Source organism: Coptis chinensis, chromosome 7 (genome assembly GCF_015680905.1).
Source record: "Coptis chinensis isolate HL-2020 chromosome 7, ASM1568090v1, whole genome shotgun sequence".
Classification (NCBI taxonomy): domain Eukaryota; kingdom Viridiplantae; phylum Streptophyta; class Magnoliopsida; order Ranunculales; family Ranunculaceae; genus Coptis; species Coptis chinensis.
Window position 1 is genome coordinate 62,923,101 of NC_141462.1, and position 119,796 is coordinate 63,042,896.

General features: G+C 38.8%; 9 protein-coding genes and 2 pseudogenes across 16 annotated transcripts; 8 read left to right on the plus strand and 3 right to left on the minus strand.

Annotated features, from left to right (window-relative positions):
- Window positions 1-6,475: 6,475 nt before the first annotated feature.
- LOC147488328 (thiosulfate sulfurtransferase 16, chloroplastic-like) lies at window positions 6,476-9,889 on the minus strand (annotated as a pseudogene). The gene is made up of 7 exons (XR_015202257.1): window positions 8,613-9,889; window positions 8,432-8,527; window positions 8,245-8,358; window positions 8,087-8,160; window positions 7,336-7,406; window positions 7,191-7,243; window positions 6,476-6,703 (listed from the first exon to the last, which is right to left on the minus strand). The product of XR_015202257.1 is annotated as a thiosulfate sulfurtransferase 16, chloroplastic-like (transcript).
- A 2,671-nt stretch (window positions 9,890-12,560) lies between these two features.
- On the plus strand, window positions 12,561-13,666 carry LOC147488329 (uncharacterized). The gene is made up of 3 exons (XM_086574347.1): window positions 12,561-12,769; window positions 12,994-13,225; window positions 13,325-13,666. Exons 1-3 carry the CDS (start codon window positions 12,561-12,563, stop codon window positions 13,664-13,666), a joined length of 783 nt encoding a protein of 260 aa, XP_086430473.1.
- A 29,175-nt stretch (window positions 13,667-42,841) lies between these two features.
- On the plus strand, window positions 42,842-43,820 carry LOC147488330 (uncharacterized). The gene has a single exon (XM_086569802.1). It carries the CDS (start codon window positions 43,213-43,215, stop codon window positions 43,657-43,659), a length of 447 nt encoding a protein of 148 aa, XP_086425928.1. The 5' UTR covers window positions 42,842-43,212; the 3' UTR covers window positions 43,660-43,820.
- A 3,582-nt stretch (window positions 43,821-47,402) lies between these two features.
- Window positions 47,403-50,407, minus strand: LOC147488331 (receptor-like protein kinase HERK 1). Its single transcript, XM_086569803.1, has one exon. It carries the CDS (start codon window positions 50,101-50,103, stop codon window positions 47,638-47,640), a length of 2,466 nt encoding a protein of 821 aa, XP_086425929.1. The 5' UTR covers window positions 50,104-50,407; the 3' UTR covers window positions 47,403-47,637.
- Window positions 50,408-51,484: 1,077 nt separating this feature from the next.
- On the plus strand, window positions 51,485-54,413 carry LOC147488332 (uncharacterized). The gene has a single exon (XM_086570477.1). The coding sequence runs from the start codon at window positions 51,561-51,563 to the stop codon at window positions 54,255-54,257; it is 2,697 nt and encodes an 898-aa protein (XP_086426603.1). The 5' UTR covers window positions 51,485-51,560; the 3' UTR covers window positions 54,258-54,413.
- A 142-nt stretch (window positions 54,414-54,555) lies between these two features.
- On the plus strand, window positions 54,556-59,279 carry LOC147488333 (uncharacterized). The gene is made up of 5 exons (XM_086570478.1): window positions 54,556-55,034; window positions 55,259-55,359; window positions 55,478-55,682; window positions 55,767-55,948; window positions 56,175-59,279. The coding sequence occupies exons 4-5, from the start codon at window positions 55,772-55,774 to the stop codon at window positions 56,811-56,813; spliced, it is 816 nt and encodes a 271-aa protein (XP_086426604.1). The 5' UTR covers window positions 54,556-55,034; window positions 55,259-55,359; window positions 55,478-55,682; window positions 55,767-55,771; the 3' UTR covers window positions 56,814-59,279.
- Window positions 59,280-72,927: 13,648 nt separating this feature from the next.
- On the plus strand, window positions 72,928-73,383 carry LOC147488334 (uncharacterized). The gene has a single exon (XM_086574348.1). The coding sequence runs from the start codon at window positions 72,928-72,930 to the stop codon at window positions 73,381-73,383; it is 456 nt and encodes a 151-aa protein (XP_086430474.1).
- A 4,237-nt stretch (window positions 73,384-77,620) lies between these two features.
- LOC147488335 (pentatricopeptide repeat-containing protein At3g24000, mitochondrial-like) lies at window positions 77,621-88,943 on the plus strand (annotated as a pseudogene). The gene is made up of 5 exons (XR_015202818.1): window positions 77,621-78,728; window positions 87,003-87,045; window positions 88,161-88,254; window positions 88,335-88,391; window positions 88,867-88,943. The product of XR_015202818.1 is annotated as a pentatricopeptide repeat-containing protein At3g24000, mitochondrial-like (transcript).
- Window positions 86,452-117,107, plus strand: LOC147488336 (uncharacterized). 6 transcript variants are annotated; one of them, XM_086570451.1, is made up of 11 exons: window positions 86,452-87,045; window positions 88,867-88,976; window positions 112,733-113,008; window positions 113,151-113,177; window positions 114,246-114,315; window positions 114,590-114,605; window positions 114,713-114,814; window positions 114,946-115,015; window positions 115,167-115,287; window positions 115,498-115,595; window positions 116,291-117,107. In XM_086570451.1, the coding sequence occupies exons 3-10, from the start codon at window positions 113,001-113,003 to the stop codon at window positions 115,567-115,569; spliced, it is 486 nt and encodes a 161-aa protein (XP_086426577.1). In that variant the 5' UTR covers window positions 86,452-87,045; window positions 88,867-88,976; window positions 112,733-113,000; the 3' UTR covers window positions 115,570-115,595; window positions 116,291-117,107. The 6 variants fall into 6 exon arrangements, with proteins under 6 accessions (XP_086426577.1, XP_086426578.1, XP_086426579.1 ...); XM_086570452.1 differs by lacking the exon at window positions 116,291-117,107 and having other exon boundaries at window positions 112,733-112,785; window positions 112,933-113,008; window positions 115,498-115,879; XM_086570453.1 differs by lacking the exon at window positions 116,291-117,107 and having other exon boundaries at window positions 114,949-115,015; window positions 115,498-115,879.
- Window positions 93,905-95,974, plus strand: LOC147488337 (uncharacterized). Its single transcript, XM_086574349.1, has one exon. It carries the CDS (start codon window positions 93,905-93,907, stop codon window positions 95,972-95,974), a length of 2,070 nt encoding a protein of 689 aa, XP_086430475.1.
- Window positions 105,432-106,730, minus strand: LOC147488338 (non-specific lipid transfer protein GPI-anchored 5-like). Its single transcript, XM_086570450.1, has 3 exons — window positions 106,058-106,730; window positions 105,868-105,927; window positions 105,432-105,725 (listed from the first exon to the last, which is right to left on the minus strand). The coding sequence occupies exons 1-3, from the start codon at window positions 106,368-106,370 to the stop codon at window positions 105,610-105,612; spliced, it is 489 nt and encodes a 162-aa protein (XP_086426576.1). The 5' UTR covers window positions 106,371-106,730; the 3' UTR covers window positions 105,432-105,609.
- Window positions 117,108-119,796: the final 2,689 nt, after the last annotated feature.

Sequence of the window (119,796 nt, forward strand, 5' to 3'; positions counted from 1 at the left end):
ATTAAACTTTGTTAAATATCGGAAATTGTATTTGAACTGTCGAATCTTGGAGGCCGTTAATGGCGGCGTGAGCCCAGAGTCGTCATGTACATTGTTTGAACTTAAATACTGTTGTGGTTGTTGTTGCTTTGAACTTTTGATTGTCGGATGATTAGTCGTAGTGGATTAGTCGTAGTGGGTGTTGGAGTATTGGAGAGTTGGGTGGGCTGTTGAAGCTTGGAGAAAGCTTAAACAGTTATTAATGGCGGCGAGATCGCCCAGGCTAGGAGTAATATATATTTTATGTCTTGATATTGTGAATTTCGTTTTGATTTTTGATGGGATGATGTTTGGTGGTAGTGAGGATGATTGGGTGCTCGACAGTAGTGCCGTTTGAAGCTTTGGATCCGGTGTTAATGGAGGTCACGATTGAGATCTAGTTTTTGGATGTTAATGAGGTGAGATTTTGTGTTTGACAAAGTTGTAGGGGTTTTTGCAAGGAGTGAAACCAATGTGTTGATGAAGTGAGGGGTGGTGGCCGGAATTTGGGCTGGTGGTGGAGAAGAAGTCTGGAGAAGACGACCTGTTTGGTTGGGCTTGAGGCTTGGGCCTAAGCTTGTTTAGTTGTTGGGCCGAGTTCTATTTCGGTTTTGGGCCAAACTAATTAGTGTGTTGGGCCAGTTTCATTTTAGTGGTTTGTGGGCCGAACCAATTAAAGTTTTGGGCCAGTTTAAGTTTCATTTTTTTTGTTAGCTGAACCCAATTAGCTTTCTTTGGGCCAGTTTCAAGTTTGTTTTGGGGCCGGTCCATATAACTTGAAATAGATCCAATTGGGTCTTTAAATGTTTAGACTTTTGGGTTATAAGGTTTGGGTTTGGGCTTGGCTAGTGGGTCCGAACCATGACCTTAACCATGACCTTAGTCATGAGCCCATGAGCCATGCACCTTTGCCTTTAGCCATGAAACATGGCTATAACCCTGAACCTGTTGGACATGGAAACGACAGTTTGACTTTGACAATGATGTGTTGATTTTGACAATGACGTGTTGACTTTGACTTTGACCGTTGACCGTTGACTGTGGAATGTTGACTTTTTTTTCCAGTTTTCACATATTTAAGAATATGAACAAATGTAGTAATAAAATATTGTCGAAATTGTATAACCTTGTTTGTCATTATCTAAGAAAGATTTGACGTTGATATTGTGTATATTTTGACACGTGACGAGATAGAAACTTTAGGAGATATAATATTCCTAAAACGCTATAAAAATGTTATGCGATACGTTTGAAGCAATTGTGATATTATATAATATGTTGGGATATATATATTAAATGCAATAATTTTGGAGAAATAAATGTATAAACGCTCCATTATTTTATCTGTGAGATGCTACTAGGAGGTAGTAGAGTATTTGTGGATATTTCCCATGGGATTGTGGTGTAGTGCAATAATATATTGGCATGTGAAAGGATGAAAGTGGTTATGAGATATATTGAGATATTTCTAAATATTATGGCTTAGTGCAATATATAATTGGCACGTGAAATAATAAGTTTCGAGATTTGATATAAAGATATTCGGATAGCGTGCAATGAATAGTATTGCCACGTGATAATGTGGATTATATTATAACGAGAAACGTTGAGCTTCAGTACAATTAAGTATACTGGCATGAGATAGAATAAGAATTATTCTGAGATATAAATGTATGACACCTGAATAAATTACGTAACGAAAATCCTAGAACCTAGCTACCACAACTCATATGATTTGGCCTTTGTGATGGGCGTATGTGATATAATTGGCCCTTCGGGCGTTTCAGTGAATCTGAATGGCCCTTCTGGTGTAAGTAATGTGATTGGCCCTTCGGCGCTTCAAAGAAAGTTGAATGGCCCTTTCAAGCGAAATTTAATAGTGGCTTGATTATTCCGTTCGCAAAATTAGAACGAGATACGCGATATTTTATGCCGTATAATGGCAATACTCATATAATGGCTTTCGTGTGAGGGTTACCTGGTGTGCGGCATCCCGCTCAGGGTAGTTACGCACGGAGTGGTTCATTATGTGAAGGGAGGCATGTGGATGTACATGTTCGGCGTTGGGAAGCGATTGTGGTAGCCAGGGAAACTAGGTAAGACATAGATACGACGTGATTTTAGGGACACACAAAGAAAGCCTTAATTAATATAATTATGGTAATGTGTTGGTTAATGATATATCTTTAGATAGATGATGGTATATGGTTTTGCAGAAGGGTGGGTCAAACTAATTATTTGTGCAGAGACAACCCACTCTGTAATTGAGCATGAAATACGGTAAGTATAGAATATGCTTGGCTGGTTATTAGTTTAGTTAGAACCTAAGGCGCCTCGTGGAGGAACTAAATGCCTTTTTATTATGTTTATGGTTTGTTGTGTGGTTAGTGGGAAGTTAAGGCACCTCAGTGGAGGAACTACCTGCCTTATTTATTGTAGTTAAAAATGTTGTATTAGTTGTTGGAAGTTAAGGCGCCTCGGTGGAGGAACTAACTGCCTTCTGGATTGTGTATGTATATGTATAAATATATGTTGTATTTTAGAGCTACTCACACCAAAGATTTTTATAATGTCAACCCGATTTGCATGTTTGCTTATCGGGTGTGTTCATTAAATGAACATAGTTGATAAGTCTTGACAGGTTTCATGTTGAAGAAAGTTGGTTGCTGCTTGTGGTTTGCATTAGCGTCACATTCAGGATATGTTTTGTTTTCCCTTAAGGTGTAATAGATTTTTAGTTTAGACAAATGTTGTTTTATATTTTCAGTTGTATTTATAACTAAAGAGGGTTGAAAGGAGATTTATAACTTAATCAGTTTTGTAAATTTTTGTAATGAAGAAGACTTTTGTTAATTTGAAATTTTTATTGATTTTTAATTATCCGCGTATTTAAACTGATTATGGGTTTTTGGGAGTGGAGAGTGCATCACACCTCGAAAATCGAAGAGTCGGGAACAAATATTGTTTTTCCGAATTCTGTCGAAATTCGGGGTGTGACAGCTGACACGTAATTTGGGATTAGGGGGTAGTGCAACAATGGCCTTTAGTGGGATAAGCCATTTGTTGACGGACTTGGGCCGTGTGTTCTGGGCGAACATGGGAAGCCCAAGCCCGTTAGGAGGCCCAACCCTAATTTCTCCTCATGGTCCCTGTTGTAGCCTATAAATAGATCCTTTTTCTCTCTGGCCGAAATTAACATATTCACTATTCATCTAGATTAGAAAAAGAGGTAAGGAAAGATAGATCCAAAATTGGATCTAGCTTTGTGAGAAAGAAGGGGATTGGTACATCATTGCCCACACAACGTCCAATCTGTTCTAAAGGAATACAACAGAAGATCAAGAGGTTGATTGTTGATTCGGATTCATAAAGCTTGGATTCTTAGAGCTATCTAAAGCGGATCTAAAAGGTATGTTTCTATCCAAAACCGTGAACCCCATTGATTCCGCTGCACGTGGGTTCTCGCGGTTTGTAGAAATATTCATTCTGAAAATAACGGTTCCTACAGTCGGGACACAGGACGGCTACCAGAGCCTCCTCCAACCGTTCTCACTCCATAAGCATATTCTCTCCTTTGGCTCTCTCTCTCTCTCCATCTCAGTGTCCGAGCTAGAATCAGAGATATCAAACACTAGCTTCCGGGCCCTCTTCTTTTGCTCAACCTTCTTCCGGTTGATCTTCTCTCCTCCACGCTTTTTGAAGTAATGCGCAACCTCCCCCAAGACAGCTCGTTTCTCCTCCTAACTCAAACAAGCAAAGCCTTCGATAACCCCGGTCTTTGTACGCCCACGAATATCAACCTCTGCAAAAACAAAATAAACATTTATCAGAACGTTCAAATTATCAACTACCCTACATACACTACAACCTATAAAAAAAATGACCTACCATCCCACTTTATAGTACGATTATCCAACTCCCAATCAGAATGACTATAATTACCCGTAACTAATAACGGCCTATACCCCCAATCCTCCTTACTCACCCCCACAATCACAGTAGATTTCCCCTTCACCACCTGCAAACTAAAGTTCATTGCAAACAACCTCTTCATAGAGAAATGCTCTAGCACATTTGATAAACAGATGTTATAACTCTTCTCATTCAACAAATCCAACACATGGAAAACCCTCCAACTATTCCCTGAATTGACAAAGAGCTTTTCCACAAAAATTCAAAACCTCCACAGTAAGCCGAGAGAATGGCAACCTCAGCCCAGCCTTCAACTGACCATAACAAACCACAACACCCCCATCCCGAGGAACGTAATCTAAGCCAAACACATTCCTCTCCACCCAGGTCGTATACAGTCAGGTCGGAGTCCACCCAGCCAAACTCCTCCCTCAAAGCACTAGTACAATCTACCGACCTAGGCACCGCCTCCTCAACCATCGTCTCCAATGAGGAAGACGATGACGCCTCACCTCCACTACAAGCCCTACCACCATCATCTCCATCACTTACAGTTCTCTCTCTTCACTGATCCAACTTAACTTCCCCACTCAAACTATCACTGGTAATAGACATTATGAAAGCAAAAAGTAAACAAAAGATCAAAAATTTTAGATTGAAAGAATGCACCTGAAGACGAAAAAACGAGAATTTTTTGGTTTTCTTTTTCTCTACTTTTTTCACTTGTGTTGATAGAATGAGAAATGAGAAGACTTCACACACCAAAACTCTTCAGTTGCACAGATCTCCAAAATAGACAAGATGTTTCGCCTTCCCAAAAATACCAATCATAACCTCGCCCACAAACCGCCGCGATTTGGGCTCATGGACCAAATCCAACAGTTCCTGCATATTTTTCAAAACCATTCAAACGAACCAGCTGTAGGACACATGTTTGAAAGCTTCACTTTATCTTTTCTTTTCACACCCTAGCTGTCCAAAGAATAAATAAAATAAAGGGGGTTGTGTAAGTACCCTCTGTTCTACATTCATATCACTACAACACACGTGTCCACACACCAGGTCGTACTTTACCAGCTCGTACCAAGCCATCAAGACGTAACAACAACCCAGACTCAGGTCGTCCCAAATATCGGATACAACCATATAAATGGAAGCAAATGATCTATCGCGATCCTAAAGCTCAGTTAACGCACCAATCAAGGAGACATTTACTTTGTAACATCAGGAGTAATGACGAATCATCAAGATAGTACAAAATATGGATCTACACTTGACAACGGCCTGGAGCAAATAAAGAAGGTCAGCTCAAACATCTATAAGTAGAGAGAGATGAACTACGTAAGGCTTGATTCAAGTTTAGCCCAAGGAACTTGATACGTAGGCAACTCTTGTCCCAAGAAAAAGTGCAGTCATTCCTACCAACCACAACATTAGGTGGTAGACCCAAAATATTACACCTCTACATTGATTATGCTGTTGAGAGGAATTTTGTGATTGGTGGTGATCAAGTCGAGAATGGAGGTGTTGGGGTTAATCAGGTTGGTGGTATGGCCTCCTTTGTAATCTGTTCTTTAGAATATAAATTTGATAGACTCCAGTAAGGTTTTAGATTAATGGTTGTTTATCAGTTCTCTGTGAAGAAGAATGTTTTTATGGCATTGGATTGTTTATTAAGAAATTTTAAATTAATGAGAGTAAGAGTTTATCATTACAAGAGATAAACTGTTGTTTAGTCACTATCAACTTGGTGTAGAATATTGGCATTTGATTAACTTATGCATGGCAAAGTCTGAACTCTGAAGTGATTTATTTTGTAATAATTGGGTAAAATGTGATCAAGGTGGTACTAACTTCGAAAAACATAGAATGGTCAAGATGGATACGTTGGAGGTTCCTTATTTACGGAGTTGATCTTCCCACAAAACATCTGCTCATAGACATTTGATCTTCCAACTTGATAAAAAGATGTAAGAGAAAAAATACTTTGAGCTAATTGGAAATGTTTGAAGTTTTGAACATATGACTGTTTGAACCAATAATCATCAGTACATTTTTTAAACATCCTATTTTCTGTCCATATAAAAACATATCCAAAACTTCCTCGTTATCTCAATAATCTGTCAATACATCTCAGAAATTGCTAACATTATTAACTTGCAATGCATACCAGAAAGTCTTTCTTTCACAATTCTAGGTTTAGCAAAAGCTCGGAATGCACAAAAGTTATCAGTAAGACTTGTAAAGGGCAATCGGCAAGTTAGGGGGAAGTTCGGAAATACTTGGCTTGTGCGGTCTGATATTAGAGGGTCATTATAAGATGGCTGAAGTACAGATGATGATGCTGGTAATAGGAGAAATGAACACTCACAGTCTACCTAAATATGACGGGTAGAGTACTTCTATGCTTTGCAAGATTTTCAGTATGGTTGAACCCATCACACTATGGGACACTCTTGCAGGTTTGCTAGTGTCACAGGCCAAATTGTCAGAGGCTGGTACCTGTATTCAATGCGGAAAAAAAATGCCATAAATCTTAAACATCTAGAAGCAACGAACTATTGAGCTCATGATATTATTCTTTAATGTTTGTTTACTGTTTGATTACAGATGATCCCTTCATCTGAGGAACTTCATCCTGCTCATCATGAGTATTTTACTTGAAAAACTGTGTATGCACAAGCAAAAGCTTGCAGAACTGCTACTCTGTAGGAAGTCTGGTCTGTCTCCAAGCAGAATACCCACCAGCTATGTCAGTGACTCCACTGAAACCCTGATGAAGAAACAAAAAACACGTAATCCAATCAACCCTAGAGCCAAGTTCCCCAAGATTGGTTCAAACTAAATTACAGTAAACATATTTCAGAGTAATTAAAAGTTTAAAACACAAGAGAAAAATGCCACTGCCAGAAACCATTATATTTCTATAAAGCACTGTAAAGAGAAGTCCCGTAAATGCCAAAATGGAGACTGTCTTTTCATTTCAACTTTATTTTTAATTCTCCGAACCATTTTCTAATCTATTAATCCATTATTCCTTTGCTAGACTTTTTGTTGTAGCAATGACACGACATGTGCACATCATCTCATTGCATTCAACTTCACCATTGCATTTCATCTTCCCAAACTGTATTCTATGTACGATGAACATTTCTTCAATTAAAATAATGAGTAGTGGTGGAAATTTTTATTGTCTGTTCACAGCAAAGTAGTGAAATATCCAAAAAACAAAGAAGTAGTGAAGTATCAAGAGCACATACAGCTGATGGAAGATCAGTTGCAGCCAGAAGAGAGCTTTTCCACTTTGACAACCCTGTAACAAATTAAGAGCATCATAAGCTAAACCTATTGAAGGTGGTGACATTTCAAGCCAAACAAAATAAATTATTTAGGAAGTGGACACACAACAATTATCTCGGTATCCTTTCCAAAATGTTTAGATACTTCTTCCAAGAAATTAGGATTCTTCGTCATCCCTGAACAAACGGAATAGACCAATTGTGTCAGAAATGTTAGCACTGAGCACTTTAGAAAACATTAGAAAAAAATGTCATTGCAGCATTCAATTGAAGAGATTGAAGTAAAGAAAATATTTCTTTTAACATAAGAAAACTCCTAGTGATGATATATCTTGAATCCCCTCTTCAACACAAAACAGAACACGTCATATTTGCAGCACAACAAGGGATTATCTTGGTCCAAACTCATTGTTGAGTGGTGAATATGGAGATAAGGTTGATCATGCTGCAAATTCATCTTCTCTAACAAAAACACCTTCAGTGTGCAACTTTTGATTGAGATAAGACCCTAGGAGTAGTCCCTACTTCTTCCTTATGTGAATGAGAATTCACTGCAAAATCCGAAACCTACTTGAATAACATGGGTTCCTAATTATTCCCCATCCTCGAAATCACACACTGATTCAAAATTAAAACTAATTATTTGCGTATATAGCCACAAGTGCCCACCAAATTTAATCAGATTAAATCATCCAATGCAGCTTAACACCATGCAGGGACTGATAATGATGTGAACATCATAAATGTTTATTTTTCCCCAAAAGCCGTCTTCATCAAATATGTTACCATCAACACTAGAAAAGCAGAACTTCAGAGCGTAAACTTAAAAATATGATAGCTCGGACACTGATCCATACCTTCTCCAGCTTTGAACATATAAGGAATATTCACAGCTCCTAACAGATGTCCAGCACTAAATTCTTCTGCAGTTCTTCAAACACGTGTAAAAAAGAACAACAAAATAAATACAACAATCATGACTTTCGCCGCAACAAATTCAATAAAAATCCATTACCTGACATTTAAATAACGGTGGCCAGCTTGAAGAAGCTCATGAGCCACACGTACTGGAACAGACCTCGGAACTTCAATCTTGTCTGCATTTTCTCCTAAAGCCATAGCCATCAACCTACAACATATATGATATATTAATTAAAGAGTATGAAAACTTGAACTTTCCAAAAGCCTAATAGAGAGTTTACCTAAAATTTGAGAATGTATGTGGTTTGTTTCCAATTAAATGAACTTGATGGAGCTGCCATTGCTTTTGCGACTTTGAAAACGTTGGTACTACAAACCTGTAAATAGAAAGAAACAAAATAGAATTTTAAATAAAATAGATAATGTTGAATATGGGGAAAGTTGATGAGAATGAGAAGTGACCTGGAAAGGTTTTGAGTTAAATCAATTGTTAACCATACATATAGCTCGCGGCCTTCAGCCATGCTGTAGCTCAGCAAGCTGGTTCTACTATTGTCTTACACGACCGAGTAACTCATTGCAAGGGTATGGAAGAAAAATGATATAGAAAAATTCTGGCTTAAATTTGACAAATTATATCTAACAACAAGCTGTGGGACGTTTTATGCACAGTAAGTGACGTGGATGGCCAAGCAGAAGGCAGCTCATGCTATTAAGTTACAAATTTACAATTTCTACATAGAAGAAAAAGAACCTCCAAAACTAGTTATGTGAAATTTCCAAAATCCAAATTATACACGTTCTGTTTCTTCATCATGTTTACAATATAACCTGAATTGTTGTGAAATATTTCCGTACAAAAGCTTGAGTGCTTCTGATATTTTTGGAAGTAACACTAACCAGCATTCAATCTCGCAGCAGTTGGTAATGTACAGCTAACTAGTTCCTTGTGAACGTGGAAAAACCTGTGTTTTTTTCCTCCGGGAGTTCTTCCGATATACCCTTGACACGACATAAGGTACAAAATGCATCTGCACGAAATATACAGTCAAGTACCACAAGAGACAAGACCTTACAAAAGCCCGTTCTCTTTTTGCTCATTTTGCGGATGCAATCCATATGTTTTACTCTAGGCACTGTACCTAATGCCTTGGGTAGTTGGGTGACAATGTAATGAAAGAATTCATGGCCCTAAGTCCCTAACTGTGACCCATCTTGGACTGCTCCATTTCATTAGTTTTCTTCTTGACTGCTAATTTCAAATCCTTCAACACAAAACCCAAAAGAACGTTAAAAAAATTCTTGTGAAAATGTCGAAGAAGAATTACCAAAGGAGGTACCGTCCATTTTGTTAATGGAGATTCTCAATTCCAACGTGATCAAGGTCAGGGTTGGTTTTTTGTATTGGATCTTCAAGTTGTATCTTCATCGCTCTTTACATTTGCCGATTCCAGTTTTTCCTAATAAATCTTAGCACTTATATATATAGGAGAACAAAAGTGGTCTTGGGTTTATGGAATGAGTGGGTGCTTACTAATTAGTTTGAGAGGATGAATGGATTTGAGAGTGGTCTGATCAAGTTATCCCGTAGTAGGTGGTTAATGAGCCCATAGAACTAAGCTATGATGAACAACCTTGTGGGTCCGCGTTTGAAATACTTCTCCACTTCTCTCCTTCAATTTCTCTCAAGTCAACACAGTAACACTCCACCTTCAAAGATACAAATTAATACAACCTTCCAAATAATGATCCGATACCCATAAGTTTCTTCAAGTCCTTTTAAACAGTGTTATCAGGCCCGGCCCGGCGGTTTGAACCGGACTCCAAGCCGGGTTGGGTCACACTTTATATCGTTTATACAATAAACCGGCTTGACTCGGACGGTTTTGTCCGACCCAGTCCAGACTCCAGTTTAAATTTGGAAAAATTAACTTTGCCAGGGTGGAAAGTCGAACCCGGATTAAACTCGCACATTCAATGCTTACCATCATGCCATATGGAAATTCTTGTTAACAACTTGAATTTTATTCAACTTAGGATCTCAAAAACCACACGGAGACACAATTTCCACCACACCAGAACGATTTTACAGTTATAAAGCATAACTAGATATATATTATAACTATTATGTGGATTAACTACTGACCCACTGGTTAGACCAGTGACTCAGTACTTTCACCGGGTCAGTGCCCGGACTAGGTCTGATAACATTGTTTTTAAATCGGGTTTTGGGTACCAAATCCCTACTGAACCTTACCTTTTTTTGTGTCGGGTAGGTTTTGAGTTTGGTTTTTATAGGATGCGGGTTGGTTTTTTGTTGATTTTTATTATCAGGTTTCGGGTCAATTTCGAGTCCAAGTGAACACTCCTAGGGCTAGAGGTGCCAATGGGTACCCGATTACCCAGAACTGAAACCAAATGTTTCGGTTCTGGGTCTTAAAAAGTTAGACCTATTTAAAACGGGTCATTAAGAACCGAATCAATAAATAACTGAAACTGTAGAACCGAATCGTAAAAAAAACCCGTGGGTACTCGAACAAAAATCGAAACCGATTATTATGATTTCGATATATAAAATTTAGTATTATATTATATTTAAGATAATCAAACTCATACATTATAATATAAAATACATTTTTTACGTATAAAAGTCTATTAAATATAGGGTTATATTGACATAACCCCCATTATAATTGAAATTAGGATTTCCCCCTCAACTTGACAATAAGAAGGAGTCGACCAATAGTGGTCGTCAGTTGACTAGTCAAAGATCGTGAATTGTTCTAAATACCCTTTTTCTGTGAAAATTACAAAATTTGTCATGGACTATGAGTGTCACGTATTGGACACTATTCAAAGCCCCCAACTCAAAATTAGACACTGTTCAAAGCCCACAACTCGAAATTAGACATGCATTTTACGTCCGATCAAAGCTTGCTCTATTTGGTGGTTTTAAGTGGAAAGAATGGTGTTGTGCTGCCATTGTTATGCATTGAGATAGAAATGAGAGCTTTGTAAGTAATCTTCACTTTTGGCTGTGGTTTTGAGTGTCTAAGTGTAGATCTAGTGGTGTTGGAAGTTGTTGTGTGGATCCTTCATATCGTGGACATCATCACTATATCTAATCTTCGATTTAAAGGTAATCTCCTTCAATCTTTGTCAACCTCACTACTTTTTTACTTGTTATAAAATGATGAGAGGGATTTATACAGTATTTGTCTTGTTCTTTAAAAAAATAAATAGATTTTTAAGCTTTTATACAATATTTGTCTCATTCCTAATTCTCAAGTAATTTATCCATGTTTGTGCCGGATGGTGTTATTTGACAAAAAGGATTTGATTATTTATACTGGGGAAGCTTTAAACCACCGCCTGATGCAAAAGAAGTGTGTCATTCTCATTACGAATCTGAGTGGGATTCACTGATGATGCATGAGGTTGATGGTGATGAGTTGAACATGATGGATTTCACAAAAGACATACTTAAATTAGTACAAGTGGTTGTTGGCTTGCAATTGTCCTACATTACAAATGGTAAATTGGTGTATGTGAATAGTGATGGTGAATTGTTACAGATGTGGGGTTTGTTGGCTTCTAGCAAAGATGGCTTTTGTCATATATATGATGACTTAGATCTTGGTGGTGTTGATGACTTTTTAGTTATGACTCCTAGAATTTCTACACTGGCACCAAATGCACTTTCTCAACTATCCCAAGCTGAAGAGGGAGATGATATCACACTTTTTGGAGATAAAAAGAAGGGTTGCAAAGAAAGGTAAAAAAAAACCTACGTAGGTGGCGTCCAAACCAAAACAAGTTAAGAGAAAGCATCAGAAAGGTAAGAAGTTGACTTCGAAAGACAAGGGAAAAAGTGTTATCATTGATGAAGAGGAGGAAAACTTCTGGGCAGAATTGGCTAGACTTAAGGCAACTGGTTTTGATGAGGAGCTGGATGATGATCTTGAGAGAGAGAGAGAGAGTTCCATTGGTTGTACCAGCAAACCCTACAGTTCAAGTGGGAAAGGCAAAAGGCATCACTAAAGAGGCAACTATTGATGGTCTTCATCCTAAAGAAGGCTACCACAGCTCACACTCATCTGAAGATGAGAGGGAGTTTGAGATACCACCAGGTGACGAATATTACCACTTTGAAGCTGAAACATTTAATGTGTACTTTGAACCAGAGATGGAGATGCCAAGGACTGAAGTAGTTGAGTTGAAGCTTGGTATGGAGTGGCCAACCATTACTGCTCTACGACATGACATTAGGACAATTTGTATACGGAACAGATTTGAAGCATTTTTAATTAAAGATGAGTCTTACAGGATTAGAGCTTTATGTAAATGCATAGGATGTCCATGGTTAGCTTATTGGAGGCGCAAGGATGATGGTTAGATCATAAGAACAGTATGACAGATGCCAATTGGGTGTCAAGAGTAATGGAAGACCATATCAAGGTGCACTACAAGTCAACAACACCACAAAATATAATAGATGAAGTAAGACAGAAATACCATGTTGCCATCAGCTACTGGACTGCTTGGCATGCTAGGATCAAATGTTTAACACAAATTCATGGTGATTATGGTGAAAGTTACAACCTGGTTTCTCGTGCTATGTGATCAGGTATATGCTTCAACTTAGTTTTTGTTCATGTTTATGTTCAACTTAGTTTATGTGCTCATATTAATTCATATGATTTAATGATATGTGATCAGGTAATGCAAAGTAACCCAGGCTCTCTTGCCACTTACACTAGAAATGAATTGAAGATAGTTTGGAATTTGAGGACTTGTGTATTTGCTTCACTGCTTCATTATATGGTTTTGTGAATGCCTGTAGACCAATTATTGGATTAGATGTTTGTTTCTTAAAAGGGAAGTACGGAGGACAGTGTTTAAGCATGATTAGCTTGGATGGAAATAATGGTTTGTTTCCAATAGCTATTTTCATCACTAGATCGGAGACTAAGGATAGTTGGATAAGGTTTTTGGACAAAATGAAACATTATAGGATAAATGATCATCCACAAGCTGTAACTTTCATGTCTGATAGACAGAAAGGACTAGTTGAGGTTGTGCCAATTGTTTTTCCTAGAAATGAGCATAGATTTTGCTTTCAACATATGTACAAAAATTTCAAAAAGGAATTTAAAGCCCAACATTTGGAATAGCTTGTGTGGGGTGCAGCCAAGTGTTACACAAAAATTGGATTTGAGAAGGCTATGGAGAAATTGGGAACTGAATGTAGTCAAGCTAAAGATTGGTTTTTGAAGGAGAATGTTGAGACCTTGGCAAGGTCACACTTTAGTCATGTTACAAAGTGTGAACATATCTCGAACAATTTCTCTGAGTCGTTTAATTCATGGATACTAGAATTGAGGGATAAGCCAATAGTGTCTTTTGTTGATAGTTACCACATTTTGTTGATGTCATTTCTGTATAAGAGGAGAGAGAAAGCCAAGGAATGGGATAGCAATGGCTTAGTACCTTGGGTGGTTAAGAGAATTGCATAATTGATTGAATACATACCACATTATGATTTGGCTGAATCTACCAATGACTTACAATGTGTGAAAGATCTCTATGGAAATAGATGGACTGTGAACCTGGTAGATCATGAATGTAGTTGTGTTAGGTGGCAACTCTCTAGAGTAGTTTGTGTGCATGCTGTAAGAGTGACATATCCTATGAGACTGGATTGGACAGAGTACTGCAATTCCTATTATTGGGTTTCCACATACAAACAAGCATATATGGGTCACATCAAGCCAATGCCTGACCCCAAAGACTGGCCTAAACCAGTAAGTTTAATTTGTTATCGACTATGCATTTGTGTAAATTTCTTATGTATATTTTTCTAATTGGGTTTTGTTGTTATGTAGGATCCAAACAAATATGTGTTTCCACCTCCATATGTGAATAGGATAATGTGAAATACCATTCTCATACAGACTCACAATTCTCAGGAGACATTACATACAGCAGGAAACATTACATTAGCATACTATGGTATTACATTACATTACATTAGCAACTTCAAAACAGGAAACATTACATTAGGATACTATGTGGAAACATTACATTACATTAGTAACTTCAAAACAGGAAACATTACATTACATTAGCAATGTGTCTCTGACTCTAATAAGAAAACTGATAAATTAAACCACATACAGCAGGAAAAATTACATTAAGAACACCAAAGCTTATTTCTGACAAAGAACCAATCAAAATCTTAAGGGTCCCAAATCTTAAATTAGCATCTTCCTTTATCACCAGATATTCTTCTTAAACTCATTTCTTCTGCGCTTTTGCTTTAAGAACAATCTTAGCATCAAAAGCTTGCGAAATATCGTCTACTGTAAACTCAAAACTAAATTTAAAGTTAGAACTATCTTTCTCCTCTTCTTCAAATGACAACTTCTTTGCTTCAACTACTTTCCCAACTCCTGACAACTTCTTCTCTTTCAACCATTCAAAAGACAAGCATTTTTTGCATTTATAAAATTTCTTGCCCTTGCTGTGAGGTTTAGTAGAAGTCAATATCAATCTCGGTGTACGACGCCTATTGCAAGGAGATTCTTCATATAGCAACTTCGTTGTTTCAACAACCTTCTCAACTCGACAAACTTTAAGTGCCGCTTCCAACCATTGAAAAGACTCACAATTTTCACATTTCAAAAATTTCTTGCCTTTGCTCTGTGTTTTAGTAGAAGTCAAAAGCAATCTCGGCGTACGACACCTACTGCAAGGGGATCTCTTCCATGGACAAGTATAAGACCAATGATCTTTTTCACCACATATAAAGCACCCAATATCGGCTGCAACAGGTTCACCTTATTTAGCTTTTTCACTTGAATTGCCAATATCACCATCTACAAATTGACGACTTGAATGACCAATAGATTCATCTATAAAATGAATGTTTTCACATGTTTCACACTGAATGTACTTTCTACCATTGGAGTTTTGGAGTAAGTTGCACTCTGCATTGCATTTCTTGCAATTTACATGCATCCAAATGCATTGAACAGTTTTGTGAGTATTGGAGCCACACAAGACACAATCGTTGGAACTTGAGCCATCACTACCTCTCATCTTTAAATTTTTCATTGACAAAAAATGTTTTTGAAAATTTTAATTGGAGGAGGAAAACGAAGTTACTCGACGGCTAGGTCTGCTATTTGAGAAAAGGGTTTTTACTCCAATGTGTCTAATTTCGAGTTGTGGGCTTTGAACAGTGTCTAATTTCGAGTTGTGGGTTTTTAACAGTGTCCAATACGTGGCACATCATAGTCCATGGAAAATTTCATAATTTCCACAGAAAAAGCCCGGGTATTTATGACAATTCACGATCCTTGACTAGTCAACTGACGGCCACTATTGGTTGACTCCTTCTGACTGTCAAGTTGGGGGGGGGTATGTCAATATAACCCTTAAATATATATAGCATAATAATAAATATATGTGTATTGTTAAATGTATATTTTATAACAATACGTTAAACAAGTGTATCATATATGTTAATAATAATGTCAACGTGTATATTATGATTTAACTAACACATTTTATATTTATTAACTTATGCACGTGTATATTTAAATATGATACACATGCTTGATATATTGTGGTACACGCACTTATTATAAACCAATATGTAGTGTTCATATTAAAAATTACTGACGAGATGTAATTGTAAGACGCATGTACTCGCATGTTCGATTTAAAATGCGAGTTAATACACGTGTACACATATATGTGTATGCACGTAAAATATATCAAGATAACAAATATATGTGATTGCACGTGTACACGATCGAGTTAATACAAGGAAACAAATATATATATATATATGCACGTAAAAAAAAATCAAATTTTTGGGGTTAGAGATTTGATTATTTTAATTTATATATCAAAGCTTGAAATTATCACATGAATGGTAAATGTTTTAACATGTATGATTGATATATGTTCATAGATTGATGTAAATATGATTGTTGATGCATCACTAATTATACATTAAATATTATCATGTAAAAAAGAAAAATAAAATAAAAATAAGTTTTATTGTTTAAATGATTGAAATCGTTTAATAATCATAATAAATAATAAATACCCGAATTAGAACCAAAACCGATAAAAAACTGTAGGTTTTGATGGTTTTGGGTTGGATTTTATAATTCTCATACTAAAACTGTTGAGAACCGAAACCGATAGAACCGCAAATAGTAAAACCCAAACTGAAACCGCTAAAACCCGATCCAAAACCGACCCGTTGGCACCCCTACCTAGGGAAGGGCAGCTCTTGCCCAACCCCCTTCCACAAATTAATTAGAACGTAACCCTAGAGCATCTCTAGGATATCTTAGGTAAACACCCCTAGCACAATGGAGGTCCCTGAATTGCACAAATTCTTGTCGTTTAGAACCTGCAAATCAATAAATTTAATTTTCAAACCTGCAACAATTAAAAATAATAGTGGCAAGTTAAAGTTGAACCACATCTTGAATGGAGAAATTAGAGCGAAGAGAATTAATGAACCAATAACTAACTAAGTACGTGAGATTTAAAACAATTTTTGAATTTTTAATTTTATCAAACTAATTTAATCTAAGAATGAAAATTTGCTTCTATTTTATCAACTAATTAAACTAAATGTTTGCCGGTTTTCACGAATTCAATTAATGAGATTATTTCAATATTTTCAAATATTTATTTCCCTTTATTTTATATATTTCATCAAATAAACTCAAACGCTAGTTGTAAATTTAATGGATGATTTTTCAGTGTAAGCATTTTGTGGACGCTAGCCACATTTAAAAGAATATCTCAATAAATTAATCCTCCATTTCTTCAAGCATTTATGTTTATTTATCTAAGTATGGAAAATCATCACATATAATAGAGGAGCATAAACAATCAACAATAAATAATTAAACATCAAAACCAAACTTTAAAATAAACTTAGATAAGAACAAACAATGGAAAATACCCTGAATGGTGATAGAATCCATGATTATTTTTCTCTAAGTTATTTTGGAAGAATATCATTGGACATAATTAAAACAACAAGATATGAGGAATTAAAACTTGGAAATATAAAACTAAATCTATATCTTCATGATAAGGGATTCATTTTCCACCATTAGGGTGAAGATTTTACCCTATTATGCTAACAGAGTAATCAAAAGAGTAAGAGAATACCACCATTTTATTCAACCTTGAAATCAATTTATTACTCATCAGAAAAATAGTACGTACACACTCTAATATCTCTCCCTCACTAATTAAACGAACTAAAACTACAAATCAAAATTTCTACTAGAATGGAGATATAATGGGTGTAGAATGAGTGTAGAATGGGTGTCCCCTTAATGTTAATTCTCTTCTCTATTTATAGCTTCCACCAACAAAATCTTTGTGCATATAATATCTTCACACAAAATAGAAATAATCTTTGGGATATAGGAAGAAAATAGAAGATAAAATAATTTAAGAAATGGAATGCGAAAGAGATATTATCCAGGCATGAGGAAGGAAAGAAATATAAATTGGAAATCAAATAAAGGATAAAATGGAATGATATAGTTCTGAATTATGAATGGAGTGATTGGCAAGAATATGGTGAGGATATGGGAGAATATATGGTGGCTAGGATATAAGGTATTATGGAATGATTTGATATAATGAAATCTAGGGAATAAGTAATTAATGGAAATTGAGATATTTAATGTGGTGAAAATGGTAAGAATATATGGTGGTATTTGTAATTATCCTTTCTTGATTTTCTTCCATAATTATCAATTCTCTAACATTTCCTTCCATTCTTGATAACACAATTTATTCCATGAGCTCTCACTTATTGATTCTCTGGACGATCCTCTTTGGCTTATGGGCTCGGGCTTTGATTGGGCTTTGACCAACAACTTTATTTCCTACAAAAAATATTAAACCAAATTAATAAAACATATTTTGCATTAGACTTTTTCAAAGACATGCACATATATACAAATAATCTTTTATGACCAAAAAATGTGCATAATGTCATGGAATAAAGCAATTGTATGATTTTATATTAAAAATATGCAATTAAGCATAAATGATATTATAAAGTGCCTATAAAACTATATATAAAGTATACAATTTTAGGCACTTATTAATCCCTAGGCCATGGGCCTTCTTGATCACCCATTAACCCCGCCCACACTACACCAGAACAACCATTTTTTAACAGAGCCCATTTTACGTTAGTAATAGTTATTACTATTAAGTAATAGTTATTACTGTTACTAATGAAGTAACTAATATATTCGTTACATATCGCAAAAATTGTTAGCAAATATTTAAAATAATAATTAGATAAGGCTAAATCTAGGGTGTGTTGGGTTGTGAACCACTCATTTTAAAATTTGTGACCGAGTGAGTAAGGGCATTTTTGTTATGGAGGAAATGCTAGGGAAAGGAAAGGAAAATAGGTGTGGTCCACCTTTCCCGTAGTCTTTTAGTTGTTTGTTTGCCCATATGGAAAGGAAAGCTTGCTGTCTGTGCGGAAACAAAACTGGGGAAATGGAAATGGTTTTTAGTCCGTGCTCTATACCTAAAAAATTAAATTAAATAAAATAAAAGATAGAGAACCGAAAGAAAGAACTAGGGAGAAAGGAGCAACCCCCTTCTTCATCTTCATCACTTCTCCTCATCTCCAATTTTTATAAGGTAAGGACGTCTCTCTCTCTCTCTCTCTCTTCTCTCTTTATTTTTCGTTGTTTTTTTTTTGTTTTGTTTTATTATTATGATCGAAATTATATATGTTCATGATCGAAGTTTTTTCTTAAAAAAAAATTTGGTTTTTAGTGTGTTTGGTTGAAAGTAATTGATTGTATAGTATCACTAGCTAGTGGCTAGTTGATTTCATTTCAAGAAGATTAAGGAGTTTGTGATATTTTTTTTGATATTTCATTTCAATTGTTTCTTTTTAGATTAGATGTGAATGAGACAGGTAATATCTTACCTTATGAAGGCAAAAACAATTTCATCTCTTGCTTTGTTTGGTTTTAAAATAAGCTATTACCTTGATTCTTTATTTGGAAATGGAGTTGTGGGTAATTAGTAAAGTTATTAATTTTTTTGTTTTAGGATGGTGAGATTTTCTTAAGACAATTATGCAAATGGTTAGATTATAAGATGTTGATCAATAGTGTTTTTCTTATTTTGAATTGGGTGAACAACAGAAGTTGGTTTTCAAATTTTGTGTCTTAATAAAATTGAATTTTCATAAAGACACCACTTATTTTACCAAGGGTTGCCCACACCAAAAACAAAACCAAATAGGTCCTAAAACCAAATGGGCAGCACTTGAAAATTTAATAGACACCACTTAAGTTGTTGTTGTTGTTGTTGTTGTTGTTTTTTTTTTTTTTAAATAAAAAAATTTGTTTAATTATATTTTGATTAGTTTGGTTTTATCTTACGTTCCATTGCACCTTTTCAATGCTGACAAAATTCAAAATTTTAATCATCTTCCATAAAATTGAACGAATGGGTATATATATTCAAATGAATGATTGAATAATTTTGTTAAAAGTTAATTTTGTTTTGATTTCAATTGTAATAATGTGGAGAAAAGATTATAGATTTGATTCGTAAATTATTATGAGACTGCTTATTTGTTTTCATGTTGGGGTTCCTCTAAACTTTGATAAATTTTATAATTCAAGCGATTTTTTTAAAAATAAAATAAATAAATCAATGAGTATCTTCAATTATTGGTGATAAATTTTATAATTCTTTCTTGTTTGATTTTGAATATTAGAAAGAAAAATTGTGTTTTGATTATTAAACTATTTTAAAAGATTATTCTTTTCACTCATAATGCTAGGACTCGTTTGTTTTGTGGTTAGTGTGTATATATGAAAACCCATAAAGTCTTTTGAATATGGGTAGACTATGACATTGGTAGTGGGAATGAATAGGTGTGTTGCTAAGCATGTGATTAGTTGGTTATGAAGAAATAGACTATGTTTCTTTGTTGTTGATGTCCTCTTTTAGGCACTATCTTTGTTTTCATATCTAAAGATGTTATTTATTTATTATCTCCACATGAACATCATAAGCAAAATGCAATTTATCTTACTTATGATTTAATATGCCTCCCGGGAAATAATTCTTTCTCTTCTGATTCTAATTCATGAACCTTCTGATATAGATTGTATGAAATTGTATGTGTTTGATTATGTCGTAGGAACATGGATGACTGCAAAATAGTTGCATACCTTTGTGTAATTGCTGCATATTTTGTAGTGTTATACATTCTTAAGAATAGGCCTATTGATAGGGCGCCACATAGAAATCGGGACTACGAGAAACACCGAGCCCTTAAGAGGCTGTATTCAGAGAATGATAATAATTATCATAAAATGCTCCGATTGAATAAAATGTGCTTTAAGAGCCTATGTGAACGACTTCAAGAAAGAAGTTTGACTGCTAGTAGGTGGGTTCCTGTAAAAGAACAAGTGACAATGTTTCTTTATATTTTAGGCCACGATACTCGTGTGGCGCCTACTGCTTGGACTTTGATAAGGCCACAAGAAACAATCCACATACATTTTCATAGAGTTTTGCGAGCCGTAATGAGGCTTGGGAGGGAATCCATAAGACATGCATGTCAAACAAACTCCCCAGCAACAGGAGGTGATCCGAAGCCTTGGACCATGGATATGAGATATTTTAAGGGACATTGAGTTGTTAAATACTTGCTATTAAACCTAGCTAACATTTCTCTCAAAATACAAAATTATTAGTTTTAATTAGTCCCCCGGCCCTCGTTTTGTATAGGATTGTGTTGTGTTAGTGGAATTGATGGTACTTTTATCCCGGCAATAATACCTATAGAAGACTAACCACGCTATCGTAATCGGAAGGGGAATTTAGCGCATAACATTCTAATGGCTTGTACATTTTATATTAAAATATCATATGTATTGGCCGGATGGGAGGGTTCTGCTCATGATAGTCGGATATTGAGAGTTGCTCTAAACCATCCAAGGGAGAGGTTGTTTGTTCCACCTAGTAAATATTACTTAGGTGATGCAGGTTTCCCACTTGCCCCAAGTTTCTTAGTTACGTACCGAGCAACAAGGTATCATTTATCTGAAATTGGAGAAATGGCGGCATAGAACAATAAATAGTTATTTAACTTTAGACATTCTTCACTGCGTAATGTAGTAGAGTGCACTTTTGGACTTTTGAAGCAGCGGTTTGCTTATTCGAGGATAACCCCTTTTTACAATGTGGATATACAAGTTGATTTGATAATAGCTTGTTGTATACTACATAATTTCATACGAGAGGCTGATCCTGGTGATGTTGGTGGATGGAATGAACTTAATGTTGTGAATGAACCTAGAGATATGGACAACCAAGGTCATGATTATAATGCACTAAGGCCAACTGATGAGTGGAAGTTCTTCATGACCAACTTTACAGAGAAGATGTGGACCGAGCGTCATAAGTTTTGTAAGCAAAGAGAGTGATCGACATGTATTTGTCTATTATATTATTTTAGTTATTTATGTATCTGACATTTATGCAATTGTGAATTGCTATGGTTTGATTTATGAATCTTTTTAATTCAATTTCTATGTAGTATATATTTTCTTAATAACTTGTATTGTAGAAATGGATGTGTTATGATCATAAAATAAATGGTAATAGGGATGGCAACACAAGAAACACCTCAAGCACGGGTATGCGATCATAAAGGGAGAATTGTTTGGACTCAAGCTATGGATGATGTCATGTTAGATGTTTTCTTGGAAAATATATCTTGCTAAAGGTTTAAGAGGAACTAGTGGTTGGAAAGAAAGAAATCACATTCTTCACTATTACGAAGGCAATGAAAGATAAATTGGGTTTTGTTATCGATATTGATAACGTTGAAAACAGAATCAAGACAAAGAGGGCTGTAGTTAAATCATTCAAAGATTTGAGATCATTCTCTACTAGTGGGTTCGGTTGGAATCCGGATACAATGATGATAGAAAGTGATGCTTCGTAAGTATATTTATACGAACAAGTTTTGTTAGTTATTGTAGTTATCAAAATGTATTACAAAGTATCTTTGCTTTTGTGAATATGACTAATATACTATGTATATATTTTTTATGTCGGCTGGCAAACCCGAAAAGGAAGACCTATAAAGGTAAGCCAATACCTAGGTTGTTGGAGTGGGTCGAAGTGCTTGGAGACAATATTGCTTGTGGTAACATACAGAAAACTGGTCTTATAGTGGACGAGGACGCTACATACATCAACAAATGAAATGGATATGTCATCACAATTTATAATGATACTTTGCTCAATGAAGGCATGCATATCGATGTGGATAGCTTCCCGACAACTAATGCCGAGGGAGGAGGCTCTCACACTGCTACTTCCCAAAGATCAAATTAGCCTGCCCGTCCAACCAAATTACCTCAGAAGAAGAAGTGGAAGAACACAGAAGGTGGGGAGAATGATGCTATTAAAGGCATGAAGCTTGTTATGTAGAATGTGGCAGATTCTTTGCGTGAGAGAACTGCAATTGAGGCTAGCAAGAACAATGCTCTAGCCCTTATTTGGGACCCGATTTGTTCTGCCATTTATGAAATTGATGGGTTGGATGTTCCCCAAAAAATTACGGCTATGAAGTTGTTTTCAAAGGATGGTGCTGAAAACCTGAAGATGTTTTTTCTCAAGATGGATATCGACATGCGTGCTACTTGGTTATTGAAGAAGCTTGCTGAAAATTGACTTGATGGGTTATGAAGTCTTCTCTTGGGGTTTTAGATGTACTTTTTGATGTATATTTTAAGTGTTGTGGATGTTTTAAAGATTTAAACCTAATTTTTTGTTATTGTTTTGTAAATGTACTATGGGGTACATGTTTGTGGTAGTTTTATGGATAATATTATGCATGTGTGTTGTTTGCAGGTGTATACAATTATTTATACTCTACGAGTGTTGATAAAATAGGATAGCTTATGTTTTTTTTTTTTTTTTTTTTTTTTAATTATATATGCTATATGCTGAATTTCTTTTTACAGGTGCCATGCATGTATGTCATATATCCGCAAAATAAGATAGGTCATGACAAAAAACTTTTCCCAGGAACTATGAGTTTAAAGAAAATTGTTAGGTAATATGATGTCTATTTCCAATTTTATTTTTCTTTCTACAATTTTTTTATAACAAACAGGATTATTGCTTTCTCCGATTTTATTTTCTTTTTCACAATTTACCAAACAGACTTTCCTTTCCACAATTTTCAAACTGTTTCTATTCCGTTCGTTTCCACAGTGGACCACTCTATTTTTTCCTTTCGTTTCGATTAGTTAAAATTTTAACAAACAAGGCCCTAAGGGGCTATTTGTTTTTTTGGGTTAAGTTATAAGAGGGTATTATAAGACAATGTGTTATAAGAGGGTCTTATAAGATGGTCTTATAAAGTGGTTTGTTTTTTATTTTAAATTTCCTTTTATAAGCACTTGTAAAAATAGAAAAAACAAATACATGACATCTTATAGATGGTTATTTGACAAATATAACCCTACTTTACATCACATTTAACTTGAATATATTAATTTGAAACAAACGTATAGTTTGATTTTCGGTTTCAAATCAATTTTGATAATTAGAATATCAATTTTAGGAAACTACCTTAATTGGCGGTGGTGGTGGTAGTGGTCTTAATAGCACGGTGGTAGTGGTAGTGGAGGTGATGATATTGGTTTTAATAGCACGGTGATGGTGGTGGTAGTAGAAGTGGTGGATGTCTTAATAGCATGGTGGTGGTGGTGGTGATAGTCTTAATAGTACGGTGGTGGTGGTAGTGGAAGTGATGATATTGGTCTTAATAGTACGGTGGTAGTGATGGTGGTGGTGGTGGTAGTAGTAGTGGTGGTTTTAATAGCACAGCGATGGTGATAGTGGTGGTAGTGATAGTTTTAATAGTACAATGGTAGTGGTGGTGGTAGTGGCGGCAATGGTGGTGGTGGTAGCCGGTGGTGGCTAGGGTAATATAATAGAGTTATTTAGAAAATAAGATAATGAAAAAGAAAGAAAAGAGAAATGAGGCTAGGGGTATATGGACGGGGTGTTTGAGTTATTTTTCAAGTTATAAGACTTATAGAATTAAAGTAGATCCAATTTTGGTACTTATAGAATTGGACCCTAGACATTTATAGTAGAATGCCTCTTATAAAGGCAAAAAACAAACCAAAAAATATCCAAAATCACTTAGGCAAAAGGAACAGTAAGGATAAAAAAGTAAAATAACAATTTAAAAAACTTGTTTCGTCTCTCCAATCTCCACAAGTCGAGCCCGCGAAACAAGTTAAATACCTTTCCATTGTTTTCTGATGGTAACTTGTAAATATGTTGTGTCCAATTAGGGGTCCTTTAAGTAGGAGTGTTTGAACTTGGCCTTGTGAAGCAGTGAACAAAGAGAATTGCTAGAGTAAATTTCTCATACCTTGATATTCTTATCCTTTAATCTGCTTATGTTGTTTGTTTTTTTAATGAGAAATTTAGTTTCTCTTTCGAATATCAAGTGACACCAATAAATTCAGTGGGCAGAATTCCAACTATTCCGGGTAATCAACGAATTACAAGATCATGATAGAACAATTTGTCGATGTATGTTTCTTTTTAAATTATGCGTGTGTGGATTGCTACTTGCTGACCTGTTCTTGTTTTTATTGTAGGAGGTACACTGCACATTGGCCAAACAAAAAGCAAGTCAGTCGAACAACCGTCCTTCCCCTGTGATAGTACTTTCTTCTGCTGTAATATTAACTTGATTTTTCCCTTACTGGCTTACTTAATTTACAAGCTCCATCTCTATTTTCTGTTACCCCGCCACCCCTTTCCACACCATCACCACCCCATTCCCATCGGGCAAGCTTCGATTTTCAGGTTGCTTCTTTTATTCGACTTAATTGATTTTGTTTCTCTTTGGGTTAATTTTTGTAGTTGGTTCATTTAATTTGTTTGGTAGGGGATGAGCTTATAAAAAATCACGTCATCCCAACTCCTCCCCAGTTTGCTGTCTTTCGAACTATCAACTCCAAAGAAAGCAAAAATGGAAGCAAATATCCTCCTACATAACTCCATTCTTTCGAGGCTGCGCGCTCTTATTAGCTACATTACTAATCCTAGTCCCCATTCAAATTGGAATTCAACTGATAATAATGACAGTGTTATCCTAGGACCTTGAAACTAACGTTGTTTTGTGAAGTAGCATATTTTCAATGTTGTTGGTGGTATTCCGGTGAGCACATTGCTCCATTTCCCTTTCAGGTATTTCCTTCTTTTTACTCCCCTAATTGCCACCCATCCCTTCGTTTTACCAAGTTAAATCGGAAGTATCAGTATGTAACCTTCTTGACGCTAGTAGAAGATGGAAGTGACTATTATTGTTGAAGGGAATGGGACAGAGACTGGTCATATCATTGGTACAACTATTTGGCCAGCCAAAGCAGGAAATACCCGTGTCTAAATATTTGAATTACATCTATATTCCTCTAGGCATTGGCTAAGGTTGTAGATAGAAATTCTTGCTGCTTGAAGTTGGCTGAAACAATAGTGACATTTTCTTTGATTTCTTTCCAAGTAAGATGTCCCCCTTAATGCTAATGATTACTTCTCTCTAATAGCAAACCATTAACGACATGGCTGACCGTGTTGTTGGGCATGGATCAGTTGGAATTGTATTACAGACATATATATGCCTTGATAAAGACTAATTCCTATTAACCAAAAAAAAGGAACCATGTCTTTAGTACATTAAACAACAACTTCAAAGTCCAAGAGAAATATAATGTAAAACTCAAAACAACACGAGTTTTGCACCCATTCAAACATGCTTGTCGCGGCTTGACCTTTTTTATAATTATGACAAAACCACTAAATAATTTGCTACATCTTGACAAACCCACTTATTAAATACTTACATTTCAGAGATTATATATTATTTTTCTCCGGATAATTTCTCGAGTCTTGGTTAACAATCTTTCCACAGTTTCTACACATTCTTTCTGGATTGTTTAGGGCTATCTCCCTAGGGGATTTTCATCTCTCCGCTTTCTTCTTCCTACATTTTGTTTGAGAAATATTGAGATTCAAAATCAATATATGAAATAAAGATTTGGAAGTCAAAATCAAATAAATTTTTATAGCAAATTAAATATTAAAATCAATCAAATAACATTAAACACTAAACCTATATCAAATTAAACATTAATATCATAATCATAACCTATATGTGAGGTATCAACCAAAGGCTATTCAACTGGATCATCTTCATTATCTGCATCTCCTTCATTAGAAATTATATTCAACGTTGAAACATGCTTAGCCATTCCATCTATTTTTTTTTATAAAATATGAATAAGCCTGAACATTATTCTTGCATCGTAAGCCACTTGAGAAACAACCTTGATACAATGAGCCACTCTCAAAGGTTCATGGTTTTCATGCCCGATCACTAAACCAATATCAAACTCCATTCTATACATGTTTGCATTTTGCATCCACCGCTTCAAAAGAAAATGTCTTGGAATCTCTTCGATATCGTAATGCAGAAAAAGCTTTAACATGTGACCACATAGTAACCCCATAAACTGAAAATATTTACATTCACAGTCTCTCTCTAAGGTTCCTCTGTTGAAACTCACTATCCAAACATACTTCTTCTGCGGGTCTCTCTATTTCACCATGTAGCTTCCGGTTCCATTGTTCTCAATCTCTTTCCCATCAATTTTGTACTCCATCTTTGCCTTGTCTAATTGCTCTTTAAATATACTGAATGCATTAATCGTATGGACCTTCACAGCATGCATAAGGAGGAAAGCATCTTTAGCCACAATTCGTGAACTATGCTCTGTGCGGTAATTAGAATCTCTTTCATTTCTAGCAATCAAAGCCAAAGATCTCTCATTACTATATGCAAACTCCATCATCGTAGTGCTCGAATTTACAAATTGGTTGTAATGAGAATTCATCTATTCACTCCTCCTAGTGGTATGCATACCAGCAAAAAATGTGTCACTGAGATAACAAGGAACCCATTTCTCCCGCATATTATATATTCCTGTCAACCAATGATTTTCAAACAACTCATTCTTCTCTATTATTGTACACCATCTTCTTTCAAAATCAGCAATCATATACGAGTAAGAAATAATGTTCTTCAGGTCAGTTACTGATGTATAAATTTTAGTAAATGACAACTTTTCTTGAAATTTTTGCATAACATGCCAAAGACAGTAACGATGACGAGTATCAGGGAAGACTTTTGCAATGGCTGCAGTCATTGCTCTATCCTGGTCAGGGATGATTGCAGTTGGCACACGACCACCCATGGTTACAAGCCAGGCCTTAAACAACCATATGAATGTATCTTCTGTCTCATCAAGTAACAACGCGCAACCAAACTGAATCGACTGTATATGATGGTTGACTCCAATAAAAGGGCAAAAGGCATAGAGTATACATTTGTACGATATGTGATATCAAAAGAGACAACATCCCTGAAATACTCATACTGCACTCGAGACCTCCCATCCACCCAGAAAAAGTTTAATGCAGTCCCATTTTGATCTAAATCAATAGCGTAATAGAACTGGAGATTCTTGGCACTCTTCTGCATAAAATATCTAAGCACGACAATTGCATCACCTTTTTTAGGCATCTTTCTAGTCAAACCATAATGATGGTTCCATAAATCTTGCTTTGTAAACCCAAGTTCTTCCCCACTAAAAGCAGTTGCAACGTTTCCGACAGGTAAACCATTTTCACCAAAAATCTCAGTCAACCTCTTCGCCGCTTCAGACATATTTTTATTCGATCTCATGCAATTTCTCTTTGCTAGACTAACCAAACTATGGCTATGTTCATTTTCAGTGCAACTTACAGAGTATATCTCTTCATGTTTTTTTTTCGTAATACGTATTCTAGCGGGGCAACTACACCTGACAGTGCTAGTATTTCTAGAAACATCCACTTCTTCCACTTCTCTTTTGTTGTTATGGACCCCTTTACGTGCGCAAATCATTCAACAACCCGTAGCAAAATCCACATCTTTTTTCCTATCGGTCGACCGAACATGAGTCTCAAATCCCTCTTGTAGACCATACTGTTTGTAGCAAGTCTTTGTGTCGTCAACACTACTAAAAACCATACCTACAAATGGAGTAACTAGTTTATGCGTTTCTCTATCTGGGGATTTATTCGAAGAAGACCCAACAACTACGTCTTTGTCGATACTAATTGTTACATTTTATGCCATACGCGTTGACTCCATTTCTTCTAATTTTGGGGTTGAGTTCTCAATTTGGAGAAGGGAGAAGGCAAATCTAGTAAGATTTTGTGTTTGAATTTTGTGTTTGAATTTGGAGGTGATTTGGAACAAATTGTATCAAGGTTGTTAGAGTTTGGTTTGATTTTGTGTTTATCAAGGTTGACTTTGGAGGTGAAAATGGTTTGATTTTGGAGGAAATTTGGGTGAGAGGAATAGGAGCGCAAAACCCTTCGTAAGTTTTATGGATATATGTCGGTGTAAATATGGCTTAATTTTGAAATTTCGTGTTTGATCCTGATTTGGATTTAGGATGATCCAACGGTGGCATTTCAGCTGTAAGATGGCTGTCTCGATTTTAGCTATCAACCTAGCCGGACAATATATATATATATATATATATATATATATTATAAGATATATTAGGAAAAAAGACCGCCTATCGCCTAGCCCGTCTAGGCGCTTGCCTAGAAGGCCTAGGTGCTAGGCGAGCACCGCCCAACTACTGCCTAGCGTTTTTTAGAACATTGCGTCAAGGTAGTCTAAGCTACAGAGATCATCAATATGAAATTATGAACCGATGCTAAGCTAGGCCAACAATGGCGCACAATCGGAGTTCTCTTAGAAGCAATACTGTGTTGAGGAATAAAGCCTATAATACATAGCAGGGATGGTTTGGTCAAATTGTCATTGACTTTGCCGTCATGACTATTGTGTAGTGATTAGTGGAAAGCTTCAAACACAGAGTGTGTCAAATTTACATCCAAGCACGTTCAATACCGAGTTCTAAACAACATGGAAAGAAATACTAAACAAGTGTTTTCGGTGTGCGCAACTGTAGTGACCCCAACAACTGCTGTTACATGTTGTGCACAATTCCTGCCTTTAAGCCACATTCTCCTGTCGTTTGAGTGAAACTTAAAACAGGTTTCAGTATCTCCAACAGTCCAACAACATTGAAAGAGAAGGAAAAAAAGATGGCAATGGGTAGGGGTTATTAAAAGTAAATTTTCCAAATCACCACGTCATAGAACAATATGTTGGAGTTATCCCTCACATGAGGAGAGAAACCGAGCTCGACAAACGGGCAAACTTCGACATCGCCTAGAAGTCGAAAGGCGCCAGCGCTCCAGATAACCGCGACTTCAGGCCGAGTTCCAAGAACATAGGGCGACCATTTTGAGTCTTCAATTTCCAGAGAAAGAGCGCCACCGCTTTCGAGCATAATTTTTGTGGGCCTTGCTACAAGATTCCAAATTTGGTTTTGGAGATAAAACCAAAAATCAAGGTTTTGGAAAACCTAACCAAACAAGTCGGGATTGGAATCCGGACTAAAACAAAGAGAGTACCTTTTACGAGATACAACCCTCAGAAAGAGATAAGAGTGATCTAGTAAGGTGAGAGACCGTAAGGAGAGATTGTAATCTTCCTTCCCATTTTATTAAGAACCGGCTCTTGTGGAAGTAGGCATCATTGGCGAACCACGGTAAATCTTTGTGTTGTGGTTTGCTTTTCTTTGCTTTTACATTATTATCCGCTGTTAATAGTTGTTTAGCGAGTTGGGCAAGTTAGTATAGGTAGTTTGTGATATTTGAGATTTATCCGAGTTGAAGTGTGTTCATATAAAGTTATCCGTGTAGTGGGGAACCGATTGATATTGGTGTAATCCCCCACAAGTGGTATCGAGCCTTGGTTAGAATAGCCTGGGGTTTATCCGAATCTTGGTCGGGCGTGTGTTTGTGAAATTCCCGAGAGAAGATTTGAGGTTAAATAACTTGTAGAGATGGACCATTCCGTGAACACTCCGTGATGATGAGTCCGAATAGGAAGAACTACACCATCCGGAAAGCCAAGATGGAAGACTTGCTATAATTGCAAGGACTTGGCACTTCCCATTGAGAATGAGGGAGTAAAACCGAAAAAGACCGATGAGGTTTGAATGGAAAAAGCTTGACGAAAAGCTATTGGGTACATTCGACAATGGATAGACAGACGACGGTGTCTTTCACCATGTGGCCCCGAACACTACAAACCTTCACCGCGGGAAGAAACTTCGAAGACTGTATGAGAGGAAGTCGGTGGAAACAAAGTGCTAGTCGTTAAGAAGTTTGCGAAACCATTAGTACCAAGAAGGTTCTTCAATGTCCGAGCATCTTAATGAAGTACAGAATATCATCAATCGATGCATTTGATGAAGATCAATTTGGGAGACGGTTGGGGGCTTTGTTTCTATTAGGCTCTCTACCCGAAAGTTGGGAGACATTAGCGCTTCTCTACATGGAGCGACAAGGATGGAATTGTTACCATGGAGATGGCTACCACGCCTCTTTGTTGAATGAGGAGACTAGAAGGAGTGCAAAAGCATTCTCACTCGCAGGTCCTTTTCACCGCAGAAACGGGGAGAGGTCGGGCGAAAACCATCTCGTTCTAGAGGTGATGATGTAAAATCTAGGGGTGAAGCTAGAACTCCTAAGGCGCAGAGGCAATGTTACTATTGTGCCACCAAAGGCCACTTCAGATATGAGTGCGATTTAATGAGAAGAATAACCGTGTACATGAAGACATGGTGCGAGGAACGAAACACAAAACTACCGCACTAGTCGGCGACCAATGAGTGGGAATTGTGTCGATTGTGGTGTGTGTTCTTAGTACCTCATGTCGATACATGGGTGATAGATACTGAGCATCCTATCACGCCACACCGCCGACATTCTTCTTCTACTACCTACCGCTGTGGTGAATATGGTGAAGTGAGGATGGGTAAATGAAGGCGTCTCAAGATTATAGGCATTGGAGATGTTCATATAGAAACCAATGTCGGCTACACCTTGACACTCAAGGATGTAAGACATGTCCCCGACATACGGTTAAGCCTAATTTCAAATTAGATGACGATGGCTTTGTAAACTCGTTTGGTAACGGGGTATGGAAACCGAAACCATTGAGCAGCGGCCGGGAAAAGAAAACTTGCTCTCTTTACAAAACACGTGGCTAGTTTGTGTAAAGCGTGGTTGTGGCGAAGAAGAAGCTTCATCCGAACCGTCAGACCGTGGTCACATGGGCATAAAAGGGATGGAAGTTCTTGCGAAGCAAAAGGCCATGCCGGACATTAAAGGTACACATTTAAGTACATGTACTCATCGTTTGGTAGGAAAGCAACACAGGGTGTCTTTCCAAAGATTCCCGTCTCAAGCTAGTGCATACGGCACTTATGTGGTCCTATGAGAGTGAAGTCCCACCGGGGAGCCGTGACTTTTGACATTCATTGATGATCGTCAAGAAAGATATGGGCCTATAGTCCGAAGACCAAGGATGAAGTACTTGGCATGTTTGAAAATTCCACAAAGATGGTGGAAAGAGAGACCGGGAAGTTGTTGAAGTGTATTCGCCGGATAATGGGGGTGAGTACATTGGGCCATTTGAAGAGTATTGCTAGAGTCATGGGATTCGTCATGAGCGGACCGTTCCCCAAGACACCCGCAATGTTTGGAATAGCGAGAGAAATGAACCGTACCATTGTAGAGAGAGGATAAGATGCATGCTATCTCACTCTAAGCTACCTAGAAGTTACCGGGTAGAAGCAATGCGTCTACCGCAGCATGTGATCAACTGTCACCACAAAAAGACTCGAATAGTGATTATCCGCAGAGTATGGTCGGCCAGAGATGTTGATTATGGATACTTGTGGTATTTGGGTGCGGGGCATTTGTGCATATTCCGGCGATGAGAGATCCAAGCTTGATGACAAAGCCAAGCGGTGCATTTTTCCTCGGTTATGGAGATGAAAAGTTTGGTTACAAACTCTATGATCCGATTAACAAGAAGGTAATCCGAAGTCGAGATGTTGTGTTCCTAGAAGACCAAACCATAGCAGACTTTGAGGAGGGTGAGAAGCTACAGCTTTCACCAATGATCTTGTTGATTCGTAACCGTAAGTTCCCTCCGTGGAACGCGTCGTAAGGCATTGAGAATGCAAAGAACCATGAGTTTGAAGCTCATGATGAGAATCCTATTGCTCATGATGGGATAGAACCTATTGGTATAGAAGATGCAGATGAGATGCATGAACCACCACCGAGCAAGCGAAGTGCAACCTCCGAGGCACCCGGCCAGATGGGGCAAGGAGGTCCGACGAGGGAGAATAGCTTCAACCAGGTATCCACCACATACGCACGCATTACTACTATCGGATGGTGGAGAACCTATGTACTATCAAGAGGCACTTGAAGCGTACGCACAAAGAAAAGTGGTTGAAGGCCATGCATGACGAGATGGATTCTTTGCATAAGAATCACACTTATGAAGTTAGTTGAGAAACCCACGGGAGAAAAGTTCTCAAGAATAAGTGGATATACAAAGTCAAGCATGAGGAGAACAATCCTCACCCAAGGCACAAAGCTCGCGCCTTGTTGTGAAGGGATTCGGGTCAAAGGAAAGGAATCGACTTTGATGAGATTTTTTTCTCTCTGTAGTGAAGATGACTTCTATCCGGGTGGTATTGGGTATGGCCGCAAGTATGAACCTAGAGGTTGAAAGCAAAAGATGTTAAGACGACTTTTCTTCATGGAGACCTTGAAGAAGATATCTACATGGACCCGACCCGGAGGGTTTGAGGTCAAAGGCAAGGAGCACCTAGTATGCAAGCTGATAAAGAGCTTGTATGGGTTGAAGCAAGCACCGAGACGATGGTACATAAAGTTTGACTCCTTTATGGCGAAACAAGGATACAAGAAGTCCGCTTCCGATCATTGTCGCGTTTGTTCGGAGATTTCCGGATGGAGATTTCATAGTCTTTATTCTTTGTATGTGGATGATATGTTGATAGTTGGCCCAAACATCAACAAGATATCCAAGTGAAGAAAGACTTTTTGAGATGAAGGATTTGGGTCAAGCAAAGCAGATACTTGGGATCGCGGATCACTTTCGTGACGAAAGAGTGGAAAGTTGTGGCTTTCTCAAGAAAGCTACATTGAGAAGGTGTTGAAGAGATTCAACATGGATCAAAGCCGCCATCGGTTGTCCGCTTGGTGGCCAGCCCGCATGACCAAAGAGATGTGTCCTAAGGGTGAGCATGAGCAGAGTCGATGGAAAAGATTCCTTATGCATCCGCGATGGGCGGTTTGATGTATGCCATGGTGTGTACTAGACGGATATTGCTTTCGCCGTTGGGGTTGTAAGCAGATTTCTGTCAAATCCGGGTAAAGAACATTGGGAAGGTGTTAAGTGGATATTGAGATATCTCAAAGGCACTTCCAAATCATGTTTGTGTTTTGGTGGAAGTAAGCCCTTACTTGAAGGCTACACCGATGCACATACATGGCGGTGATGTTGACTTCGATGAAGTCCACCTCCGGTTATCCGGGTTACTTTTGCGGGGGAGCAGTTTCTTGGCAATCTAAGTTGCAAAAGTGTGTTGCCCTCTACTACTCTAAGCCGAGTATATTGCAGCCACCGAGTGTTGCAAAAGAGTTGCTATGGATGAAGAGGTTCTTCGAACTAACTAGGGCTAAAACAGAAACAGTTTGTAGTCCCATGTGATCGAGCGCCATCCACTTGAGCAAGAATCCGAAGTTTTCATTCTAGATCCAAGCACATACACGTTTGATTAGAGAAGTACCGAAGACAAGCATTTGTGTATCGAGAAGATCCATACCGACAAGAACGGGTCGGATATGATGACCAAAGTCTTACCGAAAGGTAAGTTTGATGTTTGTTGTCTTATTGCCGGAATGGCGCAAGACACTCCTCCCGCTTGATTTGGCAATTGCATGGAGGTATCCCCCTCACCGTTCGAGGGGGAGATTGTTGAGTTATCCCTCACATGAGGAGAGAAACCGAGCCAGACAAAACGGGCAAACTCGACATCGCGAAGTCGAGATTCCAAGGCCAGATAGATGCCGACTCGCTTCGAGTTCCAAACAATATTGGCGACCAGCGCTTCAAAGTGAGGCGCCAGCTCGCAACCAGTCTTCAGCGTCTTCAGCGCCAGAGTGAGCGGCCAGCCGCCAGCATAATTTTTGTGGGCCTTGCTACAAGATTCGCAAAATTTGGTTTTGGAGATAAAACCAAAAATCAAGGTTTTGGAAAACCTAACCAAACAAGTCGAAAGGATTGGAATCCGCACTAAAACAAAGAGAGAGTACCTTTTTACGAGAGATACAACCCTCAGAAAGAGATAAAGAGTGATCTAGTAAGGTGAGAGACCGTAAGGAGAGATTGTAATCTTCCTTCCCATTTTATTAAGAACTCTTTGTGGAAGTAGGCATCATTGGCAAACCACGGTAAATCTTTGTGTTGTGGGTTTGCTTTTACCGCTTTACATTATTATCCATTGTTAATAGTTGTTTAGCGAGTTGGGCATGTTAGTATAGGTAGTTTGTGATATTTGAGATTTATCTGGAGTTGAAGTGTGTTCATACAAGTTATCTGTGTAGTGGGGGAACCGATTGATATTGGTGTAATCCCCAACACAATAATCGTCATCCAAATCAACAACACCAAAAATGTTGCAAATGAAGAAGAGAAGGATCCCAGAGAAAATGGAGATCACCAATCGTTAAAGAAACAAGAATTTTCCCTAGAAGATATCGCCGCAACATAGTATTTAAATATAGGGGTGTCAAAATGGCACTAAAACCCTCAGCCCGCCCAGACACCGCCCATGAGCAGAAAAAGCCCTCAAAATGAGGCCCTCACACATCCGTGGGCTGGGCCTATCCGGCCCTCAAGCTTTTGAGGGGAGGGTAAGAGCCTACACTTTGAAACTTAAGCCCTCCTTGATGCCCGTCCCTCATTAGGCTCTCAATATTTATTACATATATTTTAATAAATTTTTTTATAATATATTTCATTTTAGCATTAATATGCTAAAAATCACTTAAAAGAACGTTTATTTATTAAGTTTGCCAACCTTACAATTTCATTATAATATTTTATGAAATGAATTTAACTAATCTTAATTGATTAATACAACTTTAACAAGTTTTTTTTAGTAGTTTGAAGGTTTAATTGTGAAGTACATTCGATTTTATCATTTTTAACTAATGTTTCTAAATTTATTTTGTAAATCAAATGTATAACATAGTATTCAGCCTTCACGTTTGGCCCTCAAGCCCAGCCCTTCAAGCCCTCTCAAGAGGGTTGAGGGGCGGGTAAAGGCTTCGAGATTTAAGCATTGGCCCGACCTGACCTGGCCCTCGAGGTAAATGAGAGTAGGGCTAGTCCGGCCCTCAAAGCATGAGGGCTTCATTGTTTGAGGGTCGGGCCAGCCCGCCCGACCCAGCCCATTTGACACCACTATTTAAATAGAGTCCTTACTGACGGACTCCATATTGTGTTGGGCAGACCCAAAAAAAAAAACAATTATTACAAGTGTGTCATTGGTCCCAAAAAGTCAAAAAAAAAAAAAAACAATTATTACAAGTGTGTTATTGGTCCCAAAAAATTGAATTCGAAAACTCCTAAGCTTAAAGGACCCGGCTAGGTCGTTCATTGTGCAAACCCAACGATATGGCCACATCATTTGGACTATGTCCCAAACGACTTGGCCACACCGTTTGGGACTTAGTCCAAACGATGTGCCTACACCGGTCAAGAGACCAAAAAACAGAACTTTATATTTTTTCAAAGTTCAAATTCCAAACGGTGTGGCTATATCGTTGGGAACTTAGTCCAAACGGTGTGGTCATATCATTGGGGACTTAGTCCAAACGGTGTGACCATATCGTTGGAAACTTAGTCTAAACGGTGTGGCCACACCGTTTGGGATTTGAATTTTGAAAATATATAAAGTTCTATTTCTTGGCCTCTTGACCGGTGTGGTCACATCGTTGGGGACTTAGTCCAAACAGTGTGCCCATATCGTTGGGTTTGCACAATGAACGATTTAGTCGGGTCGTTTAAACTTGGGGTTTTCAAATTCAACTTTTTTGGACCAATGACACACTTGTAATAATTGTTTTTTACACTTGTAATAATTGTTTTTTTTTTTTTGGTCTGCCCAACACAATATGGGTCGTCAATAACAAATACATTTAAATATAGGAGGATGGATAACAGTTTCGGTAAGGTGGGTTTTAACCCATGTATGCAGAATGAGAAGGTTTTCACCCATGTATTTTTCCCTTCCTTTGATCAACTGGGTAGAGAGAACTGGTGGTTACTGTTTTGCGGATTGATTCCAAGCCAATCAAGCTATCATCTCCATATGACCTATTTGATTGCCTGATAAAAGAAATCTCACTTGAGTTATGAAATCAAAACATAGTTCCCCACTTTGACCTTGAGACAGTCGTTTAGGCCAAAACTGGTTGCTCACAGACTTTCTGCAGGCCCACTTGATTAGAGTAATCTGTGCAGAAAGGACGTTTATAGGACTAGTCTACCTTGCTTAGATTCAAGGACTGCAAGAGAAATTTCTTTCTCAAGAAAACGTATAATTAACTCTGGAATCAACAAGCTGTTGGTGTGTCATATTTAATTTTATCACCTCCGTTACTGGTTTTGCATGATTTCTTCTCTCTTTGTTTCTTTAGAAACCCTGAGGTTCACTAAGGATCTTTCGCAAAGGTCCACCCAGGAGCGGCTCAAGGCTATTCGGGGCCCTAAGCGAAGTTCGAATAGGGGGCCTTCTACAATTAATACCAATAAAAATTGTTTACAACTTATTGCTTTATTTATGTTATTTCATCATATGAGTGCAAACCCTCATCCTTTATCCGGGCTTGGGACCGGCAATGTATTATCAAAATACTTTGGCCGATTTAAAAGTTGTTGTTTTTTTTTTTTTTTTTTTTTTTTTTATGCGAAGAAATTTTTACATGTCACAAACTTCAATTAAATTTCATTTTTCTTACTTTTTGAGCTGCAAAATCACTAATTAAATATTTGTATTTAAGTTCTTCTAGAAAATCTCTTTCTATAGATAATGTAGCTAATCCACTCAATCTTTCTTGTGACATGGTTGATCTTAAGTAAGATTTAATTAACTTTAGTTTTGAAAAACTCCTTTCTGCTGAAGCAACGGTTACAGGTAACAGGTACTGTCAACAATATTCTATAAGCTATATAAGCATTTGGAAAAGATTGTATTCTTTTTAGATAGTTCAATATTTTAATTGCGGATTCATTTTTGGTATCTAAAATTTCTCTTAGTAGTCTTAATTCTAAAAACAAATCTGTACCATCAATATCACAACTCTCTCCATGTTTCAAAAAACTTTCAAGATTAAGACAATATTCTTTTAACCTATCATCATCTATTGATTTCAATTTTTTCACGTCAAATAAAAATCCGAACGTTTCTTCAATACTTTTTAACTGTTCAAATCTATTATTAAAAGATGATATCGCTTGATCAATTATATATAAGAAAAAATTAGTTCTAAATGACTCTTCAGGTGTTTGAGTTACTTCATTGTCAACATTCTCATCAAATTGTCTCTTTCTCCGAATTACACGTTTTTCACGAAATACCGGTTCTATATCCATTTGACGTGCAATATCCATGGATGCTATTTTAGCTTTCTCAAATCCTTCTTCTCTCACTTTTTTAAAAAAATGATTAGAACTTTTATTTGATTTATAGCCATGTCAATGGGCATATCTTTAGATTGTAAATCCTTACTAACCAAATTCACAAGTAGCTAATATATCATACCAAATAACCATTCCAAACAAAAACTCATAATTTTCTAAATCATGCAATGCTAGACTTTCGGCTTCACTATTTGTTTTTGGATCCTCGCTAATTTTTGCTAGCTCAAGTAGAGCATCCCTAATTTCTAGTGCTTGAGTAATCAATGCTTTAACACTCTCAACTCGACTTTCCCAACGTGTTGGTGACAAAGTCTTCACCGTATATTTAGTTAAATACTTACATAAAACATCCCATCGTTTTGTAGAGGAAGAAAACAAACAATAAATATGTTGCAAAATTCCAAAAAATGATATTGCCTTTGAACAAGAATTCGCCATATCACATAATACTAAGTTAAGACTATGACATCCACATGGAGAGTAAAATGCTCTAGGATTTATATCTAACAATCTTTTTTGGACGCCTTGATTTTTACCTTTCATATTTGATCCATTATCATACCCTTGACCTCTTATGTCGTTAAAATCTAATTTATATTCTTCTAAAACACGTAATAGCTCATTAAAAAGTCCTTTACCCGACGTGTCTTCTACTATTATAAAGTCTAGAAAATACTCTTCGATTCTTATGAGACTTGAGGAAACATCTACACAATGTAATATGACAGTCATTTGTTCTTGGTGACTAATATCAGGAGTGCAATCAAGTATAACAGAATAATATTTTGCTTCCTTAATTTTCAGAATAATTTTATTTTTTATTTCAGATGCCAACAATTGTATCAATTCATTTTGTATATTGTGACTAAGATAATGAACCTTTAATTTATTATGTTTGATTTGTCGGAGATGTTCTTGCATAATTGGGTCAAACTCTGCAATCATTTCAATTAAGCTAAAAAACATACCATTATTAGCTTCATAAATTTTCTCATTCTTTCCACGAAATGCCATATTGTTTTTAGAAATTGTCTTAACAACAGCAATAATTCTTAATAGTACATTACTCCAATGTTCTTTTTCCCTATCAATTTGCTCTTGGATATGCTTATCAATTGTTGTTTTGTTGTTTAATCTTTCGCTTAACTCATCCCAAAGTGTCAAATTATCAATGTGACCAAAGAGAAAATTCATGTTTTTTAAGTTTGGTACCAATATTTTGCCAATCATCAGTCCCTTCACCGTTTAATTGAAATTGGGTGCAACTTGAGTTAAATAACTTGCAACAGAAACAAAAGACCTTATTGCAATATTTTGAATAAACTAACCAATTTCTATCAAACTTCTCTCCATTTGGTGCTACTTGGGTATAAAATTTAGCTGAAAATTTTCTTTTTGTCTTCATATCAATAGGAAATTCTACGTCACTAACTCTAATTGGACCCTTCTTAACTAACAAATCTCTTAGTTTTGTATCAATTTTACCCCATTGTCCAGGGTCATAAATATCTTGAACTAAAGAGTTGGATTGTTCATTAAGGTTCTCATCAATACTAGCAAGCAAATCTTCTGTTGAGTTATCATTTATTTCATTTGTTTGATTTTCTTCAATGTTATCTTGAACATAAACACTAGGAGCAAAATTTACATTAGGATCAGTATCAATGTGTTCTATATTTTCATTATTATCCACTTCTATTGGTTGGTCAGGTTGTTCATTTACTACATTATCACTTAAACTAACCGATTCACTTTGTTTATAGTTTTTTATAAATTTAAAAATAGCTCCTCTTTGAGATTCAATCGCCTCATCTACTTTTCTCTTTTCTTGACGTTTTTTATTACCGGATTTATACTTTCGGTTCATGTCAAAACAGTAAAATAATATGCAAGCAGCAAGCAATAAGCAATAAGTCCTCACATAGTCACATAACATACCAAAAAATAAAATAAAATGGAAACAATCACCGTGAGACGAAGCTTAATTGATAGGCGAAGTCGCGTTTGAAGTATAGGGTAAAAAAGTAGACAATCTACGAGACCACGACAATCACTTTGGCTAAGCAAGTAAGCAACTAGTCCAATTATACCTGTTAAAACCACTATCCACTATCCAAAAAAGAAAAGAATGAGTTTGAGTAGAATTAAATTAGAATTTAGAATATAACAATTAAAGTAAAAAAAGACACCAACCTTTTCTTTTCTTTTATCTTTCTTGAAAATGGAGAGAAGAAGAAGAATATATAGAGTCAGAAAGAATGAGGGATTATAAAACCAAAAAAAACAAAAAGAAGATGATAGAGGTAAGAGTGTATTGTTGGTTTTATAAATAGATGAAGAAGAACGTTGATTAGTTATGGAGGCGTGCATTATTTTGCTTGAGAATTGAAGGCGTGGGAAATGGTGGAGAAGAAGAGCGCGAGAAACGAAGGGTCTGTTTCTCTCAGATAATTTTTTTTTTTTTTTTCCAAAAAAAAAGTTTTTTTTTTCCTCTTGGACCGATAGTGGACTGGACTGGAATATATTGGGGGCCCCTTGAGCTGCGGGGCCCTAAGCCGTTGCTTATTTTGCTACATGGATGAGCCGGCCCTGATTCCTATGAATGGTGTATACATATTCAATGTATATCTTTATCCTCCTTTATTACAGGTTTGAACAGTAATTTCTAGCTAAACTACAGTTCTGATTATCAAAGGCAACTACTAATTTGGAAATTTCGTGAATATCGCCCGACAAATCTTTCTCCTATACTTGCAAATCATCCACAGGAAGGAGTTAACTTTTTCATAGTGGCAACCAATTTAGTGAATTTATGTCAGGGTTGCTAAATGAGACACTGACATTTCTACTGTGAAAGTTAGTCTGATATTCAGTGCAGCAATACCATGGGCTCTGCTACTGAAGGCAACATAGATCCTAGACTAATAACGTCTAATCCAGACCTTAATAATGCTTTAGATAGTCTGGTTCTGTTCTTCTTGTAAACAACTTTTACTTGCATCCTCATCAGGTCGAGTATATGAATCTCTTCCCCAGTTCAAGAATGGCTTCCACTTTTTGCTGCAAAATAATAAATTCCAAATCCATTCCTTTGCCCTGGTTCCATCAGTTCCATGGATCTCAGCAAACAGCATGTAAATATGAAATAAGAAACTCTTTACTATACAGGTATGCTTTTTAATACCGGTGTTGTCAAGGCATGCATCCCCCCTCCCCATACAGGCACAAACCACATAGAGGAGAGACAAAATATCTACCAATAACGATTGGTTTCAATTTTTATGCTTGTATAATTAATTAGAAATTCAGGTTCTTAAGATACCACTGAGGTTGCATCACAATCCAACAGTGCCCAACACCGTTCCAAGGCTTGGTTTGAGCCTTGAATGGTCGACACCAAGGCCAGTAATGAACAACTTCAACACTATATTAGACCCATTATGACCTCAGTAGAAGATGAATCCATGATTCATGTCCACTGTCATGAATATCAAACGGTGGATAGCTTTAACTTACTACCCTGTACATGAAGCCTCTTGATTTCCATGATATGGTCACTCTCTAATCCCTCAAAGAATCAAAACTGAATGTTTCATTTACAATATGAAATAAGGCCGCACATCTGTTAGCGACCAGTGATCATCATCTCAGAGACTGTTTTTGGGAGATGGAAGCACCCACTTGGTTACTAAAACTTTTGCAGGAAGAACTTATGACATGTAATATTCAGGTACCTGACGCACTTTAGTGCATATATATATATATATATATATATATATATATAAAGTGGAATTACCAAAAAAAAAATTTACAATATCACCCTATATATGCTTGTGCTAACTAGGTTCAAAATGCTTAGCTCCGTAATTTGATACTGGTATGTTCATATATATCTAGCAAATTACTGCCAAAGTAAACAATAATCCGTTTGCCGTCCTTCTCATTTGGTGACACATTACAAAATATATAACGAATGTGTGACGCGTGGAATTTTCAACTTAAAACAAGATTTACCAGGACATATATAATCGAGTCAAAACCAAACTTTTAAAAAGACGTATAGAACTACTTGCTTGCCTTACAAAACAAACATCGTGGAAAGGAATGCAAGTATTAATCAAGTAGGTTCATGGAGGGTCAGCATATATTTTAATCAATGCATGCTACATAACATGATTTCCCTAGGAAAGAAACACTAAAGACATCGTAATCAACCTAAATAAGATCGATTACTTCTATACCCGGATTAGTCGAGGTGCAAAGACTCCAACTCTTAGTTTTTTTTTTTTTTTTTTTCCGCTAATCGACTCCAACTCTTAGTCGACCAGACAGTGTAAACTAACTTTCAACTACCTATAAAATCCACTTTCAGGATTATTGACCATCTCAATCCATTGGTAATTCCGTTCATCTACCACTAACCTCTTTTGTCTCCAAGTCATTTTTCTTTAAAATAAAAACTTAAACCATGTACTTCAGTGTGTTGAATACTTGCATTACAATCATACTTCTAGCCTGCTTTTTGGGACATACAGCATATTTGGAGGCCAATAAATTATATGGGGACAGAAAACAGAAATAAATATAGGGACCTGTTTGCCCATAGGACTTCCCATAGCCAAAAGCAACATTGGTAGTTCATTACCTATTAACAATTTCCATCCATTGAATTTTAGTACTTCCACTTGTGACAATAGTCATATAAATGGATGATAATAGAAAGTGAATGCTAAGGTCTTTTGTTGTGCAAAATTCTGTTTGTATGGTCTCAAAGTCGCTTATTGCATTCGGTGAAAGTGTTGCATGCCAAACTCTTTAAGGAGTTGCTTCTTAGGCTCTTAGCATCCTTCAGAGTTCAGACATACTAGCAAAAAAAAGACATAAAAAAGGGTGAGAGAGTGCGACGTGTTTAGGAATAAAAGTGAAATAGGATAGCCAATTTACCACCTGGAGCATCTTATATACACACTCATTATACCTTCTCTAAGCCTACCACAAAAAGCAACAATTAACTCATTACTAATGAGGGAATGGCAAAATCATTCCAAATACTCATGCTCCTACCCAAATACACAAAGTTAAACGCACTAACAACTCTCCAAAATCCATTTTTCTTCCAATCTAAGCTTTCATTCTGATATAAAGTTATAAACCCACAAGTCCATTTCAGAAATCACTGACTTGAAGAATATGAGTTCCAAGTGCATATCTAGCTGTATACATGATGCTCGTGTGCCTGTCAGAGCAACTTATGTGAACCTGTACAAGTGGCCGGAATCTGATGCAGAGTTTGTGAAGTGGGTGAGTTCTAATGATGTTCACAAGGTTACTGGGCAAAAGTCCAATACTAACAGTAGTACGTCTCCAAGAGTGGTGGATAGCATATCATGTAGGCAGATGTACTTGAGAAGCTACACATTTTCAAGGAAGGAAACTGTGCCAGAGAAGACTAAAAAGTGTTTTGGCAGAGTTAGAGGGAAAGTGGCACACAGAAAGAAAAGAAAAGTTGGTGTTGGTGGTGGTGGAAGGAAGTGCATGGGACTGAAAAGAGTGAAGGAGATATCAGTGGCTGCATTTTACTCCATCTTGAACAGACTTTTGTCCTGCTCTGCCAGTGTGGATGTGGTAGACCATTAAATTCAGTGTAATGAGTCTTGCAAAATGCTGTGTTTGTGGTTTCTTCCATTGAAAAGTAGATAGCATATTGTCCTGTAAATGGAAGATGGTTTCTGTGTTCTTGCATTTTTATGATTTTGGAAACATTGTTCTAATTTGCAAACTTTGTTTAACTTGCTTGATCCACTTTGTTATGGGATGTCATGAGCTGATAAGCTCATGTTTATTATGGAATATATAATTTAGTTTTCTTATAGAAGTTCAGACAATAATGAGGATCAAGACTTTAGAAAGTATCCTTTTTGGTTATCAATATCAATATAGATTGATAGAAATTTATGTTAGAAAAATGGATTTGCACAAATCCATTGAGACATGAATGAGTAATTTGTCTCCCAAATTATCCCACATTAAGGTGAAATGGGTTTATCTTGAAACGATACGTAAAGAAAAACTTTTTCGAAATAATGCATTGGTTCGAAACAGTGCATTATGCCGAAAATGTGCGATCTTTCGACACTGGTTCGAAACAGTGCATCATGCCGAAAATGTGTGACTTTTTGAAATAGGCACTGGTTCGAAACAGTGTTTTATGCCGAAATAGTGTGACTTTTCAAAGAGTTGTTCACTTTTTCCAAAGAGGCACTGTGTTGTTTCGAAGAGACACCACTCACTTATAAATAGTGGATGAATTTGGAGAGAAATACACACCAGATTACACATAATTCTGATATTTCTCTTCTCCCCCTGTTCTTAGTCAAATACTATGTTGTGTTCACTGAGTCTATAGAATTGAAGTGCTAGCTTTCTATAGAAGAAAATTTGTTCTATCTTGGGAAACAGTTTCCAATCAACCTTCAAGCACCGTAAAGGGAAAAATCTGTCTTAAGGACATAGTGATCATCACTAGGCTCGGATTTAATCATTTGTAAATTATGTTCATTCGTTGAACTAAAAAATTTGTTTGTTTGTTGATATTAAAGGTTTATTCATATCAATTTGATTTATTGTTTACTTAATAATAAATATATTTTTTGAAATAAATTTCCTACAATTTGAAATCACACTATAGTAGACTAGTAGTCTGTTTGAAATCACACTATAGTGGTCTGCTTGAAACCTAATACACACAATACACTTTCAAGGTTGCCTCTCAATTTCAGTGCCATTCCAAGTCTGACTATAATGTAGGGGTCTTTATGTCAACTTGTTTTTAACATTGTCCCTCACATATTAAAAATTTAGACAAGAGCATTACATCCATGCAGTAATTTAACTTGAAACCTGACAAGAGAAGACAAGGGACTTAGTAGCAGTCTAGCAGATATGCATATAACTCTGACAATTCAATTATCATGACAGGTTAAGAAAGTAAGAATTGCTTATGAACATTATAATAAGTAAACTTGGAAAAGAAAAAGGTTACTATACAGACACTTGTATAAAGAGAAAACTTGTGTTCCACACCAATACATCATGATAATTAATGACACTATGTAATGCTTGTTGAAGACAACTCAATCCAGGTACTTATAAAAATATTACTCTTGTTCACTACTACAAATCATTGTCTTTCTTCTAAAATTAATCATGTTTAGTAAATTCATTATTATAAGTTATCATCTAATTCCACAGGCATGGTATAGAAGTCTTGTGTGTGCTTGTCGGGATGAGATGATTGATGTTTTAGGCATTGGATACATCCCCTCCGAAACAACCGTAACTTACGAAGAGAAAGCTCATGGAACTTCCAGTGAAAATTGCAGTTTCATATAATTAAGGAAATTAACAAAGACCAATTACTACATGTAAGTTATCTTTAGTCTGGTGAGGTGGGCAGTTATAAACTTGTAATGCAAGCCTGTGTATTAGGGCTTTCGGGGAGATTACAGAAGTTCTACTAAAGTATGTATAAATGTATGATTGAGATTAAAACTGAATTGCAGGTGCCGACTAACAAAGTCGGTAAAATCTTTGGGTGATGATGCCAGAGGTTTGGGGCTCGAACCCCACCAGCATCAAAGAGTTACTACTGATCTCATTTAAAAGAGATTTTCCAATTAAAAAAAAAAAAAAAAAACTGAACTACAGAAAATGTTAACCAAGTCTCAAAATAGTGTTAAAAGTTTCATTAAGTACATTGAACATGGATTAGTAAGCAGCGAGATAAAGAAACAATACTGAAGCTACGTTCAATCTCAATGTTGAACCAATCCACAACTAATCAGTGTTTGAAAAAGAATGAAGTTTTTCATTTGTTAATGGATATCCTAACCCGAGCATTATATCAAGTTAATTCACATCTTCACCTATATACATATACTATCAATAAGAAACAGAAAACTTGGTGCTGAGCAAGAGAAAACTCCAGATCAAATGTTCAACAAGGAAACGATATAAAATGGAAAGGAGCCCTAAAAAAATATATGTAAGATTCCAGCTAGTCTGGAATTCTCCGATAATGTTTCATGAAGAGATCCATAAAGAATTGTCCTGACTTCCTTGTCATTTAAAAAGTAATGACATATATGATAGAATAAAAATTGAAAAGATATATACTGGCAATAGATTTTAGGGTGAACTAGTATTAACCCCCCACTAGATGAGCCAATTAGATTTTCCCCCCACTAGATGGGAAATTAGGGTCTCCCCCCTAAATACACACAAAAAAAATTCGGTCAACCCACTTTGACTTTTTGTTTGTGTGTATTTAGGGGGGAGACCCTAATTTCTCATCTGGGGGGGGGGGAATCCTAATTAGCTCATCTAGTGGGGGGTAATACTAGTTAACCCTAGATTTTATAAGCAAGCACACTTGCAGTTTCAAGTCAATACAAAAGATTAGGTGAAAGTCTGCAAGGAAGTAAGCACTTAGGAATAACAAGAATAACAAAATCAAGAAGGAATTTCCTCTCTTGGCCACCTATGTTGGCAGATTGTCTGCAGACCGAGCACTCACCATTTTCTAGGTTAACCATTTATCTCACCATTTTTAGTACCTAAGCGAGAATCTGATGTTTTCAAGGCAGCTTCAGAATTAAAGGAACATTCATAATTAGACTTTATAAAAATAAATGTTCAGATACTATAAAACAATAGTTATATTGTAAGATACTTATATTGCTTAATTGATAATCTTATGAATGATTCCAGATACAGATATACAGTCCATACTTAATTTTCATCCTTGTTAGAAGCATGTCCAACGTGCAACCCCCTTTTCCATTTATTTTAGAAACTATAAACAAAACGCAGGAAGTATTATTTGGACTGTGAGACAATTCATCTGAAATTAATACAACCAGAATATCTCGTTCAACTTGAGTTGAACTGGGCCTCTGAGATCAGTCGGCAGAAACATAATAATGAAGATACACTAATCAATGAAACAACCTCTTCCTCAAGGTCAAATGCTAATGCGAAGCGATCAGCTAGATATCATGATTTACCTAAAAGAAAAGATATAAAAAGTGCTAAATTATTCTAACATTGCTTTCCTAAGGCGATTCACCTAAGTCCATCTAGAGCTTGCAAATGATCTCTTCAATTTTATAAAATATAGCATCACTTAAGTCCATGTCCTCACCCATAGCACCCCAAGTGCCTGGATCAGGCAAATTGTCACTAACAACAGTGATTAACCTAATTCATGAGGTTTTGAAAACTAAATGATTTAAAATCAGTGAGCCATGTCCTTTATTTCAGGGAGGATGCCCATAAAAAGACTGTATAAACAGGATAAAACCCACATCTACAAATAGAGAGAGGAACAAAACACAACCATAACTGATTAATCACAAAACCGTGGTCAATTATGAAAAACTGTACATGCAGCGATATATAAACTTAAGAAAAAAAATGCTCGAAACACTTGCAGTCACTCACCCTACCTGCACATGAAGGAATTAACCATGCACTTTGCAATTTGAATCAGGAAGATGACCACATATAGTTTGTGTGGAGTTGCAATTATGCGCCCGTAAGACCTCCAGTTTCAATCTACCTCCCTTCAGCTTTCACTAGTTGTGAGAAGACCTTACTCATTGAAGTCCCAGAGAGATCATCTATTGCACTGAACTCTTCGAAATTAGCACCGGTTTCCACAAAATTGGCATTGTTGACTAATGGGGAGATCTCACCTATCTGGTTTGTGCTGTTTTCATAAGGATCACCTTGGTTCGCTGCCTCTTGCAGTTGAAGAGCATACTCCAGATTCCATAAGACATCTGCCATTGATGGTCGATCGACTCCATATTCAGCTAGGCACTTTTCCGCTGTCTCGCCAAATTTCCTGAGAGAGTCAGGTCTTACTTTACCAACAATATTAGGGTCTATAATCTCCCCCAACTTCCCACTTCGTTGCCACTTCATTGCCCACTCACCTAAGTTCACCATCTCTCTAGGGAGGGATGGATCAATAACAGGCCTTGCACAAATGACTTCAAACAAAACTACCCCAAAAGAATACACATCTGATTTCTCAGTCAACTGCTGCCTTCTAAAATATTCTGGATCGAGATACCCAAAACTCCCTTTTACTGCAGTACTCACGTGTGTCTGATCAATTTCTGGCCCAGCTTTAGAAAGCCCGAAGTCAGCAACCTTGGCCATAAGATTCTCATCAAGTAAGATGTTAGCAGACTTAACATCACGGTGGATAACTGCCTTTGAGGAACCAGTGTGAAGGTAGTGAAGTCCTCTCGCCGATCCAATGCATATCTCAAGCCTTTGCTTCCAATCCAAACTGGGAAACTCGGAGCCATAGAGATGACTCTTCAAGGTCCCATTCTCCATGTATTCATAAATAAGAATCATCTCATTCCTTTCATCACAATACCCAATTAATGAGACAAGATGGCGGTGGCGGAACTGAGATAGCATCTCAATTTCAGTCCGAAACTCAGCAAGTCCTTGTGAGGATTGGGGATTACCCCTCTTGGCTGCAATTTTTGTGCCATCTGCGAGAACCCCCCTATAAACCTTCCCAAAACCTCCAACCCCTATAACCAGACTCTCATTGAAGTTGTTTGTGGCCTCCTGCAACGCTACAAAAGGTACACGATACCCAAGATTTGTGGCAGTAGAACCAATCGTCCCATTAGAGTACTTACTTCCCATACTTAAAGAATTTCCTCCTCCGTTCATCATAAAAGGGACCCATGTTTTTGAATGATGGGAACGTAGGCGTTGTCTTCTACGCATCATGACGACAATTAGGGCCACTGCAATCAAGACAACCAAACCAACAACGATCCCTACAACCAACCCAACTTTCTTCTGTGACTTTGACTTTGGCGGTGAGGGAACAAATGGTCCACCATCAAGGCTTCCTCTAGAATTGTTCATTTTCATAACCTCCAAGCCGTTTAAAATCGCATTTGGATCAGCACCAGCAGAAGGTCCAATACTTACAGTAAGCCTTCTCATGTCACTTACAGTCACAATATAGTCGACATAATACGGAGCAGCCAAATTGCTGGTTTTAGAACTAAGATCCAAATTCCCAACAACCAATTGGGTAAAAATATAGACATTGAACAAGAGTTGGTTAAGAGCGGTACTCACTATATCACAAAAGTGAAATCTAATCAGATAGTCAAATCCAGGAACCACATCAAATTCCCATGTCACATTGAAATTGCTGTTGGTGACATTTGCTGGGCGCATCTCTGCGGCAGTACCATAAACGTTATTAGGGGCAATAACACTAGTAGGCCCACCTGGCACATAGTTCACAGCTTGTACATTTGAGACTGCTTGGACAAGATTCGCGTTGCGCAAAAAGGGTTGATCAGGAACCCAAGTTCTCCCCAGTGTATCGTTTGAAGAAGTTATCAAAGGTCCACCCATATTCACCCTATGTACTGTCTCCAATGCCTGTCTAGACAAACCTTGAAAGTTCCCCACAGGATTAGGCGTGGCATCATTGGTAATGAGTTCATCGGGGACAGAAACTACTTCCAAGGCATTTAAAAAGGCAAATGAATTTCCTGATGGCACAAACCTAAGAACAAGGTCATTCGTAGTAATATTCACAGAGAATTCCTTAAGCAAGGTACCACTGTTTACATTGAAATTATCGAGTAGAACAAACTGTTGGGTAGTAACAGAAAAGCTTGCACTACTCATATTATAACTCTGGTAAACAAACGGAAAGAAATGTAGTCGAATCCAATGCCGACCTTGCCTTTGAATGCGAAATGTGTAAGAAGTATCTCCAACGAAAACTCGAGCAGTCTGATATATACGCGAAATGGAATTCATAGTCGTGGTCGCCAAGACGTTTTCCGGGGTTGACAGGATTGTAGAGCTAGTACTATCAGACACATAAACAAGATTACCCAGTGTAGTATTGGACGAAGACCCGCAATCTATCATATAATTATCAGCTTGACCAATGGAAGTACATACCAATGACAATATAAATAACACCCAGAGAATCAACTTACATTCTTGGTTACCCATCCCTTTTCAACTAGTTGTAACTTGTAACAAACAATCACAAATCAATTAAAGTAGAGAAACTGAGAGTTTACATACCCAAATAATATATCTGTGTGTGAAGAAATTGGATGAAGCCCAACACCAGATGAGAGGTGTGAACACTTGATGACAGATTCAACGGTTGTGGGACTAAAAGGAATCAAACTTGGTTCAAGAGCTGACCTTATTTTTTTCTTTCTTAATAATTCTATTTGGTGGAAGTAACGTTAAGTGGAAATTTTTTGTCTTCAAAATACTTCACACGTTTTAGTTCACGGTTCACACACGAATAGTAATTTTGATGTGGTAGTAAGGTCAACTTCTATTGGACAAAAATATCTACTAGAAAATGTCAGGACTATATTTCCGCAAATCTAAGAAATTATTAGCATGGTGATGATGTCAATACAATTATTCTCTCGATATTTTCAGTCGTTATGGCATGAGTTTGATGCATTTTGTGCGTAATTGGCTCATCATTATCAAACAAAAAAAAAACTTTGAGACTCATTTTTGTCAAACTAGAATAAGACACATCATGCATGCAAGGCCCAAAATATCGATATCGATGAATATATCGGTGTACCCAAAAACCGATATATATCGGATATATCGGATATATCCATTTTTTTGGTAACCAATCAAACATTTAAAATAAATATCGGAATATATTTAAAATATCGGAAATATCGGATATATCGAAATATAATATCGGAAATATCGGATATATATCGAAATATTTGGAAATATCGGATTTATATTTTAAAATGGTCAAAAAGTCAACCGATATATATCGATTATATCGAAATATCATTATATCATATAAAGTTTCATCATATATCGGAAAAAAGAATTCTATATTCGGATAGATATATGTCGGAAATATCATGAAAATACCGATATATATCCATAATATCGGCATTTTTGGTCCATGCATACATGATACCAAAACATCTTTATCACATAATAGAAAATATCCAGCACTAGTGGACAACAACAATGTCCTCAACATTTAAGGGCTTCCACTCCGGGGCATTTATTTATATTTCTAAAATCTATCATCTCAGATTCTCAGTGGACAAATCAGTGTTCTCCTCATTTTTATAAATTAAATTATAATAACCCGCGGGCCCAAGTAGCCAAATCAAACAAATTAGATTTATACGCAAGTACCCAAAAGAACAGCCCATAACCCCCCAACTACAAAAAACAGCTGGATCCTGGATTATATCTGCAGGCAAGCCTGACTTTGCCTTACAGCTGGCAATATCAAATGGGCTTCTTTCACTTTGGGCCGGCCCACAAAGTTACGAAATATTCCGGATTTCGACATCCTGAAATTATTTCGGTCGATATATAAGACAATTACAATATTACCCTTGTTCTTCTCCCTCTCTCGGCAAAAACCCTGGAGTAGAAAATTTGTCTCATCTTAAAAGATGAACTTCTCTGAGGAATGGAAGTCTTTATGGACAATAAACTCAGTATACTCACCACCTTTGCTAATAACAAAACCATCCTCAAAACAACTTGGTCCACTTCTCTTCACACCATCACCTAAACCCCAAACTAAAACCACCCTTTTATCATCACCTTTTCTTTCCTCTCCATTCACTATCCCTCCTTTCTCCTCCTCTTCAAAATCACATTCCCAACAACCCCAAGGTAAAAAAAGCAACAATTTACAGCTTCTTAAATGCTCAAAAACTGATTTTTTACTGTTTTTTCCAACTGGGGATGATTTGAATAGAGTGGGCTTTGTGAAACTGGTTTGGAATGGATCAAAATTTGATATTTCGGATAGTGATGATGATTTAATGACGACAGAGCATGAATTCGATGATGGGCTTTGTCAAATTTCTGTTTCTGCAGTTTCTGTTGATGATTTTGAGGCAATAGGTAATTCTGTTATTGGTTATTTATTGGCTTCTTGTTTGGATACTGTTCATTTGTATAGAGTTGAAATTAGGAATAGTTATACGGATTTTGAGAAACCAGTTTTGGCTTATTTGGGGTCTAAGGAGTTTGATTGTAGAGTTGTGCATGCTTGTTGGAGTCCACATTTGCCTGAGGAGTGTTTAGTTTTGTTAGAGACTGGGGATTTGTTTTTGTTTGATATGGAGGGTTGTGTTGTGGCTGAGGAATTTCCGGTTGATTTGGAAGGGACTAGAATTGGTGTTTTGTTGGAACGTTTTGAATTAGATGAAAATGAAGAAGGGAAGGAGAAGAAGGATAAATGGTTGAGTTGTGCATTCAGTTGGCATCCTCGGATTTTTATAGTTGCTTGTTCGACTACTGTTTGTCAGGTTGATTGGAGGTTTGAGGAGAATGATGTGAGTGTTTTGGTGAAAGATGACATGTTTCATTTGAATAGTACGGTTGAAGATAGTCAGTTTATTGCATTTGGTATGGCTGGTTCTGATGGTTTTCATTTTGCTGTGGCAACTGAAAATCATTTGTTCCTTATTGATATAAGAAGACCTATGATGCCTGTATTGCAATGGGCTCATGATCTTCACAAACCAGATTACATAAATGTGTTCAAGTTATCAGAGTTGCGGACAATGAGAAAGGAAGATAAATATGAGTGGGCTTCTGATTCTGGTTTTGCCATATTGTTGGGGTCTTTCTTGAATTTTAAATTCTGTATTTTCTGCTATGGACCCCCTTTGCCTGTTGCAGATGGATCTGTAGCATTACAAGTCTCAAAATTCTGCAACTCTCTTTATGCGTGGGAGCTTCCTTCAGAGCTTTCCGTGCTGGGTCGTCAATGCAGCTGTGGAGATTGCCTTTTAAGAGAGGATCTTTCTAATGAGGCGCTTCCTGAGTGGAAAAAAGAAAGGGTTTTGGGGTTCTCTATTCTTGGTGGAGACGTCTCAGATCGACATCCAGAATCAGATGGTTGTAGTGGGTTCACGTTGATCAGGTTGGTGTCATCTGGGAAGCTTGAATTACAGAAATACGTTGCCTCCTGGGATTCCATGTGTTGGAAGTTAGAGAGATCAAGTGAAAGATCCTCACACGTTGATGATTCTCTTCTCAGTTTGTTTGTTGATCAGCCATATAGATTCCCTAGAAGATTTAGGTACCTGCGTATTGACTCTCTTCTTGGGTATATGAACGGTGATCTTCCCAAAGTTCTGATGTCTAAAATGAAAAAGTCTTCTCTTTTTCACAGTGAAAGACCACCATTATGCACTCAGGACAGTTATGATCTTGTATCTGATATTTTGAAAGCTGCAGGTGTTGATCGCATTGGCTTTTGTCCTAGAATTGAAGATCTTCTCAATGGCATCAGCTGTCCAATGAATATGCATGAGATAGCTTCTAGTAGAATGTGGGGCGGCTTAAATGTGGATCTCTTACAGTTGGCATTCACCTTTTACTCAGAGCTTACTGGAGTTCTTGTAGAGCATAGGAAAATACCTTTCGAAGCTTTGGATATTCCAACACCGCCCCAGTTGCCGCCGTTTTTTTCGAAGAAGCCTACAAGCAGAAGCAGCAAGTGGAAGCCTCGGTTACGTAATATTCATGTGGGTCCTGTGCTTCCTCTTCCTTATCTACTCACTCTTCAAAAAGTCGAGAAGAAGAAGAATAGTTTGGTTTTGGAAGAGGAAGAAAGTGAGTCCTCAGCTGAGGACGAACTAGCCCAGCAATGCAAAAATGTCATGATGGTAGCTAGTAAGACGATTTCACCAAAATGTCATTCTGAGCCCAACAATTGTCCTCCTGTTTCCATTGCAAATGAAGTAGGGGAGAATTGTGTTAGGTCACAGGAGCTAAAGCCCTTGTTCTTTCACAAACCTTGTGCCTCTTCAGAGAAAATCAGACCCAGAGTGGACTCCACGCCACAAAAACCGCTTTATGAAGATGAGAAGTTTGATACCTTCATTTCCCGAACTTCTGAGAAAGTAAATTCTTCCGATACCTTGAAGGAACCAGTCGGTTTAGATTTCTTTGATGATATGTGTCCAGTCAAGCTGAACTTTGATTTCCCTGAAATGACATTTGGGGCCAAGGAGTTGAAAGGATACAAGTCTTTGAAAAGGCAATTTTCAAACTGGTTGGATGACAACACCCAATATAAAGAGTTTTGTAGGTCACTGAAAGACTCAAAAACGGGATCCCTGATCTGAGGATGTGTGCGGTATAGAACTCTGAGAGTTTCATGAAGGTCCTACTTTTCCTTTTTGCTTTTCAACCATGTAAGCCGCGTTATTAACACTAACCTAGATGTACCAATGTGGAAGATGTGACCTCATATTTGTTCATATAGAAAATTTTGCTGTAAATCACTTTTTCTTCTGGCAGATACATGTCACATGACTTGTCAAGCTTGTACTCTTCTATCCCCTAGATCTGAACTTGATAAATACTTCTGTTTAGTAATTTCCCTAGTTTGATAAAATTAAGTGATTAATTTTCGGTATGAACTCTCCCATTAGTAGCTCATTAAAGGTCTAAACTCTAAAGAGACTGGAATTGGAAAGTCTTATGACTCTCATTACTGGTTCAGCTACCCTATTAATTCTCTAAGGGTTAGCACTGTTGGTTTTCACTATCTAGTGGTAGCAGAGAGTAGTGTCCAAATAGTTCATAGCAATGCAAAGAGATGTCCGGTGTTACGAAAAATTTATGTGAGGCATGTTTTTATGCCTTGCAGAGTGTAATGTTCTTATAATGACAATATGACAGCCAAGGTGAGGAGTAGTGCTATTATGTCCTAATTTTTAGTTTTAATTTGTTTGGATTGATTATTTTTATAGAAGTTTCTTCAATTTTTGGCTCGGAAAGTAGGGCCCGATTGTTTCATTTGCATGGTGATGATCAGACTCAGTATTGGAGTGATGGGAAATTCTTCAGAGACACTCATTGTTTGTTCGATATCTTATTTGATTGGAATGATGGAAGATGTAAGTTAGTTCTTTTTGTTGTCTCTTTGGGCTTGAACTGATAATTTAATTTTCTATAATACTAGCATTGATCGCAGGCGTGATGCATGTGTTAATTACAATCTGTGAGGTTATTAGGTTATGCTAATTGTACTTCGTATGTTATGGTTTTGATAGAATTTTCCGATTGGTTGCAATACTCATTTCACTAAAAAATTTATCAAAACCGGTTTTGCTGTGTACAGTGCCGATTCCTTTAGGAGATGATTTGTCAATCACCTTTCAATTTTGTTTAGACACCATGGCTGTTGCAAATGCTCCCCTCACTAGGGAGGTGGTATTAATGGTGAGTTCAGTTTCATCTTCCCATCGGTTTCTCACTCTCATATTCTCTTTCCAAATTTAGCTAATTGTTTGACAAAGGTAGTTATTTTGGTTACATGTATATATTGTTTTACCTCCAGAACAAACAGAGAATCTCTAGCAGTTGGGCTCTGTGTGATTGTGTCCGTGGGTGCCTTGGTACATTTTCCTTATGGATAAGTCCCTTAGTGTACTTTCTTTATGCTGAAGACGGAGAAAAAACATTTTTCATAACCTTTTGACTGTATATTTATAGTCAAAAGGTTACAAGGAGTTGTGAGTAGAGTAGGAAGAAAGCTCTTGCTGGTAAGTAATTAAATAGCTTAAGTTCTCTATGTTGACTACTGTTATTCTTCATAAAACACTAAAGTCTAATTACATGGCTCCTAGAGGACATGGTCATGGCGGTGCAAATAGAGGTAGGGGTGGTCGGCCACCTCATAATCAGCATGTTCCCTCTTGGCAAGCTAGGCGAGATCAACTTCCTCCACCACCACTCAGGCGACATGCTAGTGATACTCTCTCTTTTTGTTCTGACAGTGATTCTTCAGATGACAGTGCGCCTACAATTGGTAATCGTGTACCTACTTATTTAAATACTGTTGATTGTTTAATTCGTTTGTTAGAAAAAATAATCATGGTGATATTAAGATTGATGTACCTGAGTTTGATGGGAAGATGGATGCTGATGTGTTTGTGGATTGGTTGACTCGAATTGAAAAGATTTTTGAATACAAGAGTATTTCGGGTGCTAAGTGTGTTTGACTGGTAGCTATAAAATTAGGGGGTTATGCGTAGGTATGGTGGGATGAATACCAAAGAGGTCACACTGTTAAGAGCAAGAAATTGGTGCAGCGTTGGTCTAAGATGAAACGAGCATTGCGCAAAGAATTTGTTCCTAATAATTATGAGCGTGATTTGTTTAATCGCCTACATAATTTGCGGCAAAACTTGTTTACTGTTCAAAAATACATTGAAGCCTTCAATCTGCTATGCACTCGCCTAAATATGACTGAGACCGAAGAATTCAAGGTCCATAGATATGTCAATGGCTTACCGAAGCGCATTCAAGCTGATTTGTCCTTTGTTGATATTCAAACCATGACAAATGCAGTTACTTATGCTAGAAAGTCAGAAGATCTCCACAAGTCGTCCAATTCATCATCATCTTCTGTTGCTCTATCACTTGTTAGTACTGCTTTTACTACAGTTCATCCTGTCAGTGCATTTTCTGCACCTAGGAAGTGTTTTGAGTGTGGTGTTATTGGCCACATTGCTGCTGAATGCCCAAAGAAAAAGAAGTGCCCTGTGTTATTCGCAGAAAGAGATGACGATATTGGAGAGGTTACTGAGGAACCACCTGACACTGCTCCAGATTTCCAGCATGAGGCGTTATCAGTCTTTTCGCTTCGGTGGTGTGGAAATCCACCATTGTAGTTTGTGGACAAACTCTTTCAACTTGGGGAGTGTGATGCGCACATTAATAGGCCCAAGCCCAGATGCATAAAGAGGCGTCCATCTTTTTAGCAGTCTTTTGTTTTTAGAATGCCATGTGGCATATTACTATTGGTTTATTGCTTTCTAGGATAGTTATAAATAAGGAGCTTGAGGTTAGGGTTAGACAGTTGATGTTTAGTAGTGATTTTCTTTCACATAGTCAATAAAAGAGACATTTATTTTAGGGTTCTTAATTGTTTTTCATATAAGTTGTAGATTTTTTCTTCTTAATCCGCTCATAAATCTGCATCACCTTGTCTCTACACAATCTGCACCACCATCAAACCTTGTCTTTACCTCTCAATGATTCAAATTATGCAATTTCCACATCATAATAGCCTACATATATTTATAAGAGGCCAGTGCAAAGAGTGACCCATCTCTTCATTCGCAGGCTGCAATGGAAACAAATGGACTATAAATATTCCATAAAGTAGTATGTAATGGAATGGTCCTGTTTTTTGCGAAGTGGCTGTTCATTTTTTTTTGTTTTTTTTTCTCAGGACAGTGCCATGTTAGTATTAAGGCATGGGTACTGATCAGGTCCTTCTTTGATTGGGCAATGGCAATTATTTATATGGGTGGTCGGCTTCCACAAATTTGCTCAAATGTGTGTGCTTCTGATGTTTTGACCTCCTCTTACAAAAATGTTGGAGTCCTTTTTTGTTCTTAAAACTATATTGCGTGATTAGTAACAGATTTCCTGTGTCCAGTTCTGACATTTTCCCTCTTTCCACAACATCCTTTTCACTAGTTACACTTTTCTTTTGATTTAATGGTTTTTCTCCAAATTTTTTTTTTTACCCTTTCTCCTAATATCTTCTGTTCTGTTTCAAGAAGATTTTTTTCTCCAACTTGTAATTTTTCGACTAGACCTCTACTTGATACCAGTGGTTAATCGAAGGAGGAAGAGTGAGGGTTCTAGTTGGTATTTTTATATGTTCTTTATTGTTCTTGAGTTTCTAGTTATCTAGTTTTTAAATCATCAGTAGTGAATTGTATTGGTTCTAAGTTGCTTTGGTTTTTAATATGTTTTGCAGATTAAGAGTGGCAATGTTCAGGTAAGGCTTTCTTTCTTGTGGCATGATTTCTTTTATTGTACCAAGGGACTCCATTCCTTGCTGTTGTATGGTGGCTGACATTTGTAGTCATTTTTAAAATTTGATATTACCCGGTTTAGATTATATACCTTTTTATGGGTAACCTTTATAGATCTTATTCACAATTATTCAGGCTGTCTGGTAAATAGAACTTTTGTGTGGGAAACAAAAATCTCTCGTTTGATTTGCTTTTGATTGCATGATTATTATTTTTTTTAAATTCTTTTTGGCTATAGAAATTCCTAATTGAGGCAATGAAATATTTATTTGCACTCTCACTGTAAAGAAAATATTACGTGATTTTTTTTTGCACAGAAACATCAGGAACATGAAAATTATTGTACGTATTGAACACATAATAAAATTTTCTTTTCCCATTCTTTTCATTTTCTAGTCGAGATTGCATTTAGAATAAGAACAAGGACATTGACAGGGTACCTGGATTGCCTAGAGTAGTTGGGAGGACGGTTATGTCCTTTTGATAGCTATATGTAGACCATCCAACAAAGTAACATCCTCTCGTTTGTTATACAGGACCTTAGTCAGTCAATGTTCATCTTTATGTTAGTTGGAAACATGACCTACGTTGCAAGGTGAGTGCTAGGATCACATGTTTTCACTACAGTTCACATTCTGCTCTATGTAGGTGGGTTCTGGTTTATGGATTATCAGTGTACCAACTAAACTTGAATGCTTCTTGTGGCATACTCGTGAGCAGCATAGAGTGGTCTAAAATCAGAGTCAATCTTCCTTGGCTGGTGGATGCAGGAGGGTGTGTTCTTCTAGACACTTGTGTATACTTGTTTAACATATATAATCATATTAGGAGATTGAACTTTTAGAGAAAATATACTTGATTTAATTAGGAAACATTTGATATCATAAATATTGTTTATGTAATACAAACCTAATTTTTAATATTAGGTCCTGGGGGAAAGTATGATTTTATTTTTGAAGTTAATGTAAGGATAAAATTTAAAAAAAAAATCGTGGAAGCTGTGAATATTGAACCTTGACAGCTTTTCCAGATACTTATTCAATTTGTCTATTTCCGTTATTGGAAATCCCTGGTCGTAAAGAATAGACAATCAGACTTAATTGCATCCTAGCTGATTGTTCCCTCAAATCATCAAGTGTGGGTTAAAACCAAACCAATTCTCATTGTCAAGCCTTTTGAAGGCTTCAGGAGCAGCATCCAGCGACAAAATTGGTTGGCAACCAGGTGCGGCTCAAGGCTATTCGGGGCCCTAAGCGAAGTTCGAATAGGGGGCCTTCTACAATTAATACCAATAAAAATTGTTTACAACTTATTGCTTTATTTATGTTATTTCATCATATGAGTGCAAACCCTCATCCTTTATCCGGGCTTGGGACCGGCAATGTATTATCAAAATACTTTGGCCGATTTAAAAGTTTTTTTTTTTTTTTTTTTTTTTTTTTTTTTTTTTCTTGAAGAAATTTTTACATGTCACAAACTTCAATTAAATTTCATTTTTCTTACTTTTTGAGCTACAAAATCACTAATTAAATCTTTGTATTTAAGTTCTTCTAGAAAATCTCTTTCTATAGATAATGTAGCTAATCCACTCAATCTTTCTTGTGACATGGTTGATCTTAAGTAAGATTTAATTAACTTTAGTTTTGAAAAACTCCTTTCTGCTGAAGCAACGGTTACAGGTACTGTCAACAATATTCTATAAGCTATATAAGCATTTGGAAAAGATTGTATTCTTTTTAGATAGTTCAATATTTTAATTGCGGATTCATTTTTGGTATCTAAAATTTCTCTTAGTAGTCTTAATTCTAAAAAACAAATCTGTACCATCAATATCACAACTCTCTCCATGTTTCAAAAACTTTCAAGATTAAGACAATATTCTTTTAACCTATCATCATCTATTGATTTCAATTTTTTTCACGTCAAATAAAAATCCTAACGTTTCTTCAATACTTTTTAACCTGTTCAAATCTATTATTAAAAGATGATATCGCTTTTGATCAATTATATATAAGAAAAAAATTAGTTCTAAATGACTCTTCAGGTGTTTGAGTTACTTCATTGTCACATTCTCATCAAATTGTCTCTTTCTCCGAATTACACGCTTTTTCACGAAATACGGTTCTATATCCATTTGACGTGCAATATCCATGGATGCTATTTTAGCTTTTTCAAATCCTTCTTCTCCTCAGTACTTTTTAAAAAATGTGATTAGAACTTTTATTTGATTTATAGCCATGTCAATGGGCATATCTTTAGATTGTAAATCCTTACTAACCAAATTCACAGAGCTAATATATATCATACCAAATAACCATTCCAAACAAAAACTCATAATTTTCTAAATCATGCAATGCTAGACTTTTCGGCTTCACTATTTGTTTTGGATCCTCGCTAATTTTTTGCTAGCTCAAGTAGAGCATCCCTAATTTCTAGTGCTTGAGTAATCAATGCTTTAACACTCTCAACTCGACTTTCCCAACGTGTTGGTGACAAAGTCTTCACCGTATATATTTAGTTAAATACTTACATAAAACATCCCATTGTTTTGTAGAGGAAAAAACAAACAATAAATATGTTGCAAAATTCCAAAAAATGATATTGCCTTTGAACAAGAATTCGCCATATCACATAATACTAAGTTAAGACTATGACATCCACATGGAGAGTAAAATGCTCTAGGATTTATATCTAACAATCTTTTTTGGACGCCTTGATTTTTACCTTTCATATTTGATCCATTATCATACCCTTGACCTCTTATGTCGTTAAAATCTAATTTATATTCTTCTAAAACACGTAATAGCTCATTAAAAAGTCCTTTACCCGACGTGTCTTCTACTATTATAAAGTCTAGAAAATACTCTTCGATTCTTATGAGACTTGAGGAAACATCTACACAATGTAATATGACAGTCATTTGTTCTTGGTGACTAATATCAGGAGTGCAATCAAGTATAACAGAATAATATTTTGCTTCCTTAATTTTCAGAATGATTTTATTTTTTATTTCAGATGCCAACAATTGTATCAATTCATTTTGTATATTGTGACTAAGATAATGAACCTTTAATTTATTATGTTTGATTTGCCGGAGATGTTCTTGCATAATTGGGTCAAACTCTGCAATCATTTCAATTAAGCTAAAAAACATACCATTATTAGCTTCATAAATTTTCTCATTCTTTCCACGAAATGCCATATTGTTTTTAGAAATTGTCTTAACAACAGCAATAATTCTTAATAGTACATTACTCCAATGTTCTTTTTCCCTATCAATTTGCTCTTGGATATTGTTCCGGCTCCCACAAATGTGGCCCAATATAAGCCCAATTCAATACAAGCCAGCCCATGCTCGAGTCGAGCCCACTATAAACAAGCCCACGCCGGGTGAACTATACTATAAATAACCCCACGCGAGCCCAACTATAAACAAACAAGCCCATGCCGAGCCCAACTATAAACAAGCCCACGCCGAGCCCCAACTATAAACAAACAAGCCCCAACTATAAACAACCCTCGAGCCCAACTATAAACAAACCCCCGAGCCCAGCCCAACTATAAACAAGCCCACGCCGAGCCCATGCTTTCGAACTTAAACAAGCCCACGCCATGAAAAATAAACATGCCGAAGCTCCAACTATTCCCAAGCCGAGCCCATTCCAGAGCCTTCTTCTCCTTCTCAATCCACGCGGCCATTCTCTGTTCTTCAAAAACCCAGAGCTTATTCTCGCCCGGTTCTCAACTTCATCCTACGGTTCATCCTACGATCCGATGTCCCCCGCCCAGTTCTCAACTTCATCCCACGAAATGTCCGAACAGCTCCTCCCCGATGAAACTAACTTCATTCCACGAAATGACGGATGTCCCCCGGTTCTCAACTTCAATCCACGAATCAGTTCTCCCCAGATTCTCCAACTCCATCCCACGAAATGGACGGTTCTCCCCCAGTTCTCAAACTTTAATCCACGAACTTACATTTCTCCCGCCGGTTCTCGAACTTCATCCCACGAAATGGCGATTCTCGCCCGATTCTCCAACTTCATCCTACGGTAACGGATGTCCCGCCAGTTCTCGACTTCATCCCACGAGCGATTCTCCCGCCCGGTTCTCCAACTTCAATCCACGAATCGGTTCTCCCCCGTTCTCGACTTCATCCCACGAGTGGACAGTTCTCCCGCTCTCTCCAACTTCATCCCATGATTGACAGTTTCTCCGCCAGTTCTCAACTTCTTCCCACGATTGGAATATTGGAGAACGAGGAAGTAACTATCACCAATGCTACCTATAAAATCCAACCTTCGTCATTTTTCCGAACTACGCAATCGAGACTTGATCCCAAGCAATATCTTTGGTGCGTAGGCAACTTCAAAACCGAAGTCCAAATCATCTTTCCCCAATCACCATCTCCTTCACCATCTCCAAAAACATTACTCACAACCCTCAATCAGTGTGTGTTTTGGCAAATCTTCTGAAACATATTTGGCGCCGTCTGTGCTCCTACCCTCAACCACAAAACAAAAGTTACGTCAATGGCTTCTCGAAAAACAAACAACGGTGAAAGTATCCCTTTTACCGCACAAGTTTAGCATTCACCTTCTGCTGCGAATTCATTTTCCAAGTCCGATGGTCCTCGGCCGTCCGATGGTCCTCGGCCATCTGCGACTGAGAGAGTGGGTATTCACGTACCAGATCCATCAACTCAGGTAGACCGTCGTCTCCGACAATTGGAGAGCAAGAATAACAATCTGAAGAAACAGCTGCGTCAGCTTCTCGAAGATGATTCAGGCTCCACGGCAAAAGTGTTTGGGATCGTTTGAACATTTGAGCATCTCATCAAAGACTCCGGTACAAACTCCCCGCACCAAGAGAAAACCGTCGCGAAGTCGCTTACTTAAAGGCTTCGCGCAAACAAAATGTGCAACGCCGAAAGCCTACACTTTCCAGTGTAATCGTAAGCGAATCCACAAACTCCTCTGCCGACCTAGATGCAGACCACCCTATGAGGGATCACCAACTCACAAAAGATCTCATGACAAAAACCGGTTTTGCCGATTCGAACCGTGCTAAGAGAGATCGGCAAAATATCCATATAGGTCGGCAAGATAGACTACCCAACCAACGAAAAACCAATGAAGTTCCTACCCCAAACTCTAGGAGGGGTAGGCAAGCTAGTGCAAGTCCTCGTCGCAATAGCAATATGCGCCGATCTCAACAAAGAAGACTATTCACCGTGCGTTTCGGTTCACAACCTAATCGCTCAAGTTGTAGTCCTAATCCAAGAGCTCATTGTTGGCCAAAGTATGTTGACAATGGTAGCGATGGAGATGGAGACTCACTTGCAACAGTCAAGAAAATGGTTACGACAATCCAAAGACTCGTCCAGTATTCTCCGATGTTCACCATAGGAGAAGAAGGAACCGATCTCCACTCATCGGCTCGGTCACCTTCACCTGCATGGGCCACGGGTCGACGGAACTCACTCCCCTCCTCCGAAGAAATCTTGGCCAAAACGTCCCACAGTTCGGTCGGGACCATCGTCGAGAGAATGTTCCATTTTCGAACGATGTCTCCATGAGATGATCTTGAAGGCGTTGTTAATGATAAGGAGTCACGAGAAAACAAAAAATCTGAAATCTCGCTATAGAAAGTGGTATCGATTCTCCCTTCTCTCTCGAATCCAAACAACCGTTCATCACAAGGACTTCAAGCGGCCGAATTCGAGAAGTATGATGAGATTGATGGAGATCCTTTGATGCATCTTGTTAATTCTGAAACAAGATGATCTTATGGACTTTCGACGATTCTCTTCTTTGCAAGTTATTCCGTCCACACTCATTGGAATTGAGTCGATGAGATGGTTTAACATGCTTCGAAAAGATCCATCCACAATTTTACCGATCCGCTTACAAGTTTGCCGAGCATTTTCGTCCAACCGGAAAGAACCCAAAACATATTGATTCTCTATTCAAGATTAAAACAACAAAAAAGAAGAAAAGCTCGATGTAAGTTTGTTCGAGATTTCGAAAGCGGCTGTTGAAATCCCGGATGCATCGATATTCTTGTCATTTATGCCTTCAAGGAAGGCATTAATTATGATAGGGGCGGCATTTACAACTCTATTGTAAAAGACGTCCCAACAACTCGTTATGAACTTTTCTCTCGAACTCAACAGGTTTATTCGAGTTGAAGATGATGCATCGCACGAGTTCACAGAGATAGGGATCGAATAAGCAAGCCGCAGAACGCAGTCAAAACCGAAGTTTCAACAAACAACCGATCAAAAGTCCAAGAGTGATGGTAGGCCACAACAATGGAACGGCAAAAGAACAAAAGAAACTTCGAGTTAAAGCTTACATCAACGAAGTACGCTGTTATCTATGAGAAGATTAAGGGAAAGAATATCTTATCTCCACCTTTTCCTCTCTCCGAAGATACCAAGGCTACACGTGATAAATCCCCGTGGTGCAAATTTCCGCGATGATTTTGGTCATGAAACCCGAACAATGCCGATCTCTAGGGGTAGAATCCAAGGTTTGATCGAGAAGGGTATGCTTGATTATGTCTTTGGGTAAAACGAAACAAGCTTTAGTCGTTACCGCACACAATGTAATCAAAGTCGGTCATGCCGAGTTGATTCAATGTCTAACACCCAAATGAAAATTTCAATCACTCCAAGATCATCGATCTCAGCCACCACTATGTTTATAGTGGATATGATTTTCTCCACGAATGGGTAATGAAACTTATGAGGAAGGACCTCTCTTTGAATACAATGACCGATAGGAGTGCACCATCCTCATTATGATGCCATTGTAATACAAGCTTTTGTTGGAATTCACCGTGTGCGAGAAAATCATGATCGATACTGGTAGTTCGGCAAGTGTGATCTACAAGCGTTGTTACAAAGGACTCAACCTCCCCGATAAAATGATAGTTCCCGATCCAAATCCTATCATTGGCTTTGATGGGACAGCAGCAACATCAGTTGGTAGATGCTCTCTTCCGGTGACATTAATGAACAAGGAAGTTACAATTGATTTTCTTCTCTTGGATTGTAACTCCTCCTACAATGTCATTCTGGGAAGAGATTGGATTCACTCAATGGGAGCTCGCCGTTTCTACTTTCCATCGCTATCAAGTTACGGTGTGATGGTAGGGTATGCAAAGTTCGAAGTGATCAGATAGCAGCTTTGAAGTGCCATGAGTCTGTACTCGAAGATTATAAAGATTCGGAAGTCAAGGGTAACACCATCCTAAATGTCGATGGGAAAAAGTAGCAATTACAGAATTCCATTGGCCGGGTAAACGCTATGGAGCAGCGTTTAGGTGGCCCCCCGACTATCGATAGACTCCTCGAAGTACAGATCGGCAACAAAGAAGAAGAAACCACTTTTATTTCTCGAAATTTCCAAGAAAGAACGGGATAATCTCATTGAGCTTTTGAAGAAAAATTGCACGGTGTTTTGCGTGGACGGTCGAACAAATGCAGGGATTGATCCTTCACTTGCATGTCACAGTGGATATCGACAAAACACAAAAAGCCGGTCGTCGGAAGCCTCGCCCGAATGGCTCCCCGATCGAAAAGCTCAAAGTGAAAGAAGAGATCGACAAACTTCTAAGTGTTAATTTTATTAGGCCTGTACTATATCCGAAATGGATATCAAATGTAGTAGCAGTCCCTAAGAAAAATGGGAAACTTAGAATCTGTGTTGATTTTACTGATGTCAATAAAAAATGTCCTGTTCACCTGTATCCTTTGCCTCGTATTTCTGAAATGGTTGATGCCACTTCAGGGTTTAAACGAATTTCTTTCATGGATGCCTCAATGGGATTTTATCAAATTGCATTAGCCAAAGATGAACAAGAACTTACAACTTTCATAACAGACCAAGGCTTATTTTGCTATAAGGTAATGCCTTTCGGTCTAAAAAATGCACCGGCAACATATCAGAAATTCATTAATACATCATTTTCAGACTTCTTAGGCAAGTTTATGGAAGCTTATATTGACGATATGGTCATCAAGTCGCATGAAGAGTCATCACACCTTCATCACTTGCAAAAATATTTTGATCGGCTGATACATATTGAATCGTCTAAATCCATCAAAATGCGCATTTGGATTAGCATCGGGAAAATTTCTTGGATATCTTATGACCAAACGAGGCATTGAAGCTAACCCTGATCAAATCCGTGCAATTACTGAAATGCCCTCGCCAAAAACCAAGAAGCAAATCCAAAGAACTTCACGGGTAGGATAGCGCTTTGGGTAGATTTATCTCAAAATATTCGGATCGGCTCCACCCCTTTTCCAAGCCATTAAGGGATCCCCAAAATGGACCGGATGAGTGTGACGTAGCTTTTCAGAAAATGAAAGAATACCTAGTACACCGGCCCGCCAATTCTTGCTAGTCCCACCTGGGACAAACAATTGGCATCTATTTGGCGACATCGAGAAATAGGCGCGGAGTGCCGCCTTATTCATTGATGATGAAAATGAACAGCCAATTTTCTTCATAAGTAAGACCCTTACAGCTCCAGAAACAAGGTATTCACAGATTGAGAAAATAGCTCTCTCACTTGTCCATAGTGCACGAAGATTGAAGCCTTATTTTCAAGGACGTATCATCAATGTCTACACTGAATACCCTTTGAGAAAAGTTCTTCGAAATGCTGATTCGAGCCGATTAGCAGAATGGGAAACATATTTGAGTGCCTACGAAATTATCTACAAAGCCCGATCATCCGAGAAAGGCCACGCAATGGCATCACTTATGGCCGATTTTCCTGTCGATGACATACCGACCATGGAAGAGCAGTTTGACTAACCTCCTCCTAATCCACAACAAGGATCGTCCGCTCCATCCACAAGTGCCGACCCTACTTTATGGACTATACACACGGACGGTTCCAAGAACAAATCAGTTCGAGGCCTTGGTTGTGTTTTGATCCGACGATGGGCGAAAAATTGAAAAATCTGTTCGCCTCGGATTTTGGCGCATCAAACAATGAAGTGAATATATGAAGCGGTTCTTTATGCAATCTGAACGGCACTTGACACGGGGCGACAAAAATCGAAGTTATTCATCGACTCAAAACTTGTTGCGAATCAATTTGGCGGATCTTTTGTTGCTTTCGAAATGATAGGATGGCTGCATATGTCCAAAAATGCATGAGCTATCCATTCATTTCAAATCCATTGTTGTTCACCGGTAGCTCTCCATAATGATAATCGTCATGCCGATGCCTTAGCCTATCTCTGCGCAGTTGATGTTAACAATGAAAGAAAAATCTATATTGATTTCCAACCTTTTCCAAGCATAAGCGTCATAGAAGAACATGTTCAAAACTTATATATTGCTCATCTATGCTATTTTCGCATCGACATCTCGAAATTCAATTCGAGCAAGTGAATGCCGTAACAACAAAGAAAAGAAAGAGAGAAGAGCTAGCTCAATCGGCCGGCACAAGTTCGAGAATCTCACTCGAGGAGGAAGCAGCTCAAGAAGATTTAGCCGACCATCAAGGTTTGGCCGATCATCGTGTTGAGAGTGATTCTCCACCCACACATGATGCCGACCAAATCAATGTTGATATGGAAGATGAGTCCCACGAAGCAGATAATTCTCCAGAAGTACCACATTTGGATCTCCAATCTATCGACGGTGACACTTCACCAAATGATTGGAGACCTATTTATTTAGAATTTCTGCAACATGGAACTCTACCTGAGGATTCGTCGCTTTCCTACAAAATTAAGAGAGATGCCTGGAAATTTGTCATAATTCCAAATTCTAAAGGAAATCTCCTACTTTATAGGAAAGCAAATAATTTCAGTCCTCTGTTCAGATGTCTTTCCAAAGATCAAAGTCATCTAGTTCTCGAAGAGATACACTCCGGACTTTGTGGAAACCATTCTAGGGGACGTAGTCTTGCACATAAAGCCATGACTCAAGGATACTGGTGGCCTAGCATGCAAAGACACTCAGCGGAATTTGCCCAAAAATGCATACCATGTCAAAAACATGCAAATATGGGCAAACTTCCCGCAACGGAACTCCACCCAATTCTAAGCCCTTGGCCTTTTGCGAAATGGGGCTTGGATATTGTGGGACCCCTACCAAAGGCTCCTGGAAGTGTACGATTTTTTATTGGTTCGCGGTGATTATTTCACTAAATGGGTAGAAGCTCAACCGCTTTGTCAACATCTCAAAGAATGATGTACGGCGTTTCTTATGGAAAGACATCGTTTGTCGCTTTGGAATTCCATCTAACATCGTCTCGACAACGGTAAACAATTCGATCACGGAAGAAATTCACAAATTTTGCCTCACTAAAAATTCAGCATAATTTCTCCGCTCCATATTATCCACAAGCAAATGGACAAGCGATAAACAACCAATAAGGCGATTCTCTCGACTTTGAAGAAGAAGCTTAATGAAACAAAAGGAAATTGGGTTAAAGAGTTGCCAAGATTGCTTTTTGGGCTTATCGCGCCACTCCAAAGCATTCTACCAATCTTTCCCCTTTCAATCTAGCTTATGGCATGGATCTTTGTCCTCCCGGCAAATTAATTGCACCAACTACAAGGACGTAAAAGCATAAACCGGGTAACAATGATGTTTGCTCTAACTTTGGTGGCGGACTCGATTGATAACACTCGAGAAGTAGCTTTACAATGTCTAATAAAATATCAGGCAGCCATGAAACGCAAATATGATAAAAAGCTTTGCCTCAAGAGTTTTGAACCAGAAGATTGGGTACTTAGCCGCAAACAGAAGCTCATTGAATCTGGGAAGCTGTCAGAGAATTGGGAAGGACCGTTCATTATTGATAGACCAGCATCCAAAGGGTCTTATTTCCTTCGTCGAATCACCGGAGAAAGATTTGCCAAGCCATGGAATGCTTTTCATTTGAAAAAGTTTTATCGTTGAATGTTTGTTTTTCATTCATTGTAATCATTTTATAATTCAATAAAATTCGATCCATCTTTCGTTTTAACTAGAGATCAAATATCCCAAATTTCATTACGTTATCATTACACTATGGGGGCGGCGACACCCCAAATTTCATTACGTTATCATTACACTATGGGGGCGGCGACACCCCAAATTTCATTACGTTATCATTACACTATGGGGCGGCGACACCCCAAATTTCATTACGTTATCATTACACTACGGGGGCGGCGATTCCCCAAATTTCATTATGTTATCATTAAACTATGGGGGCGACACCCCAAATTTCATTTATCATTACACTATGGGGGCGGCGACACCCCAAATTTCATTACGTTATCATTACACTGGGGGGCGACACCCCCAAATTTCATTACGTTATCATTACATTATGGGGGCGACACCCCCAAATTTCATTACGTTATCATTTACACTATGGGGCGACACCCCAAATTTCATTACGTTATTACATTATTTTATTACTATCATTATAATATGGGGACACCCCCCAAATTTCATTATTACGTTATCATTATAATATTACACTATGGGGCGGACACCCAAATTTCATTACGTTATCATTACACTATGGGGGCGGCGACACCCCAAATTTCATTACGTTATCATTACACTATGGGGGCGGCGACACTCAAAATTTTATTACGTTATCATTACACTATGGGGGCGGCGACACCCCAAATTTCATTACGTTATTATTATATTATGGGGCTTAATTTACACCCCAATTACGTTATCCTTAATACTTATATCTATTTTGTCGACCTACCTCAAAACCAGATTACACAACTATTATATATTTTGACCGACCTATTCTGATTACCAATCTGATAAAAAATAGATAAAAACCAAATATCATGAATACAATGGAAAAAAAAAGAAACATAATTGAGAAAGAAAAACCGTAACCTAACCTCACATCATCATAACAATAAAGAATAAAAACTTCACTCAAGAAGTTGCGGCATAATGCTATCCTCCACTGAACTGAACACCTAATAGATCCGGACGGAGATACATCTTCCAACTTCCTATAACACATAGTATAATAATCGGCACAAAATTGCAATTTTTCCCATTTCTCGGAATCTCTTGATTTCCAAAGTCCAACACTTGCCGATGCTTCACGCAACACCGCCCCAGATTTCTTAATTTCAACTGCATGCTTCTCAATTATATCATCCTTCTCTTCACACCCTACTCTAAAATTTTCCACCCTCTCATGACATTCATCTAACTCCTTTTTCAAAAATGCATTCTCTTCCAATAGTACCTTGTAGTCCTCTCCTCCCTAATCCCCTCACCAAGAACTTGTTTTGACAATTCCAATTTCTCACATTTTAAAATTGCAACTTCATCACTCAAAACCTTCTGCTCCTTGAGAACAACAATTTCTTGATTCTGTTTCGACACTTCAGCTTTCATGATATTCATTTTCATCTCATAGTCGTGCAAAACTACTTCATTTCTCAAAATGACTCCTCTCAAATGTTCATTCTCCTGATAGATGAGCTCTCTCTCTTTCCAAATATTTCTCAATCTCGCATATTCACTAGTTTTAATCTTATAATTTTCTTTTGCTTCTAAGATTTCTTTAGCACAATCCCCAAGCTTCGACGCCTAATAGAAAAAATAATGTGTTACTCAAAAAAAAAAAAAAAAAATTTAAAAAAAAAAAAAAAAAAGATAATCAAAATGTGATGCTAACTATTTAAAATTATAATTATAAGAATATTAAGTTTATATCTTACCTGATATATTGTTAGGATAATCAATATCTTCGAACCTCCAATTGCCTTTAATCTTAAAACCATACAATTTCGCATTTTTGTAGTTCGAAGGCATCCCATAAAACCGATAATTCTGGTTGTGATGGTTATGATATCCCAATGCATAACTTTTTGAAGAGGCCTTGTTTTGCCGCAGAGGCTTCAATAACTCAAACAAAAGGTCTGACGACATACTATTTTGATAAACCTTACAAATCCTCGCTACACGTGCAAATATAGCCCAATAGCCAGGAGATAATTGTAAGGGATGTACTCTCCATCGAAGCTAATAACTTCGAACCGATTTCGAAATGGAACACTACAACCAAGCCAAAAATGTGAAAACAATAAAATTATCTCATCCTTTTCACATTTTTGGTCGATATCGCTACCAACATACTCAATTGAAACATCATCTCCGATATCATACATTGCTCTCAAACTATCAGCATCAATTCCCTTCGCCACCCTATTCATATTAAAATCTCCCTTATCACCCCATCTCCTCTTCAAGTTATAATTCTTCTCCATTATCAAATATTTTCAATACTGTCAAAAAAATAGAATAGTATCGATTAATCCTTCTCTTTCTTTGATAATAAGATCTAAACACTTGTTTACTGTCTTGCGATCACTACATAGATACAAATCCTAATATATGTTTCCTCATTAAAAAAAAAAAAAAAAAAAAAAAAAAAAAGTGTGAACGGTTAATAAAAACATACCTTACTGCCAAAATAAAACAAGAACACGAAGGAGATAATTTGAACTTTTATTCTTCTCTTCTCAATTCTAGCTATCTCTATCTTTTAAGTCTGATAATTATTCTACTCCCACGAGTTCTCCTTTTATAGATATTCTAACTCCGTGAGCCGTGATACCAATAGGACTCTCTTCTCTCTGCTAAAAAGCCCAATACATCCAATACTTGGTTTACTAGTTCGCCTCTTATTAGCGATCCGTATTCTATCCGCTACTAATCCTCTTAGTATTCTAATGTGTCTAATCCAATTCATTAACAAACCAAACATTATATAACAGCTGCCGACCTATTAATTTCCTTGCATTGCCGATCAAAAGAAGTTTGAATTTGGCGCCGTAACATGCATGCGTCGACTCCACCCCCAACCGAAAGCAGATCAAATAAAGACTTTGGGAAGGGTTTAAAACATGTTTTCTAGTTGGGAAACAAAGACCACTGGAGACCGAAAGCTTCTGAAAGAAATTGCCGCTGCCAATAGAAAACTCGAATTGCCGCTCTTGTTGAATTTGCCGCAAAGCATATTCTTCTAAAATAGTGGTGGCTGATGATTTGCATCAACTTAAAGTGATGAGCATATTCTTCAACATAAAGCATCCTTATCGGTTCTAGCATCCGGGGTTTAGATTTTTAGAGTCGCCATTTGGAGTTGCTAGAATAAACCGTGTTTTTAGCTTTCTGAACAGTAAGCCAAGACTTTGATATTCATAAAACATAAAAGCTAAACTTATATTGCAAGTCTCTCTTCATATTGTACTGAAAGCAATCTCGAGTCTGTCTTCTGGTTTTGGAAGAGGAAGCCCGTGACCAAATGATGAAGAAAAATGGCAAGTTGAATCCTAGCAAGCATGTTGCCTGCACTGAGCCTTTGTCCTGCTCCAAATGCTTGAATCCAGAGGGAAGGCGTTCAGGTGTGGATAGTGCAGGAGCAGTTCCTTCACAACACCAGGGTGCAGTTACCTTTGAAGATGAGCTCCAAAAGCATGTGGCAATGGGATTTGTTTAATGGGATTATTTTCTCAAAAACAAAACAGTCTTTGATCTTTCGCTTATCATCTTTCACATTAGGCTGTAGTTCCATCACATCATCAAGATAAACGACACTTCTCTCCGAAAAACAAGATGGACTTTTCGGATGCAGCTCTAGTTATTTTTCCACCTTATGTTGTAAAGTGGCATTAGAAAGCGTGCTTGAGTCGCTTCTTCCTCGGATTGCTCTAGCATGGAATTCTTTTCAGAAGCATTTCAACTTCATACAATGTATCGATTCATCATGGTTCTCCATATTGACTGAGCTTTCATGGATCAAGTCAGAGCTAAACTCCTGGACATCTTGGGTACTAGGTAGAGCTGTGGTACCACCAACGGTACCTATATTCATTTCAAAACACCTCTGCTTCTTCTTATTCTTTCTAGTAAATTATTTGGAAGTGCAAGAAGAATAGAAGATGAACATGTTTGAGGTTTTATTTGGCTGGAGAAAGGCATCTAGATGTAAGAAGCTGATAAGACGAGTTCAGTGTCGATTGAAGCTATTGAAGAACAAGAGAGATTCGATTGTAAGACAAGTACGCCAAGATGTAGTTCAACTCATTAAGGATGGGCATGAGGATTGTGCATTGTCTCGGATTGATCAAATATACAAGGATCAAAGTCTAAAAGCAGTTTATGATCTGCTTGACAATTTTTTTGGATTCATTATAGTCAACCTATCTTATATTCGGAAACACAGGGACTGCCCCAACGACATCAACGGCGGTGTCAAGTTTATTATTTGCTTCGCAAGATTTGGTGATCTTCCCGAGCTAATAAAGCTTCGAAACTCTTTGGTGAATGTTATGGGCAAAGGTTTGCAAAGGATCGCAGTTGAATTGAGCTATGGAAATTTAGTGAATCCCCGATAATTGAGAATCTCTCGCACTAAGTCAATACCGGATCATTTGAAGCTCGACTTAATGAAAGAAATAGCGAGAGATAATGGCCTTGAACTAGACTATCCCGAAAATGGAATTGAGTTTGAGAGCTGCAACAATCGTCAATCGACCTTTTCTAGATTTTGTACTTCAAGAATCGAATCTTAGAAGATATACTTCTTCTAGATGATATGGCGGCCGAGGAAACGCTATGTGTTCGAGATTGATTTACAGTTTTTGCCGATCCCATAGATTGAATTTCCGCTTTATTACGGCCGATCCATTCGAATTAAAATGCCGCAGAATGTTGTGAATGATTGCCGCTGAATGCCGCTACTTTTTTTGCCGCTGGATGTGTATATATTCACCGCTACTATGACTCTTACAATTTAATCTTTTCCGCTGCCGCTTGCATTTGCCGATCCCAATGCCGCTCGCATTGTTGCATTGCCGAGCCCAACCACAAAAGCGTAATCTGTTGGAGGTCCAAAACATTTTAAGTTTGAATCACGTGGTTTTGAAAAAAAGCAGGCCTGATCCGATCTCGCTATGGTGTATTGGCCCTTTTCACCACCCTCGAACCGGAGGAGCCGATGGAATAGCATCCATTCTAGTGTGCATAAATGCCGCCTCTCCTATGCTATTTATCATTGTGGCTGAGGCTTTATTAAATTGGTGATCAAGGATGAAGAGCATGTGGAGAAAAAGTGAGGAATTTGAAGTCGGGCTTCATATGGTTTGAGGTTGTGTTGGGTCCGCATGCAAACTTCGCAAAGAGTGATGTCTATCGCAGTGAATCTTCCCTCGATCGATAGTATAGTGTATCGCTCATTGATGTATCGTTATGAAATCATCGGCTGAAGAAAGCCTAGGGCGAGATACATTGACAACCCGGCCGCTTGGAGTCACACCGACACCAAAATTTCCATTTGTGCAACAATCGTTGGATTGCTTCCATGCTTGTAAATAGGTTTAGAAGATTTTTGCCTTAAATCCAAGCAATCTTTGTTCTATCACTCACGATGACAAGCTTCATTGTAAGGGAGGAATAAATGGAGAATGCTTTGGTTAGTTGTTTAGGATCCGATGTTGCAGAACCAACTTATTGTGATTAATCGAACCTGACTCGGCCCGGTTTTCCTTCTTCAATTCTGAAATTATTTTTGTACAGGACTACAAGTACAATGTGATCAATTAGACTCGTCCACCTCAATTTCCACTATCCATTTACTATTTTACCAATCAATATAACAATTTACAAAAAAAAAAAAAAAAAAATCTTTGCCACACAGGCTTTGCCCATGTAACAAAGAGAGGGCGATGTTCCGGCCCCCACAAATGTGGCCCAATATAAGCCCAATTCAATACAAGCCACGCACGAGAGCCCATGCTCGAGCCCAACTATAAACAAGCCCACGCACGCCTGTGGCCCAACTATAAACAACCCCACGCCGAGCCCAACTATAAACAAACCCACGCCAGAGTCTAACTATAAACAAGCCCACGCTCAGGGCCCAACTATAAACAAGCCCACGCTCAGAGCCCAACTATAAACAAGCCCACGCTCAGAGCCCATGCTCATAGCTTAACTATAAACAAGCCCACGCTCAGGGCCCAACTATAAACAACCCCACGCTCAGAGCCCAACTATAAACAAGCCCACGCTCAGAGCCCAACTATAAACAAGCCCACACGCCGTGGCCCAACTATAAACAAGCCCACGCCCAGAGCCCAACTATAAACAAGCCCACGCTCAGAGCTTAACTATAAACAAGCCCACGCTCAGAGCCCAACTATAAACAAGCCCACGCTCAGAGCCCATGCTCAGAGCTTATCTATGAAAAAGCCCATGCTGAAAGCTTTATTCCACGGCCCCGTTCTCCCCCAGATTCTCAACTTCAATCCACGAACCCCGCAGTTCTCCCGCCCGATTCTCCAACTTCATCCCACGAAGTGACAGTTCTCCGCCCCATTCTCTAACTTCATCCTACGAAATGACGAGATGTCCCGCCAGGTTCTCAACTTCATCCCACGAGCCGACAGTTCCCGCCGGTGAAAACAACTTCATTCCACGAGTACGGCGGATGTCCCGCGGTTCTCTCCAACTTCAATCCACGAACCGGACAGTTCTCCGCCAGATTCTCAACTCCATCCCACGAAGCCGACAGTTCTCCCGCCCGCCAGTTCTCAACTTCAATCCACGAACTTACATTTCTCCCACCGGTTCTCAACTTCATCCCACGAGGTATGATTCTCCCCCGATTCTCAACTTCATCCTACGAGTGACGGATGTCCCGCCAGTTCTCCAACTTCATCCCACGAAATTCTCAGCCACAGTTCATCCCGCCAGCTTCTCCCACTTCATCCCACCAGAATCGACAGGTTCTCCCCGCCATTCTCGACTTCATCCCACGAAATGACAGTTCTCGCCCGACTCTCCAACTTCATCCCATGATTGGGCCGCTTCTCCGCCAGCCCAACTTCTTCCCACGATTGGAATATTGGAGAACGAGGAAGTAACTATCACCAATGCTACCTATAAAATCCAACCTTCGTCATTTTTTCCGAACTACGCTTAATCGAGACTTGATCCCAAGCAATATCTTTGGAGTGCGTAGGCAACTTCAAAACCAAGTCCAAATCTCATCTTTCCCCAATCACCATCTCCTTCACCATCTCCAAAAACATTACTCACAACCCTCAACTCCAGTGTTTTGGCAAATCTTCTTTGAAACAGATATGCTTATCAATTGTTGTTTTGTTGTTTAATCTTTAAACTTAACTCATCCCAAAGTGTCAAATTATCAATGTGACCCGGTAGAAAATTCATGTTTTTAAGTTTGGTACCAATATTTTGCCAATCATCACCCCATTCACCGTTTAATTGAAATTGGGTGCAACTTGAGTTAAATAACTTGCAAATGAAAACAAAAGACCTTATTGCAATATTTTGAATAAACTAACCAATTTCTATCAAACTTCTCTCCATTTGGTGCTACTTGGGTATAAAATTTAGCTAAAAATTTTCTTTTTGTCTTCATATCAATAGGAAATTCTACGTCACTAACTCTAATTGGACCCTTCTTAACTAACAAATCTCTTAGTTTTGTATCAATTTTACCCTATTGTCTAGGGTCATAAATATCTTGAACTAAAGAGTTGGATTGTTCATTAAGGTTCTCATCAATACTAGCAAGCAAATCTTCTGTTGAGTTATCATTTATTTCATTTGTTTGATTTTCTTCAATGTTATCTTGAACATAAACACTAGAGCAAAATTTACATTAGGATCGATATCAATGTGTTCTATATTTTCATTATTATCCACTTCTATTGGTTGGTCGGGTTGTTCATTTACTACATTATCACTTAAACTAACCGATTCACTTTGTTTATAGTTTTTATAAATTTAAAATAGCTCCCTCTTTAAGATTCAATCGCCTCATCTACTTTTCTCTTTTCTTGACGTTTTTTATTACGGATTTATACTTTCGGTTCATGTCAAAACAGTAAAATAATATGCAAGCAGCAAGCAATAAGCAATAAGTCCTCACATAGTCACATAACATACCAAAAAATAAAATAAAATGGAAACAATCACCGTGAGACGAAGCTTAATTGATAGGCGAAGTCGCGTTTGAAGTATAGGGTAAAAAAGTAGACAATCTACGAGACCACGACAATCACTTTGGCTAAGCAAGTAAGCAACTAGTCCAATTATACCTGCTAAAACCACTATCCACTATCCAAAAAAGAAAAGAATGAGTTTGAGTAGAATTAAATTAGAATTTAGAATATAACAATTAAAGTAAAAAAAGACACCAACATTTTCTTTTCTTTTATCTTTCTTGAAAATGGAGAGAAGAAGAAGAATATATAGAGTCAGAAAGAATGAGGGATTATAAAACCAAAGAAAACAAAAAGAAGATGATAGAGGTAAGAGTGTATTGTTGGTTTTATAAATAGATGAAGAAGAACGTTGATTAGTTATGGAGGCGTGCATTATTTTGCTTGAGAATTGAAGAGGCGAAATGGTGGAGAAGTTTGAAGGCTTGAGAAAACGAAGGGTCTGTTCTCTGTATACCGTTTTTTTTTTTTTTTTCCAATGTAAAAACGTTTTTTTTTTTTTTCCTCTTACCGATAGTGGACTGGATAGTGGACTGGACTGGAATATATTGGGGCCCCTTGAGCTGCGGGGCCCTAAGCCGTTGCTTATTTTGCTACATGGATGAGCCGGCCCTATTGGCAACTTCATGGGTTTTGCTCCAAGTATGGTTATGAGTGGAATGTTTATGTGGGGAGTTCTCTTTTGGACATGTATGCCAGGCGTGGGCAAATGAAGGAAGCTCAGTTAGTCTTTGATGGGATGGGAAGCAAAATGAAGTATCTTGGAATGCTTTAATTGCTGGCCATGCAAGGAAGAACGAAGCAGTCGATGCTCTTAGTCTTTTTCTGAAGATGCAAAGTGGAGAGTATAAACCTACACACTTCACCTATTCCAGTATTTATAGTGCTTGTGCTAGCATTGGAGCTGTAGAGCAAGGTAAATGGGTTCATGCCCATATGACAAAAGCTGGGTTAATGCTTATTGCTTTTGTTGGCAACACGCTCGTTGACATGTATTCTAAAGCTGGTAGTTTTAAAGATGCAAAGAAAATTTTTGATAGGTTGGAAAAGAAGGATGTTGTGTCCTGGAATTCCATACTTGGTGTGCCCACCACGGACTTGCGAAGGAAGCTGTAAATCTGTTTGAAGATGAAGCTTGAATTCAAACGAAATGTGGTAACATTCCTTTGCGTTTTTACTGTGTGAAGCCATGGTGGGCTCTTGAATGAAGGGCAGTACTATTTTGAGTTGATGAAAACATAAGAGATCGATCCACGTGCAGGGCTTTTGATCGTGCTCAGTGTTTCATAAAAGCTATGCCAATTGAAACCAATGCAGCTGTGTGGGGAGCTCTGCTTAGTGCTTGCAGAATCCATGAAAATGTGGAGTTGGGAATCATTGCTGCTGAATGTGTTTTTGAGCTGGACCCCCACGATTCAGACCTTCCTGTTTTGCTCGCAAACATGTATGCCTCTGCTGGTCGATGGAGTGATGCTGCCGAAGCGAGACAGATGATGAAAGATATCAAGTTAAAGAAGGAACCTGCTTGTAGTTGGATGGAGGTTGCAAATGCAGTTCATATGCTTGTGGCCAATGATCAGCACCCACAAATAGAGGAGATAAGAGGGATGTGGGAGAAGAACTAAGAAGATCAAGGAAGTTGGATATGTTCCAGATACAAGTCATATGCTTTTGTTCCAGGATCAGCAGGAGAAGGAAGTGAAATTCCAGTACCACAGCGAGAAGCTTGCTCTAGCTTTTGCGCTTTTTAATACATCCTGTTTCGACCCCCACCTACGTGGCAAACATCAATTAGTAGGGGTCTCTATTTTATTCATTTAATCGACAGGGCTAAAGCCCAATTTGCAAATACCATGGATTAATGTACAGGCCCATTAACTCGTGTCTAAGGCTAAACCTTAGCCACATGGCTTGCCACTAACGTACATTAATTTATGTCCATATTCGTTTCTTATCAAAGAGATAATTGTCAGTTGAGAGTTATATTCAATTACAATTACTTAAGCTACAAGAATACTTGAGCTACAAGGAGTCTTTACTCTACCTATATAAATACCAAACTATTTTTCATATAGAACTATGTTCTTGAGACTTGATCCCATCGATAATTTGGGTACGTAGATAACCGAAAGGTACAGTCTCATCATTCTTTCGATCACCACTGCTTTTCACTATTTTTCTACGTTCTTCATTTCTTTCGTCACCACCTAGTGTTTTGATCATATTTAGTCGAAACATAATTGGCGCTGTCTGTGGGGATCGAACCTATAACCACGTTCTGCAAAAATTATGACGAATACTAGAAGAGCTCAAGTTCCCGATACAATTACTGTCGATCATCGCGTACATGATGTTCAAGGTCAAGTTGGCGATAACGGACTAATCCTTCTAACTACTTTTCCAACGAAAGGTTGCATGTGACCTTACTGCCGTTCCACCGATAAACCAAATTATTATTATTCAGCGCAAAGTTATTGCCTCTGACGATTCTCCATCGTTTGATATGGATAATATGATGTGAAATCTATCGCATCACAACATAACACACGCCAATGACATCGTAGCGTGTGGGATCGTTTACGTGGTGAGGATGAGATTCATGTTGTTCACAACGTACGGTCATCCATGAGTTCTCGAAAATGGTGTTGTATCTGTCACACCACAATGTAACACACGCCAACAACATAGTTGCATGTGGGATCGTTTACGTGGTGGTGATTAGATTCTCGCTGTTCGCAATGGTTACCCATGAGTTCAAGACGATACATACGGACTTCGCAATGGTTACTTTTCACGAATCTCAGCGAAACATATCCAATTTATATTTGTCCATTACCGTTTCATAGTGTCGATAGTCGTCTTATATTCTTTGGTATCAAGACTCTTATATCAGCTGAATCGAGGCATTCTTGCATTGAGAAAATTGCATTGGCCTTGTTTCATACTGCTAGACGTCTTAAGTTTATTTCCAGGAAGGAATAGTCGAAGTTTATATTCAATATCCGTTGCGCAAGTTTTTTCGTAATGTCTACGAATCGAGTCGCAGAATGAAAAAATTACCTTAGTGCTTACAACATTGTTTCTGACACTCATATAGTTAAAAAGAGACAAACTTTGGTTTCGCTAATGGTTGATTTTCTTATTGATGATATTTCTATGTCGGATGTATTATTCGATGAGGAAAACGTCGATACCTAATTGTCATTACCTCCCGGGGGTGATGACTGACAATACTTATTGGTTATATCAACAGATTGTTAGATTTACACCGAAGGTTCGCATACTAAGTCTGCCTCCGATTTTAGTTTTGTTATCTTGAAGTAGAATAAATACATAATTGAGAGGTCTACACGTTTGGGTTTTGACGTTTCAAATAATGTGGCCGAATACGAAATTGTCATTTGCGGTATGTGCACAACTCTTCAACTGGGGGCGACTAAGTTACGATTGATTATTCTAAGTTAGTCGATAGCCACTTTGAATGATAATATGCGGCTTGCGATGATAGAATGCTCGTTTTTTTTTTTGACTTAATTCAACGAATTGCATGAAGTTTTACATCTATCAATATTGTGCAGTATCTACATTATGCTGTAAGACATCCTGATTCTATCGCAACTTATTTGTGGAAATCAAGTCGTCGCTGCCACGACAACACTGGATTTACCACTTATGCTGTCAGATGATTCCAACGAGCTTGGCATTGATAATGTCTCGGTATCTACTGACGAAGATCATGCAGCTGATGATGTTCCGGAATTCCTGATGACCAAAAACTCTATCGCAGCAGCACAAGTCTCAATCCTATCCTTCGTTGTTTGGGCAGAACGAACGATTTACTAAGCCTCGAAGAAATTCATTAAGGACTATATGAACACCACTCTCGGGGGCGAAGTCTCGCTTACATAACAATGACCCAATGGTATTGGTGGTCGTACATGCCAAATGATGTTAAACGTTTGTCCGAGAAGTGTGTGCCTTGTCAAAAACATGATATATGATATGGGTTAAACTTCTCGCGATGAAGCGTCGTCCAATCCATAAACTTTGGTCATTTGCAAAATGGGGCTTTAACATTGTTGGTTGATTTTTGACTGCCCCTGGTAGTGTTCGTTTCTTGCTCGTCGCAACAGATTATTTTACTAAGTGAGTGGAATCCCCGATCCATGCTTTAGACGAAAAAACGGACGACACTTCGTTAGTTCCAATGGTATAATTATGTTTCTATCGCAATCTTATTATCACTACAACAAAATCTGACGAAGTTACCATATTTAACTTCGTCAGTCTAAGTTTGAACGTTTTTACACTCGCGTAGTTCGTTATTATCGCAATGACAAAATCTGACGAAGTTATCACGTTTAGCTTCGTCAGTCTAAGTTTGAATGCTTTTACGCTCGCTTAGTTCGTTACTATCGCCAAGACAAAATCTGACAAAGTTACCATGTTTAACTTCGTCAGTCTAAGTTTGAATGCTTTTACGTTCGCTTAGTTCGTTACTATCGCTACGACAAAATCTGACGAAGTTACCACGTTTAACTTCGTCAGTCTAAGTTTGAACGTTTTTACGCTCGTTTAGTTCATGACTATCGCTACGATAAAATCTGACGACGTTACCACGTTTAGCTTCATCAGTCTAAGTTTGAACGCTTTTACGCTCGCTTAGTTTGTTACTATCGCTCCGATAAAATCTGACGAAGTTACCACGTTTAGCTTCGTCATTCTAAGTTTGAACGTTTTTACGCTCGCTTAGTTCGTTACTATCTCTACGACAAAATCTGACGAAGTTGCCACATTTAGCTTCGTCGGTCTAAGTTTGAACGTTTTTACGCTCGCTTAGTACATTATTATTGTTACGACAACTCTGATGAAGTTACCACGTTTACCTTTGTTAGTCTAAGTTTGAACGTTTTTACACTCGCTTAGTACGTTACTATCGATACGACAAATTCCGCCCAAGTTACCACGTTTAACTTCGTCAGTCTAAGTTTGACTGTTTTTACACTCGTTTAGTCTAATTTTGCCAAGTTAAGTTAGCATTGGGGGCGCTTTTCTCTACATGGGGGAGTTTTGTTCTATTTCATTTCAACTACATAAATCAACAACAGTGTCAGTTTTCCGCAGGTATGTTATCTGATACAACAACAATATTCAATAGCAAACCTATACTTTATTTTTTTTTCATCAAAAGAATTTTTTAGCTCTATAGTGTTACATTCATACAATTACCTAATTAATTGTCTCTGTCAATTATCTTACGGTCGCTTTGATTAAATCTTTATTTTCTTATTCGAAATTTGCATTCGCTTCACTTAGCGTTTTCGGTTAAATATTTTACGCCAGTTTCATTATTTTTTCTAAGGCATTGTGCCAATCTTTCTACGAGAAATTTTTCGAGCAAAAATTTTCGTTAACTCCATTAGTTTTTTCCAAGGCATTGTGCCGATCTTTTCTACGAGAAATTTTCTGAGCAAAAAATTTCAACAGCTTCATTATTTTTTGTAAGGCATTGAGCTGATTTTTTGAGAAAATCTTTTCGAGCGAATTGAACCTTTCCAATAGTTTCATTATTTTTTACAAGGCATTGAGCCGCTTTTTCTAAACGAATCTTTCCGAGCGAATTGAAACTTTCTGACAATTTCATTATTTTTTCTAAGGCAACGAGATGATCTTTCTGAGTGAACATTTCTGACAGAAATTTTCCGCCAGCTTCACTATTTGTTCTAAGGCATTGGCCGATATTTCTAAGTGACACTTTTCGACGGCTTTTCTAAGTGGAAATTTTCTCCAGCTTCTTTCTTTTTTGTAAGGCAATGAGATCTTTCCGCTCAAATCTTTTCTTCATAGACTTTTTCATCGATATCTTTCGCCCGTATAATACAGTCGTTTCTACCTGTGGCAAAAAAAAAAAAAAAAAAAAACTTTCACCGGCGATGATGGGAGAAAAGCTTGCTGATACGCTCCAAATATCTTTTCCATACTCCAACTAAGATCACTTTCACTAGTCTATCCTTGCGATATCCCGATTTGACTTTGAAGCTCCAAAGAGTATCACCTGATGCAAAAGCTTCGATAGCTGCTTGCGAGTCAGATTCTATCCAGAGGGAGGTCCAACCATGATTAAATGCAAATTCAGTACTTTCGATAATAGCATGGAAAAATTTCGTACTTTAAAAACCGGTATAAAGGATTTACATCTCCTTGGGCCTTGGCAGATGATCTGAGCTAGGGAAGAGTAACCAACATTAAAAGTTTGAAACTACTACTACTACGAAGAAAACATGAAGAGGAAAAAACGAGGAAAGAGTAAGAAGAATATTGACAGGATAAGCAATTTGCCAGAAGCAGTTCTAAGCAAAATAGTTTCGTTGCTCGTCATGACGGATCAGCGTTACGAAGGTTTCAGCTATATATCCCGGTCGATTTTACACCAATATCTACCAGTCACGTTCATTCATGGATCACTTTTGCTGTAACCCACTGTGTCCAGGAGTTTTGTCTTTCGATACACACAACCCTGCTTTTTAATATCTTGTTTTATATCCAAACAGAGCAGCAAGCTATAGAATTGTGCACTTAGAGCTGCCACGAATAATTTCTCTAAATCACTTAAACTTGGTGAAGGGGGTTTTGGATCGGTTTACAAGGCTTAGCTATTTGATGGAAACAAGTTGCAGTGAAAAAGCTTTCTAAGACTTCAGGGCAAGGACTTTAAGAGCTAAAAACTGAAGTAGTGTTGGTTGCTGAACTTCTACACAGGAATCTAGTACGGTTGTTGGGCTTTTGTTTCGAAAACGATGAGAAGCTATTTGTTTATGAGTACTTGCCTAATGGGAGCCTTGACCAAGTTCTGTTTGATGAGAGTCAATGTCATTTCCTGGATTGGGATATGCGGTATAGAATCATCGTTGGAATCGCTTAGCCATTTGGAGCTTAGCCAGAACTTACATAATATTTTTTAGATCTAGTTTTCCATTGCTGGTTGGATTCTTATCTAATCCGAATTCTTCTCTAATCCGAAGTTGGCATTAAGTTTTAGTCGCTAAAGTCTTCACCTTCGAATCCAATTCATATTTAACTTCTTTTTCTTCCTATTATTACTAAACTGCTTTTACATTTAATTTTAACTGTCTAATCCTAATATAAATCTCCCACTGGCATGAGTCATCAAAATCAATTTTATTATTATTACGTAATTATTTCGGTACAGTTTTTGCCATCAATTTCTTTTGCAATTTTTTCTGTGCCACCCATTTCAATTCTCACTTTAGCCATCTTTCATAATTCTCACTTCAGCCATCTTCCATTTAACTACATTGCATCCCATATAAGTTAGTTTGACATTATTTCGTTCACAATAATTCATGAATTTTTCCCGACAATCCATTTTTCTTTCATTTACATTCACATGACATTTTGTTATACATTCCACTCACTATTTTCTTATTCTATTTTTTCCTTTATTTTTCTTCTCTTTTTTGCCATATGAACTTTGTTCACATGCCAAAGAGGGGGCGGTGTTTCGACCCCCACCTACGTGGCAACGTCCATTAGTAGGGGTCTCCATTTTATTGTTTAATCGACAAGGCTAAAGCCCAATTTGCAAATATCATGGATCAATGTACAGGCCCATTAACTCATGTGTCTAAGGCTGAACTTTAGCCACATGGCTTGCCACTAGCGTACATTAATTTATATCCATATTCGTTTCTTATCAAAGAGATAATTGTCAGTTGAGAGTTATATTTAATTACAATTACTTAAGCTATAAGAATACTTAAGCTACACGGAGTCTTTACTCTACCTATATAAATACCAAACTATTTTTCATACAGAATTACGTTCTTGAGACTTGATCCCATCGATAATTTGGGTACGGAGGCAACTAAAAGGTACAGTCTCATCATTCTTTCGATCACCACCACTTTTCACTACTTTTCTACGTTCTTCATCTTTTTCGTCACCACTTAGTGTTTTGATCATATTTGGTCGAAACACATCGCCTATCCCCTAGATCAACTATTCAAATAACAAAAAGAATATAAGGATGTGCGGCGATTGTCATGTCCACTCGGCATTCAAGTTCGTGTCAAAGGTGATGGAGAGGGAGATTGTACTGAGAGACCCCAATCGCCTCCATCATTTTAATGATGGGTATTGCTCACGTGGAGATTATTGGTAGTTCTAGTAGCTATATTAAGAGACCTCAGTGAGTGGTGATGGTTTGCTGAACGCTACATCTTCTTTCTATTGATCAGTCATTCTCAGGGGGGACTTGTAATGTACCTGATGCACGAACTTTCTTTTGGACAGGCAGGTCAGATCATAGGTTACAGAAAAGTGGTCTACGTTAAAATGCCCAGGATTTGAAGAATCAGTGTTTCATTGGCATTGCTATTTCGTATGCTTTGTTGTCTTGAAAACAAGGTGGCAAAACAAAGCTAGATTTAGTGAGGCAGTGTTTCTCTATTCTGCCGTAACTCATGAACCTAAGGATCTTTTCTTCCGAAACTTTGGAGGATGTTCTAAGTGTACCTTTGAGTAGGTGCATTGTGGTTAGTGGAGGTCAGAAGTTTATACGAGGAGTACTGATGAAAAGTTAAATTCTTCTATCTGATGGAGTATGCACATCAAGTCTGCAAGTTTGATATCCTCCCATAAGGGATTTTTAAGGATAATTATAGGCCAATATAGAGGCTTTCCCATTTAATTGTTCTCTTAAATTTGAAGATAAACACAAGGTCCCATTGGTGATTTTTTTTTTGCAAGTAAACACACGTGATTTTTTTTTTCTTTTTCTCTTTGCATGATCAGCCCCAAGCATAGTCATCTTATATTATTGGTGCTTATGACCGTGCAATTTCTGATCTTGGGTTTGTGCTCTCTCTCATTTAGGGTGTGTTTATGTTTATCATAATTTAACAGAAGAAGAACAGAGAGGAGAAAAGTTTTAGGAGAGTAGTATGTATGTATAAGGGATTTTTCAAAGCAGGCTAGTTATGTCTATTTTTTTCAAAGGATCTTCCCCACCCGTTTGATCATTTGGATTCTTGGGTATGTATTACTTTTCTACTGTGTTTTTTTTTTTTCACATTATTGTTTACTCACTTTTATATGCTCCTCAGCAACATATCCTCTATGTCATTCTCTTCAAGATGATTTTGCTTGCGATTCTAAGTTTTGACGATCAAATGAGATATCTGATAATTTATTAACTACCTTTTATCTTGTGTGAGGAAGTTCACTTTATTTTTAATCCAAGTGTTAGGTTCCCCTGGTCACTTTTTTTGGTACTATACTAGTGTATACAAGAATACAACAACAAAGTGAGGAACTGAGGACAAAGGAAGAAGTAGGAAGTCAAGTTTGGCAGAAGAAACTTGTTCAATGGTCTCAACTGATCGTTTTAGGTCCCACATCTCTGAGGTCGTTTTTCCCAATAAACGTAGTGCAATTGAACCGCAAACCTTAAACATGTTAAATTCTTCAAACAATCATTGAAAGGTAGAGAACTAGAGAATGTTTGAACTCTAAGACCATTTACTATGCATTCAGACCTTCAACAAATTCTCCAAACCAGAATTTCAATCTTAAAATCCTGGATTTATTAACCTTGTTGAAGATTTTACTGCCATCTTCTAGGATATAATAAAAGAAACGCAAAGGTTACCTAACCCAAGATTGGAGAAAGACAGTTTTAGTTGTTACTTGTTAGGGTTGGGTGATCCAAAATGGTGTAAGGAGCCAAATTCTGAATTATGGAGGAAAACCACCCCAATTGGGTGGAGGAAAAACCACGGGTCACATTCGGAAAACTTCCAGTATTAGAGTCAATGTTGTACAAGTTTCTCCGAATCAATCCGGCAAGAAAACTGAAATACAACCTTACACAATGTGTATAGGGTTTTTCTTATGTAGTGAATGTGTCACGATAATGAGAATCGTCTGAAGTTCTTGACTTTTGTTGACTGCTTTCATTGTAGGGATCTTTTCAACCTTTTGGGCTGTATGCTAGAGCCAGCTACTGTAAGTAATTTCGTTCTCTTAGATAAGTTTAGCATTTTAATTTTTTTTTCTAGCATTCAAGTTTTAATGTGTTTTAGTGTGTTTTTTTGTTGTGAATTGGTATACAAGTTTGCTGTCATCAAATAATTCGCAATAAATTACTGTTTATATCAACTGAACTAAAACAGAGATAGAATCTTGTGGCACTAAAAATATTTACGACATTCTGCATTTATTCATGTTTCAAAGAATAAAAAAACGACATCTTTACGTTATTTCCGAAAAGTAGGCTGGTTCCAATCAGGCTGATTAATGACAAAATGCTTGAATCTGGGAAAATTGTTACTCAGGTTAATAAATGAAAATATTGATTGCACTGCTGGATTCAAACTGAGTGGTGGAATTACTTGGAATCAATAAATAGAGTTCAGGGTAATGAATCAAATGAGCTTCACTTGATAGATGGAATTGTAGCTGAGTTAGTTACTGAGTATTTTGAATCAAATGAGCCGAGCTTGAGCACCCTAATACTCGACATGAGTAGCTCGATGACCAGCCCTACGACCAAGACGATTAATGAATAAGTACATAAATCTGACTGATGAAGTACCAACTAGGCTGAATGATTAAAATAAAACTCTTTCAATCTAATAGCTAAAAAAAATCTATTTACTGAATGATTAAAATTAAGGGCTTGAAAATATTGGCATGATGTTACCTTTCATCAAATGTGATATCTTGTTCTGCCTTATCATGTAAATGGATGCCATGCGCGTTGTATTTCCTCCTACAGTCGTTTGATGTTTGATTGTGTGAATATGACCTGTGTCAATTGAATCTGCAATATTTTTAAAATTAAAATTTTACTCAACAAGTTGTGCCTCTCAACTTAAAACTGTATGGATTGTTGTCAATTCAATTAATAGCTTTATAGGTTAATTTCCAGACCGCTGGTAGCACTAGGGAAAAATGCAAGTTTTAAAATTTGTGACTAAAGGAAATGATAGTTGTGATCTTTGAAGGAATCATGCAATTTCACTGACTTTAGGCCATTTGAGCTAGAGAAGCTAGAGTGCGAGGATGTTGTGCGTGGTAGATAGTAACCTTTTCTGTGGATTGCGCTTTTGTTCATTTAGTATGGGGGAGATGAGTTCTCTTCTGCAAGATTGAAAATGGAAACTATGTTCAGACTATTGGCAGAGAGGAGATTCATTAAGGCTCAAGCATCTGGTTTGTTCATAAGTCTTAGCTGTTTTCCCTCTCAATGCCTTCAATGGTAATGTGAATTTTTTATTAGTCCTTCTTTTTAGGTAGTGATCTTGTGGACGTCGGGTTCTACCAATCTTCAGGGAAAATCTTCTTGAGCTGTATTGCCAAATGTTGGGCTGGTGTTGCTTGCTTGTGAGCTGTATTAATGCGTATGGTGCACTCGAGTACCTTGCTAAGGGTAACACTATGTTGCATGGTATGCACTTTCATGGGATCTTCCAACCAGGGGTCAGTCATTGATGCATGACATGAACCCATTAGGCCATTACATTGTATAGTTGGCAATACGAGCTTTGGTAATAATTTCTTGGGGTATTGTGTGTGTGGGGGGGTGTTGTCTAATTGCAAGGTGTTGGGGGTGGGGTTTTGGTCTTGATGAATTAGCTGCTGGCTACTAATTCAAGTGTTGATGCAATCGGATGGTTATGTTGATATATTAATTTTTACGTATCAATAAAACAAAAAAAATTTATGTCTGACAATTAGGGGATGACCCCCATTTTCAAGTTGTAAGATCCTAATGCTTATATATTCACTAATATATATTCGTTAAAACTGTTGTTGGCAATGCAGGTTCCATTGGAGGATTTGGTACTCGTATGGCTAAGCGGAGAGTTTCTAGGGAAGTTGAAGTCTTATGTCAGGGATGAAGATGCATTGTTTAGCTCTTTGGCACAAATCAAGTTAGTTTTCCGTTGCTGTGTAATTCGAAATTTATATATACAAACATGAAACATCTTCATCTGTAGCTTAATTATTTATTTCATTCTATATTTGATACCATTGTTCATTAGTCAAACCACTACAACAAGTTTCTCATGTTCAGGATCAGCAATAGCCTTCTCCATAATATCCACAGGGTTCACAACCCCATCATTTTCCAAGAACACTTTCACTAATTGAACTGTTGGAAAATCCACTATCCACTGCCACTCCTTTGTGATGGCTGGGCTCCAATCTTGGAGATTCCAGAACACAATTTCAGGCACTGATGCAAATCCATTCTCCTGAAACATCCTCTGTACCACTTTGTAATCGGTTTCCCAATCGTTGGCAGAAGCTTGATCAAATTCCATATCGCTGAACACGAAAAGCCTCTTAATTATGTTTTTCACGTAGCTTTCCTTCAATGGCTACTTTAAGGATCAAATCGAAAACCTTCTGGAAATCTGTGTTCAATCCCCATTCCATGGGTTCCACAAACGATGTTTTGGAACGAAGATCTTGGCATTCAATCTTGTGTAGCCGAGGAGATGCACTGCAAGTGATTAATTTTCCTTATCGATCTTCACTCATCTCTGAGATTAACAATCCGAGTGCAACAGCAACATCCAATGGTGTCCCACACGTGAGATTGAATCATGTTATAAGCGGTAATGCCGTAATGGGAGTCTGCAGCATAACTTTCAACAGCTTTTTTCGCCAAGGACAAGTTCTCCTCTCTACTGATTTCTTTGCTTTCTTCTTCAACATAAGAGCTTTCTCATTTTTCGACTTCCTTTTTGGTCTTACCGTTGGCAGAAATTCAAGTGTAAGTTTTCTTATTCTTTGTTAAATTTCTGTTCCTGCCCTCTCTTTGTCGAGCTTCAGTCTGGACTGTTACCAAATGATACTAACCAGTCATCCCAATTCCCAAGTACTTCAGAATGAAGTGAAGCGTAGCAATTTGTTCTACTGTAAAGTTTTGCTAACCGCCAGGAAGTAGAGTCAGTGGATAGGCACGTCGTTCTACCAGAAAGTCTTGCCAACTGCCAGGAAATAGAGTCAGTTGATAGGCGCAAACAAGCGCCTGTTGTAAAATGTTGTAAACCATATACACAGACCTTATTAATGTGCATATATGTCCTCAAATCATCGGGACGGAATATGTAACATCAAAAAAGGTGAACTTTGATTTTCCTGAAATGACATTGGGCTAAATAATTGAATGGACAACGGATGTAAGTTTGGAAATGGATGGATGGCAATACACAGTATAAAATTTGTTGTAGGTCATTGAAGATCCGAAAACGGGATCCCTGACCTGAGAATGTGCAGGGTGTTGAACTCGGTGTTTTAGAAAGGCCTTTTACCAATTGCACGGCAACCATGCAAGCCGAATTACCTAACGCTAAGCCAGACGTAAGCAACAGGAGAGATGTGAGCTTATATTTGTTCATATAGAAAAATGTCGATGTAAAACCTTCTTCCATATACAAAATCTTGTACCCTTCTTAACCTGCATTTGATGTTCATAAATCTTTCTTTTCAGTAATTTACTCTGATATTTGTGACTCACATATATAGAATAATATGGCCACCTTTGTGAAACTCCTGTTGGACCTTGCTGACTTGGTTTCTTGTGTTACCTTTCCATTTTAGATGTACACTTACTTCGTGTGGTATGCGTCAAAAAATGTATCATACACTACTGCATTCTGTCCTCTATTGGGTTAAATCTCCCGCTACTGTTTTTTTTTCAAAAAAAAATTTGTTCCATCCCGAAATATGATTGATGCTGTATGGGTCATATTCATGACCTAGGAGGTTAGTAGTGACAATGGGACCGGATGTGGTATAGTATGGGGGGACAAGTTGCATGGGATCAGATTCGCGGTATCCTAACTGCTTTGGAACTGCTGCGAGACGTGGAGAGAGAGAGAGCGGAATCATAACTGCAAGATAACTGCCGCGATACGTGGAGAGAGAGGGGACAATGGATGAGAGAAGATCGACGAACCAGATGAGAGGAGAGGTTAGAAAGGGAGAAAGAGATATAAAAAGATAGAGAAAAAAGAAAAATAAAAGAAAAAAAGAGAAGAGGAGAGAAAGATGAGAGAGAAGAGTAAGGAGAAGAGACAAGTGATCTTATAGGTTGTAATAACAGTGTATACATTTTGGCGCCGTCTGTGGAGACACGAAGAGAAAATGGCTACTATAGTGAAAAAGGGAGTAGGGAGACCTAAGAAAGCAATGGTTAGAGAAACAGCCGAGGAAACAGAGAACACGGAAGCGGAAAGGGTAGGAGAAGAAGGGGTAGGAGAGGAAGAAGTATCTAACGCGGCGGCGGACGCTACCAGACTTCTCCAGGAGGAAATAGTTAGGTTACGGACTGAGAATGACGAATTAAGGAAAGAGAGAGAGATTACACATGGTGAAACGGGGCGGAATGATCATCGAAACAGCGAAGTGGAGGGGGAGAATGAGGAATACCCGCCACAGGAGGCTGAACAAACGGTGGGTATCACATTGGAGGTAGTACAGGCGATGATTGAGAAAGATAGGGAGATGAACCGCGCAGCAGAAAAAGCGAACCAGAGCGCTATGCAGAAGGAGGTGGCAAGCCTCAACAAAAATCCACTAGTAGATTCAATATGGAATTCGAAAGTGCCTAAAAGGTTCACCCAGCCAAGATTTGAGAGGTATGATGGAAAGGGAGACCTGACGGATCACTTGCACCATTTTCGGCAACAAATGCTGTTATGGCAGGAGAATAAATATGATGGGCTTCGCTGCATGATGTTTCCCGCCAGTCTAAAGGGGGGAGCCTCCGATTGGTAGTACAGGTTGGCTTCACGGAGCATCAAAAGGTTTGAAGAACTGGAGCGCGCGTTTGTTGATCACTTTATACACCAGAAAAGAAGGGTGGTTGACATCGCAGCTCTGTTCAACATAAAACAAAGGTCCGCGGAGTCATTGAGAGAGTTTCTGTGTAGGTTCAAGGATGAGACATTGCGGGTGGAAAATTTGGAGGAACATACCGCGGTCATAGCCTTCCAGCACGGCTTGAGGGCGGGAACTAGAGTTCATGAGTCGGTTTCCAAAATCGAAATCACTTCTTTGCATGCTCTGTATCCGAAGGTAGAAAAATACATACGCTACGAGGACATAATGCATAGAAATGCGAAAGAACAGAAGAGATCAGGGAAAACAGTGCAGACCGTCGACCGAGATGTCAGCAAGGGAAAGAGTAGGATAGAGGAAAGAGAGAAAGGAGCGTACAAAGGAGGAGAGGGCCGAGGTCCGGATAGGACGGGAGACCGCGGCCGAAGGGATATCCGGAGGAACCCGCATGGAAAATCGAATGCACTCCACTCAACAGCCCTTAGAGGAAATCTTGCCACGATTAAAGGGCGGCGATTTGAGGGTCCACGAAATACACCCGTGGAGATAGAAGGGAAAACCATTTTGTCGCGTATCATAAAATCATCGATTCACGCCACGAATGAGTGTTATGCATTGAAATTGTTGGTGGAAAGAATGATAGAAAAGGAGATGCTCGGGGGAGTTTGTCGCAGCAGAGGTTCACCAGAAGAGAGGGGTGCCACGACTAGAATTTTATGTACCATCAATGTCATCTTTAGTGGAGAAACCCCGGAAGAAATGCACACCGAGAAAAGATGAGAAAGACAAATGAAGTTTACAACAAGTAAATGCGGTGGTAAGCATACCGCGTTAATTTCATGGAGCAAAGAAAGTGAGGAAAGCATAAGGTTCACCCCAAAAGACTTAGAGTCAGATTTCCGCATTTGGATGCGTTGGTAATTACTATAGCAATGGACAATTATCCGGTAAAGAGAGTATTGATAGATCCGCGCGCTCGATGGATTTGTTATTTAAAGGGCGATGGAGGAGATGAATATCGGAAAAAATCAGTTAAAAGCACCTCAAACTAATATGTATGGGTTCAATGACAGCATGACAAAGCCCATGGGGGAATTGATGCTACCGGTTACAGCTGGTCCGACAACGGTATTCACCAGGTTTATGGTGGTGGATTCAAGTTCTCAATATAATGCCATTCTAGGGAGAAAATGGATCCACGAAATGAAGGCCATCCCCTCGACATTTTATCAAGTGATCTGCTTCCCTACTAATGGGGACATAATGAAATAAGGGGGACAAGTAGCGTATGAGAGAATATCCATCAAGTTACTGTAAAAGGTATGGTCCGCGGAACAAAAGGGGAGGGGTCGTCAAACGAACCAGGATCAGCATAGCAATTACAAGGGGCAGCGGAAATAGAAAGGTACTAGCCTCCGCTGGGACCGAAAACGCTGACGAAGTTAGAGGTAGTGAACCTCAAAGGGGAGATGAGGAAAAGTTTACATCGGTTGGAGCTGACTTGCCGAGGAATGGAAGCGGTAAGTTGGTGCAGTTTCTGACGGACAATACCGATATATTTGCATGGGTAATCGAGGATATCACGGGCTTAGACCCAGAGTATGCTTGTCATCGTCTGCATATGAATGAAGATGCTAAGCCAGTGCGACAGAAAATGAGAAGCATAAGGCCCAAATACGCTGAAGGGATTCGCAAAGAGGTTATACGGCTGAAGGGGGCTGGGATAATAAGGGAGGTGGAGTTTACAGAGTGGTTGCCTAATGTGGTCGCAGTATCGAAAAAGAACGGCAAGGTTAGAATGTGTGTTGACTTCACAGACCTCAATAAGGAATGCCTGAAAGATTGTTATCCTATGCCCCGAGTGGATGAGTTAGTTGATAGAACGGCATGATACAAGGTGTTTTCCTTCATGGATGCATCGATGGGATACAATCAGGTCGCGATGTTCGGACCAAATCAGGAGAAAACCACCTTTGTGGTGGAGGGTGGTACCTATTGTTACACCAGGATGCCTTTTGGCTTAAAGAATGCGGGTGCTACCTTTCAGCGGTTGGGAGAAAAGATGTTCGAAGGCAAGATTCGAAAGGGGATAGAAATATACATTGACGACATGATGGAAAAAAGCATGTCGGAAAAGGAACACTTAGAAGGCCTCCATGAAACTTTTGGCACACTGCGCAAGCATAAACTGAAACTCAATCCCGAGAAATGCTCATTTGGGGTAACTTCAGGAAAGTTTCTGGGCTACATAGTCACACACCGCGGAATGGAGGCAAATCCAAAGCAGATTCGATCGTTGATTGAGATGCCCTCTCCGCAGAATGTGAAGGAAGTACAACGACTGGCTGGACGAGTTGTCGCCCTTAATAGATTCATTTCCAAGTCGTCGGACAAATGTCGGCCTCTATACCGCTTGCTGAGAAAAACTCCTGATTTCTATTGGACCGCGGAACGCGAAAGAGCCTTTCAAGAGTTGAAAAGCTACCTCGGGCAGGCACCCTTGCTCTCACGACCGGAACAGGGAGAAAAGCTACATTTGTATCTGGGTGTTAGCGAGTACGCTATCAGTTCAGTTCTGGTGAGGGTGATCGACAAGATAGAAAGGCCAGTTTACTTTCAAAGCAAAACCTTACTGGATGCAGAGACCCGGTACAGAAGGATTGAAAAGTATGTTTTGGCTCTGATATTTTCAGCTCTTAAATTAAAGCCTTACTTCAAAGCTCATTCTGTAGTGGTAGTAACAAATTTGCCTCTCAGACAAGGGTTGAAGGCCGGTAGTCGTAGGATGCTTAAGCTGGGCGGTATTGCTTTCGGTTCTTTACGAGATTACATACCAAGTCGAATAAATGAAAAAGGCAATAATCCGTGGGCGGAGTTTCTGGCTGAATTTCCGGCAGAGGATCCCACTTGGGGAGAGGAAATGGCAATGGAATCTGAAGGGGAGGTCAGTAGCGATCCTTTGGATCCTTGGGATATGCACAATGGGTGGAGAGTTTTCGCGGATGGTTCTGCTATAGATACAGGAAATGGAATAGGGGTCGTGTTAGTAACTCCTCAGAACAATCGCCTTGAGCTATCTATGAAATTGGGATTCGCGGCTTCAAATAACGAGTCTGAATATGAAGCTGTGATAGCTGGATTAGACTTGGCCAAGGATCTGGGGGTGAAGGAGTTGTCTGTTTACTCAGATTCCAATTTGGTAGTTTGTCAGGTGAATGGAGGGTTTGTGGCTCGCTGCCCTCGGATGGCGAAATACCTTGATGTCCTACAGCGAAAGGCAAGCGAGTTTGACAAAATACAATTTGCTCATCTGGGCCGCGGAGAGAATAGACATGCCGATGCTTTGGCTTATGTGGCGGCGGTCCTACCCGGATCAGAGGGTCGGTCTATTGAAGTTAGAGTGTTGAGCAAACCAAGTACATCAGATGAGGATGGGGTTTTGCTCATTACCGAGGGAGATCAGGGTTGGATAACACCGATTAAGAATTTCTTAAAGGGAGTAGAGGTAGAGAATAAACAGGACAGACGAAGGATGGAACAGTTGAGTCAGAGGTACACATTGCTAGAAGGGGCACTATACAGGAGAAATTTCAACGGACCATTGCTTAAATGTATAGGTCCGCCGCTGGCACAAGAGGTTCTGGCAGAGGTTCACGAAGGAGATTGCGGTAGTCATTCTGCAGGACGAACTACAACTCATAGGTTGATATCACAAGGGTATTTTTGGCCCCATATGAAAAGAGATGCCACAGAGTACGCCAAGAAATGCGAGAAATGCCAACGATTTGCTTCATTCATACACTCACCAGTTGAGCCATTGCATAATGTGTTCAGCCCATGGCCGTTCGCCATGTGGGGACTGGATATTGTAGGACCGCTACCAATGGCGAGCGGTAAGAGGAGATTTCTGTTAGCCGCTACTGACTATTTTACCAAATGGGTAGAAGGCGTGGCTTTACAACAAGTTAAAGAAGAAAACATGAAGAAGTTTTTGTGGGAGAATATCATATGCAGGTTCGGGCTGCCACATACAGTAATCGCGGACAACGGAACTCAGTTTACCGAGGGAAAGGTCTGAGACTTTTTACAGGCGTTTAAAGTAAAGCAAAGGTTCTCGGCCCCCTACAACCCTGAGGGAAATGGACAGACAGAGGCATCCAACAAAATAATAATAGACAATTTAAAGCGAAAGTTGGAGGAGAGAAAGGGTGCTTGGGCAGACGAGTTAAGTCATGTGCTATGGGCATATCGAACCACACCGAGAACATCCACTAATGAATCCCCATTCGCAATGGCGTACGGTGTAGAGGCCGTCATACCAGTGGAAATGATAGAATCCACAACCGAACCCGTGTACTGTTGAAGGAGGCATGAATGAGAAAATATTAGTCATGGATTTGAATCTTGTCGAAAGAAAGAAGAGATAGCTCATATTCGGTTGGAGGAATACCATCGGACTTTACAGAGAGCGATGATAAACGAGTAAAGCCGCTGGAGTTTTTCGCGGTGTGGGGACCTCGTGCTGCGGAAGTTACTCCCGCCACCAAGAAAGAAAACGAAGGAAAGTTGGGTCCAAACTGGGAAGGACCCTATGTCATTAGTAAGAAGGGTAACTCTGGAACTTATGGATTACAGACTACGACAGGGGCAAAGATAGAAAGGCCGTCGAATGTCAGAATGTTAAAAACGTTCCATGTCTAGAGTCTGTACTTAGTATTTTTGTATGGCAGATGTAAGAAAGAGCTTAAAATAGTGCACTATTTGTATTGTTTATTATTACGTCTGTGAAATAAACATGCACTTCTTTCAATCGAATCAGCGGTAGATAATAATTATCAATTTTGGAACGAACATAACTTCTCAACAAGCTTCACACCGTTTAGATAGAGGGGGGAAGAGCCGCCCGGGTTGCACCGTCCAAATCAAAATGGGGCGCGACGTCCGAATCAGAATAGGGGCAACCCCCAAATCAAAATAGGGGCTTCACAAAAAGCTTCAAATAAAAGGCGGGGGAATGAGCCCTTCGCAAAATGGACTTTATGTTTGAATCAAACCGGGGTAACCCGAATAAGCTTCTGAATACAACCGTACAAAAGAGAGCAAAGAGTCCTTCGTCCGGACTGCAAGTCCGAATCAAACCGGGGCAATCCCAACGAAATAGCTTCACAATTTGTATAAAAGAGAGGGGGAGAGGACTTCGCTTTGAATCAAGTCCGAATCAAACCGGGGCAACCCCAAGTCAATCAAATCGAAACGCAACACAGAATGTATAGAGAGAGGGGGAAGAGTTCTTCACGGACCGATCAGACGTCCAAATCAAACCGGGGCAAATTGAGCCACCCCCATCTAGCTTCACAGCTAGCCAAAGAGAAAGAGGGGATTAATCCCTTCGCGGTGGTAGACAACTTGGGGGCAATCCTAGTTGGCTTCACAGCTAACTAAGTCTGTAGGGGAAATGAGTGCAAACAACTTGGATGAAAATCAAGATAGCCCCTTCAAAGATTATGAAAAGGATATTCATATTAAATTTTCTAATAGATTATGACAATGCATAACGAATCGAAAGAAGGGCGAAATCTGAAATTATGACAAATGGTAATTGAAAGTGCAAATGGAGTATAACGCAAGTTTGATTGGCACCTACTACGCAAATGTAGTGGGTCGATGAAGTATTTGTCCAAACACATACAAAAGATAGTTGTTCCGACAAAGAAATTACAAGTCAAATAGAAAAGCGGCAAAGAAAGAAAGCCAAAGACATGTTACCTCACCGAGGTTCAAGATTCCCTTCTTCCCCGAAGCGATATTTGCCTCCTCACCAACAGCGGTGTTGTTGTCTTCGTCCAATTCAACTGGAGAGGTGTCAACATTAGTAATGGGAGTAGTCACATCAGGGGTAGTGGTCTCAGCAGTCTCAGGAGGCGCGGTCGATGGTACCAAAGATGGTGTATCTGCAACTAGAGGCGGCGGTGGAAGAAGACGGCCATCAGCGGTAAGCTGATCAAGTTGTTGTTGCAATTCACGAGCTATCTTCTTTGCAGCTAGACCCCGGAATCGCTCCGCGGCTTCTTTCAAAGCCTTGTCTACAGCGGCTTGAGTGGCAAGTTTCTCTGTCGCTTTGAGGCTTTCCAGTTTTGAATTGACCCCCGCTATGTAGTCGCGGTGCATGTCCTCGGCCACCTGGAGCTGCTTGTGGGCCTTGAGTGCCACGATCCGCGAATCGTCCCTTTCCTTCTCCAGCTTAGCATACTTGGCCTTCCAGCCATCAGGGCCATGATTTTTCTGCTTCGCAGCCTCCAGATTCTCCACAGTGCTGGTTAGGCCGCGCAACACATAGCTGATATCCAGACTCAGTTGCTGCAGACATATTGGGTATAAAAGGTAGTAAAACGGATAAAGAGAGAGTAACATTAAAAGCATGCACCTTTCCCCAACTAGTGTAAATGGAGGCCCCATGAGACGCGACAGTGCCAGAATCTCCATAGGCTTGATCCCGAGGGAGATGAGAGCTGAAAAACAAAGATGCGGCAACAGCTGGATTTTCCAAAACTGAGTCTCGAGTAGTAACATCGCGATCCCTGGCCTTGAATTTGGGTTGCCAAACTTCGACTGGGCCTGATGTTAAGGGACCGACTGGAAGTGGGTCCTATCTATGGCGGCGCCGGGGATAGCGTACATCGAAAAGGATCGATCGCGAGGGTACTAGTGGGGGATGAGAAGTGGAAGTAGTTTTGGCCTTCTTCGTTGGAGGACTCTTGTTTGAAACTTCAACAGGCGCATCGCCATTAGAGTCGCTGTCCCAAAGCTTGTATTTGTTCACGTCCATAGCGGTAGCAGAAGGGGGAGAGGAAGTATAGGCAAAATCGTCTTCCCACTCAGCCACACGTAAGTACGAAGGAGGAGGGGTGTCAGCAATAGTTTTAGCTTTAGCAGCAGCGGCACGTTGGGCAACAGCTCGTGAATGAGAAATTTTGGTGGTATATTTGGAGGACTTGTGAGCTGGACATTTTCTTTTTTGAGGTGGGGAAGGTTTTGACTTTCTTTCTTTGGGGGGCGGTAGGTGATAGAGTGGGCCTTGGTATTTGCCAATGTCTTTTAGAGAAGGGTCAAGTAAGAGAGGATTGGCCTTTTCTGGATCAATGCCGAGGACTTCACACTGTGCGCATCCAAGTTCGCGAAGGGATTGGAAGATTTCTGATGAAACGTCGTTGTATATCTGTGATCGCGAATTGGGTCTCCAACCTATATCACCAAGAATAAAGACAAATTACAAACAAGTGGGACATAAATACTGCGACTCAAAATGGCTTACTTACCACTCGTAAGTAAATGGAGATACCTCAGAGAAACTTCCGAAGGGAGGTCCGCGGATAAAAAACTCCCAGACACATACAACGGATAGTGGTGTCACACCTTGTCAGAAGTGGTGATGTGAAGAATAAAAGACTTCTTTTGTGGAATAGTGCAGAAGGATTGGTATCCCACACTCCCAAGTTTAGTGCTTTTCTTTATATAGAAGTGAGCAAGGATATCGCGGAGTTGGATTTTAGGGGAGTGGGTCTCATTGTAATAGTTGGCGGCATACATAACACGCCAGAAGTTACCTATGCCTTGGCACGGAGGAATGTTGAAATGGTTACAGACCTCGACGTTAAGAAGAGTTAAGGAAAACGAAACCAGCCCCTATCCGGCCTACAAGATGGCGGCAGATAACCGGGGCGCGGTGTTACCAAGTGAGGAAAGTGGGTGACGCCAAACACATGTTCTAGAATAACGTCACTAGGTATGTCATAAGCGGCTTTAACGGCATCTAAGTTGGGTCTGCAGTAGTAGGATGGTGGGGGAGGCAGAGAAGGTTTCCTCCCAGAAGTAGATGGAACAGCGATAGGGTCAGTGGAATCAGAAGCTGGGGATTCAGATCGTTCCGCGGAGGGATGGCTAGATCTAGGGGTAGACAATTCAGATCTATCAGATTTGGTGGCAGAGGATTTGGTGGCGGAGGTATCCTCCGATTCCGATCCAGACATGATGGAACCAGTGCTAAGAGGAGTTTACAAAAAGAAAGGTTTGCAATTCTAGAAAAGAAGAAAGTGATGAAGAAGCAGCACACCAAAAAAAACAATTAAAACAAATAACGAGAGGAAAGGAAAACAAATAAGAAGGGGAAGACGAACCTGCGATAAGAGGGAGCCAAGACAACGGAGGTCGTAGAACACGAACAGTGCTGGAGAGCTACCAGAGGGAAGAACAGTGGGAAGAAGTTGGAAAGAGTTGAAGGGAAGGAAGTTGAAAAGATTGGTGAGGGTTTGGGGTTTTGGGGGTTTTGAGAGAAGAGAGAGGTTTGAGCGGGATTTGAAGGGGCAGGGGCAAAAAGGGAATAGCCAACAAAAGAACCAAGGAAAGTGTGACACGTGGAATCTCGATTTTCGAAGAGGCAGAATATGATGTGCGTGTGTCGTATTTTCACATGGCAATAAAGAGGGAGCACGTGGAACACGTGCTGGGAGAGAAAAGATATGGGGGCAGAGTGGCAGTGTCAGAGAAGAGGTATACCGCGAAAGGTGTATGAGATGAGAAATGTTAGTTCTCGACCCCATAGTTGTTCGCGGACCATCAATAAGACCGAGAGAGGGCATCTGTATGGGTCGTATTCATAACCTAGGAGGTTAGTAGTGACAATGGAACCGGATGTGGTATAGTATGGGGGGACAGGTTGCATGGGATCAGATTCGCGGTATCCTAACTGTTTTGGAACTGCTGCGAGACGTGGAGAGAGAGAGAGCGGAATTATAACTGCAAGATAACTGTCGCGATACGTGGAGAGAGAGGGGACAATGGATGAGAGAAGATCGACGAACCAGATGAGAGGAGAGGTTAGAAAGGGAGAAAGAGATGTAAAAAAAAAAAATAAAAAAATAAAAAAAAAAAAAAAAAAAAAAAAAAAAATCAGCACTATTCACTTTCTTCTTCCGACCTTCTTCTTCCCTCAGAACTTGCGGCACCGCGCTTGCTGCCCACACCCTCGCCACCACCTCCCACCGCCGCCCCCATAAACCACCCGACATGGCACCTCATCGCTGCCACCACCGCCTCCTTTAAACCCCAGATATGAAAACCCGACCACCGCCTACAGCTACCACCACCGTCCTCCCCCCTAATCCCAACTAGTCTTCAGCGTCTCTCAACCTTCTTCTCAACCACCTCCCACCAGCACCAACTGCCACCACACCATTAATCCTCCACCCTCTCCACCGATCTAAACCCAACTTTGCTACTGCTGCATCACCATCACCTCACCCCGCCACCGCACCACCTTGAATCACCTTCCAAATCACCACCACAACCCCCGACCACCTCCTCCCATCAGCAACAGCCTGTTGCTTCCACCGCCAACTTCCAGCAGGACCAAAACCAGCAGCACCGATTTTTATTTGTACTCCGCTTCTCTGGTCCATAACCAGTCCTCCCTCATTACCACAACACCATCAGCCACCAGTACAACCACTACCCTCCTTCCTCATTAGCACCACACTATTGCCACACCTCTATATCCCCACCGCCAAACACCTGAGAAGCTCCAGTATTAGGTTCGTTAGGTTTGTGTTGCCTTGGTGAACTCATTCGTTGGGTTTTTGTGGCTGTCAGAGATAAACTATTTTCTGGGATGGTTTGTTCACATCCGGAGAGGTTTTGGTTTAGGTTTTGTGTGTTGATGGGATGAGGTGTGGGATTTGTAGTTTTGGCCGATGATTGGGGATTTGCTTATGTTGGGTTTTGTTTGATTGGATTTGGGTTTTGTTAAGTTGTTGACCGATTTGGATATGAGAAAGGAGAAAGTTGTTTCTTCCGGTTCTATTGTCCCCGCCTCTTAAGAAACGCGTGTTCATTGCCCTTCCGCGGATCGCATGGATGCACTAATGGGGTTAACGAGAATGGCTTTACTATTCCCTACTTTCTCACGATTTTGATAAACAACACGTAGGGTTGTCGGTTGAGTATTGATAGGGTACGGGATGAACTTAAGGATGATTGTGATTTGTATTTGTTATTGGAGAATTCCTTAAAGTCTATAGACAAATGGATGTGTGGTCGTTATGCGGGTATCCACGCATTTGGTATACCGTGTCGTCATCCAGATGCTATCATACCACCACCTATTTTGTTGGAGAATGGGGAATCCCCATGTTTCATTGTGGGCATACCACAGCCACCTCCTAAGCCCGACACTACAAATCTTGCATCCACGACATAGAGGGGTGGTGGTGATACCCTTGATCCGCTTGTTGTCCCTTTTTCTCTTAATGAGAAATTACTGGATAATGCATTTTGTATACCTTTTCGAACCGTAAAAAGTATACCACGTGCCACTGAAATCGGCTCTCTGGGATATTACAACTGATCCTAGTTCAGTTATGTCTTGGGTTCGTCTCCTCCTCTTGCCGTGTTGCACTCTGCAAGTTTTCTCGACCACGTAATCGTCGAAACGCCGTTACGGCACTAGGAAAAACTTTCAAAGAAAAACAGATTCTCCATGCTTTGACGACATGGAATGAGCCCGGCGGATGTTTCGTCTCTTAGAGTCCGTAATGAGTCTCCTTCATCCAAATTTACGGAAATCTGCCTCCACTCCGGAATGTAATGCGTCATTGTTTTACATAAAGTTGTTGATGGACATTTTGCTGCAGCGGTCAAAGTGTTATCATCAGCAGGAGTTGCCTCCAATACTGCGGAGACTATATGTGCATTAGAAGAGAAACACCCGATGGGACAACCACACCGTGAGACCGATTTCCTTTTTCTTTGAGCCTCCTTTAGTGGTAGAGATGTCCTATTGTCATGTATTAGGTCATTTCGGGCGGTACTTCTTGTGGTCGATGGTCTTCGAGCTCGGCATTTGTTGGATGCCATGAGTACCGCAGCAGCCCATATCGCCCCGATTTGCTAGATGCATTGACCCCTCATGGTGAATCTTTGGTTCTGAGGACGATGTCCACAACCGTTAAAATTCATTCATGAGTGTTCCGCTTTACTCCACTTCTCGCCGGATAATAGTATTAGGCCCTATAGTCGGGGGATGGTTTGGCGCCGTTTGGTCTCTAAGATTGCAATGAAAGGAGTTTCCCAAGATGTGGTAGGATACTTGCGCAGGATTTTCGCGATGGGGTTGGTGTTTCGGTGGTGCGGTTTATTTTGCATCGCCAAACCGCGATAGTGTATGCTAACAAAGGATGATTACCTCTCTTTCGATGTTTGCTTGTAGATTTTCGAATGCTTTTAACATGGTTGATCGGACTACTATGTTGAGAGAGGTTTCAGATCCGTTGCCCTACCTATTTCCCGCGGGTTGAGTACTTGTATTGTCAACCCGCGAGGTTATATATGGGGATAGCTACATATAGTCTGCCATCAAGGTCCAAAGAAGGCGACCACTTTGGGTCCCCTTCTTTTTTGCCGGTGTTGCATCCCCGATTTTTTCATCCATCCGGTTATTGTCGATTGTTGCTACATGCTTGGTATCTAGATGATGGGACTCGATTGGAGATACGAGCGTGGCGGCGGCTTTGAGTATGATTCGGAAGAAGGACTTTTTATGGGCTGGTTCTTAATGTGGCTAAAACTGAAATGCTTTTTGGCCATCATTGATCCACGCCGCTCCACCCCGGTCTCTTTCCTTCAGATTTATCCCGGCCCTCGCCAGGGGAGTTAGGTTGCTTGGAGGTGCGGTCGACTAATCCATCCTTTGTCGGGGCCTTGCCTTGCTGTGTTGAAAAAAAGGTTGTGACTTTGATGGACCGCTTTAGCTACATTAGGCGATCCACGCTGTGAGTTAGCTCTCTTTACGTGCTTGTGTTGGGCTCTCTAAGTTGGTATTTGGCGATTCGTGACTTGTCCACCATCCTTTTTAGAGAGGCAAACTAAGACGTTTGATCGGCATCTCCCGCAGTTGTTCTTCGGGCATTGTGGATTTCATGGTCCTAACTTCGGTGATTTGCGATTGGCGCTTATCGGCACTCCCATTACGCCCCAGGTGGGTTAGGTATTTATTGTTACCACCGATGTCTCTACTTTTGCTTTTATGTCCTCCCGCTTGTCATATCGCCCGAGCTTCATAACCACATTCTTAGGAGTTGTGGGCGGTGCCTTTGGATGAGATTCTTGATGTTGCTAGCGGTCAATGAGTCTTTGTCTACCCGATTTTGACCTCGGTTCTATGGTCGAATGCTACCGTCCCCTCGAACCACAAAAAGTTTTGGCGGAAGCATTCTATAGTAAGATTGATGTTGGTCTTGAGAGGGAGTTTGTGTTATCCGCCGTCGTCGAGCGGTCATTGGATATGCGGTCGGTCGAACACGCAAAGGACTTCCTACTTGCTATTCCGATGGAGGGGACTTGACAAAGATATGTCGCCGCTGGAGTATCGTTTTATTCTCCGTACCGCCTCATGATTCCTTTGTACTCGATGGTGGTCTATGCCCCGCTTTGCAAAAAGAGTATACTAGATGCTTTTGGAGACCATGCAAAGACAAATCGTAGATATTTTCCAGGTTTCAAATACCGGCTACGATCATGTCGAGATATTTTATGTGATGCATTTTGGAGGGGCTGGGTACAAGTGAAGAATGAGGCTCTGTGAATTTTCTCACCGATCCGAATGAGGGAAGATCCACACTTTGACTGATATATTGATATACAACTTGGTCCGAGGGGAGACATGCATGTGTTGATGTAACCGAGCCTCCCGCTGGTAAGGCTTGGGAATGGAGTCTTTGAGGTGGGGGAGCAAACTAAGAGAGCAGCGGCAGACAGGGGAAGATGGAGAAGCATGAGGAAGTTTGCACGGCTAACCAAGATTGTTTCATTCCGCTTAGTTTCGACACTTTTGGTTTTTAGAACAACAATCATTGAGAGCTTCTCAAGAGACTTCCGTAAAGTTATGGACAAAGAATGTTATGACAAATTGGTTCTAACGAGTTTGTTTTTAGAAGAATAGGATTTGCTATTCAGAAAGGACTTGCGGCGCAGCTTGTTGCACGCTTGTCCTAATTATTTGTAAAATTCTTTATCAATATCAATGAACTTTCCACTTAAAAAAATAATAATAATAAAAAAATAAAAAAATAAATAGAAGAAGAAGAAGAAGAAGAGAGAAAGAGGAGAGACAAGAGTAAGGAGAAGAGACAAGTGATCTTATAGGTTGTAATAACAGTGTATACAGATGCCTTGATGGTTCAGAAGAATAAAAACGTGCTTTTCACTGTGTAAATTGATTATGGATTATTGATATCCCTATTGATATTACTTGATTGCCTGTATTGAAACGTTTTCGTTCCATAGGATTATCACCATAAGTCCAAGCTAAGTGATATTCCATAGCAGTATATATCTCATCCTTGATACTAAAATGGTGATTCTTTTGTAATTTTATCCACAGCTACAAGCAACAGCCTCTTTAACTGTCTTCTAAAGTATTATGCTGATCTTAACTAAAGCTTACAAATATCACTGTCTGGTTTAAGTGTCTCTGAAACGAAGAGAACTAGAACTCAAGAGTCTTTATTTATTTCAATACAACAAACCATCACACCCCACGTGGCCACACGAGGTCTCCAATGAATAAATACCTAAAATATATCGACATTCAAGGAATATAATAGAAAATGAAGAAGCAAAATACAACAATATTATTCCTGCAGGTATTAGGAAGGAAAGATATCAGGTTAAACGTATGATGCAATGAAGAGAAAGAAGAAGAGTATAATAGAGGGCAATGTGGCAGAACTTGCGTTTGATGAATCCACGTGTTGTTGGGACAGTCTTCAATCCATTTCCTGCACGCAAGATTATAAACACGAACTTTAGTTTATGAACATATATTTGATCCATGCAGGAAATGGTTTGAACTTTGAAGGGACAAGTGTAGTATCCTTTGTAAATTATAGAAATTCAGAGTAATTCTTCAACACATCGTACCTGGCACTGAGTCGGATGGAGTATCTGATGCACCTGCTGGAGCGTCTGCTGGAGAAGCAGCTGCTTAAGTGAACCATACAAAATGTTTATAACATGAAATGTTTCATACTACTAATATTGCCAGATTGTATTTCAGAATGAGAAGGCAAACTGGATCTTGTTAATATCAAACCTCGGAGATAGATCTTACCATTATTGCACTGGCTAATAGGTGGAGTTTGGACTCTGCAAGCACTAGGGAGTTGCAGAGCTAGAGTCTGATTTATGTTAAGTCCTAATGACCCTCCGCTGTTGAGGACTTGACAGAGACACTGTGGCTGTGAGCTAATTACACTCGAAAGCTGCGAGCAACAAGAAGAAGATGGTGTGAATGAGTTTCCTGTAATATAGTTGAGGCACGGCGACATGCTAATAATCATATTTGTGCAACTCGATGATTGAGCTACGGCTCCTGTGCAAATAAGCATAGTCACGAGCATTGCTGTCAGAGTCATTTCAATCATTTTAAGTGCGCTTTGACTGATTTAGGATGGGAAGGGAGGAGAAGAGGTTTAGCATATAAAAGGAAGAATAGTGACTGATTTAGGATGGGAAGGGAGGAGAAGAGGTTTAGCATATAAAAGGAAGAATAGTGAAGAAGAGCCAAATGAAATTGCTTTTATGTGGTTGGCCAACTTCTCCTACTCTTTTAACGGTTCTTATTGTAATATTAGTCCTATTGGGCCTATACTTGGGCCCAACCTATGTACACTGTAACTCTGTTATTATAAATAGAAGATGGGTCTTACTTTGAGACCTAACTTTTACTGTCTCTCTTTCTACATGGTATCGGAAAAAACAGGAAAGAGAGAAGTAAGGAGATCAAACCCTAGTCACCACCCTTAGCCACCACCACCCTAGCCGCCACCCCTTCCTTCTTCTTCTGCTCGGCAGCGACGATATTGCGCTGACCCCGCCAAATGAAATCCTCATCCGAAATCGACTTGGTTTGCCTCCTACTTGTTTTCCGGTAGGTTTCCTGGCGCTTATCACGCTTTTTCGGTAGGTTTCCTCGTTTATCACATTTTTCCGGCAGGTTTCCTGATTATAACTTTTTCTCACATCAAGGTACTATTCTTTGCACTATATCCCTTATCATGACGGATAACGACTCTAAAGGTACGGATGATGTCTCCTTGTTGAATAATTTCTCTTCTTCAAGAAAATTACTACCGCTCTTCTTAATGGGCTGAATTTCCACTCTTGGGCTCGCTTACGTTTAAAACATTTTTGGGGCCAAAGGGAAGATGGATTGGCTTGTTCCCAACAAGATGATTTGTCCAATTAATCTGACCCTACCTACAATAGTTGGTCCATGACCAACCGTATGATTCTAAGTTGGTTGTTCAACTCTACGGAGCCCGGATGTCTATGAGATGTTTACCTTTTATGAGAGCTGTTGATGGTTTGTGGGCTCTCTCTCTCCGAAATGTATGCTACTACGAAACAATGAGGTTCGAATTTATGAGCTCTACCGTGAGTTGGGTCAGGCTACAGGGGCTCTTTTTCTCGTCTTAGCTTACTTTGGGTACTTGAAGAAGCGGTGGGAGGAGCTTTCTACTTACACTTCCCTATCCATTATTCTCGGTATGACACCTACTATTATGGCGGCTCTTGAGCGTGAGGAAAACAGAGTTCATCGGTTCCTTATTGGTCTTCACTCGATTTTGAAGCCATTCGCTCAAGTTCTCAATCTCGCACCTCTTCCATCTCTTGGTGAGGCGTTATGCCATTATTGAGAAACATGAGCGTCGTGTTCGGATTACTTCTTCTCCGTGGTTTTACGATGCACCGCCTTCTTACTGGCGATCGGATGGCGTTTGTTGCTACTACTTTCGACCCGAGGGTCTTCGCTTGCTTTTCGTTCTCTTGTTCCATCCGGGAACACTTTCGTGGACGCTTTTGCGATCATTGCAATCGGCAGTGGCCACCTTATTGATAGTTGCTATCGGTTGCATCGAGCTTCGTCCCCCAAGAGGGGTCGAGGGGCTTAGGAGGCGACAAACCTCGTGTATTGCGGCTATTGGCGATATTTCGGTAGTCATCATTCGGGGGAGTTTCGAGGATTCCGGGACTTTTACCCAAAGACAGATTGATCGGCTTATGCATGCTATGTCTCTACGTGGGGGACATCTAGTACTTCGCCATGATCGCCCGCGGTACACCTCTTTGCGTTCCATATTAGTTCCCCGCCCATCCGGTTGGGTCCTTGATTCCGGGGCAAATGATCATATATTTGGTGAGTCTAGATTATTGTCGATAGCACACCCTTTTCACATCATGTCCGCTTGCGGGAATGGCTCATACACCACTATTACCCGTAGAGTCTTGTTCGATTATCCCCCGCTATCTCTTTTAGAGTCGGGCCTTTACATGTTCCTCACTTAGCACTTAGCCCGTCCGTTAGTCGCCTTGCTAAAGATTATCAACGCTTACATTGTTTTCTTACCCCATTCTTGTTATCTTCAGAACCTGAGTACGAAGCAGATTTTTGGCAGGGGCTATGAGCATGCGGGACTATACTACTTTGGAGATCCCCCCCTTGTCCCAGTACCTGTTCCACCAGTATCGAGTTTGCATGCTAGTGTGTTGCCTGTGTCAGGCCGTTATTTGTTTTCTGCTGAGTCTTTGAAAAGTTGGCATGCTCGGTTGGGCCATGTCAACTTCAAGTATCTATGTACTTTATTTCCTGAATTAATAAAAGCATGCAAAAATACTCTTTTTCATTGTGATACTTGTTCTTTGTCTAAACATGTGCGTAATTCTTATATTCCTCGCCTTTCTAGATCTCCTTGTATGTTTGATGTGATTCATACGGATGTTTGGGGCCCTTCTCCTGTGACTACCCTCTCTGGCCATAGGTACTACGTGACCTTTATAGATGACCATACTCGGTGTACTTGGATCTATTTACTTCGCAAGAAATCTGAAGTTCTCCCTATTTTCACTCAGTTTCTCCAACTCATTAAAACTCAGTTCAATATCGTGGTTCGCGGACTTCGGTCTGATAATGCGAAGGAGTATGTTTCCAACGAATTTGTCGCCCGCCTTAACTACAATGGGTATCCTTCAAAGAATCGACCGTCCTTATACACCTGAGCAAAATGGTGTTGCTGAACGAAAAAATCGGAGTCTTATGGATGTAGTTCGGTGTTTGTTGCAAGGTATGCATGTTCCTCAGTCCTACTGGCATTATGCGGTTCTTACCGCTGTCTACCTTCGAAACCGCACACCCAGTAGAGTTCTTAATGGTAAGGCCCCTCTGCAAGTTGTATACCCCAGTCGTGTTCTGTTTCCCATTATTCCCCGGGTGTTTGGCTGTGTTTGCTATGTTCATGATAAAAGGCCTACGCGAACCAAATTGGATGATAAATCCATTCGATTGTCTTTCTAGGGTATTCCCCATGTCGAGGGGTATCGTTGTTATCATCCACCTAGTCGTCGCCTCTATCATACCTTGGATGTCACATTTGTCGAGCATAGTGCATATTTTGGTCCTTATACATCTGTGCAGGAATCTTTGTCTTCCCCAGAGGAGGCGTCTTCCGCTGTTTATCCTATTCCTGTCTTTAATACTCCTTTGGTGGTCCCTCCTACTAAACCTTTACAGGTGTATACTCGTCGCACTTCTCCTCAAGCTCATGCTCATGCTCATGCTCATGCTCTGCCCACTGCCTCAGGTAACATTCCTTCACCTTCTAGTGATCTACCCACCTTGTGATTGCTCCTACTGTTGACTCCCCATGATTGCTCTGTTGATTCTCCCTGTTGTTGAGCCCCCTCGATTTCCTTCCAGACCAGGCATCCCCCAGACAAATACGGTTTTCCCACTAACCATCCTATTCATAGCTTTGTCTCTTTATCGGGTGTATCCGCTTCCTATCGGACATATCGACTTCGGTTTCCTCTATTCGGATACCGCGATCGGTTCGAGGCTCTGTCGGATCCACATTGGGTAGCCATATCGCGGTGAGATGACGACCACTTGAGCGAATCGGACTTGGGAAATGGTTGCTTTACCTCCCAAGACTTCATACTGTTGGATGCAAATGGGTTTTTACAATGAAGTACTTGGCGGATGGTACAGGTTGAACGATATAAGGCCCGCTTTGGTTGCTAAAGGGATTTACCACAATGCACCGGGCGTGACTTTGGTGCGACCTTTGCTCCGTAGCCAAGTTAAAATCTGTTCGACTTCTTATTTCCCTGGTCGCCTCTTATGATTGGCCTCTTCATCAGTTGGATGTGAAGAATGCCTTCCTTCCGCGGAGATCCGGGAGACGATTTACATGGATCCCCACCGGGCTTTTCGTGGTGAGGGGAGTATGCTAGGAAAGTTTGTCGACTCCGTAAGTCCTTATATGGGCTTAAGCAGATCACCACGACCGGTTCGATGGATTCAACGAGGTTGTGCTCTGATATGGATTTACCGAGGTGCCACTCGGACCATACATTGTTTGTTCGGCTAACTCAAGGGGCGCACTTATCTGCTTGTATATGTGGGCGACATTATTATTACAGAGAGGCGATCGTCGGGCATTGTACAAATTAAGGAATCCGCCGAAAGTCTTTTGAGGTTAAAAACTTGGGTCCAGACGTTACTTTCTTGGCATTGAGATTGCATCGTAGTCCCAAGGGAATCTCTTTATCTCAACGAAAGTATGTTCTAGATCTTCCGACCGATACGGGGATCTTTGGGTTGTCGACCGGTTTCTACTCCTATGGTGCCCTAACGGTAGGTTAGTTGCGCAGGCGATGGACCATTATTGTCGATCCATTGACTTATCGGTAGCGTTGGGCGTCTTATTTATCTAGTTAATACTAGACCCGGACATTGCCTATCTTTGTGGCGAGTTAGTCGATTCATGCATGCTCCACGTCAATCTCATATGGATGCGAGGAGCATATTCGAAATACCTAAAGTCTTGCCCCGGCTTAGGTCTCTTCTATGCGGCGGTTCACGGGGTCCCTTAGAATGCTACAATCGATTACGATTATGGAGGTTCTATTGGCGATCGTTCCACTACCGGGCATGTGCTTTTTCGTGGGAATCACCTTATCTCATGGAAAAGCCGAGAAGCAATCTGTTGTCTCGGATCATCTGGCCGAAAGTGAGTATCGTGGCCCCACGGCTTTGGGCACTTGTGAGATTATGTGGTTCGCGATCTATTTTGGGAGAGCTTGGTTTTGCCGCGGTCACGGATCATCCGTGACTTCACCAATGACAATCAAGCCGCCATCCATTTAACCGGTCCGATTCTACATGAAGGCGGACTAAGCACATAGAGATTGATGTGCATTTTCTGCGGGAGAAAGTTAGTCTTTGGGATTGTCTCCCCGCCCTTTGTTAGGACTAAAGCCGCAGTTCGATACTCTTACCAAAACCAAATGGGACCTGGCGATCTTATTTCTTCCATTGGCAAGCTGGGTCTATTGGATATCTTCGCACCGGCGAGGGGAGTATTGTAATATTAGTCCTATTGGGCCTATACTTGGGCCCAACCTATGTACACTGTAACTCTGTTATTATAAATAGAAGATGGGTCTTACTTTGAGACCTAACTTTTACTGTCTCTCTTTCTACAGTTCTCGATCAGTTAAACAACTAAATGTATAGGAAAGTAAGTAAGTAACTAAGAACTTAGATGTTCAAACACGACATAGAAATTAATCCAAGTTAGCATAACGAAATAAACCTCTTGTTGTAGAAATTTCCTACTTTTTAACTTATATCAGGAAAAAAAATTAATATCTGCGCTTTATTTATCAGATTCTGAAAGTCTGAAACCCCCTCTTTCTTTGTTTTTATTCTTCTTTTTTGGGGAGGAGGAGGTGGAAGTCATGCCCCCTATACGTGTTTTGTTCACTTGTCCATTTTGATTTTCTGGTCCTTGTTTTGTGTTGATCATATACTATTAACATGCCCATTAGCCCAAATCTCGCGAAAGCTTTGTTTTTAAAAGCATGTATTAAGAGGAGGAGTTCGTCAGAGCTTTGTTTTTACTTTCCATTATCAGTACTAGAAGATAAGTCATTTATGGCTTTAATTACTTACCAAAAAAATAAGGAATGTACGGTTCATCATATCATTGGGTATGCTTCTAATAGAGCACACAACTGCTGACACTTGTATAAGACCAAGTCTTCCAAGTCTTTGAGCTGTTGTAGATTAACAGACCAGTGTGTTCTGTGCTCTATTAGCTTCCTCAATGGTTCAATCCTCATTGCTTACAGAAATAAACTAAAAAACACTGTTTATCATATTATTATCAAGCCATATATTGACCACAGCTAGCTGTGGCACCTTAACATGATTGGTGGTAGCTTCCAAGCCTAGAGGAAGGAAAAGAACATTTGGATCCAATGGCTATCTAGAAACCTTGCATATTTTTATTAGTGCTGAAGTGTTATGAAATACCAAGAGAATCATTGTTGGTCAATGCAACAGAAGAATATATGCAACCTGGCACTAATAACAGATGGGAGTTCGTTGGTTTGCAAAACCTAATACATGTCCCACTAAACATTGAAAATAATTACACTGGTTTCTACCATAAGTTTGTTAAAGTTGGTGAACTTCAAAATCTACCAGATTTTTTTTTCTCCCTCCAGAGCAGTAGCTACTCATGCTCAATTTGTAGCCATCTAGTTTAGCTATTAAAACTCCTCTTGATTACTTATTTCAATACTACAACAAACACATTTCAATCGATTTTCCCTTCAAGCTTACCATCTCTCCTTATACTGTTCTCAACATTCTCAATGGAGGGATTTAGCTTCAAGTTTGTTGCGCACATAATGATGCTAACACTCTGGGTTCTGGCAGTTCTGTTTGTGCCGGCTTATGGGCAGAGCAGCACGTCTTGCACAGCATCTATGGTCAGTAGTTTCGCTCCATGCTTGAATTTCATTACTAATGGCAGCACAACTTCGCCTACTCCCGGTTGTTGCAACTCTCTACAGTCGCTTACGAGTGCTAGCACTGATAGTGCATGTCTCATACTCACTGGAAATGTTCCATTCCAGTTACCAATCAATCGAACACTAGCATTGTCACTTCCTCGTGCTTGTAATGGTAGTAGTGTGCCTCTCCAATGCAAAGGTATATGATTCAATTCTCGCACTATTGTTTTTGTTAGACATCTGAAAATTGGTTTTATAAAAGCCAAATTGTAGGACTTAGTGAACAAACTGAATTGACATCTTTCTGAATTACTGAACTTGGATGTTCCCTTTTTATGCAGCCTTGGGTGCTCCAGTTGCAGCTCCAGGTAATATAAACTATGCTGATCAAATTTTTATTTCGAAATTATGTCATCTACTTCTACTATCTATATACTAAAGCAGAGACCTTTAAAGGAGGATTTTCTCTTTCCTATGTGGCCCTCTAATATGAGAGTTAGTCTTTTCTCTATCTTATGTGACATTCTAATATGAAAGATAGTATTTTCTAATAGTCTATAATCCACATGGAACTTTTTTGGAGAGTTTGAGTGTATTTCTAATTCCTATATTTGAAGAATTTGAGTGTATTTTCAATTCTTATATATTTGATAAAATAAAAAAAATGCTAAAAAATAGGTGATTTGTAGAAGGTAATTTCCTATTACGAATCAAATACTTTTAGTGTTCCAATTCTTATATATTTGATCAAATAAAAAAAAGTTGCTAAACAATAGGTGATTTGTAGAAACTAATCTATATCCTACCTACATTAATATCGATTTTTCCAGGATGTCATAGTGAGCTACGTCAGCAATATTTTTAAAATAATCCATACTTGAAAAATAATTACTTGCCTTCTTACCAAAATAATCCTGAATTTGGTATCTTCTCTAATTTAATATAAATCAAAATTGTCTTTTCATATGTGTTTTGAAAAAAAAATAAAATAAAACTAGTCCATTATTTCAATTCTACGCCCTTATTTCAATTCTGCCGCATGGCTATTTTAGTAATTATCATTAAAAAAAAACCCAACCCTTCGTTAATATTAACCTAACCGCATTCTTCTTCTTCTTCAACAGAAACAAAACCCCTCTTTGTGACTTAAAAAAAAAAAAAAAAAAAAAAAGTCTCTCAACTGACAGTAGTTATCTCTGCACCAAATAGCTGAGATTCGAAACCCAAACTTCTGGGGATTAAAAAATTTGGAGGATTGAACTGAAATTGGAGATTCATTTCCGCGGCAAACGAGTTTGATAACAATCGATTACAACATTGAAAAGTTTTTGGATCGAATAAGTAAGGATTTTCAATTTTATACTTAGATTTCTGATTGGTTTATGATTACGATGCTGTTGTTGCATCTTCGTTTGGTTTCTTTATTTCTTTTTCAGTGTTTGTGTGGTGCTCATGAAGGGCAGGGGCTTCATATTCGTGCGGTGGATGGAATCTTCCATGTCCTGCGTAAGCTTCTTTTCATTCAATTCTTTCTCTCAAGTCTTCCTTATCCTTATGTTAGTCTCTATTGCAAACAAGACAACTTCAATACCAAGTGTTTCTCATCAGGTTCACACCCTTATATTTCACAACTTTTATTACCAATCCATTAATCAGTTGATAATTTGAATATGAAGATGTTGGTTTTATTTTATTTTTTTACAGAATTTGATTCCACATTTGGCTGCTAACAGTCTCCTTTTTGCCGGTTTCATCGCCACCTGTTGTTTCTGCTTATCAGGATCATAGTACTTCAGGTTAGAATTGCAAATTTAACATGTTTAAACCAAGAGTTGTTGTTCTACTTCTATAGGGAGAACAACAAATTTAAGTTCTAACTTGAATTCGTTTTCTTGCTGCTCAGAGTCTGTGGAAATCTCATTTTCGATGCAGAAGAAGATCATTACAAAAGAACATAGAAATGAATGCTTGGATGTAATGGGGAGGATATTTGGAGATGGTCCAAGTATGGAAGATGACTTCGTAGTGATTAACTTTTTTGCATTGGTATCTATTTCTTTGAATTTGCATTATATACCTCTGAACATTGTTTATAGTTGAAACTGTGATTTTTGTTTTTTCACATGCTAATGCAAGAAGGATGGAGCCTTGCAGAACTCTTTCGTGTTCGCTGTGCTGTTGCTGCTCCATATGTTGTTCCGTACAGGTGCTAAAATAAGTCTCAACAATAATCTTTTCATTGTTTATTCTCCCCAACATATAATGTTAGTCTTATTCCCTTATTGGATGATAGAGTAAACTGTATTGCTTGGACTGCTTATTGTTTTGATCTGGCCCTTATGTAACTTTCTTCATAGTGTACCTTCATCATTCGAACGCCAATTCAAGAAGGATGAAGATCCAGATATCATTCATGTTGATGATTCTGTGGATCCCGTGAGGGATTTAGAGGTTATTACTGAAGAGCTGCGGCTGAAGGTATTTGGGACGCTCTTTTAGTTTAACTCGATTTATTGCGTTGTGAAACATGCTTCAAATTACTTGGTGATCAGAAATTGCCCATTGTATATAGCAAATTTATTGCGTTGTGAAACATGCTTCAAATTACTTGGTGATCAGAAATTGCTCATTGCATACAGCAAATGTAACTAGCAAATGATAACTGGCAGTCTTCTTTCTATGTTGTAGGATATTGAATTTATGGAAAGGAAGGTGGAGGATCTCGAAAAGAGCATGAAAAGGACAATGACAAGCAGTTGAAGTTAGAGCATGAGTGTTGCGAGAAGGCTCTGAGTCTCACTCTCTGGATATTTTTGCATTTTTATTTGCATGTGATATTCTGTTGAATGTGTTATCTCCCTTACGCTCAGTTTTCCATTCATTTGAACTCAGTTTTCCATTCATTTGAACTTCTGCTTAGTGTTTTGAATTTCTTATATCGGTTTGTTCTATCCCTGTTGATGGAAACATGTTGTGTTTTACTTTGAAGGGAGCAACTATCTCAGTTGTTTCAAATTTGGATGGGAAACCAAGAATTACGATTCTATATCAAACGAGCCAAATTTTCCGATGTGTTAAGACTTTGTGGCAGTATAGACCTTAACCTTTTTTTTTTTCCTGTTAGAACATTTTTCACTTATCAAAAAAAAAACCATTTTTCACTTGAGCATGGGGTTGGAACTTGGAAGGGTTAACGGTAGAAATAAGAAATAAGTAATTTAGCGCTACTGGAACGCTTTTTAGGAGTCAAACTCCTATCCCAATTTTGTAGTGTTTCATGTTTGTATGGTATATTGGTCAAATATACGTTGAAGAACGTATCTCTTTAAGCACCATTAGAAGCATTTTGTATACAATCATACATCGGAGAGCCGGGTCTGCAGGTTGTAGTGCCTGCTATTTCCTTTCATGTTTCTGAATATAATATCCACTTGAAGTTATGGATAAGATACATTGATCCGGACTTGGATCTTTTTAACAGGATATGCACAATGAAAATCTGGAGGAAACGATCCCATATCCTTGCAAAGTTTCTGAATCAGTTTATTCAGTCCAACAAATAGCTAATAAGTACAATAGATATGGAGCAAACCAATGCTTATTCTGTTGAAGATGATAGTTCTGTGCAGGAAAGAAATTGTCTTTCTCCTGTTAGATATCCACTTCTGGAAGTGAATGAGACTGGTTTGGAATGCTTCAAAGGTCCATCCACAGTAGAAGAGTTTAATCTACTTATAGAAAAGATCGAGGGTCAACACTGGACCCAAAATAATAACCTAACTGGCGATGGCAAAGGACGAATCCACTGACATTGACATCTTAGAATGTTTATCAGAAAATTCTCCAATAAAGCATCTTGATCCTGAACCAGCATGCATTAACTTGATGCTAGAAGTGGACTTTGTATGCCTAAACGAGACTGCAAATCTTGAGGGGGGGGGGCGCTCGGCTAATCATCCCGAGACATTAGATTTGACTTTTACAGTGACAAGCCCGATTCATGTTGAGGAGCTCCAGATTCTTGATGTGGATTCCTGTCTATCCTTTGAAGAATTTGTTGGCTCACACGCAGCAAAAGAACCCGAAACCTGGAGCAGAATGTCTTGCTAAGGGGACGACACATTCAGTTAATTGCATATACCTGTTCTCTCTGATGACACAGAGATATGGTCTGTCTCTGTTGTTCTTGATGGAATACTATACATATACTACTATTGAAGTAAATATTTAATTTAATTGTATTTCCTATTATCTGGATCCGTTTGTTAGATTATCTAGCAGCATAAGGTTATTGGTGAGGGTAGTATGTACATTTTCTGATATGTTTTTCATATCAATAGTTGGCGAAGAGATTATCAAATAACCATCATCAAAAACGTAATCTGTTACACTCAGTGATATATCCACTAATCCACGTGTTCTGAACAAGTAAAATTGACCCTGATTTAGGTATAAAATCTCATTGGTGTTGTATGTAAATCATTTTTTTGTGGTAGGTGAATGAAGTAGAAGAATTAGGTATATTTTATAATTTTAAAATCAACGAAGTCATTTTGTGATATAGAAGTACTACCTTTCAACTTCACAACAAGAATATTATTTTTTGAAAGAAATAATATTGCAATTTTAATTATTTACATTTTTACGTGTTCCCTTAATAATCTTACCCTTTGCGTACGAAGGTGATATGGCGTATCTGTTTATTCTTTTATGTATTGGATGAGCATGTCATTGATGTTTCACCAAATAAGTTGATAAAAGATGAAGGAAAAAATTGTGGATTTGGAAAATCAATTGCAAAGAGAAAGGCGGAGATGGCTCCTAACTTATTCAAATCTATGTCACAGTTCAGTGAACTTGATTTTTTCTTAAATCCGAGGAATGCGACTACTCGAAGAAATAGTGAACTAACTTTCAGGGAAACAACTGACTCAGAATCCAAACTTCCTAGATTATCAACTACAACCCAGAAGTAGGAGGATTTCACTGTTCCCAAAGCAGTTTGTGAAGGTGCTAATGTATCTCAAAATAAAATGGTATGCTCTTTCCTAAAGCATGAGTGTATTTGACTACTTTGTTTCTTCATCAGATATACAATCATACAGAGTCCAAGATAATGATGATTAAGCTGTAGTGACTTTCTTATTTTAACTATTTTTTGGTGATTCAGTTTTGGTTTTAGTGTAGTATTATGTGTTTGTCTAAGCTTAAAACTTTTAGTTCCTTTGTCTTTGAGTTTTGAGATGTATCACATTATTTTACAACCTCCATTGAGAATGACTTCACTCGAAAAGCCCGAGAGTTAGAGAGAGGCCCCACAGTGTACCACTAGGGAACAAAATACTTGGGTAAAAGCTTACAAATGGGCTTATGCATTAACCACATCAACCAAAATTAAAAATCTGAAAATTAACAGGCCATACATAATAGGTTTTGAAATAGCAGGCTCAACCCCAGGTCGGGCTGCATGGCTAGTCTATATCTTAATATTAAAGCTTTCACAAGGGGTATTTTTCGAGCTCTATTAAAATTCCACGTCATCAACTTAATAGTTAACTTAAAAGGAGAAACTCTTTTCCTTTTAGAATCCAACTTCAAATGGGAATCTCCTTTCTTTTTAAAACCAAAACTCAAATAGTAGCATAAAAACTCTTTATTTTCATATTAAAATGATATCCCTCCCCCAATTAAAAAACACGGGTTTTTAAAACATAATTAAAATAATTTGTTAAGAAATTAAAATGGGTTTTTAAGACTTGATTAAAATAATTTGTTAGGAAATTAAAATAGGCTAGCGACGAAAACAGGAATCACAATTTGTTATGATTGTTGAGCAAATTTTTAAAAGAGTCGGTGCGTATGCACGGGTCTACTTTCTAGTCTTAATATTAAAACTCCCACAAGGGGTATTTTTAGAGCTCTATTAAAATTTCACGTCATCTCCTATTAAAACATAAATTTCTCTCCTATTTGAAAATGGAAATCCTTTTTTACAATGGGAATCCTTCTCCTATTAAAACAAATTCTAACACTTTTAATTAAAGCGGGAATCCTTCTCCTATTAAAACAGAATGTCTCTCCCAATTGAAAAAATGGGTTTTTAAAACTTAATTAAAAATAATTTGTTAAAAAATTAAAACGGGTTAGCGACTAAAACGGTAGTCCCAATTTTCTAAAAAAAATCTACATATTTTCAAAAGAGCCGGTGCGTATGCACGGGCCTACAATTTAGTCTTAATATTAAAGCTCCGACAAGGGTATTTTTTGAGCTCTATTAAAATTTCACGTCATCTCCTATTAAAACATAAATTTCTCTCCTATTTGAAAAGCGAAAATCCTTTTTTACAATGGGAATTCCTCTCCTATTATAATGAGAATTATTCTCCTATTAAAACAAATTTTAGCACTTCTAATTAAAGCGGGAATCCTTCTCCTATTAAAACAAAATCTCTCTCTCAATTGAAAAAACGGGTTTTTAAAACTTAATTAAAAATAATTTGTTATAAAATTAAAATGGGTTAGTGACTAAAACAATGTCCCATTTTTCTAAAAAAAATCTCAATGTTTTCAAAAGTGCTGGTGCGTATGCACGGGCCTACAAGCTAGTTATAACTAATTGACAATTTAAAAAAAGGGTGAACTACTATTACCCCCCACTAGATGAGCCAATATTCCCCCCTAGATGGGAAATTACTGTCCCCCCCCCCCCTAAGCATTTCCAAAGCCTCTTCACATCTTCAAACCCTAACATCCATGTCGCCGACTTGAACATAATTGAGCCTACCATCATTGATGCAGAAAATCTTGATCTCACTCGGGCTGTTATTATCGGTGAGATTCGAGACGCCCTATTCTCTATGGAACCTCACAAAGCACTGGGACCGGACGGTTTTACTCCCTAATTCTACCAAAAATATTGGGACATCATCCACCTAGATCTCTTGCATACTGTGCAAAGTTTTATGACTTCTGACCATCTTCTGGCTG

Bases quoted from the DNA above. Each gene is read 5' to 3' on its own strand.
- LOC147488329 (XM_086574347.1), top strand. From the start codon at position 12,561: ATGACAGATGCCAATTGGGTGTCAAGAGTAATGGAAGACCATATCAAG. The intron at 12,770-12,993 runs GTGATCAGGTAT...GAATGCCTGTAG, and splicing joins AACCTGGTTTCTCGTGCTAT to ACCAATTATTGGATTAGATG. The intron at 13,226-13,324 runs GTTGTGCCAATT...CATTTGGAATAG, and splicing joins GACAGAAAGGACTAGTTGAG to CTTGTGTGGGGTGCAGCCAA.
- LOC147488330 (XM_086569802.1), top strand. From the start codon at position 43,213: ATGAGTTCCAAGTGCATATCTAGCTGTATACATGATGCTCGTGTGCCT.
- LOC147488331 (XM_086569803.1), bottom strand. From the start codon at position 50,103: ATGGGTAACCAAGAATGTAAGTTGATTCTCTGGGTGTTATTTATATTG.
- LOC147488332 (XM_086570477.1), top strand. From the start codon at position 51,561: ATGAACTTCTCTGAGGAATGGAAGTCTTTATGGACAATAAACTCAGTA.
- LOC147488333 (XM_086570478.1), top strand. From the start codon at position 55,772: ATGGTCATGGCGGTGCAAATAGAGGTAGGGGTGGTCGGCCACCTCATA. The intron at 55,949-56,174 runs GTAATCGTGTAC...GGTTATGCGTAG, and splicing joins TGACAGTGCGCCTACAATTG to GTATGGTGGGATGAATACCA.
- LOC147488334 (XM_086574348.1), top strand. From the start codon at position 72,928: ATGAACATGTTTGAGGTTTTATTTGGCTGGAGAAAGGCATCTAGATGT.
- LOC147488337 (XM_086574349.1), top strand. From the start codon at position 93,905: ATGCCTTTTGGCTTAAAGAATGCGGGTGCTACCTTTCAGCGGTTGGGA.
- LOC147488338 (XM_086570450.1), bottom strand. From the start codon at position 106,370: ATGATTGAAATGACTCTGACAGCAATGCTCGTGACTATGCTTATTTGC. The intron at 105,928-106,057 runs GTAAGATCTATC...TCACTTAAGCAG, and splicing joins TATTAGCCAGTGCAATAATG to CTGCTTCTCCAGCAGACGCT. The intron at 105,726-105,867 runs GTACGATGTGTT...TCTTGCGTGCAG, and splicing joins TCCATCCGACTCAGTGCCAG to GAAATGGATTGAAGACTGTC.
- LOC147488336 (XM_086570451.1), top strand. The intron at 114,815-114,945 runs GTATGGAAGATG...TGCTAATGCAAG, and splicing joins GATATTTGGAGATGGTCCAA to AAGGATGGAGCCTTGCAGAA. The intron at 115,288-115,497 runs GTATTTGGGACG...TCTATGTTGTAG, and splicing joins CTGAAGAGCTGCGGCTGAAG to GATATTGAATTTATGGAAAG.